At 41.2% G+C, this 123,646-nt stretch overlaps 3 protein-coding genes and 1 non-coding gene across 13 annotated transcripts; 2 read left to right on the forward strand and 2 right to left on the reverse strand.

Moving 5' to 3' along the window:
• Window positions 1–7,292: 7,292 nt before the first annotated feature.
• Window positions 7,293–66,551, reverse strand: SNX10 (sorting nexin 10). Of its 4 annotated transcripts, none has more exons than XM_054564507.1 (7): window positions 66,418–66,551; window positions 35,736–35,782; window positions 21,106–21,192; window positions 17,302–17,402; window positions 16,781–16,879; window positions 9,514–9,726; window positions 7,293–9,058 (listed from the first exon to the last, which is right to left on the reverse strand). In XM_054564507.1, exons 2-7 carry the CDS (start codon window positions 35,757–35,759, stop codon window positions 8,977–8,979), a joined length of 606 nt encoding a protein of 201 aa, XP_054420482.1. In that variant the 5' UTR covers window positions 35,760–35,782; window positions 66,418–66,551; the 3' UTR covers window positions 7,293–8,976. The 4 variants fall into 4 exon arrangements, with proteins under 4 accessions (XP_054420482.1, XP_054420485.1, XP_054420483.1 ...); XM_054564510.1 differs by having other exon boundaries at window positions 21,106–21,239; window positions 66,418–66,550; XM_054564508.1 differs by lacking the exon at window positions 66,418–66,551 and adding an exon at window positions 66,307–66,409.
• Window positions 66,552–78,681: 12,130 nt separating this feature from the next.
• LOC129063592 (U1 spliceosomal RNA) lies at window positions 78,682–78,845 on the forward strand. Its single transcript, XR_008528377.1, has one exon. It is a non-coding gene; the product is annotated as a U1 spliceosomal RNA (small nuclear RNA).
• A 19,397-nt stretch (window positions 78,846–98,242) lies between these two features.
• Window positions 98,243–109,485, reverse strand: CBX3 (chromobox 3). Of its 2 annotated transcripts, none has more exons than XM_054563873.1 (6): window positions 109,324–109,485; window positions 107,839–107,890; window positions 105,011–105,153; window positions 102,822–102,984; window positions 99,857–99,951; window positions 98,243–99,518 (listed from the first exon to the last, which is right to left on the reverse strand). In XM_054563873.1, the coding sequence occupies exons 2-6, from the start codon at window positions 107,860–107,862 to the stop codon at window positions 99,392–99,394; spliced, it is 552 nt and encodes a 183-aa protein (XP_054419848.1). In that variant the 5' UTR covers window positions 107,863–107,890; window positions 109,324–109,485; the 3' UTR covers window positions 98,243–99,391. The 2 variants fall into 2 exon arrangements, with proteins under 2 accessions (XP_054419848.1, XP_054419847.1); XM_054563872.1 differs by lacking the exon at window positions 109,324–109,485 and adding an exon at window positions 109,046–109,209.
• Window positions 109,486–110,092: 607 nt separating this feature from the next.
• Window positions 110,093–120,863, forward strand: HNRNPA2B1 (heterogeneous nuclear ribonucleoprotein A2/B1). Of its 6 annotated transcripts, XR_008528339.1 has the most exons (13): window positions 110,093–110,303; window positions 113,206–113,241; window positions 113,339–113,449; window positions 113,632–113,778; window positions 114,070–114,280; window positions 114,421–114,522; window positions 114,598–114,678; window positions 115,506–115,568; window positions 116,775–116,894; window positions 117,147–117,269; window positions 118,308–118,390; window positions 119,751–119,883; window positions 120,426–120,863. XR_008528339.1 is itself a non-coding variant. In XM_054564327.1 (12 exons), the coding sequence occupies exons 1-11, from the start codon at window positions 110,298–110,300 to the stop codon at window positions 118,367–118,369; spliced, it is 1,062 nt and encodes a 353-aa protein (XP_054420302.1). In that variant the 5' UTR covers window positions 110,093–110,297; the 3' UTR covers window positions 118,370–118,390; window positions 120,426–120,858. The 6 variants fall into 6 exon arrangements, 5 of the variants coding, with proteins under 5 accessions (XP_054420302.1, XP_054420301.1, XP_054420300.1 ...); XM_054564327.1 differs by lacking the exon at window positions 119,751–119,883 and having other exon boundaries at window positions 120,426–120,858; XM_054564326.1 differs by lacking the exon at window positions 120,426–120,863 and having other exon boundaries at window positions 119,751–119,932.
• The last annotated feature ends 2,783 nt before the right edge of the window (window positions 120,864–123,646 follow it).

The following is a 123,646-nucleotide window of genomic DNA, read 5'->3' on the forward strand; positions in this document are numbered from 1 at the left end:
AGACAAATGTCTCTGAATTACCTACCACCATTCTCTAAGCTCTTCTGCTACTTTTGCTGGTTGCGCCATGGGGCAGAGGCTTTAAGAAGGGTCTTCAGGCCTATGGTCTCAGTGATTCATCGCAGACTCTACAATGTGCTCTGCTTTAAACTGTGGGCTGGAGCTGGGGGGTGCGGGGCAGAGGTGAGATGCAGTCCTCACCCTCCAGGGTCCACTGCCCGAGGAGAGGGACAGACCGCTGACCAACCATGCAGGGGAATGAGTGTGCCAGAAGGCATGTGGGGACATAGGTGGGTCCTGCTACAGAAACACTGTGCAAGGGCACCTGACTTCTGGCACATGTGGTCAGAGTGGCATCAGCTCAGAGGAGACACTTTGTCAGTCCTGAATAACTAATAGGAACCAGTCGAGCACGAAGGCCTTGGGATGAGGAAGGAAAAGACCCAGCCCAGCGTCAGGAACTTGCAGTGATTTCATTACCACCTCACACCCGCAAGGTGTCAATGAACATCCAAACTCCGAAAGGTGGAGTGGCACACTCCAGGGCCACGCAGCCTGTAAGCAGTGAAGTAGGCTTAACCTTAGTACCCAACTCCCTGCCTCTTTACAGAACCTGGTCCCTGAAGGGCAATCCTTCTCTCAGAGTGATATCCACACTTTGCTTGAACCCTGGCCTCCAGAACAACTAAAGTGAAAGCAACCGTCCCTTAATCATTCTGGGAAGGGATACAAAGTACCATAGATTCAAAAGGTCATAGTATTTTAGATTCTCTTCTTCAAAGCAGTTTAAGAAAACTGCATACAGTACCCCCCCACGCTCACACACACACACTCACTTAAGGACTCAGTCTATGTTAGCATATGAAAGGCACTGAGTCCTACAGAAAATTAATGTTAAACTTCCTTTAACCCCACGTGTCTTAAGTGTTATTGACCATGGAAGCCCCTGCCCTGTCTCGCCTCCCACTTTTTTTTAGTAACACTTATTAATACCTTTAAAGACATTCTGTATTCAAGCTTCTTACTACGCTGATGAGGAAACTGTAGTCCAGAGAGGGCGGGCGCCCCCTCGGGTTTGCATTTGCCACGGAGCCAGAACCAATGCGCCCAGGCTTCCTTCCAGCCAACACTGTCTCCAGCAAATCACGCTTCAATATGTCCATCCCATACCTCCGATACATAAACAGAACACACAGCACGTGACTTGATAACCTTGTAATTGCCAAGTTAGAAATTACCCTTTTAAAAAATACAAAGGAATCCCTAGGTGAGAGCTGAGATCGTGTATACAAATTTGAAGTGTGTTTATACACACTATTAATCACCCTTGTCATGGTTTACACTAGTTATCCATGTCTTGTTAATATCAATTGTTTATCTTCACAGCCTTCCCGCTAAAATAATAATACCAATAACAACTACTGGCCCTCTTTTTGCTCTCGATGTGAAGGATAACGTTAATATATCGATGCAATTTCTAGTGTTTATCTTCATGCATTCATTTACATGGAACCAAGCCTGAAGAAATCACTTGTTAACAAGATAATCACAAAACAAATCTTTGCACCAAGCCCTTCATTGCTAGATCAAATCCCATTATTACTAACTAAAAAAAAAAAAAATTAAAATTAAAATTCTTCACTTTGGAAGTTGGTTGGAATTAAGCCAACAAAAATGGGGGGAGGGGAGATGGAAATTTCCAATCCTTCCCCACCCTAGAAGAGTTGGAAATCTTTTTTGTTTGCGCAAAGATTTATATTGTAACAATATTTGTTATATTAAAAATTTAAGTTATGCTTGATTGGAAAATTTTTAAAGGTATTATACAAAGTAAAAACATATTTCAAAAGCAGTCAGTCCCCAACTTTGAAGAGTACTTATGAGAAATAACATATCAGGAAAGGTCAGTTAGGCTTTCTGTCTGAAAAGTTAAATGTGCAGCGCCTGGATTCTGCATTTGATACCAAAGCCTTCTTTATCAGCAGGAGGAGGCAAATGATACCCTGAAAGTGTTTTAAACATGCAACTTTGCTTATCTGCCTGTATTAATGATCCTTATGGCAGTTGTTATATTAACCTTATCACATGGCTCGGCAATAGGGAGAACCTATTGTGAAAGAAAGGAAAAAAAAGCATTTAGTTTCATCTTGGGACCTTTTTTCAACCTAGCAATTTTCTGATTGTCAAGTGGCAGTGGAGAGGGGAGAGAGTGAAAGTAAGATTTTGGCTGGGTTTTCTTAAAATCTCAAAGAAGAAACCAGACGTTTCCCAGTGGGTGATTCATTAAACATCAAATACTGCTTAGAGGACACAGATTAAATTATTGATGAAATGCTCATTATGTGAGTTCTAGAATTCCTGGGGTCCACAGAGGAGCGCAGATAGGGGACAGCAAGTGGCTCCTGAGGAAGCCAGTCCCTCTTTCAAGGCCCTGAATTGCTCATTTGTGGCTATGACATTACAATAAATGCCATTTGCCCCTCATAAGACTTCTATTTCCTTCTTCACCCAATCTCTGTTGTTCACACAGAAGAAATTCAAAGGCTCTGTCTCTTAATCCCTTTTAACTCTGACAACAATACCAAACCTGACCCTGAGACCCTTACCTTCTCACTCTCTCAAGGCATTTGAGAAACCACCTAACTTTATGACTGAAATTAATGTTTTCATTTAACTGCAAACGCTTGAGCTCAATACACATACCAGCAGAGTGAGCACAAGCCCCTTTCCGCTCCTTCAGCCAGGTAATATGCTTTTTCCTCTTTTCTTTTTTTTTTTTCCTTTTTTTCATCAGGCCTTTAATGCAGAGCAGGGCTACTGATTACAAAGAGGCAGTTTGACTCCAGCAATAGGTCTTCTTCACTAATCCTCACTGTCATGGAAATTCCAGCTGCTACAAGAATAAGAGGCTCAATCCATATTTGCCAGCTCTAATATGAAATCTGTCAGAGCCCAAATTAATGAGTTCCAAATTCCTTACATCACGATAACAGGTTAAGACTGGTCAATTAATTACATAAATCCTTCCCGATTCATTGTGCGTTTGCAGCCCAGATTGTGTCTTACATTACTCCATGACACAAGGCCTTTTGGCTCCTGTTGTTCCACAGAAAGGCCCCATTTAAGTGGAGGCTGCCTGCCACGGCAAAATGTTAAATGTCACACGTTAAATTTGCACTTTTCTGTAATTGCTTTTGTTAAAAAAAAAAAAATTTAAATTAAAGCACAGGGCTCCCAGTACACCACTATGCAAAGGGCTGAAATTGTACTGAATGGAACTCAGCACAGGCAAGTCCCTTCCCTCTAACAGTTTGCACCGACCGCTCTGTACGTGGTGCCCATTAAGAGGCGGACCCCAGAATGAGCATGTTTGTGAAAATAAACCAGTTTCCCTTTAGCAGCCAAAATATTCAAAGGATTCTTTCCTTTTCGGAAAGAATAAAATGCGTTTCATTACATAGCCAGCTTCCCTTTTGTTTACCAGGAAAAGTATTAGATATTTAAGACACTGCTGCTCTAATCACATTTTCAGTAACATATATTGTTCAAATGTGTGTGTGTGCGTGTGTGTGTGTGTGTGTGTGTTACACTTGTGCAGGTCTTTGCCTTCCAAAAGGATGTTGCTAATGGTTTTGCTTTTTGAATGTGTAACTGGTACCCACCTACAGAGGAAGTCTTCAGGATTAAGAGCTCAAAGGACTTCAATAATCACCCAGGCCAAAGCTCTTCCCTTTTGAAACATCACAATGCGCCTGGAATCACAGCTAGTGGCAATTATTGTGACCTAGAACTACAAACTCCCAGACTCCTAGAGCAATCTCACGTCACCCCAATACATTTCCTTGTAGAACGGCCTTTCTACGTGCTTGGGCGCTCTGCATGGGATGGAACCAGTTCCACTGTGCTTCCTTCATCATCTCATTGCAGGCTGGGGCTTCTGCGAATACACGAGCCAGTAGATGATGCTCCGAAGCACAGACTGAAATCTCGGTAGGGAGTAGGTCCTTTCCTCTTGGAAGCCTACCCCACTGCACCACGCAGACGCTAGCCAGACCCTGGGCGGCTTGTTCTCCGCCGCGCTGGCCCGGCAGCGCCCTCCTCTGTCCTCCTGTCGCCTTGCACCCTCTGCCTCCGACCGCACGCCTGTTTCCCAGGGCAAAGAAAGCTCGTCTCCGGGCCCCCAGCTTAATGCGGTGGGGGACTGGTCTCTCCCTGCACGCCCCCGCAACACACACACACACACACACACACACACACACACACACACACACACAGTGGGGGACTGGTCTCTCCCTGCAAGCCCCCACCAAACACACACACACACACACACACCCACCCACCCACCCCCGACCCAGGGCTGTTTCTAGGCCGAGAGGCACGAGCAACGCTGTCCCGCCACCGGGCGCGACTGTGCCCTCCGTCTCCAGAAGGGAGTGGGTGGGTTAAAGCAACGGCAAGTCCGCCCTCCAGGTTTTAGGATCCTGGGAAGGCTATGAGGGAAAAGGGTTAACTAATGTGCACAGAGCGTATGCACATAAAACACTTGGGACCGGTGGGTTTCGCCCAGCCCGGCCGCCACTCCGGGGCACGCGCGAGGACCCGCCAAGGCCTCAGCCACACCCAGGCCCAGGCTGCGGGGCCGGGGTCGAAGCGCCGAGCCGGCGTCTGCAGAACAAAGACTTGGGTCCAGCCCTGTATGGGAGAGGCCGCCGCTGCCGCCTCCCCGCGGCTCCCGCCGGGCCGACCCTGACCGCGCCGTCCTGGAAACCCACCCGGGCGGCGGGGTCCGGCTCCACGCTCGCTCACAAACCCAGCCAGGGCCCTGGAAATGATGCACTGGCAGCCCCGAGGGTCATCGGTATTCCAAGCTCCCTCCCACACCAAACCCGCCACCCCAGGCCCCTCTGTATTATCTTTTATGATTTTCAAGCAGCCAGAGTTGTCATCCTAACGCTGGGAAGGGGACCTCGCGGGCCCCCGTTTTGAAGCAGGTGGGGCAGGGGAGAGGGCGCTGCAGGCTGAGCTGTAAATCGCTGCCTTTTTGCGGTTGTTTTTTCCACTCACCGCCCGCCGCCCCCCTCCACCCCGGTTTTTTTCTTTCCTTTCTTTCTTTCCGCAGCGCAGTTGCTATGGGTTACCAGGGCGGTTGCCATGGGTTACCGGACCGAGGCCGACTGGCTCGCTACCTGCCACCCAGTCGCCTCCGCTGCGGTCGGCAGAGCGGCCGGGGTGGGAGGAGGCGGGAGCGCGCGTGTGCGGGACGCGGCGCGGGGAGTGCGCGCGAGCGGCGGAGGCGCCGCAGCCAACAGGCGGCCGAGGGGGCAGCCGCGGGAGCTGCCACCGTCAGTGGGGTGGGGGGCAAAGCTATAAAGAAGGCCCAGAGGTAAGAAACTAGCAAACACACAACCTCAAGTTATACCCGTGCTGTGCCTCTAGCAGCAAAGACAAGCGGTGTGGGGTTTTGGATGAATCTACACTTCTCGTCGGGGGAGAAAGGGTATTTTCCTCTTTAGCATAAGTCATTTGCATAGTGTCTTTAGACCAGAGTTTAAATTCAGCAGAAAATTGTAGCTTATTTATTTCTCTTTTCCTCTCTATCTTTTGAAAAGAAGTCTTTGGAATTTTGGAGAAAAAGAAAAGGGTCATTAACTACGAGAGTTTTTGCAGCTAAAATAAATTAGTGCCCAATGCTCTGTTCCTAACAATGATCTAGAAAACTTTCCAGCAAGAGTGAAGAGCAATTGTGTCTGACTTAAACGGACAATGGTGACTGGTTTTGTGACATGCATATGGCAAAGAATAGAGCCAAAATCCTTTGTAAATATTTCAATTTTTAAAGAAGTTGCTGCTTATTTACATCCTTCTAAAATTTTTGGACTCCACTCTATTAAAATGTATTAATTTCTTATTACCTTTATTTGCAAAGAAAATTGTATCTTATGCTTTGAATGTCAAATTGCAATAACTAATTTCATACAGCATTTTGTCTTTGAAAATGTGTTTTTATATATTATAATAAAGTAGCAAATGATCTGTATCCCAAACAAAAGCAGAAAATTGTATTGAAATGGTTTCCTCCATTGAAAAGATGCTGCATTGTATTCATAGGATACCACCTAAGTAATTGAAATATTGAGAGGAATATTATTTAGAAACAGAATAAGCTTTTGTTCTGTTATTTTTTGTCTTAAAATTTTAGAGGCCTTTTGTGCAATGGGATGTTCCTTTACAGCTGAAATACAGAAAACCTTACTTGTACCACAGTAGCTCAATAATGATGAATCCTTAAAACAGCAAAAAAGTATATATATATATATATATATATATATATATATATACATACACACACACACACACACATATAAATATAAATTGAGTTCAAAACAACAGTCAATTTACTGTTGGATACAATTGTCACTGTGGCAAGGCTAAATGAACTTATTTAAATTCTTAATGGCCATAAGAGAGATTTTAAGGTTATTGCATATCACTTGTTTGTATTTAATTATTCAATAAAATGTGAACTGGGCTTGAAAAGCTCCTGCATGATGTTTAATATCTTAATAGACATAACTACTTAAAGGTAAACATTTCTGTTTTTCTTAGTAATTTTTAAAACTTGAAATTTCAACTGGAATTTAAATCCCTTTCTCCCAAGTGAGACTTTAAAAGAAGTCCTAAGTAACAGGTTGTTGACGTTCATTGTTGACACCTTTGGGTTCTATATAAAACCCGCTCCCAAACAAAACACATACACCTCCTTTATAGGTGAATAGTTTACCCCTTCAGAATTTTTAGCCAGGGAAATTACTGCTTTATGTACATAAATGATAAAACACCCTGGATTAGAATTCTTTACATTTAATTTACATACAAAATAGCTTTAAATAAATATCCATTCTATTTAGTTTAACTAATTAAGTAATTAGTTAAACTAAAGAAAGCTTTATAAAACTATGCCAAAGAAAAATAAGAGACTTGAACAAAGCCAGAGAGCTACTGGGGGCTGAAGTTCATCTAAGTATCTCAGCTGCTGGATATCAGCTTTAACAGTGCTTCGATATCAAAACGACCAAACGAAGGCTAAAAGCCTCAAATGTCTGCAACCAGAGTGAATATGAAATCAAGTTTTATCCAACTTCTTCATTAAAAATTACTGATCATTCAAAAACACACTGAATTTAGGTCTAAGTCAGAAGAAGGACATTCTCACATGAAATAAGTGATCCAACAAACTAAAGTTGATTTTTTTTTTCATGTTTAATGTGAAAATGGTGAACTTATGAGGTTTACAACACCACAGTATTAGGCATTACTTTATATCCATTTTGATGACTGTTACAGCATCTAAAAGTAATATGACAATTGGTGGCATATATTACATGCTTTTCAAAACTGCTAAAAAACAGAAATAACATGAATTCAAATACATATCTCCAAAGAGCTGGGAATCGTTCCTAAATGACAGGACAGTAAACTTTACATTTTGGCAAAATAAAAAGAATTTGCTAACCTTTTTTTCTGTATTAAAATAATGAGTGATAGATGACAAAGTAACAACATTCAATACATTAAATCAGAATATTTACAACAGTTCAGTAATGTTTTAGACCAAAATAAGAACCAAAAGTGACAAATTACAGAAATCATTCTTATTCTAATTTAATTTTTTTCTATTTCTTCTTAGTTACAGACATCTCAAAGACTTTTTAATGATACCATAACTTTTAAACTCCTAAATAAAATGAGGTGGAGTAACATTTCATTATAGCAACAAGTTACCCCAGTTACGTAAAATTATACTCCTGTGAGTTTCGGAGACATTTGGCACCATTCAACGGGGAAGAAACTTGGATAATTATCTCAAGAAAAAGTTGCTTCATCCGAAATTTGAAATTCAATATCACTTAAGACATTTTCACTTTGGTCCATGGAAAAAAATTTTTTACTAAATTATACCAATTCTCTGGCAGATACCTAAAAAGAAAAGGCTTTTAAAAAATGAATAATTATTTCTGAAATTGAGAAGTTGATATCCTTTTCTAAATTATGGTAATACTTATTGGTAAAATTAAATATATTAATTTGTATAAGATACTACTTCTAATTTAAAGATAAGTAACAAGTAACCACCACTGACAAAGTTATCTAGTGATAAGAAATTGCACATTTCATCAGAAATCAAATCTTTAACCTGTAATTCTAATTACACAATGATAATGAAAACAAATTATTTGTTTCCAGGAACTGTATGTTAAAGCTGACTTTGGACAATGAAACTGTATTTCTGAATCTACATATTGCAAAGATAAGCAAAATTACTAGCGCTATTTCTGTTTTGTCTAAAATGTAAACATTATTTTAACATGTTTTTATTCCTAAAACTCCTTTCCCATCTAAGTGTGAAATAGAATACTGGAAAGGTTAAATGCTCTTAAAGTATTTCGACCAAACACCCAAAAGCAAAGTGTCTTCCCAGTGCGGGGGAGGTGTCCCCCAAATATTAGCCACATGTCTGAATGAGGCGGTCTGATCCGGGCTGTCCGTCTTCATAGTGGCTAAGCTGTGTTTACGGTAACACTGCCCCATTGATACAAGAAGGAATCCTCTGTCTGGGTTTTAAATGCTATCTAGTTACCTATCTTTTCAAAGTCAATAAAACCAACTAGGTTTTGTGTTGTTGTTTTTTTTTTTTAATGTATAACTCATTTCATTTGAGGGCAGGATCTCGTTTTACCGATAATGTTTGCCTCTAAAAGAGAGTGTTGCGATCGCAGGCTTTTAGCTTTTTACGGAAGCTTAGCCAAAATAAGACAACATAAAAACAGCACTAATAAACAACCCAACGTCTTGAAGAATTTAAATACCTTATATCATGACAGTGAGCTTTAGGTAAGAATATATCATCAGCGAGCTTTCTTCTCTATGACTGGACATAATTTGCTATTCCTAAGATGGTCACATTAGAATTCTTTTTCAGGATTCCTGCGGAGCTGCGCTCATTTTACACCCACGTGAACTCCTGTCATCGCTACTGTGTCCAAACCCGGAGGATGAACTAGAAAAGGAGAGAGGGGGAAAATAATAAAAAGAGGAAATTGGTTTTCACAACACACTCAAAGCCTGAGTAACAGAGGAGAACTTTAATTATCTCCAGTCACAAAGAGAGACAGGAAATTTGGACTTTTAATTAGCCATTTGGAGTGCAGTTGGATATTTTTTTAGCTAGATAATTTAAACGCGAATAATTCAAGTCTGACTAAATGAAAGTCACATAATCAGAATGCAGATAATTGAATTTCTACTGCATTCATTAATTCAGTGTGGAGGTGTGTGTGAAGACTACTATGATGAGCTGTCACAACTCAATAAAATCTCAGTCAATTAATTTTTTCATTATCTTAGTATAACATCAACAAAAAAGTGAAGTGTGCGGAGCTATCCATACACAGGCATATGTGTACTATGTGTTATATAAATACATATACATTACATCGAAATGCAAGGAAATACCTTTCTGAATCATAATCTATATCGTGTTCTTTTTTTCCTTCTTCATCTTCGGCAGGGAAACGTCTGTTCATCAAGGCAAACTTGTGAATCGCTTCCTCTACAGAGTATTTAGTCTGCCCAGAAACGCACGCCTCGATGTCTTCTGAATTCAGATGGCTTTGCAAGAAGAGGTGAAGTCTGCTGTCTGAAAGCAGAAGTGCATTGTGTAGGACCCTAGATAAGGGGGAAAAATGAGAAATATCAGTGAACAGGGATGGACAACTATAGGGCAAGAGAGGGAGAAACATTAGAAATGTGCCACCGAAGCCATTTCTCAACTCCAGCAAACTCTGCGTCCATTATGGAATCTGCCTATTAAAGGGATGAAAGCATATGTTAACTTTTATTCAATTATTTGGAAATTTAGGTGAGTAAAAACATGAAGCTAATAGTTAAGAACATCTGTTAAAAGAATAACTTCAAGGACATTTCTTCAATTTAACCATCTGTTATGGCCATGTGGATTAATTATGGAAATATTTTGCTTATGTAGTCATAGAAATTTATTCTACTTAAAAAAAATTTACTGCCAACCAGCATGTCAATTCTGTGATCTTTATGGGCTAGGCTGTCAGGAAACATCAAAACTTTCAACTACTATTAAAAGTTCTATTAAAAAGTCATCTCTTTATGGGGAAAAAAAGACTTTACAACTCTGCTTGTACAAGTTTACAAGGGCTTGGTGGAGAGGTGGCTTTTTTTTTTTTTTTTTTTTTTGAACACCTAGGTTTGACTGGAAATTTCTCCAAAAGCTTCAGGGGTACAAAGAGAGTACAGATTTCAACTAGTGCCTCAGAGCTACAGGGAGGAATAAAAACTAACCTGTAGCAAAATCTACACATGCTCAAGTTCATATTATCAGTGTGTTTTTTCTGACAAAGCATTCCCTTATATTGAAATAAAAACTTTTTATCTTTTTAGCAAAAGACTTTTAGGTATGATCATTTTGTCTCCCTCAATAATGATATAGTGACAAGATACTAAAGCCAGTTGTAGGATACAAAACTAAAATACTAAAACCCAAGTATAATTTTGCCCAACATGGGATTTTTCATATAGAGATCTATGAAAAATAGGTTATATATTTAAGACTACATGGGCCTTACTTGATACTCCACATTTTTAAACAAGTAACCAGGGCAGTACATATCTTTTGATCATTTGTATTTAATTTATCTAAAATCCAAGGTCATTAGAATATTTCCTTCCCATCAAAATGAAACATTTATTTTTTCAAGAAGGCAAACATCTAAAACAGCACAGTATTCACACCAAAATCTAGCTGTCCTGTTGGCTGCAATAGGCTTACAAATGTAGTTTAAGAAAATATTCTCTCCTGGCCTACAAAAAGAAAAAGTAGTACTTTGTGCTTTTTAAAAGGCAGTTTCAAGCAAAGCAGCTAAATACTTCCTCTCCATCCATGTCGTCGGCCCTGAAGTTGGATTCTCCCAGAAGATGACCATAATCACATGATTAAGAGTAGTTTCCCAAATACAAGTAGTAAAGCAGCAAATTCCTCTTCCTACTCTTTGAGATTTATTTTATACATTTACAAATGTTTACCACTCTTGTTTTAAATACTCCAAATCAAGAGGAGATTTATAAGGCAATGACCCATTAATATTAACTTGCATTCCCTGTGAAGTCTGAACAGAGTGTTTCCTGCCAGCTATGCTACAAGTAACTGTTCATAGGATTATACTTACTGCTTTGTTTCTGGTGGAAATGTGTTTTATTTTCTTTATAAAATAATGGGTAATCTTTAAAATTGATTTTAGATGGTTCAAGGCATTACACCACAAAAGTAATGAGCACTAATGCCAATGATATTGGACACAAATTCATTTTAGCTTTATTTCATGTCTAAAGCAATTCTACTGAGCCTTGAACTGCTCACGCACTGTTATTAACTTGCTAGTAACCTAACACATGGGTACAGCAAACAAAAGTGATCAGAGCCCAGGTTGATCGGGACCTCAAGGCTACTGTCTTTTTTCTTGAGCTATAATTCAATTTCCAATTTTACTGTACATTGGACTCATTTCCCAGTGTTTTCTTTTCTGCGTAATACTGCCACCTGGAGGACACACGGGTGAAAAGCAAGAGGGAGCTGGGCGCACCCAGCCCTCAGTTCTGAAGTGGGAGAAAGATGTTGCGGGGGAGGGCACCTCTGACCACCCACGCAGGCCACAAGTTCAAAAACAGTACATCTGCTATGCACACTTCTGGGTTTTTCGATTCTTCCAGTCTGGCTGGCTACATTTATGCCACTGTGCTCCACGGGTATGAGTTTTAAATAAACAAAAATAATTTTTAATATATTTAAGGTTTTTATTTTCACGCAGATATTTCTTTCCGAAATTAAGAATATAAAATTTTGAGAGTGATTTCCCTCCTGCTTCGGTGAGCATAACTAGTTCATTTAAAGTTCTATCTGCCTGAATACATATCAGAGAGTTGTTGTGTCTGCATCGCCACAATATTAAATCTTTTTACCCTAGTCGTATTTGTGCCACAGTTTCCACAAACAAATCGAATAGCAGTAAATCAACTTCAAACTTAATATAAAGAGTACTTTGTAAAACAGTCAATAAAATGTCATCATTATAAACCTCCATAAAAATAAAGGTATACTATTCTCAAGCCTTTATAAAAGGAACAAAAAAATAGCCTCTAGAATTTTCAAGGAATTTGTGAAAAGCTATTTAAAACATGAGTCAAAAGTTATTCCTTTTCCCATAACAACTTTCAACTAAACAAAGCAAAACCTGTTTTCCCTTGAATTGGATGCAGTTGAAAATCTGGTTCCCCTCAACATGATTTTATTAGGTGTATTATATATGGGTTCAGTTGAGAACAATATATAGCTATGCAAAAACATTTAATCCTAACTAAGGACGCCCTGGGTCTGCTGAACCCAACAGAATAACATATATACCCATTTGTAGCGCATATGGAAGGTTAGCAGTTTGATGTGGGGAAAACAAATTTAATTCAGCCTGTTTACCTCTTAACCATGAGAAAAAATACAGCCTACAAATCTTCACTGAAGACATTCATGAACTGTGCTGTGGTGCCCTCTATTGAACACAAAGACATAAAAACTGTGTGTGTGTAAAACTGTAGTGTTTCTATGGCACCCTTTTGTAAAAAACTATAGTATTCCTTAGTTTCAAAGAAATACAAAACTGTAATACAAAAGCCTACATTGTAGGGTGCACAAAGTTATATTAATGGGATGAACTCAGTAAAGGAGAGCTGGGTCCCATTCATGATTATCAATCAAATGTAAAAATTTAGTAGGAAAGCCATTTTCACGGTAGAGTCTATCAGCAGAGTTTATCACTTTAGTCTGTAACTTTCTTTTTCCATAGCTACGAGAAGTGGCATACAATTTATAGTTATACAAAGGAGAAAAATTCAAAAGGGAGATTATAGCCAAGATTGAGGGAAAAATGAATATATCTGGAAAAAAATCTCACAATCATACTGATCAAATTTAACTTGCATTTAAGAGTTCTGCTAAACTGTAAACTTGCCATTTCCTGGGATTAATACAGTGCCTCTACCTTTCCTATAATTTCCTTGTCTATAAAATTGAAATCATACCCAACTCCTAATATTATTGTAGATACGGAGATAAAAATGTGTAAAAAAACTGTACATATAGCAGGTGTTCAATAAATGGTATAAATTCTTCTTTTGGCACCTAGTGAAAGAAACAACTTTCTATTCCTCTATGAAAATTGGCCCAGATATGTACTTTGCTATTAAATATATGTTATTTCACAAATGACTAAAATGAAAAGAAAAAAAAAAAACCCCGTTATGTTATATACACACATATGTCCAGAATCAGTCAACTTCAAAACTTACACAAAAACCAGATTTTTTAAACACATGCTAAAAATCTATCATACAAGTATATTTCGTATTTAATGATGTGGAGTCTTCCCTTTCAAGTGCCTAAAGTGCTCTTCGGACAAAGAAGGTATAGGCTATTGATGGGCCTCACTTAAAAGGGAACCAATGGGACCTCGGAGGATGTCAAGCTGGGGACGGGATGCAATGCCAAGATGGCCAAGCTGTATGCCGCATCCAGTTTCCCAAAGTGCGCTTGGGCTGCGAGACACCAGGGGCGCCAAAGGCATGGAAGGCTGTCACTGCTACACACACGGGACAAACAACAGGAGAGCTATGCCTTAGAATCTGAGGACCACAGGAGGGTGGGGAGGGTCAGGAGAGGCCACAGTATCCCAGTCACTTAAGTCAGGCCTGAACCCAACCGCATGGTATTGGACCCCTTGCTTCCTTCAGATTCAAAACACACGGAAGCGCCATCAGCCTGGAGACTGTTATCCACACAGCACAGCTGAACGAACATCACAAGAGAACTCAGTGTCTGTTCTACAATTTTACTTCCGGTTGGTAATCCAGATCCAATGTTAATGAATCTGGCCATCCCCAATACACATTCAGTGCGTCCCCATTCGACCAGAAGCCTCAAAAGGATAAGGATTTGTGTGCCCATTTTGTGCAGTCCTGTATCCTCAGTACCCAACCCAGCCCAATGCAGTCACCTAACAAACAGTTTTTCTTCCGATGCATCACTTGAACGACACAACCCCCGACTGAGGTCGGCACTGTATGCGTAACAGCATCACACTCTTCATAGCAAACCAAGGCTCAGAGGAGTTCAGTGGCTTGTCCATGGTCCTACAGCCACAAAACAATCAGGAGCCAAGGCTCATGAGAGACCTGGAGCCCAGCTCCTCAAGCTCCTGACCCAAGACACTTTTCACTATGACGTCTGCATCCAAGTCAGCAGGCAACCGCACGGCACAGCTCGCAAAAATAACCGAGTGCGAGCATAGCTGCACCACGGCAAATGACGCCCACTCCAGTCATTAATTTGGTAGGATCAACTGTGAAGGGAAAGGTCATGTTCAAAACAGTGAAGTGATTCCTGGTTTAAAACAAAACAAAACCCACATGTCCTGCGATTAACTAGCAGCACAGAGACACATGCTGTCCTTTGACCTCATATAAGGAGGCCTCTCTGCAGAAGACAAGCAGCTCCCCAGGCTGATGGGGACTGTGGGATTTGGCTGTCCCTGCGCAGGCCCCACTGGCAATGCCCCGAGAAGCATCTGGAGCGACAAGCCACTCTGCAAACGTGGACTGCAGGGACCACATCTTAAGGGGGAGGCCATCAGCCACCTGGGTCTCATACAAACAACAATTAAAATCGGAGCTGTCCCTAAACGGAAAGGGCAGAAATAACTTGATCAGATCTTTGTTCTGTCAAGCATGTGAGACTCAAAAGAACCCCGCTGTAATGTGTTCCCAGGACTCGGCCCAGTCACTTGGTCTTCTAGTCTCATGTCATTTTTACTTCTCTGGCTTCTTATTCTTTTCCAGGCCTCCCTCAATTTATTACCTTGGGTGTTCCTGTATGTCTCCATGACCTCTTCAAAGGAAAAGCAGTCTATCAATCTAATACTACTAAATCGATGTGCATACTTAATAACTGAACTCTTTATGAATGAGCCACATGGAGAGAAAGCAGTACAAGAGAGGGGACCCAAAAAAAAACCAGGAATTACCTTCTGGAGGGTGGTCCCTTTGTAGTACAGGCTTCTCCCGCTAGGTGAGTGTTCTAGGAACCCATTTGTATCAGTGTACCAGCAGGCGTTGGTGTGAGAGGCTCCGTTTGTCTTTAGTGACATTTTTTTTTCTGAAGACTTTTTCAGTGCCTTTGCCCATTTCATGATGGGTGATTTATGAGCATACCTGCCTGCACCCTGCTAAGTGTTCAGTTTTTGACCAAAAATGACATGACCCCCTAAGCTCCATCCTCCCTACTCACCCAGTCTTGCCCTGAGTGACTTTTTGTTTCCCCGGATGAAAAAAAACCCTGAAAGGGAAACATTTTGCTGATGTAGAAGAGGTGAAACAAAAAATGGCATAAGCACTAAAAAGTATCAAAATCGATGAGCAATGAAAAAACATCATCTCAATAGGTGTATTACATCACAGGGAGAGGACTTTGAAGGTGACTGAAGTTTGAGCATGTAAGAATAAATACACAACTTTTTATAAATAAATTCTGAGGTTTTTTGGGTCCCCCTTGTATTATAACAGGCTAGCTCTAAGGTACCATGGAGTGAACTCAAAAGGAGGTTATTTCAAATCCTGAATCTGATACAAGAAGAGAGAGCAGGAGGCTGGGTTCTGCCACTTAAGCGGCAGTCATATGACTCAGACTTTTTTTTTTATTGACAACGTAGGAAGTTAGAAAAATTAATATCATAGCTATTTCTTTTCTAAATACATCAAACAAATAATGACCAATATTTCAATACTACATATTATATGCCAAACTGTTGTGAGTGCTTTACATCCATTAATTCATTTAAGCCTCTCAACAACCTTATACAGTAGGTACTAATATCGAGTCCATTTTAGAGATGGAAAAACACAAGCAAAGAGGAGGTAAAAGACTTGCCCAAGCTCCCAACTTATAAGTAGCAGAGCCAGGATTTGAACCCAGGCAGCAGACTCAAGAGTCTGTGCGCAAACCAACATGCTGTCCCATGGGATGGGTATTCCAGTATTCCAGAGTGGGAAAAAAAGAGAAATTATAGTAGTGTGAATTTAAGTCGCCTTAACTACAGCACCTCCGATCACCAAGTAATCCAGGGTTAATAACCCACTGAGACTATCAAGCACCAATAAATTCTCCCTTATAAATATTACCTCCAAAGAATAGAGTTAAACTATTCATTTAGAGGCGCCCAGAAGGGTCTTAGCAGCCCACTGCAGAGCTGACTTTCATCTGTCAATCCTAACTGCTGTAAATAACGACGGTTTTTAAGAAGTGCCTTTTTAATAAGGTACATCTGTCTCCTGGCAAATTTTAGTTTTGTCAGCTAAACTTCCAAGTAATTTGGCTCTGTTTTACAGCTTAAGGGACCATGTATTTATTACCTGATTCAATTAGTTCATTGTTTTCTTTCTGGAAGATTTGGTCCCGGATATGCACCATCAAATGTGAGCCACAAGATGGAGCTCTAATACAGGAAATGAACGACTGAGATTGGCTCTGGAGTAGATCATGACCATCTCAGACAGGGCACGGTTCTTGCCACCTGATCACTGGACACTCGACTCTTGCAAAGCACTTTTCTCGCGTCCTATGTGACCACACGAGTTTCTGCACACTTACTTTCGGAGGAAATCTTCCAAACCCTGACGACGTTGATCCACGTGCTGGCGATTGTTCATGTTGAAAAACAGGTTTTTAGATGGAAGTTCTGGCAGTTGCCTTATGAGAAAGAAAAAAAAAAATTATGATCATCAAATGAAGGTGGTTCAGTTACAGAAATCAAAAGTAAAAGCAAAGTATGCATGATAATTATCATACAGTGATTATATATTACATTTTTAGCTATATAATAAGGATAAGAGCATATGAACTTAAAGATAACCCCATTTTTAAACATTTTTGAGGACTTTCATGGTCAATGCCCATAAAAGTTGGTGGAATTCAAGTGATAAATTTTCAATTCAGATGCTGTAGACACAAAACTAAAGCTATAATTACAATCAAGAAGAATGCCTATCAAATCCTTCATAATTCATATTTATGTCTATAAATTTATATGTCTATAAATCCTATGCACATCAAATTCTTGAATATTGAATATAATAATAAAATCTCTTCAATATACCCTTTAAGTCACTTACACCAACAGTGCATTACTTTGGAGTCGCTGCCTCAGCCACACAAATTCTCTGTATCTTCTTCGTACGCAAGACGTTTTCATTGTAAAACACATGCTATTGGTCTGTTGAGAAAAAAAAATGTAAGCCTCACATCAGGAAAAAAGTACTCTTTTCTTACTTCTATAGCTCACTATATGCCCCTCCCCAATTTGTTCAAATAGGATTTTTAAAACTAAAAGCACATTTGCATTTAAACCACAGATGAGCAGTGTTGACCTGCGGCGAGCCAGCCATTCCCTGAGTCCCGAAGTAGCCTCCAGATCGCCTACCAGTGCTGCTTTTTAAAGAATTGCAAAAATTAAATCCTGAAGCATAAACGGCCCACCAGAACTCAGGGTCATCCGCTGCATTTTAACACTTTCCATCTGTCTATGTAGCTGGAGAAGCCTTTAAGGACTAGAGACACCTTCTCCTGGCCCTTGATGTGACATCACAGAAGCCATCATGTCCTTGATACGGCCATCACTACAGATGACACAAATCACCGGGAATCACTCTGAAACCAGAGAACAGCATTTCCCTCCTCTCCTCCTTGTGCGAGGGAGCGTGCTCTGAGGTAGAAAGTGCATGCAACGCACAGGGACAAACATCCTGATGGGTGACCCAAGTTCCAGCCCTGGCTCTGCTATGGGGCAAATCACTTGGACGCCAACTTCCTGAAGGATAAAGCGGGAAGAAATAGTGCATACCTATTTCACAGGGTGGCTGCGAGGATTGATAGCAAGCAGCTGGCAAATGTTTACTATTCACATTATTATTAGTTACTAGATGTTGGTTTCCTTCCAGCTACCCTAAGGCACATGTGGGAAAAGCCCCCTACAGAGTTCCCATCCTCAGCAAAATGACAATGCTTCTCCTTTGGGCAAACACTAGACTGGCAAATATGCGTGTTTCTCTGGGTAACACAAGGGATAGTCAAATATTTGTCTATTGATTTTGTAAGATCTCTATTCTCTATATTTATTTCACATTTCTATTTCATACCTTTTAATTACCAGATGAGAAATCTTTTGCCATATTCTACCATTTAATAAGCACCAGCAGTTGCTTTCTTTGAGAAATGTGATTAGTTCTTAAACTGTCCCCAGGAAATGTATGACAGAGTTCCTGGTTACTTCTCAGAGAACTGTGGGTGCAGAGAGGTTAAATGAAGAGGCCTGTCCCCAAAGAAGCCATTGGTCTAAATCCCAACCATCCTGCTGCATGGTGTTTGTGGCCCAATAACACTCTTTCTGTGCGTTTCAAGGCACAGCAGCGCCTCACTCTAACATGACCCCTGGGGACTAGGAGAGCAGGCCATTTAGACCTGGATCAGCGCCGTACGGAGGCCTGGGCAGGCAGGCGTCTTCTCAGAGCTCCCCCTGCAGGGAGCATCAGGCCATTGCGGGTACCGTCGCCTCCGGCACACGCAGGGTGGATTTCAATGCTCTTCCATTTCCCTGCGATTCTCTATTCAGGATCATCATGGACGCCACTAACAGCAGACCCCCAGTCACCAATGCCAGACAAAGCGCTATCTACCTGTAAGTCCTTCATTTGCAAAACAAGTCCAGGAGAGTATATATGATAGACTACCCACCTCTGCAGTCCCCTAGTTTAATATTCCAAGTAAATGATAGGATTTCAGAGTCATCTGATATCATTTCCCTTGAGGTTAATTTAAATGGGTTAAACACCGGCTTCTCTACTTGCAAAGGTCTAAAGGTACAGCATCTAAGTGGGGGCTGACTGTGATCCTCCAATCCTCCACCAATTCTTTATTGTTCAACAGATAGAAGCCGCTTCAGGATCAGGCCACAGAGATCACTAATTTATTAAGTTCCTCTAAATCTATTTGCTTGTTTCTGCTATCAAGCCAAGATTTATTCATTGTCAATTTATTAGCATGTCCAAGAAAAGCCAGACCACCGCCAAATATTGGCGGAACCCATCATTTCTGGTCTGAGCTGGACATTTCTGAATTCATATCAAGCTACTTATGTAGCAGAGAAAAATCTATACTTTCATTAACTCCTGGAGGATAATTAAATTTCCTGCCTACCATAAAGCATGTGATAAGGACCTGCATATTTTTTAGAGGAAGTTAAAAGGCAACTAAAGAATTTCAATTTGTTTCCAAAGGCATAGTCATATATATTTGTTATAATTTTCCACAAAGAATTTATATCTGGTGTGACTTTATGAGTAAAACCAAAACAAAATCAAAGTACAAAGTATATCCTGACACTGGCCTTCAACATAATCATCAATAAAGCAGTTCTGAGTTTTCACTTTGTTTATTTTCTAAGTTGGAGAAACTTGGGGGAATAAAAAGAGGTTTGCTGGCTAGTGATGGCATGTCCAGTCTGCCAACTTAGCTACTTACCCGGGAAGACTCAAGATGGCTACACTATACCCCGCTCGTGCGGTGTAGTCACAGAGAAAACCTGGGCCTGCTGCTATGCTCCCAAGAAAAGTCTAGACTAAATCCGATGGGAAAAGTGACTCCATTCATGATCGGGGCCAGAAAGCTTTAACATGTGAGCCAAATCTGGCCTCCCACTTGTCTTCACAAGTAAAGTTTTATTGGAACACAACTACACTCTTTCATTTATGCCTCGCTTATGGCTGCTTTCACTCTACAAGAGCAGAATTAAGTAGTGCGGAGAAAGACCACGTAGCCCACAGAGCGGAAGACATTTACTATCTGGTCCTATTAAGATTTTATTTATTTATTTTTAGAGAGAGGGGAAGGGAGGGAAAAAGAGAGGGAGAGAAACACCGATCAGTTGCCTCTCCCATGTACCGCAACTGGGGGCCTGGCCTGCAACCCAGGCATGTGCCCTGACCGGGAGTCCAAAAAGTTACCCTTTCCTTTGCGGGATGATGCCAGTCAGGGCTACTACCTGGCCCTTTACAGAAAATGTTTGCTGAGGCTATTCAAGATGATCACAAAAGGCCATACACCAGATGACATTGTTCAAGAGATTATGACAAAGCATTGTTTCCAATTAAAGAACATTATTTCAGCCCTGGCTGGTGTGACTCAGTGGACTGAGCAGCAGCCTACGAACCAAATGGTTGCTGGTTCCATTCCCAGTCAGGGCACAAGCCTGGGTTGCGGGCTGGGTCCCCAGTGGAGGGGCGCGTGAGAGGCAACAACACGTTGATGTTTCTCGCCCTCTTTCTCCCTTCCTCCACTCTAAAAATAAATAAATAAAAGTCTTTAAAACAAAAAAGAACATTAGTCCTAGTTATTTACTTGTGTTAATTACTCAGAATCTAGATTAAAGCAAAATATTTACACATATTCAGGTCCTACTTTCTTTTCTTTTTTAAAAATTTTTTACTGTTATTCAACAGTTCCTGCTTTCTTATTCTACATATAAATCACTACACCTCTTTTCCAGAGAACTCTACATCCTCTCAAAACAGAAGACATCAAGCAATATATTTATCTCCCGGAAATACGCTGTAACAGATCATAAATACCATGAGGTATATTCTTTAACCATGAATTTTATATGCATTCGCATCTTCATGAAGGCAATAAACATTAAAATATTAACACTAAAAGATACAATAAGGAATTCGAATTAGAAATTTTCAACTTTAGGGACCATCTTACTATTTCAAGATATGAGCATTAGCTGTAATCATTAAAATTCAGTTCTTTGAATTAGGATAACTTCACAAATTTCAATTGTAAGTGTATCATACTATCCCATCAAGCATATGCTACTAAAAATTACTATGATTTCTATGGACTATTGACTGCACACTTACATGAATACATATCTCATAGTCGATATAAGAGTGCCAGAAGTCCTCCTTCTGAATCCTAGGGTCTCGAACCCAGACACTTACGAATTCCTGTAAGGGCATCATAAACAGAGCTGTATTTCAGGATGGCAGTAGGGCTGGCAAGAGATGAGAGAAACGACTGTACTAGAACAAAACGGAAATGAACTTTAACCAAGGCAGTTATGGTTCTTTAAAAAACAAGAAGTTAATGAATTGAGCTCCATAGGAAGTACCCCCACCCCCGGGGAAGAAAAAAAAAAAAACATTTGTCACAAAATGGAATTTTTAAAATGAGGCAAAACCAAGCTTGTTGCACTGCTGGAGAGTTTTACATGTTATATGAGGATAATAAGAAAGTAATCATGAAAAATAGGATCACGTTTTTCTCAAGTTGTATTAAGTGGCCATTTCTTACTTTCTTCATCTCTCTAAATGAAACCTACAGGCCCCACCTGATACATCACCCTCTAGAACTCAAATGAGAAAGAGTAGCAAAGGTCATGTGAAAAGCCAGCAATGAGAGTTTACAATGGCTTTGTGCATGCCCCCAGCCTCATGAGGAAAAACTTAGTTTAAAAATATGATAACATGGCCCTGCCAGTGGGGCTCAGTGGACTGAGCACCAGCCTGTGAACCAGAAAGTCACCAGGGCCCAATCCCAGGTCAGGGTGCGTGCCTGGGTTGTGGGTCAGGTCCCCAGTTAGGGGTTTGCAAGAGGCAACCCATCGATGTTTCTCTCCCTCTCTCCCTCCCTCCCTTCCCCGCTCTCTAAAAGTAAATAAATAAAATCTTTAAAATAAATATGACAATATGTATAACAAAAAAATGTATTGTTTGGATAGATAAATTTTAAAGTATAATTTATTCACTTGGTGATTATAAATTTGTTAACTGAATTTAATTTTCAATATTTTAGCTTTTGGGTTTAAAAAAGAGGGGCTTCAAGGCTGAATCTCTCTTTAGCCATTTCTTACAGCTTTGCTTTGGCACATGTGAGAGACGGGCTATAAACACCCTAGAGCAGAAGCAAAAGAAAGATTGTGGGGGGTTTCTGGACAGAGCACCTCCATTCTATTATGCAGATAATAAAATAATAATGTTCAGTACAATTTTATTTTTTTAATTTTAATTCTTTTTATTGACTTGAGAGAGAAAGAGAGAAACATTGGTTTGTTGTTCCACTTATTTATGCATTCCTTGGTTGCCTCTTGTATGCGCCCTGACCAGGGATTGAACCCACAACCTTGGCATATTGGGACAATGCTCCAACCAACTGAGCCACCTGGCCAGGGGAGTACAAAGGATTTTTAAAAGGAGAGAAATAGTCCAAACTCCCTGAAAATAACTTTTGCCATCTATCAAGTTCCACCTTCTAAGACAACGTGAGCTTTGTTCTTGCCATTGAGACCTCTGCACCACTGCTTGTCCTTAGTAGATAAGGATTGTGAGTTAATGTTCCAAAGAATCTTATTTTAAAATCTTTTACTTATGTACTTTTTAATTTTTTTATTGATTTTATAAAGAGAGTAAGGGAGGGACGGAGCGGAGGAGGGAAGGGGAAAGAGATTTGTTGTTCCACTTATTTATGCATTCATTGGTTGATTCTTGTAGGTGCCCTGACTGGGGATCAAACCCACAACTTTGGCATGTCAGGATGACGCTCTAACCAACTGAGCTACGCAGCCAGGGCTCATTATGTATTTTTAATGCCATTTTGAAGACCGAGAGGCAATAAAAATAAGGTAACAATATAGTGATACTCACTGTTTTGGCTATTATTAGAAAAGCACATTCTAAATTATAAGAGGCACTATAAAAACAATTGTTAAAGCAAAGTAATTGTAATAGCCCCACATTCTCTATAGTGTGTGTAGGTCAGGGAGAAAGTGCATCCTGCCCAGAGATGGAAACTGACACGAAACCCAGGCAGCCTGCCCTTGGTCTGTCCACATTTCCCCTCATCTCCTGTCAGCGTGTGTGCAACTCATTTTCCTGGGGTGCTCTTTGCACATCCGCAGTTCTTAGAAGGAATGAATCAGTCATCAATGAATCCGCAAACAGAAGGGCAAACGGATCAGGGCTAGGAGTGAAGACCCGAGCCAGAGTGGGCCGCCCTGCCCGCCCACACACTCCCCCCGCGCTCCGGGCCGCACTCCGGGCCGCCCCGCCTGCTATTGCCCCCGTGTGCCTTCCTCCAAAACACAACACTCAAAAATCATCCTTTATGACTTTATTGGCACAAAGACGAATATATTGCTATTATATATTAAAACCTTTTCCTGGCCCTGAAAGATCATTTTACTTTTCTGATTAAAGTGAAAACATTTTCATGGTTCTGGGCACTGTGCCTAAAGACGAGGTCAGCGGAGCCTACGCTCTGGGCAAGGCAGAAAGTTGCCGGCAGCTGACAAGGTTATCCAGCCGCACTTGGAGCCAGAGGCTCCTAGTCATCAAGTCACATGAAAGCCACACTCCCTCACAGGGTACTGGCAGCTCTGATTTTCCGCTGGAGAAGCAGAAGTCCTTAAATATACCAAAAGAGAAATTAAGTATTTCCAACAGCTCAATGTTCCATATTAACAGAAGATATGCACCTGTTACTGAAATAAGATGGCCTTCACACAGATTAAACAAAAACAAAAGACAGAAAAACACATTGTCAATTCGCTACAAAGTTGTGATTTTTAAAAAAAATGTTTCTGAACTTAAGCTATAAAATCCAAAGTACCACATAACCCCGAAACACTCAACATATTATTAATCGATGATGAACAATGACAAACCATTCTGGAAAAAATCAGGGCTTTTGTCCCCCTATTTGTTTGCTATTGTTCAATTGTTAACATATAAGCTTTGAGGAACATGTCCCTTTTCATGGAAAGAACACTGAAATTATGGTCACAAGACTAGGGGAAAATTCTGTCACCCGCTTCCTAAATTACGGATTTACTCACGGAGCCTCTGCTTCCACGTCTGGGAACAATGCCTGTCCAACCTACCTCGGCTGTTTATTAGGAGAATCAAACTATAAAAGATGGTGAAAACGCTAGGAAACTTCTCATTAGATGCTACACGAATATGAAGTATTATTACACTTTTCTATGTAAAGTATTATCACATGCAAAGCAAAATGCTCATGAACCCAAAGCACAGAGGTCTTCATACAAAACATTGGCAATCCAGCAATTAAGAAAAGCTTAGCCAACTGTATATGTTTTTTCTTAAAGATTTTATTTATTTATTTATTTATTTATTTATTTATTTATTTATGTAGATGGGAAGGCAGGGAGGGAGAGAAACATGGATGTGAGAAACATCAATTGGCTGCCTCTCATTCATGCCCCAACCAGTGACGGAACCTGCAACCCAGGCAAGTGTCCTGACTGGGAATCAAACTCGCAACCTTTCGCTTTGCGGGACACGACACTCAGCCAACTGAGCCATGTTGGTCAGGGCTATACGTTTTGTTTTTGGCTTTTTAAGGTAAAAATTATTAAGGACCCAGTAGCAAACACTCTTAAGACTGATTTTTCAGCAAAAGGCTGAGTGACTTAAAGATTTCACAGTGCTGACTCAGAGCAAGCCCTTCAGAATATTTGTAAAAGGAATGATCAGCATAGTGACAAATTTGTCAAGTTCTTTTCTCCATCTCAATGGGTTGGAATTCTCAGACTCTACCATTATTACTACTTAGTAAGTGTAATCTTTAATCTTTTTGGAGGAGAGTATGTTGAATACATATTCTAAAACCATGCTGGTGAAAAAAATGACTTCTAAGAATACAGCAATGCACTTTTAATGCATGCTCAAAGGTAACTGTGGTGCTAAGACTCCGAATATTTTTTCAGTCCTGAAAATCTTCCACTTGGTTAGAGCGCTGAGTATCACTCTTCTTTTGTGGAGGGCGAACTACCTTCCTCCTTGTTCTCTTAAATGTTGCTGTGGTCCTGAGAGCCATCCCAGGATGCTGTGCTTCACCCCCTGTTGTCATCCCAGGGTGACCTTATCCAAACATGGGTTCCAGCACCCAGCATGAGCTGATGATTCCACCTCCAGCCCAGGCCAGGCCTCTCGCCACATATCCAGCCTCTTGCCTGGATGGCCTGGCTTGGGGGTCTCCCCCTTCCCACATCACCCTGTCCCCCATCTCACCCCCAGAAACCCCAGCTAGAAACCCAGTTACCCCAGACTTCTCGCTTTAAATCACCTCCCCAAGTCTTCCAGGTCCACCCTCCTTTGAACCCACACCCTATTCCCTGTGCTGCTACTTTGGTTCAAGGACCGCTTGCCTAACATTACTGCAAGGGCTGCTAAATGATGCCCGGGCCTGTACCCAGCTCATCCCAACACTAAGACAAGATTGGCTCCAAGGCTCACGTCTGATGATGACATTTACCTGCTAAAAGTCCTTCAAAACCTGCCCCATAACCTTCCAGGTCAAGTTCAAACTCCTAAGCCAGCACAATAGAGCCTTTCATGGTTTCACTCCGCTTATCTCCAAAGACTAAGCTTCCGTCCACATACCCAACAGGCAACTTCCCATCGGCAGGCCTTCGGACAAGCTGTTCTCTCTGCCTGGACAGCTGTCCCCACCCTACTTTCTGCGTTTTTTCTTCTTCGTTGTCTTTTCTTTTCTGCTAACTCTAATTCTTTTTTCAAAATGCAACTCAGTTTCAGAAAATCTTCAGCTTCATCCAGTGTATTTACAGATTTGACCCTCCTTGGAACCCTCTCTGGGCAGACTTTGGGCACCCACCCTGCTCGCCACACCTTACTGTACAGTAATTGCCCATAGGTCTCCTCTATCAGATGCTACACTGCTGCAGGGTAGCTTGTTTCTCTTGCATGTCTTGAACGCCTGGCACATCCAATGTATTCTTTTAATCGCACTTAATGAATAAATAAATGCCTGCAGGAATGAATGAATGAATGAACTGCCTGCGGGGGGGGGGGGGAAAGCCCAAGATCAAACTTCAATTGAAATAAAAACCTCATCCACATGGGCTCTTGGACTCCATGAATTAGTGATAGCTGTTCTAAAGTTCTACAGGAATTAGTAGCTGGTCTAAAGTTTATCTTAATTTAACAAACCCCTTCCTCAAAGGATGTGCCAATTAACTACAAGACCCGCGACTACAGGTGCAATGTTTAAGATCTATGAGAACTAACTGTTTTCAAGCACCCTAAAGAACTCCAGAAGCACCTATTTACATAGAAATAATTGAAAATCATTCTGATAGCTTCAATAACTTGGGCCCCCGAAGACCTGTGCGAGACAACAATTTGTTTGCTTCTTTGGAGTTAAAATATGTACTTGAAAGTAATAAAAGTACACTTATTTTAAAATATTCTATGATTCAGACGGGCCACCCCTCCCCTATCCTGCAATTAGTAGAAATTAGTGAAGTTCCACCACGCTTCCAGCTACGAACAGTACACCCAGGAAGCCGAGGTTCACCTCTAATCTCTTAATTAGACACATCCCTCGCCATGCGGCCCCCCATCCTTCAAAGGCGCGCTGACAGCCTGTCAGCCACAGAGGACAGCTCTGAGTTCCATACCTAGAATCGTATGGATTTCCTATGAAAATTGCTTCAGCAGCAGCAGTTACTCAATTTAATAACCTTATTAAACACTTTAATGACTTCTTGGGCCTAATGACAATATCTAGCATGAAGGAAGAAGCCAAGCAGAGCAAAATTAAAAATTTAAACCAACTGATCCCTACTGTTCTCCACGGGAAAACGGGCTCCCGAAGACAGACCAGTAGACTCTAGGAAAATCTAACCCCTGCGTTCTTTTATAATAATCATTCTTTGATTTTAATATACTACCTCTCCCCACCCCCACCCTAAGGTCACCCTTTACCCACTTATCCACCTACCTTGTCTTTTTTTTCCTTAGCCCTGATAGGATATGAAATTAACAATAAAAATAACTGTATTGTACTGGGCATTGACACATGCCAGGCATTGTGACAAGTGGTTTACACATTTTTCCCTTCTTTACAATGATCCTAAGAGGTCAGTAATATTATCACCCCTTTTTACAGATAAGAAAAATGAGGCTTCTAAGGCAAGTCAAATGGCCAATAGGCTGAGCTAGGTTCCAACCTCAGGTTCTCCTTACTCCAAAGCCTGGGCCCTCAAACATGTTCTGTCTAGTGGCTCTTTCAACAATAATAAATCTCAGTCATTTCAAATTTCACTTAACTGCGTTATTTTGGAGGGGAAAACATCTTCTTTGCGATTAGCTAAAATATCAAGTAAAATAACATGCTCGCCTGAAACTCTGTGCCATAAGGCTTTGCATTTCATTCTTATATTTCTAGCACCAAGCACAGTATTAGCACATAGTCAGCGCTCATGAGATGTTTGAGAATTAATTTGATTACAAAGAAGATTCAAAAACAAAGGATGTACAGGTTCTGTGGGCTGAAAGTTATAAGAGACTGTTGAAAGACATCAAAAAAGCATATACTTCTTTGTATACACCTATATAAGTATCATATCTATACTGTGTTCACATGTCAAAAGACTCAATAGTCCCGACAGGTGTGATTCAGTGGGTTGGGCATCATCACACAAAGCAAAAGGTTGCCATTTTGATTCCTAGTCAGGGCACATGCCTGGGTTGCAGGCCAGGTCTGGGTGCGCATGAGAGGCAACTGGTCGATGTTACTCACATCAATATTTCTCTCCTTCTTTCTCCCTTCCTTCCCCTCTCTCTAGATATAATTAAATAAAATCGTTTTTTAAAAAACAGACTCAACCTAATAAAGAGAAGAATCCCACCCAAATTGATCTATAGGTTTAATGAAAGTTCTGTAAAAATCTTAGTAACATTGTTTGGTTTGCAGGCCGGCACTCAATCCACTGAGCCACACCAGCCAGTCAGTAATATTTTTGAAGACATAGATAAGCATATTGTAAAATTTACATGGGAAAGGAAAGACCCTGGAATAGCCAGAACAATTTTGAAAAAGAATAAAGTAAGAAGAATCCCTGTTGCTGAAACCTATACAAATACGCCCAGCTGATTTTTGACCATGGTATGAAACTAATTCAGGGGAGGAGGGACAGTCCTTCCAACAAGTAGTTGTGGAACTAGACATCCACAGGCTAAAAGAGGAACCTCAACCTACGCCTTAAGCTTTACTCAAAAATTAATACAAAATGGATCATAGAGTTAAATGTAAACATAAAGTCATAAAACTTTTAAAAAAATATATACAAGGAAGCCTTCGGGACCCAAAGAGGTCTTAGCCTTGATACCACAAGGACAATCAATATAAGAAAAAAGTGATAAATTGGACCTCACCAAAATGAAAAACCTTTGCTCTGCAAAAGACCCCCGTGAAGAAGTGGAAAAGACAAATTACCGACTGGAGAAAAATATTTGCAAATTGCACATCCCTCAAAGGGACTTGTATTTACAATATATAAAAAAATGCACAAAGCTCAACATTAAAAATAAAGCAAAGGATTCAATCAGAAAATTGGCAAAACACATGAAGAGACATTTCACCAAGGAAGACAGACAGATGGCAAACAAGCACATGAACAGATGCTCAACATCACTGGCTTCTGGCTAGTGTGGCTCAGTGAATTGAGTGCTGGCCTGTGAACCAAAGGGTTGTAGATTTGATTCCCAGTCTAGGGCACTTGCCTGGGTTGCGGGCCAGGTCCCCAGTATGGGGCGTGCAAGAAGCAACCACACATTGATGTTTCTCTCCCTCTCTCCCTCCCTTCCCCTCTCTAAAAATGAATAAATAAAATCTTTAAAAAAAAAAATAAGATGTTCAACATCACAGGCTATTAGGGAAATGCAAATTAACACCACAATGCTCTATCACTACACACCTATCCCAATTTCTAGTGGTATTATTACTACTTTTTATTTTAGCCATTTTGATGGTTGTATCATTTAAAATTTCCACTGTAGTCTGGTTTTAATCTTTGTGGTATGAGCAAACATAGCTGTACTAATTATAAAAATACTTAGATTAGAAAAAAGAATAGAGACAAAAGCTCATGAAGTAGAATTTCTAGATGTTAGTGAGGATTAATTTTTCATAGCCTCAATGAGAATTCTCATTGAGAATTTTATCACAAAAATGAAAATTTGTTTCATTTTGTGCTTACTCTCTCAGGATTTTTTTTCCCCTATTCCAAAGTAGTGTTTTACATGTTTATATATGCACTGGAGATTCGTGCACTCATTCACTCATTCATTTATTCATTTATTCATACAATTAAAATGCATGGAATACCAACTCTGTGCTACACAGCTAATGCTTGCAGAGTGTAATCAATGTCTTACTCACCAGAATTCTATTCAAAACTTCCACACAACAATCTCAGAACTAAAATTTAGCCATTTTACATACTACATTCCTTACAAATAGCAAGCTTGAAAGGCAGAAGGGGTGTATCAAATAACCTTCCTTTATTTCCTAATAATACTTATGGCAACATAAAAGACATACCACAAGGGATGCACTTGCCACTTTATAGCTTGGAGTGTGTTTAACATCACAGTGCTGCGGTTTTGAATGATGATTTTTCAGAAAGCTTCTATTACTTCAGGTTAAACAACTGTGGGCGAGGTTCAGGTAGACCTGACTTTTACAGGACTTAAAACAGTTAATGATGTTGCAAGTTTCTTTATGCTAGTCACGTCCAAAATTAAGGAGTTATCTTTTTTATCATATAATACATATAATGTATTTCTACATTAGGAAAAGGGCAATGGAAAAAATTCATCTTGTGCAACAAGAAGTAACTGCTATCATGTATTAAACTGCACCACAAGGACCCAATCAGTAAAATCCTGAATGTGAAAACCTCTACAGGACAAAAGATGTGGTTTATTCAACACATAAATTGCACAGGGAAAAAAGGCAGAATAAGTGACTTTAAGCAGTGTCATTAACCAGATGCAATGTGGTCCTTATTTGGATCATGATGAGAACAAGCAAATACATAATTTTTTTTTTCTTCACCATAATCAGGGAAACTTGAACACTGAATATTTGATGGTATAAAGGAACTAATGTTAATTATTTAAAGTATAATAACGTGGTTTATTTCTAAGTAGGGTCCATTGTTAGACATCCATATTGAAATGCTTACAGATGAAATTCCAGAATGTCTACAGTTTGTTTCAAAATAATTCACTGTGTAGTGGCAGGAGGAAATAGGTGGGGTGGGCTGATAGCTTGGTTGTGAATTATTAATGTGTTAGTCATTGCAACTGTGGGTACCTAAGGGTTCATTACATTAGTCTCTCTACTTTGTGTATGTTCTAAATTTCATAATGAAAAGTTAAAACCAGAAAAAGTGAAATAAAAGAGAGGAAGAGAGGAAGGGAGGGACGACAGACTGCTTTAGAAAAAGGAACCAAAGTGGCATTTGAAAGTAAAAGTAAGTCAGAAATATGGATCTGAAAATGTTAACCATTTGTTTAACATGTATTGACACCATTCACATGATATTCTAATACTTGCCTACGTTTTAAAATAAGATTTTTTTCATTGTTATAAAAATAAAAACATGTATGTGGTTAAAGATATATTTATACATAAAATTTCACCTATTTGGAACTTCAATGTATATTTTACATTTTATGTATATATAACTGGCATATATATATAATTTTGACACAAATCAGAGTTATGCTATAAATACTGTTTTTTACCTTCCTTTATTCACTGCACAATCTTTTAGAAATATTTACATTTATATGTAAATTCAATGTGATTTGATTTAAAACAAAGTTTATTTTAGAACTGTTTCAGATACACAGAAAAAATTGTGAAGACAGCTCTGGCTGGTCTGGCTCAGTGGATTGAGTGCCAGCCTGCAAACCAAAGGGTTGCCAGACAATCCCCAGTCAGGGCACACGCCTGGATCACGGGCCAGGGCCCCAGTAGGGGGTGTGTGAGAGGCAACCACACACTGATGTTTCCCTCCCTTCCGCTCTCTAAAAATAAATAAAATCTTTTTTTAAAAAATCTATAAGTCTATAACCTTAAAAAAAAAAATTGTGAAGATGATAGAGAATTCCCATATATCTCATACCCAGTTCACCTGTTATTATATCACATCTGATAGGCAGGGAGAGAAGAAGTAAGAAAGAACAACAAATATAGCTTCAGGGAGTGGGAGAGCGTTTTGTCTTGTCTTGTCACTTCCCTTCAAAGTCCCCGGCATCCCAAGACACCAGGTAGAAGCCCTGCTTATGGGCTATTCTTTCATGATATTCACTGGTTCCAGCCAAGTGAATGTCCAATCAGTTTCCCAATATCAAAACCATGCTTTCCCACAGCAAGCCTCAAATGTTAGCATCAGTCAGCACATCGCACCTCGAAGATGTATATGCTAAGCTTAGATCCAACACATCCAAAAGAGGAGCACATGCCTCCCACCTGTGCTTGCAGGGCCCTGTCTCCTCCCGGGTGACAGAGGCCTCCGGGAGCCTGGAACTCTCCCGGCCCACATAGGTCTGCTCCACTCAGGATATCCTCTACACAGAGCTGATGAATTTATTGTAACTAAGTTATCAGTAACTGGTAGTTGCCATTGCATTCAGTATGAAATATGTACCCATTAAAGGAGAAAAAAACAAACCCTTATCCTAAAGGTATAAATCTCTAAAGGGAGAGAGTTCAGCTATTATGATCCAAGAGAGCAGAGGAAATACACACACACACACACACACACACACACACACACGAGATACGCACGCCATTCCCATCCCATCACATAGGTAGAAGTGCCCCGTTTACACCAAGGGAGCCCTGGACAGGGGAGCAAGCCCGTGCCTTGGACGGGCCAGAACATCAGACTCCACGAAACACTGTCCAGCAGGAGGAAACTGCTTATTCACGCCGCACAGGGGATGAGCTCAACGTGGCTGGAAGCAAGGGGCTTCCGTAATGCAGAGAAATCAAACTGCTCATTCTGGACATGAGAATATACAAAGAACAAAAATGCCTGACTCCACAAAAGACACCGTCTGGGACGTGTTTCTTGTCACAGCCACCTGCTTTTTCATTAGGATTCTGGGTTCTGTCTCATTAAACAGAAGGGTTGATTCAGTTGGGTCCATCTAATTATTCTTATTAAAATATGTAACCATAATATTTTAATTGTAAATTAAAGTTGCATGCATGAATGAATCTGAATTCATTTTAATTTTACAATGGCCCAATGCCAAGGCCATTTTTATGGGGAAGATCCATCAGCTCGGATACTGCTCTCCTGGGAATTCAAACCCATGTGCAAATGGAACATGTTTAACTAACAAGAGAGACTCGCACTCCCTGTTCTCCTCTCTCTAGATTTATTACAGTAATAAAGCTATTTTAACAAGAGAGACTGCATTTGGTTCCACACCCCTCAAATCTTAAAAAAAAAAAATTACCAAACTTCTGGGTTGGCACTACCAGTTAGAACAGAGATGTCACTCTTGGGCTATTTGAATCTTGAACCAGGATGGTAACTAGCTCTCAATTCATGTGCCAGCCTCATGATTAATTAGTACTGTCTGCCATGGGCGCATAAGCTTACACACACCGCCCCCTTGGTCTAGATTCTAGAACAGCCAGTGCTATTGCATTCAGCCCTTCCATATGCAGTTAGGTGGGACCCCAATTACTGTCCACTAAACAATTATTTAAAGCCTCAGCCACAAGCGCCTCCACTTCTACCTGGAAACTCGGACAGGGAGCTGCTGGGGTAGGCACTGAGACAAAAATACCTTTCACAATGGAGGCTTTAGAAAAGCCTCCTCTGGGCTTCTAAGCTGAGGCCTGAGGGTAAGGAGTTAGTCAGACAACTGCGGTGCGAAGGCTGGGGGTAGAAAGATGGATCCAGGCAGTGGGGAAAGCATTTGTGAGGCCCTGGGGTGCAGACGGCAGAGCAGTCAAGACTCAGAAGTCAGTTCCAAAGTGAAGAGTGAGAAGGGTGTGGGGGTTGAGGGCGGGACAGAAGGGGGACCTGGAGAGGGACCCAGGGCCGGAGCTTAAAGGGCTTCAAGGAGCTTCACTGAGGAGTCCGACTTTGTTCCAGGAACAATGCATTAGAAGCCAGATCACTCTGGCCACAGGTAGAAAATGGACTGATATGTGGTGAACAGCATATTACAGTATATCCAGAATCTGGCCTTGCGGGGCTACTTCTTGCGGAGAGGCTAAAGTAGATTTCTGAATATTAGACCCCTTTCTCCCTATAGTATTTTTTCCTTTTCGGCCGAAGCACTCTCCAGTTTACAATTTCTTCATGTTACAATATTATTACATAGTTATTGATAATAAAGGTGAATAAAATGTTTTCTTTATGCCATTGGTTAAAAGTCGTGTCTAGTTTTTATAATTAAAATGAGTTTATAATAAAAATCAAGTGATTAAACCAACCCAGAAGAAAAGAATTCTTCTAATTGGAAAAAAAGCCTTCGTGGCTTTCGCTGGTAGCTTTCTCGCAAGAGAGCAGCTTTTAAAACGCGCCCCTGGAGTAGCGCTGGGGGCCGGCAGGAGCCCGCCCCTCGGCACAGCCCACCTGGCCGTCAGGCACATGCAGGCGTGCAGTGCAGACTCCACCTCACCCAAAGGGAGGCCTGGCCTGCGCCCTCGGCTCCTAGGACGTGCCCTCTAGGCCTCTGCAATGTCCTGCCTGAAAGGAGCATCTTTGTTCGCCTGGGCTCTGGCCCCTGGACAGTCTAACAGCATGAACATGGTGGGGGCTCAGGGCCACACTGTACCAGCTGTGTCCTCTAAAGGAACTGGAAACTGAAGGTGTTAACTTGACCCCAGAAGGAGTGGAGGCTAAAGGTCAGCCACGCTGTAAGCACTGAGCCCCAGTAAAAACTCTGGACACCAGGGCTTGGTGACCGATCCTGGGAAGGCGACTCCCTAAGGGGAGGATGACCAGAGCTCCACATTTGGACCCCTCCCTAACTTTGCCTCATGTGTCTCTTTCTTCGACTGTTCTAACTGGTATCTTTTTCCCTATAAAAAATAAACGTAACTGTGAGTATAATAGCTCTCGGTGAATTCCGTAAGGTTTTCTCATGAATTATCAAACTGAGCATGTTTGGTATCATGCAATGGTATCAGCAATGAGGGCAGTCAAGGACAGACTTGCAGTTTGGCCAGCCTCACAGAGAAGGCGCTTCCGGGAGCCAGCAGCTCGGTCCCGGCATTGTTTAACAGAGGGACAGGGGAAAAATATTGGGTCTTGGTACTGTGTGGGGTTACCCCTGGAGTGGGGGCGGGGGAGATGGGGGCTGACAGGAAGCGGCACAAGGTACCTTCTGGGGTGGTAAAGCCATCTATACCTTGATCGAAGTGGTGGTTACACAGGTAATAAACATAAGAAAAATCCACTGAGTCGTACACAGGGCATTTTATGCATTTTACTGTACACGTGTTATACCCAAGTTCAAAAAGTTAAAAAAATAGACAGAAACACTGCCTTTGAAAAAGGGGGGAGGTCAGCCTGAAATTAAAGGGTGAAGCGGGCTGGACTGCTGAGGAGAACCTGAACCCACAGGCAGGGCTGATGTGAGATCTAGCAAAGAAGTTTGTGGAAGGATTCTCTGAAATGGATAGGTTCTGTTATTGTTGTTGTTGTTATAGTATTGATTTGAGAGAGAGAGAGGAACTTTGATTTGTTGTTCCACCTATCGATGCATTCATTGTTTGATTCTCGTACGTGCCCTGACCGAGGACCAAACCTGCAACCTTGGCATATTGAGACAGCACTCTAACCAAATAAGCTGCCCGGCCAGAGCTGAAATGGATTGTTGAGTGCTTTAAATTTGGACAAGGTGAACCAAGGACCATGTGGTCATGTGACTCTGTGTGTGTGTGTGTGTGTGTGTGTGTGTGTGTGTGTGTGTGTGAGTGAGTCCACATGCTCCCTAAAAAGCCTGGGTACGACCATTCCATTTCATTACGGTCACCTAGTGACGATGCGCATGGTACAACAGTAGGCCGGCAGGACAAACAGGTACTTCTGGGTGGCGGCCACTCAGCGAAGGATTGATATGGTGGTGGTCTACCCTCCTCCCAGTCAGACAGAAGCTCATCAGGCTGGGATTGGAGGCCTGAGAGGTCAGGCTGGGTTTGGGAAGGGACAGCTTCCCTGTTTATGGGACACCAAGCCAAGAGATCCAAGAGACGACAAGCAGGGCAAAACTGAAAGTAATGGCAGATGGTTGCCCTGGGCTGTTACTAGAGATGTAGGAAGTTGGTAATGAGGCAACTCTGTAGAAAACCAAGAAAGCAGGCCAGAGGGAAACTGTTTTAAGCAAAGGGCAGGAGACAGAGTCTGGGAGAATTCTGAGTCATGGAAAAAGATACTTTTATAAGCAGTGCGGGGGAGAGAGCTGAGAAACAGCTCAGTCATTGGAACCAACAATGAGGGGCCCGGGATGCACCAACGCTAGGGAACAGGGCAGTGGGTGTTCTGTTCAGTCATCAGTCCCCCTCGAGGGAGCCCTTCAGTATCTTGTCTCTCTACCACCAATCTATGGTCAGTGAATGAACAACTAACCTGCAGTGGCTCAAAATGCACTGATTATTTACTTTTGGATTTGGGATGGCATACCTCTTTCTGCTGTTCTGGAAACATCTTCAGCACAGGACAAGATCAATCTGAAAAAAAAAGATACCAGAACTCAGTGACATGGATCCTGAAGCACATAAGCCTCTCATGACTTCCCACCCCAATCTCCCCAGAGAGCCTGGCCACCCACCACCCCGGCAGGTAAACCTCTGCTGCTCCCTCCCTCCTGCCCGCTGCCGACTGGACCGAAGTGAGCATGGACCGGTCCACACTGGGCGTGGGGAGTTTGGGACACGGCAAGTCCAAGGCAGTTGGATGATGACAGGCTCTCAAACTGGAAGGCCATTCAGAGCCAGGCTGGAGACATGGCCTTGGTGACTCAGGAGGCTAGAGATGCGCAGGGGCAGAGGGGCCCTGAGGGGCGGCGGGGATGCCGGTTGGCAGTGAGTTGGAGAGAATGGAAAAGATGGCCGGCGAGAGCCACCACTGAGAGCAGCCTGGCAGTTTCACTGCAACCGGGGCTTTCAAGGGACAGGTCATTCCCATGGCATTTAAACTACTCCAGTGTTCAGATGACAGATGGTGCGGCCCCGAGGGGGACAAAGGTCTTACAAACCCACAGCAAAGGCATATCCTTATAGACAAAATGAGCAAAGCTTATCAATAAGCAAAGATTACCAATTCGCAAAACAAAAACCAAAAAAGGTCACACTCAACAACCAAAAAACAGAAACAACCTGATTTAAAAATGGGCAAAGAACTTGAACAAACATTTCTCCAAAGATAATATATAAATGGCCAAAAAGTGTATGAAAAGATACTCAATATCACTAATCATTAGGGAAATGCAAATCAAATCCACAATGAGTTATCACTTCACATTCATTAGGATGGTATCTATTTTAAAAAAAAAAGCAGGATATGGAGAAATTGGAACATTTGCACCTTTGCACTGGTGGGAATGTACAATGGTACAGCGGCTGTGGAAAAGTGTGTAGGTTCCTCAAAAACTTAAAAATAGTATTACCATATAATCTAGTAATCCCACTTCTGGATATATATCCAAAAATATTAAAAGCAGGATCTCAAAGAGATATTAGCACCCCCATATTCACGCAGCATTATTCATGACAGCCAAGAGGTGGAAGCAACCCAAGTGTCCAGAGACAAATGAAGGGATAAGCAAAATGTGGTGTGTATGTAAAGTGGGATATTATTCAGCCTTTAAAAGGAAGGAAATTTCAATATATTCTACAACATGGATGAACCTTGAAGATGTTACACTAAGTGAAATAAGCCAGACAACAGACAAATACTTTGTGATTCTACTTACTTAGATGAGGTTTCTAGTCAAATTCATAGGAACAGAAAGTAGAATGGTGGTTGCCAGGTGGTGTGGGAGGGGGAAGTGCAGAATTCTTATTTAGTGGGTACAGAGTCTCAGTTTTGCCAAATGAAAACGATCTGGAAATCTGTTAATACTTAATACTATTAAACTGTACACTTAAAATGAGCAAGGAGGTAAATTTTATGTTTCTTACCACAATTAAAAATAAAGTTTTTGAAAAAAGGTCAATAGTGTATTTTAAATGTTTGATCTTCCTATAAACAAAAGTGCAAATAAAAACAAGATGCTGTGCAAGGGATCACAAGAAATGGGACTGAATGCTGCTGGGAGGGATGTGAGCTCTTTCCCTATTTCTGAAAGACAATTTGGCCATATGTTTTAAAAAGCATTGAAAAAATTTGACTTTGATGCAATTATTCCACACTGGGAACTCAACCTAAAAAAATCAGTCAGACATATGCAAAAGTTGTTTGCTTTTTTTTAATCAAATAAAATGGAAACCTAAATGTCTATAAGTAGTAGATTAGAAAAAATAAATTATGGTAGAACTGCGTAATGGAACACCTTGTAGCAAATTATGTTATAGAAGAATATTAAATAATAGGGACCATTCAAGAAGTATTGTGATTTTTTAAAGTATGTTTTCATTCTTACTTATTTAAGAACTGGAGCCCACCCACGACAAGTTAACAGCAATTATTTCTGAATGGAGGGAGGTTGACTGGTGCTTACTTCCTTCTTTTCTAATTTTTCCAAAAGTTTACAATGCATTTGTTATTTTTAAAGTTACAAAACCATATACTTTGTATAAGAAGGCAAAACTTGAAGTACTCCATTACTTTTATTATTCTTTCCTCCAAAAAACAAATAGCTAAGTTAATTTCACTTTCCATTTTTGGTTCATTTCCTCCCACAATGTTGAACAATTTTTCTATTTACATAAAAAAAAAATCACTGACTCCTTACTTTCATCTCATAAGGATATGCCATCGGCAGTTATTTTAAATTCAAAACTGAGTTTAGTGCCCGTTTTTCCTGGTCCAGCTCTCAGTATCACCTGGGTCTTTGGCACCGCAGTGGGTGGGTCTGGGGCGGTCTGCGGGAGGAGACATGGCCCTCCCAAATCTCCTCTAAGGGGGAGGTTCTGCTGGAGGGGCAGCTCAGCAGTTAGTCCGCCTTTGTAACACCGTCCCCGGGCACAGGTAACAGCATCGGTGATGGGCATCGGACTCCAGGAAAGCCAATCCACCAGTCAGTAAGGTGCCTAAGGCGTGGCCTGGCACAGAGAGAAGAAAGGGATGGCCACCCGCTGCCTCCCGGTGTTTGGGCTGGGAAACACCGTGACCCTCAGCAGTGTCGGGAGCCTGAGCTTAGGAAGTGATGTACAAGAAACTGGACAGATAAAGATGTCACATCTGGCATTCTGGAGGAACCAGAGCTTATACTTAAACAGAAGCCACGACGTAGATAAAAGTTCTCACAAGATAGTAAAGACGCTCAGCACCAGAAAAGCTGTATTGGGAGCCAGCTTCAGGGCTGGTGTCCGCAGGGTGGCCTAGGGCCCCCGCCAGGGTCCCGAGTTCTTCGTTCCCCAGCGGCTTAAGGGCCCACTGTCTCCTGGGTTCCCCTGCACAGTGTCTTTGCAATGAGCACCGCTTTACTCAAGGAAGCTTGAGGGAGACCCCAATGTGTACAATCAAAAGAATTCAACCCAAAAGAAAAAAGAGCCGCAGCGAAACATGGAAACTGAACTGCAGTGGGCAGCCATGCCTCCCGGGGGCCAGCAGAAAGTGCGGAACCATCTGCGATCCAGGCCCACGTGGCTCTCCCTCAGTCTGGTCTCCAGACCTTAAAAAAGCAGACCAAAATGGGAAAACAAGCAGAGGGCTGAAATTCAGTTAAATTTGGAAAAACAGTAAAATTACCATTTAAGATTTTCCAGCATTTATCAAAAAAATATATATGTATAAAGAGGTTCAGCAGTCTAAGAAAATACTGGTTCATAGCGCCCGAAACAATGAAGCGTGCTAATCTCTGCAACATAATCTCTGCAATAAGTTCCATTTATGGCCATGAATATAATTGTTAGGCTAAATTTAAGGTTTAAAATACAGGAAGAAGGAAAAAATATGCTACAGAATTCTGACCTCACAACAATTTTGGTGGCATTTAGGAAAAGTGCTCCCTTAGACTTATAGATGTTCTAGACATATTGGCATGTGTGTGCTGACCCTGAATTCCACCTCCCTTCGTACACACACTAAGGAGAGCCACAGGCAGGGGGCGAAACATGACGGAATAAACAGAAATTGAGGAAATGAGCTATAGAAAGCAGGCGTATGTGAGGGAAGTAACCACTAGGCCAGCCAGGCAGATAATACTGAACTTGCTAACTGTGACATCCTCTCTCAAAACGACCCTAACCTCCCAAATCAAACCTAAAAATATGTTCCACTCTTCCCAAATGGTCTCCTTCCTTTTTGATGCTACTAAAGTTCTCCAGATTAGTGATTCATCTGGGCTACTCATTTTCCTCTTTTAGAAAAGCAGATAAATCTCAGACGTTAGGGGAGGGTTATTACTAATTTAAACATTAATGTGAATTAATCCAATCAAATTGTGTTCGCTATCTACCTTCAGCTGCTCACTCCCCTCCCCAAACCCACCATCACCACCACGTGGAGTTTTGATTAGAATGAGAGAAAGAGGAAACCACTGATACTTGGATGCATGGATTTCTTGGCAGCCCTATGTGTCCCTCAGTGCCTTGTCACAGGATCATGAAAGACCTGAGAACACAGCCTGCTGGAGAACAGCCGAAGACTCCCTGCTCTTCTCTCCTGCCAACAATTGTAGATAGTTTTTCAACTCTCTGTTCACTCTACCTATTTACATAAGAGAACTTCGCAGAAGTACTGACATGACTTCCCATCAAAATACTACCTGAAGAATGGCATGAAAAGAATACCTAGAATTAAATTTCACAAAAGAAGTGCGAAACATATACTCTGATAACTACACAACATTGTGGAAAGAAATTAAAGCTCTAAATAAATGGAACAACATCCTATGTTCATGGATCACAAGACTTATTTGTTGGGATGGCAACTCTCCCCAAACTGATCTACAGACTCAACACAATCTCTACCAGAATCCCAGCTGACCTCTTTGTACAGGTTGACAAGCTGACTCTAAAATTTGTATCTTCCTGCAAGTAACCCAAAATAGCCAAAACAATCCTGAAAAAGAAGAACACAGTATGACTCCCACTTCTTGATTTTAAAACTTACCATAAAGCAACAATACTCAAGACAGTGTGCAACTGTCACAGAGAAACAAATAGATCAATAGAATAGAATGAGAGTCCAGAAATAAACTAATACCTCTATGGTCAACTGATCTTCAACGAGGGTGCCAAAACCATTCAATGGGAAAAGGATGGTCTTTTCAATAAATGGTGCTGGGACAAGTGAATAGCTACATGCAAAAGAATGAAGTTGGACACCTACCTTTTACCATAATATAAAAATTAACTCAAAATGGATCAAATACCTAAACATAAGAACAGAAACAGTGAAACTCTTAGAAGAAAACAGAGGTAAATCTTCATGACCTTGTATTTAGCAAACAATTCTTAGGCATGAATACTAAAAGCATAAGCAACTAAAGAAAAATAGATAAATTAGACTTCATGAAAATTAAAAGCTTTTCTGTTTCAAAGAACACCATCAAGAGTGTAAAAAAGTAATGCACAGAAGGGAGAATAAACTGCAAATCATGTATCTGATAAGGAACTTGTACCTAGAATATATAAAAAACTCTTAAAACTCAATAATAAAAATATTTAAGGATCTAATGTATACCATGGTAACTATAGTTAATAACACTGTATTGTAAAATTGAAATTTTCTAAGCGAGTAGAGCTTAAATGTTCTCACCAAAAACAAACAAAACGGCAAATAAGTGAGGTAATGGATGTGGTAATTCAATGGGGAAATCCTTTCACAATGTATACATACATCAAAGCATCACACTGTACCTCAATCAAGCTAGAAAGATAATAATAATAGTAACAACAATTCAAAAATGGGTAAAAGATCCTGAATAGCTATGTCTCCAAGGAAGATTAACAAATGACCCATGAAAAAATGTTCAACATCATTAGTCATCAGAGGAAAGCAAATCAAAACGACAGTGAGATACCGTTTCACACCTACTTGGCTGGCTAGAATCAAAAGTCAGATAACAACCAATGTTGACAAGGATACAGAGAAATTGGAACCTGCCTACACTGCACGTGGAAATATAAAATGGTGCAGCCACTTTAGAAAACAGTCTGGCAGTTTCTCAAACATAGACTTATCATCTGACCTAGCAATTCCACTCCCAGGGATACACCCAAGAGAAATAAAAACATATGTCCACTGAGAAACTAGTATATAAATAGCAGCATTATTCATCACAGCCAAAAGGTGGAAATCACCTAAATGCCCCTCAGTGAATGAATGGAGAAACAAAATGTGAGCTATCCATACAGTAGAATATTATTCGACAATAAAAAGAAAGGAAGTACTGATACACGCTACACCTTAGTCCATACGTTATAAAACTCCATTCACGGGAAAGTCCAGAAGGAACTCCATGAAGGCAGAAAACAGATTGCTTGCGGCTGGGATCGGGTGGGTGGAGAGGGAGAGGTTAGGGGTAGAGCAGAGTGCCAGCTAAAGGGCAATGAAATGAGGTAACGAAAACACCCTAAAACTGACTGTGGCGATGGCTGCCCATGTCTGCGAATATACTAAACACTTTAATTGGGTAAATGTATAGTGTGTGGGCATCTCAGTAAAAGTATTAAAAAATAAAGAAACACTACCTGAGGCCCTGAAGCTGACCTGTTCCATCCATGGCCCCAGCGTCCCTCATCCTGCCAACCACAGTGTGTGCCAAGCTGAAGGCCCCCCACGCACCACCCACCCATTCCCTGGGCGGGGTTCTCCCACCCCGCCTGGCTCCGACGCAGCCTTCTTCTGACATCTCCTTTTCTAATGCTTCCTTCCACCACGCGTCGGGGATGCTCAGCCTAGAGCCAGCAAATGCCCCGCATCTGAACCCATCTCCACAGCATGATTTTAACGGGGCCCTGGCTTCTCCACCCTGCCCTTCCCTGTAACCTTCCCAGGTCAAAGCTGCTCATTTCATCAGCACTCCCATTTCTCAGGACCAGAAGAAAACCCTATTTTCCTGGCCACTATTCTCTCTGGACAATAACCTACCAATTAGTACCTAGAACCTGAGAACATGACCAACTCCCTCCTCCTCACTTTCTGGCACAAGCTCCTTGTCTCCAGGTTCCTGCTCCTCATTCCTACATTTTTAGGGACCTCAGACAGACAGACAGAGAGAGACAGAGAGAGAGACAGAGACAGAGACAGAGACAGAGATAGAGAGAGATAGCTAGAAATACAGAGATAGCGTTCTTTCCCTGATCCCTCCAATGAAGACATACCCTAACATTCCTGGTCTTGCCCTAGCCTATCCCCTTCATTCCTGTGACCTAACCCTTTATTTATCAGCACTATATTTACCACAATCCCAACCAAGAATTGTTTTTGAAATATAAGCTCAAAGTTCCCCCTAAAAGCCCACCCTTCCTTATTTTACTTCCTCATCACCACCCAATCTCTTCTTCCACTTGAGTGAGAGCCACCAGCACTTTGATCCTACACTCTCTATTCTCCCTCTGGACTTCCCATCCTCACAGCGTTCAAATACTTATCATCCAAATATTTGCCCTCCAACACCCTGAGTTTCTGCTTCCATTGAGACACCAGCTGCTTCTATCTGTCAATGCACAAACAGGGCTCAATACAATGTCTGTATCTTCCATTTCCTCTCCTGTCGTATCCATGAGTAAAGAAAAATCTATCATTTCTACAACAGGCTCCATCACCAGGCTATTGTGAGTTCTAGCTTCAGGGGGTCGCTCCAGGGTTCAGGAGTATCTGCACCCATGCAAGGGCTTGAGACCTTTACCTGCAGCCTCCCACCTCCTCCCAGATCTGCTCTCCCTCTTCAATCTGTTAACTGTATCATCCACTTCTTCAAGATGAGGCAGGAGACAGTCAGGAAGGGGGAAGCTCCAGAGGTGCCCCAGGGCGAAGATAAAGAACATCAATTAAGGGCAGAGACCCTGTTCTAAGACTGGTAGTTCCTGCTTTCTGGAAAAGCACTGAATCCTAGTGAATCAGGAACACACCTCCATAGATGCTACCTGATCCCTGCTTTATTATAACAGCATTATAATAAATTAGCATTGCGGGACTTCCCTGTAGCCAATCAAGGAACTCATGGGAGACCACATGTGCAGTAACTTTAAAACAATATAACTACTTGTACATGCACAATAAAAGCCCGCCAAAACTAGCCAGGAGAGACCCGCCGTATAAGAATAAAAGCCTGCTAGCCCCTGAGGTCAGGGCTGCTAGGCTCTGCTCTGCTGCACTCTGCTCAGCTCTGCTCTGCTCTGCTCTGCTCGGAGTTGGCCTGCTCCCGTGCTCCCATGTTCTGTGTGGCTTAATAAATCTGCTTTCTCTCGCTTTCTGCTATAAACTCTGTGTGTTAGGTTCAATTTTTTGTCCGCAATTACCAAGAACCTGGTTACCTGTGCCCACCTGTGACACAGATAGTAAGACCGGGTGTACATTCTTCATCTTGGTTCTCTTCCTCCTTGAAATCTACCCATAGATTCACCCACTTCCCTCAGTCTCAAAGGAAAGTATCAAACTCTCCCCTGCCTGCATGATCTCCCTTACCTCCACGACACTGGTCCATCCCCACCCCATTAATAACTCCAACTTCTTCCTTGTCACAGGCCCTCCCTCCTTCCTGAACAAGCAAATTCTCATCCCATTGTAGACAGGCAACCCTGGCTAATCCACTCAACCTGTTAAAGACCAGCCAGTGCTGCAGGCGTCAGAAATGGGGGGAGACAATGAGCAAGACAGCGGGACCCTGCTCTCACAGCACAGTGGGAGGAGAATGAAAGTAAACAATGTAAGTAAATAAATGGATAAGATAACAAGCTTAATGAAGAAAATAAAACAATGATGTGATCAAGAGTGACTATGGGGACTGCTTCACATTCAGGTCTTTAGAGAAGGCTTCTCTGAGGAGGTGAAATTTGAGCAGAAACCTAAAAGGCAGGAGGGAGCCAATGACAAGAGAGCCTTGGGAAAGAACACTCCAGGAAGAGTCAGTGGCCAGTGCCAAAGCCCCAGCGTGGAGCGCGGGCACATCCGGAAGCGAGAGAAGCCCCTGTGGGTGGAGTATGGCTGATGAAGGAGACAAGTATGGCTCCCTCCTGCCTTTTAGGTTTCTGCTCAAATTTCACCTCCTCAGAGAAGGAGTCAAGGAGAATATGGAAGCCACTGGACTATTTCAGCAAGTGAGTGGCATAATTTGACATGTTTTAATAGGGTCCCTCTGACACCTGGCTGGCCTCACTCCCTCCTGACCCATGATTCATTTCCTGCTTGGAAGATTCAAAAAACTGTATTACTCCAGTAAAAAGTTGGATTGGAGGGACTTCCAGTCAAGATGGCGGCATAGGCAGATATGGCTCACCTCTTCACACAACCACATCAAAATTACAACTAAACTATAGAGCAACCATCACTCAGAACCTTCAGAAATCAAGTCAAATGGAAGTCTGACAACCACGGAATTAAAGAAACCACGTCCATCCAGACTGAGCCAGACTGAGCCGTTTCTGACACTCCATCAACCAGGCTAACACTGTTTGACCCCCCTTGGAGATCCCCAGAGTCTCTGCCACACCCAATTCACGGGCCCACCCAAGGTGCTTTTCCATATGAATGGTCTTGGCTAAATGCTTCCTAAATCCTATCAAACTTCCTGAATCCAGTCAAACAAGCAACAGCTGGCCTCAGAGAGCCCCAGGCCTGGCACTAGCACTAGCCAGCCTAGATTCACAGCTTGGCTTCACCTGGGAATCTCCAAGCCCAAACACAGGGAACAGCCATCTCAGATTGCTCATAGCTCAGGCAGGGTGGCCCTGGGCAAAACACACGTGGGGACTGACCATGGCTTGCACTACCCAGGAAACCTCAGGGCCTATTCAAGAGCTCTATTCAATTGCTTCCAAGCCAGTCCCATTCTGAATGTGACTTCAAACCAATGACTCTGTAAGAACCTTGCCCACATCTTAGATGCTCAGGACACAGGGCCTGGTTGAAATCTCCCATGAAATCTCCCTTTAGGCTTTCATTTTCCAAGTTAACTATTCTCGAGTATTTAGTGGCTCTTGCTAGCCAGAATAAGAAAAGATTTAAACAAGTGTCTTTTCAAAGTTTCCAGTAAAATGAAAATACTGAACATAATAAAAAAAACAGCTACCATTTATGAGTATAACTATGGGCGGGCACTGTGCTGAGTACATCATGCGCATTTCCTCATTTAATCTTCGCAACCACCCATTTCACAGATGAAGACACTAAGGCTTACAGAGGTGAAGTAGCTTCACCACCACAAGGCCACCAAGTTATCGGAGGTCAGCTAGTGAACCAGGACTCACTATTCAGATCTCAGTTCCAATCTCACTAACCCAGGGGCACTTGCCCCATAGCCTCTAGCAAAGTCAAGTCCCCGCCCCCCGCCCCCCGCCCCCCGCCCCCACCCCACACTTCCGTTGCACCGTGGTCTTCCTCTGTTGTTCTCTGCTCACAATGATACTTTTACCCTTACCCGTGTAAATATGGAATTAACCCGTCTCCCCACCAAACTGTGAGCTCAGGGACGACACAGCTCCTCACTCTTCTTGTTTATTTAGGATCTCTGGCCTCAGTTACTGCACCAGGCACATCACGGGTTCTCCATACACATTTACACTGATTGAATGAATAAATGAGGGAAATAGTCCTCAGGAATCACCCAGTTGCTTGGCTGCTGCACTAATGAAGCACAGGCAGCCCAGTGCCGATCCACATGTGGGCACCACAATGCCACCTTCCCAGTCTGAGGGGCAAGGATATGCTGAGATGAAGGTCTTCTTCAGACCTGGAAGAGGCTCTCAGGTACAAAACCTCATAGAGGGGAGACTCAGCAGCATCTTCACATTCGAAGGAATGCAGTGCGAGGTACAGACACTTCATCAACTCAATTAATACATAATTAATTATAAATCACTTTCCTGTTCATTTTGGTTGACTCTTTCCACTATATATGGCTTATTTATGTTTTGATCATTTTTTCTGCTATTTTAATATGCTTTCTAGTCCCTTCCTCAGGTATCTTTTTTTTTCTTAAAATACTTTAAGCAGAATCACATGCCATTCACAGGCTATTTTCTTAACACTCAACTACGAAACTAAGTGCAACTGGAAATGAAGAATATTATATGCACAACAAAAATAGTTATTAAATCTCAGACAGGTCACGGTCACAAGGAAAAGCCCAGGGGCTTGAGAGAAATCTATTTTAAGCTAGTCCTCTAGCATTCACCCCATATTATACATATATAAAAATATTAATCTGGTAGAAGTATTAAATCCTTCACAAGAGTGGACTATACTTTGAGGACACACCCATAGAAAACTATTCTAGTCTAACAAGAATCTAAAAGAAAGAGTAACTTTTTAAAAAGAAAATTACACTTGCTACCTGTCCAAAAAAATTCAGGCTCTCAGGGGCTCAGGAGTTGATTATCAGTCTGACGGCAGGTTCGATTTCACAATACTTTTTACTTTTGTACCACAAGTGAGTAGTGAGCTTGAAGAGGACAGAGAAGGTGTAGAAGAGCAAAAGTGGTTTTGTTACACAAATACTCAGGAGAAAAACAAACAGGCACATTGGATTGGCTGAGCCCCAGATTCTGCAACTATTTAACTTTTTGAACACGCAGCCTCTACAGGTATCTACTTCCTCTGACTCTTCTTTGCAGAGAGAACAAGCATAGCAGGTCCTCCCATGCTGGCAAAACAATCATGAAAAGCCCAGCAAAGCAAGCCCTTCACCACGAGATGTGCACTGGGTGAAACAACAGCCTTGGGAAGCCAAGAATTCACTTTACAGGTTCCACCAAGATCAAGTGTCTACCTGATGAATAAATTCTAGAGGCCTGCTGTACAACACTGGACCTGTAGTTAACACTGTACTGTACACTTACAAAGTTGTTCTGGGGGTAGATCTCATGTTAAGTGTTCTTACTGCAATAAAATACTTGCTTTAAATGATCAGGTAGCCGTTAAGTGGTTTTCAAGTTAGCTCTACAGAAGGGACTGGGAGAGAGAAACTCTAGGATCCCTAAAATGCTGCAAACAGAGAAAGCCCTGCAGCCTCTTCTACAGACACACCCACACGCCCAGTCCCTTCCTCCTTTTGCCACTTCACTTCTACATTTTAGTTCCTATGTGTGCTTCCTGTATCTTTTTTTAATTAAATTGATTGGGGTGACATTGGTTAATAAGATCATCTACGTTCCCAGTGCACAATTCTGTTTAATACATCATCTGTACACTGCATTGTGTGCCCATCCCCCAAAGCCTAATCTCCTTCTATCTCCATATATTTGCCCTCCTTTATCCTCTTCCTCCTCCCCCCACAGGTATCTTTTTAATGCACATACTTGGTCCTTTCCTGAGAAAGGCGGCCAGGTGTATAAAAGAAGGAAACAAAGCCCTGTTCCGGCACACCTGCCACCTGAGGGTAGGGCATCGCCGGTGTCTGTCTCCTCAGCTATAAAAGGGCAAAGGGCGAGGAAGGGACACTAAGCTGCTGTCCAGATCTCAGGGCCCCTGCACAAGTCTAGCGTGAAAATTTTAATAATTATGTGTGGCCAACTTTGAGTGAAGTAAATCCATAGCCAGATCTCTGTGCGATGGCTGGCATTTTGAATTTCCTCAGGTGTCATATTAAGCAACTCAAACTGCTTCATCACCACGGTCCTGGCTCTCTAGTTACCCCTCCTGGCAATGACGGTAAAGTCGACAGAGGCCAAAGCTTCTGTCATTTGCTGAGGAAGCCGAGCTCCTCTCCCAGGCCCTGAGCACAGGCCTGGGAAGCAGCAGCCCCACACCCAGGGAGCACACCTGGGCACCCCACACTCACTTGTCCCAACGGTGACTCCCCCTGGTTTCATTCCAAGGAGGCCACTGACGGGAAAGACCAGGCACACACGGAAGCGCCACCCAGATGCCCCCCATGAGCCCTGGAAGAGAAAAGGGGGCCTCCCCGATGAGAGGAAGGGAAAGAAGGGAAAACAAAGCGATCTGAGATGTCTCCCCACCCACCACCCCAGAACCAAAGGGACTCAGAGCCCAGGCCACTGGTCACGGGGTGGCCTCTGTCCTGGTAAACCAAAGGCCACCACTGAAAATCGCAGCTTGGCCCTATCACAGCCATACACTGTCATCACATAGGTTTTTGCTTCTTGTTTGTGATCTGTCCCCACAAGAGCAGGGCAGGCACAGTGTGTTTTATCACTGATTTTGACGGGTTGCTTGATACAGTACCTGCCTCTGTGTAGGTACTCAATGAATTACAATGGACAGATGGGCGAATGAATGAATGACATCCTATTCACAGCACTGTCGGAGGTGGGCAAAGGATCGTGGTCTCTGCTTCCCAGAGAAGAAGAGACTTGCCCAAACGCAAACAGGCCAGGACATTTCCTCACAGGACCAAATAAATCCACTCGTTATCATGTACCTGTCCCTTTGTGCCACCTCACTTATTACATAAGGCGGCATTAAAGAGGCCCTGACAGACTGACACTCTGTCATCTAAGTTTTTAGGGGGTAAACAAAGAGGTAAGAGGAGGGGCAGAAGGGTGTAAAGAGCCAGAAGCACAAAGCTATTAAATGGGGAAGAAGTCCTGGCTGAGGGTCCCCAATCTCAGGGACAGGTCCCTGAGAGGTCCTGGGCATCCCAGAGACAGCAAGAAGAATCTGAGCAGCTGCAAGGGGAGAGGGATTTCCAAAACGCAAAGGAAAACACACAGGGAAGAGGCCAGGGGTTGGGAAAACCGGATTCCCATTTTTGCTTCAAGTGCCCTTATCTCAGGACCATTCTCTGTAAGAACCCGGAAGATCCTGGAGGCCTCTTAACTGAAGAACCACCTCTACAGGCTGAGAGGCTCCAGGCCACAAATGGCTGGGGCCAGGGGGAGCCGGCTTCTGAAAGACAACGGGGGTAAGTCCAGGCTCAGCCCCGGGCCTGGCCATCCGCCTGTGGGGACCAGCCAGGCCACACAGTTGAGGTTTCTGCTCCTCATTCTGCAGGGAGACAGAAGAGGCAGAAAAATGGCTTTGAAGAAGCAGGTAACCATGAGTGTCCACACACAAGAGCCCAGTGTAGACACCAGAATTCTCTCTCCAGGACACTGAGCCCTGGTGACCTGGTGCTGATAAGGTTCGAGGAGATGGCCCCTGAATGCAGCTGCAGGGCGGCGTGGGGCACACAGAGTGGGGTGGGGAGTGATCACCTGGGTGAGAGGGGAGCTGTTCAGGGTGAGGAGACAGAGAAGACAAGGCGAGTGGGAAGAAGATTGCGGAGGTAGGCTCAGACACTAAACCTGCCTCCCCACGTAACGAAACCTGATCAGTGCTCTTACTGCCCTCGCTGCCATCCCACCTGTCGAATCGGCAAGGGCACTAAGGGGACAGGCTTCAGGCCAGCTTCCAAGGCCACCTCATCTGTCTCCAGGCTCCTAAACAGCATTACTTTCTGTTCCAGTGTTCCCTCCCCTCAAGTGACAGCCCTCCCCGTCCTGTCCCTAGCAGTGGCCCTGCCGTGCCGGGTGCTCCACCTCTCTCTGCCGGCCTCTGCCTTCCCCATCTGGCAGGGCAAAAATATCAACAGCAAACACTTCCACAGCCCTTAGTGCGGCCACAAACTACTCCCAGTACCTCACACCGTAACTCCTTTACGCTGCACGAGAGCCTCTAGGAGGCGTTCTTAGTATCTCCACGTTACAGAGCAGAGAGCCCAGACGCACAGAGTAAGCGACTTTCTCAACGCCCCACAGGCAGTAAAAGGCAGAGCCAAGATTCAAGCCCACAGTCAGCGCCAGAGTCCTTCTCGCAGCACAGCCCGGACCACCGCCTCCTCCCCAAGCCTGCCCTGGCCCCCTCGTGGACAGCTCCTTGCAAATCTCCATGCCGCTCCCCACATCCACGCGGCATGAGAACTGGCTAGGTTCTTGTTGTCTCCCCCTTCCTAGACTAGAAAGCCCCTGAAAACAAGGCTTCCACGGTATTTCTACATGATCTTTGTATTCGTTTCCTATGGCTGCTGTAACAAATTGCCATCAACTTAAGGGTTTAAAACAACTAAATGTACTATCTTACAGTTAAACATAGGTCAGCAATCCAACACAGGTCCCTCCAGGCTACGACCAAGACACCTACGGGGCTGAGTTCCTTCTGCAGGCTCTAGGGGAGAAATGCTTCCTTGCCTTTCCCAGCTCCCAGAGGCTGCCTGCATTCCTTGGCTCGTGGAATGCGCCAATGTCTTTCTCTATCTGCAAAACCAGCAGCCTATCATCTCTCTGGCCCATCTTCTGGGGTCCCATCTGCCTCTGACCACAGCCAGGAAAGGTTCTCCGCTTTTAACGAACCATGTGATTCAATTCGGGTTAGGGTCAGGATAATCTCTCTATCTCAGGGCCCTTAATTTAACCACATCTGCAGAGTCCCTTTTGCCACATGAGAAAACACATCCACAGGTTCAGGGATCAGGACATGGACACCTTTGGAGGCCATTATTCTACCTACCACAATCTGTACATAAACTGAACACAACGGCCCCCTGACAAGTATGGAACGGAATCCCCATCATAGTTCAGCTGCACCAGCCCCTGAATACGTGATTATATGGTCCCTCCACCAGCCTCCGATCATCAATGTACATTAGTCTTGTGTCCCCACACTGACCAAGAGCTCTCTGAAGGAGACTGTCCCCCTTTTACAAGTCCCAAATTGTGACAGTGATAGCGCATGGTGGACACATAAAGATGTCTGGCTGGTGTGGCTCAGTGGGTTGAGTGCTGGCCTGTGAACGGAAAGGTTGCCGGTTTTATCCCCGGTCAGGCACACGCCCGGGTTGCGGGCCAGCTCCCTGGCCGGGGGTGAGCTAGAGGCAACCAATGGATGCTTCTCTCGCACAGCGAGGTTTCTCTCCCTCTCCTTCTCCCTCTCTTCCCCCTCTCGAAAAAAATTTTTAAAAAATTTCAAAAAAATGATGTCCAATACTCTGGGGATCAAACAAAATTCATTTTGTGTTTTATTTGTATTAATTTTTAAAATGTAACACCTATTTCAAAATAAAATAATACAAAGGGGTATAAAAGCTTCCTCTTTCCGTACCTCCTAGCCATTTTTTTATCCTTCCAGAGATAGTCTTTGCATATGCAAGTGTAAGACATGTTTGTCACTTGCCCCCTCCTTTTCTATAAACAGTAGCATCACACACAGCCCTGTCTCTGCCACACTCTTACCAGCAGACTGGTCCCCAGCTACCTGCAGTGACCTCCTTCTCTTTTTGTGGGTACGTACTACTCCACTGTGCAGATGGCAGAATTCACTCCCCCGGCCCACTGAGAGACACTCTTTTACTATCATAAACAGTGTTCAGTGGGTACCTGTGAATTTATCTGTAGGATAAACTTCTCAAAGTGGTATTTCTGAGTCAAGCAAGACCATGTGAATCACTAACTGATACTGGCAAGGCATCCTCCGGGGAACCAAAACACATTCACCAAGCACATGTGTGTGAGTTCTGTTTGCCCACTTCCTTCCTAACATGGATGGTGTACAAAATTTTTTATGTTTGCCAATCCCAGATAGGTGATATGTGGAATATTGCAGTGTAATTTAATTGATATTTCAAAAATGCCTGAGGCCAAGCATTTTTCATGTGTTTCATGAATTTATTTTATACAGGTTGTTTGTTTCTATCTTTTGGCTATTTCCCTATAGAGTTATATTCTTTTCCTTATTGATTTGTAGTTCTTTGTGTATTAGGGAAATTAATCCTTAATACATAACGTGAAATGCAAATATATTTTTTCCAGTTTGTAATCTGTCTTTTGTTTTGCTTTTGGGGCCTTTGCTATGAAGACTGTTTTTAGGTAATGAATTTTATTAATCTTTTCCATATGGGTTCTAGATTTTGCACTATACTTAGAGCATTCTTTCCTACTGAAAAGTTACAAAAATATTCTCCTTTGGATTATTCTAGAAGCCAGTCATCTATGAGTAGTGACAAGTTCTCTTCTGTGGTCATGAATTACATCTTGGCCATAATGTACACAAACAAAATTTAATTCTTTAAGTAACTTTTCTCTTCTGATCCCCGGCAGTTTATAAAGCACGGTCTCATGACAGTCCATGAGGCAGGCAGTGCAGGACTTAGTGGCCTTATTTTACAGAACAGGACGCCAGTACCCAGAGAGGGTAAATGACCACCGAAAGCCACACCGTGAGGTCCAGACTCACACTGCGGACTCCCAAATGCCAGTTTTTCTCTCCTCTCCCCATACTGCCTCTCTTAACAAAAGAATGCTATCCGCACGCAATGTTCAAGAACATTTCCAAAGTCATTTCTAAATAACTTCAAAAGAATGTGAATAATAACTTTTCTATTCAAGGAAAACAATATTAAGTGGATCACACAGTGGTCCAATTAAGCAATGACTCATCCTCAATGCCATGCCAATGTTCTCACCACTTGACAGAATTCCATGTTCCTCCATTTGCTTATATCACCCGGCAAATGTAATTGAAAAGAGATGTATAAAGTACAGCATAGGGAATACAGTCAACAATATTATAATAACTACATACAGTGCCAGGCGGGCACTTGGCATATTAGGGGGAACACTTTGTAAAGTAGATGGTTGTTTAACCACTATGCTGTATACCTGAAACTAAATACAAATAATATTGAATGTCAACTGTAATTGAAGAATAAAATAAGAGAAGAAAAGGGATGTAACATCCCCAGATCTCAAAGCTTCTGAGCAGGTGGATTCTGACAAGCGGCGCTTCTCACTGTGGGGAGGGGAGAAGGCGAGGTATAGCCACATCAGGAGGGTCTTTTCAAATTATCACACGTAGCCCAGCCTTCGCCATGACCGCCCCCCCACCAACAGTCCCACTTTAGGAATGTATCACATGTCCCCTCATGTGCTGGTGATAGACAATTTGTTGAAAACCATTGTTCCAGGGCCTGTATTTGCATAATCCCTATGAACCACATTCCTCTGTTCTCCAGCCAAGCCTTTGTCCCAACTCCTCTGCACACTCAGTGTCCAGCCTGCCTAACCAGGTTAGGGCTGAAACTCCGCCTCAGGCCTCTCAGGCCTCCTGTTCCCTCTGGGCTTCCTCCCACCTTCGCGACCCAACCCACCAAGGTGGCTCCTTCCCATCCTGCAGGTCTTGGCTTATACTTTTTGTTTTTAATCCTCACCCGAGGATGTGTTTATATGTTTATTGATTTGAGAGACAGAGAGGAACATTGATGAGAGAGAGAAATATCGATCAGTTGCCTTCAGTACACACCCCAACCAGAGATCAAGCCGGCAACCTAGGTGTCTGCCCTGATCAAGAATCGAACTCATGACCCTCGGTGTACAGATCAATGCTCCAAACAACTGAGCCACCCAGCCAGGTCCAGGTCTTGGTCTAAATGCCACCTCCTTAAAGGCGCCTTCCCTGACCACCCACTAAAGCAAACTCTCCCATTAAGGCTCTATCTACCCTCTTATTTTTCTCCTTAGAATTGATCACAGTTTGTATTATTTTATTTGTTAATCTATTTTCTTGTTTATTGTCTGTCCTCTCAAAAGTCCCATGGGGGCAGGGATCCTGTCCAAATCATTCATACTTTATAACCCTAGCACTTAGCAGAGTGCCTGGCATATAGTAGGTGCTCAATAAATACTGGGTCAATTAAATGATTGGATTAGTCCGGGGTAATTTTCTCCATTTCTGCATCACTGTCAAGTACCTAAGCAGCCCAACCACGTGCGCTGGGAGGTTGGGCACAAGACCAACCCTACCTCCCCTGCCAGCCCACTTCCTCCCACTCATGGTTAACCACTTGCCTGTGAAAGAAGAAAGCTTGTAGCCAGTAAGAACCCAGAATGCAGTGTCCCGAAGGCTACATGTCTTTCTCTGTTGTTTTCTATCTTTCCTCCTGACCTAACTCCACTGCATCATGGAGGATGAGATTGGGGGATAGTGTTAAAGTTATGTCTTTAATAACTGAAAATGGCAATCAAACCAAAAATAACTGACGGTTAACTACCTGCCAGACACTGTGAGAAAGCTGTCCTATAAGCCATCTCATCTAATCCTCGGGAGAACCCCGCAAGCCAAGTGTTATTCCCCCACGTTTACAAATATGGAAGCAGTGCCCAGGGTCATGCAGCTGGTATGCGAGCCGTAATCTGAACCCAGGCAGCTGAACTTGGGAAAGCCCTCACCCTTCACCACCACACATCCAACACGGCATCCAAGCTACCTCCTTGGAAATATGTGCTTAAGAGACAGCAACTAGAGAATGCCAACCAATAAATGTCTGGAATGCCTTAGGGATGTGAGGTAGGGGCAGAGTTCGGCCTGTATGTGACCCTGGGAACCAAGGGCCGAAGATCTGGAAATGACTTTCTCATGCTCGGAAAGGAGGTAATACTGGGAGAGGTATAGTGCATGCACTCACGTGATAGACCTCTTTATGGTCTTTGGCTATAAAGGGTAACTAATGAATAAGTAGACAAGGACAAGTCAGTTCAATAAGTAATCACCGAGAGCCTACTGTATGATTGATCATTCTAGGTTTGCAGAGCGGTGCTTGTTTTTTTTCTTTTTTAATGTAACACTCTCTGAGTTCTCAGACCTAAAGATGCCCAGATGAAGATATGAAACGTTTGCTTGCGCTACAAAGCTCACTGTATGTGTCGAAGGAAACAACACTAACAACAGGGCTACAGGAAGAAGGAGAATGGCGAGGGAAGGGTTCCATGGAGGGGTAGGGTCTGATGAGGCCTCGATGCTCCTGTTAGGACAAGCAAAGAAAACAGGACCAGCCTGGGGTTACTATGGGGCAATACCACTTTTAGGAGATTGAGGGGTCCAGGCCCCCAGGAGTAGAGGGCCCGTGTTGGCAGAGTAGTACAAGGAGGTAAGTCTGGAAGGGCTCTGATGGGCACTGTAGGTTGGGGAAGTCCCTGAACAGTGAGAGGAGGAACACGAACTTCTGTCCTGTTGGAAGGCGGGACTACAGCAGGGAGCCTGACGTGACGGCAATGACTCCTCCGGTACACAGTGGAGGATGAATTGGCAGAAATTACAGGCCACGGGCCCCATCAGGGGGCGGCTGGAATGCACCAGCCATCAGAAGAGGTCACGGACTCAAGGAGGGAGGGGGGATGGGAAAGCCCACTGGAAAATAACAAGAAACAGAGCACAGAGGATTTGAGGGATAGGGAAATTACTTTGAATGATACTGTAAGGGTGGACACTTGTCAAAATAGAGAGGGTACAACACAACGAGTGAACACAATGTAAAGGCTTTGGGCAATAATGCTGTGTCAATGCAAGTTCACCGACTAATAAGAGATGCAGCACTCTGACGCTGAGGATGGGGGAGGGGAGGTAGGCTGCACATCAGATCTCCCTTCTGGGGTGGGGAAGGTAGAAGAGAGCAGAAGGGGAAGAAATGGTGATGGAAGGAGACTTCACTCGTGGTGGTGAACACACAATATAATGTACAGATGATGTATTATAGAGTTATACACCTGAAACCTGTAAAATTTTATTACCCACTGTCACCCCATTAAATGTATCCAGGGAGTTTTCTATATATAAAAACATTTTTTTAAAAAAAGATCTCCCCTCGCTGTACTTTCCCTCATTTTGCTGTGAACCCAAAACTGTTCTGAAAAAACAAATATAGGCCTGGCTTGTGCGGCTCGGTGGACTGAGTGCCAGCCTGCAAACCGAAAAGTTGCCTGTTCAATTGCCTGTCAGGGCACGTGCCTGGGTTGCCAGCCTGGTCCCCAGTTGGGGGCGTGCAAGGGGCAACCGACTGATGTTTCTCCCGCACCTCAACGTTTCTCTCCCTCTCCTTCTCTCTCTCTTCCCCTCTCTCTGCAGGTAGGTAAATGAACTCTTTCTTACAAATCAAATATATATATAAACGTGAACACAGAGCACATGGGTGAAAAGGGAGTCAAGGATGACTCACTGGCGGGTGGCTGGCAGAAGCCTGGAGTCACTGCAGAAGGAGGAAGCTGGAAAGGACCTGTTTTTAGAGGTAAGAGGGAAAGAAGGTGAGTTCAGTTGGGAACAAGCCGGGACGGTGTAGGACATCCACAGGGACCGGACCTGGTCTTCAGGCATTTGGAGAACAGTTTGAGGCGGAGATAAGAAAAGGGTACAGGTATGCAAATTAGAGGCCAGAGTCAGCATTAACTGTTCCTCTTTGAAACTGAGTGATAAATACTCTTTCAAAAAGGAAGGGCATTGCGACACATTGGAAGTAACAACCTCCCATAAAGCTCGTAACCTCTGTCGCACAAGAGCCACTTTTGGGGATGTAATTTCAGTTACTTGTAAGAATAGCCAACACCCAGGAATTGTGACCCACTGGTCAAGTCAAATCTGCCCAAAGTGACATCAGTCCGGATACGGAGAACTGGCAAGTAATCTGAGGGGCTAGTATGAAGGGAGATTTCAGTTTTGAGTAAGATTTTCAGTTTTTAGAACAAGCAGGAGGAACAGAGTGAATGGGAAAGGCAGTATAGTTTTTCCATGCCAAACACAGCCTAAATGTGAATTCTTATTCTGCCCTTCACCAAGGGAAATTACTTAACTGCTCCATGCCTCAGTTTCTCCATTGCTGAAAAGGGGATAACCATCTACTCCACAGATATGCTGCGAAGATCCAATGAGCAAATACAGAGGCATGTGCCTGGAACCCGCTCTCAGCTATTGTCACCCTCGGTTATCCATTCTAGACTTTTCCAAGAGCCTTGAGGAGAAAACTGCTGAGGTCTCTTCCTTAGCCTCACAGAGCACTTATTCCTTTTCTTAAAAAAAAAAAAAAATTCTCTTCAAACAGCTGTTTTGTCAGATAGGACTGTAATATTTGCAGGTGCAGAATATTCTAACTCTTGATGTTCTGAAACTCAGCCCACACATGGGAAACATGCACCTTGGCCTTTCCCCTGCAGCAAATCATTTACCCAAGGACGTCCAAAGCCTGTCCCTGACCCAAGAAAGCAAAGGTAAGCCATTAAGAAAGGCCTTTTAAAAGTACAAAATGCCACATTATTGTTCCTTAAACTATTTGCCTGCAGTACTGACTATAATCCAAGGGCATCTGACATATATTATTTACAGACTCGCTTTGGCAAAGTTCACCAAACAGAGGTCACAGTTTTTCAATGTTTCCCAGCCATCAGGAAAATGAGCTGATAGAAAAAACCAGCATCCGGTCTGCACTTCTTTGTAAATGATTAAATTGATTTCCGGAATTTCCACGTGCACTTGAGCAGAAGCAGCCCAGATCTCAGGGCCTGGGCACCCGAAGGCAGCTGATGCAAAGGCTCCAGTCTTCTGCTCTGAGACACCAGAACCCAGAGCTATGGTGACACCGCCCCTAACCCAGGCAGGAACCTGGGGAGCTGCAGGAACATCTGTCTTCTCCAAGTCCTTCCAAATGCCACTCTACAATGAGAAGAGCTGCTACATCAGTAAGAGAGGGGAAGGTAATCATCATATAAGAGCAAGCTTTTGTGCGTGCTTGTATTTATAATAATTTCTAAGGAGTATAAGTTCCCTACATACAGAGCCCCTTGTTCTCCTCTGCACTTTGAACCCTTTTGGGTTTGTAAGTTTGAGAGAGGAACTGGAAATATCCATGGCCCTGGAGGGAAAAGACTCTGGAGCTCATGGGAAGGCAGGGGCAGGAGGCAGGCTGAGAGGCAGAGAGAGGGACCCATGAGGCAGTAGAAGGTCAAGAGCCCCACAAGATAACATCTCCACTCACCTAGGGAAGTCTGCTGAACCAGCATAGCATGTGGTGGGGTAGATTTCTCTATCAGTATGTTAGGGCTGACACCAAGATGAAACAGAAACAGATAGAGAACTTTAAAAGATCGCTCTGGCTGCCTTCCGGTAATTGGATTGGAGGGGAGGCAGCAAGACGGAATGAAGGAGACTGGATCAGACGCTAAAGTGAGAGTACGTGACAGCAACTTGAGCTAAGGCGGGGAGGGGTGGAGAGACAGAATGAGACAATCAACAAAGCCCTTGAGATGGCTCAGGTGTGGGCTGAAGAAGAGAAATAGTGCCTACGTTTCTGGTCTGGACAAATGAGTGGATGACAGTAAGAATTTATTCCGATGGGGAAGGTTGAAGGAGAATATGTCAAGAGTGGGGAGCAGAGGAGGAATCACCAAGAAGCTTCAGAAGTTCAAGTTTCTGAGCCTGCGTCTGCACAGCCCACCTCAGTGGTCCTGTAGCTCAGTTTTGCATTCACAATGCTCTGTTCTTCTTCTCCAAGGGGACCTCACACTGTCTCAGTGTTACCACACAAAACCAGATAGGAGGTGATCAACAGTGTTGGGCCCATAAGTGTAAGATGTCGGTGACACATTCAGGGGCCACGGTCAAATTCAATGTTAAATGTATAAGCCTGGGGCTTATGAGAGAGCTGGACATCTGCATCAAGAAACTAGTGTCTAAAGTCAGAGAAATGAATAAAACCAGCAAGCCCAGTATTGGTCACTTCATTTGGACCACCTGGGAATTAAGATACAGGTTCCCAGGTCTCGTCCTAGACCTGATGAATTAGAGTATCTAGCAAGTGAGTTCCAGGAATCTGCTTGAACAAGGTGGCCAGATAATTCTCACGCACACGAGTGTTTGAAAACCCCAGATCTAGTTAGTGCAGAGAAATGGAAGAGGACCCAGGACCGGCCCTGAGGTGCTGCCAACTGGAGGGGCTGGAGGAGAGGGAGGCAGAGGCTAGGGAAGGGGCAGAGAAGCAGAGGACAGCTGAGGGGTTCAGTGTTAGAGAGGAGGGGAGTCCTGGGAGACAATCAGAGCACTTGGATGAGCACTGGAATGGAGTCAGGGCCAGGCCGGACGTTTTGAGCCAAATGCGGTCCAAGATGTCAGCAGAGGAAGACCCTGAACTCACTCCCTCCCCTGAACACACCAACCACACGCCTACATATTGAGCAATTCCTCCTGAAGGAAAAAAAAACAAAAAACAAAAACAAACGCTGAGAAATCCCAGCAAGAGGCACAGAGAAGGGGATTCGAGGCCTTGCTGCCCCTGGGAGATGAGGGAAACAGCAACTTCTGGCTCTGCAATCCAAGCCGTCGTGTCTGAGGGGGCTGTGGTGCCCCTACAAGAGGCCCCCTTGCCGATGCTAACTTCAGAGGGGTCTCTCTTCCTCATAACCAGCAATAGCCAAGCCCAAAAGGATGCATCAGCAAGAACATTGTAAATCTTGAGGGGGGAAAAAAGTGATGAGCCCTGGCTGGTGTGGCTCAGTGGATAAAGTGCTGGCCTGCAAACCAAGGGGTTGCCAGTTCGATTCCCAGTCAGGGCACACGCCTGGGTTGTGGGCCAGGTCCCCAGTAGGAGGCCAGCAAGAGGCAACCACAGTGGTGTTCCTCTCCCTCTCTTTCTCCCTCCCTTCTCCTCTCTAAAAATAAATAAATAAAATCTTTTTTAAAAAAAGCACTGAAGCCTTTCAAAGTCCTTAGGAATCTGCCACGAGCAATGCATTTGAACTCCCAGTAACTGATTTTAGCCGAGGAGAATGCAAATCAAAATGTTACTTCCAATGCCCCTTCCTTTAGGGTTCTATCTGTCGCTCCCGCTCTCTCACTTCTGAGACTATCAGAAACAGACTCCGCCCGGAGATGGCAGCACTGGGCTCCATGGCGTCAGGGCTCCACGCCCTGCCCTGTGGGCGTGCAGCCAAAGGGGTCATGGGAACCAGGGAGCAGGACGTCCCGGAAATCCAGGTGTCCTCTGGACGTGCTGGTGAAAACAAGGGTACGAACATGCAAGATGGCAAGATGAGTAAGTGATCCCTCGAGGGTCCTGCTGTACTTGAGTGGACAGACGAACTGGAGTTGGGCTGTGCTTAAGAGAGAAGCCGTGCAAGGCTGTGCCACGGAGGCTGGCTGCAGGCCGAGGGAGGCCGCCTGAATGGAGAGGGTGGTGCTACCGGGGGGTTCGCCTTGGGGGCTGCTGAGGAAGCAGCTCACTGTCACCGCAGGGGACGGCATGGGCAGGCTCTGTCTCCTGCATGCCAAGGCCACGTCACACTGATGACAGTCGTCAAAGGCTCTAGGCCCACAAGGCTTGAGTTGTGACTTTCCACGTTTTCTCTGATGCCCAGGGAACTTTGGCCAAACGCTGCGGGGGACCTGGTGGGACCCGGGAAGCATGAAGAGACGCAAAGAAGGAAAGGCACACCTGCGATGGGAAATGGGAAAGGAGGCTGGAAAAGAGAACGTGAACGTTACTTTGTGCCCCTGAGCTCAGAGCTAAAATGCTCTGAAGTTTTCCATCGACCTCAGGGTTTTTGTAAATAACCAGGGAAAAAGCCCTTGTTGCCCATGATGTAAGTGAACAAATTTATGATAACCCAACCCCAAATTTACAGCCACTTATAACCTACATGGTATATGTTTGAGGCTCAGAAGTGAGAACCTCAGAATCCTACAGTTAATAAGGTACCTAATATGGCTTAAAAAATTTCCCCTTAATCATTTCATCAGACAGAACACCATCCTCGCCCTAAAAGCTAAGACAATGGTGAGAATCTTAAAACAGCACAGTGGGGGAAAAATGGGCAGCTGTGGGTTTAAGTCACGAAATATGTCTCAGTCGCAGAAAATGGCTGTACCAATTCCTATTTCACAGGATTCAATGACACGATGTCAATCTAAGTGTCCAGGGCTGGGTGCGGTGCATGGTGAGTACCGCAGGTCCCCATCTCTTCCCTTAAACGCGTCATTGTGCCAAACATACAAAACGTTCCTGGAAACGAGTCAGGAGGCTTTACCACACACGTGGACACAGGGCTGGTCCTAGGTGACGTCGGTCTTGTCCTTTGGTGCCCCCTTACATCCCCCTCAGCCCTTTTCTGTTCTTCCATCTCCAGGAATCCAGGGCTCCCTGATAGAGGGGCCTATTCTATATCAGAAAGGGGTTCTAGACTTCTTTTCTTATCTTCCTAAAAGTATCCAGGCTGTCTGGTGGGGGAAAAAAATCAAGGACACCTCCTAATGTAGTTCATTGTAAGTTCTGTTATTAATGAGACATATTTCTTTTCTTTTTTTTTTCCAAGTTATAAGAGAAAGTTTATTTAGAAAGTCACAGAGGTAGTAGAAGCAAGTCAGCTGAGCTGCGCAGGCTCAGAAAGCAAGTTACAGGGGCAGAAGAAGGGTTCTTGGAGCCAAGGAGAGAGAAAGGCAAAGGGACTGTCCTGGCAGAAGGAAAAGGGAAAAGGGAAAGCGCATTGAACCATATTTTTTTGAGTGCAAAAGAATGTATGTTTTTTTAACTTGTTTTTCTTTTATTGACTCCAGAGAAAGGGGAAGAGAGGGGGAAAAAGAGGGCAAGAAACATCAATGTGAGACAGAAACATCAATCGGTTGCCTCCTGCACCATGTCAAGGGACCAAATCTGTAACCCCAGCATGTGCCCGGACCAGGAGTACAAACCGGCAACCTTCGGTTTATAGGATAATGCCCAACAAACTGAGCCACACTGGCCAGGGCTATAGTATACGTTTTTAACTACACAGGTGGATTATATAAGATCTTGACTGTCAAAGTCAGAAAGCCCAGGTTAGACACCTACTGGAGGAAGGGAAATGCCAAGAAAATCCCAGTGAAAGGGTAGCAGAACTAGTTTTGCACTGCACCCACAAAACAAAACTAAATTGAGAGAGATGAAGCTAAATTTTTAAAACCCTTAACAACCACATAATCTAGGGTAAATGGACCTCTGGATTGAGCAATTTTCTTGCTATATAACATTCCTGCCTTCAGGAGTGGAGGCTGGGGCAAATCTTTGGGAAAAGTAGCAAGAAAGGCAGCTGGGAATACTTGCCTGGAAATCCAGAGGACTGGGTCCTCCACACAGCAAAGACCATCCCCTACCCAGGCATTTATGTCATTTTAAGTCATTTATGTCATTTTTTTATCACAGGCATTCTTCAGTATTGCAATTTCTTTTTAGTACTACATACCCATTATTCTTTAAAATAAGAGACTTATTATTTGGGTACTATTTTTATAAGTTTAAATTTATTTCAAAACTTACAAGTTTGAAAAAATAGGTATCTATCACCCTGGCTGGTGTGGCTTAGTGGATTGAGGGGAAGTCTGAAAACCAAAAGGTTGCTGTTTTGATTCCTGGTCAGGGCACAAACTTGGGTTGTGGGTCAGGTCCCCAGTTGGGGGCATGTGAGAGGCAATGAAATGATGTTTCTCTCCTTCTCTTTCTCCCTTCCTTCCCCTCTCTCTAACAGTAATTAAATTTTAAAAATTTTTTTTAAAAAAATAGGCATCTATTTTTTTTTTAATTAGATCATACTATACTTACTGTTCTGCATGTTGCTTTTGTTGGTTAAATATATAATGGGCCTTCTCTGCATCAGCTTGTTTATCACAACTTCCTCCTTTATTCAAGTAGACAAGTATTTCTGAGGAATAAAGTCCTAGATATGGAAATGATGCATCAGAAAGAATGCAAAATGTTTAATGTTCTAAACACTGCCAAACTGCCTTTCCAAAAGGTTGTATGAACGTACACTCCCCACAAAATATATGGTGGCAATCTATTTTCCCATACCCTCACCAACAGTGGATGTTATCAACCTAAGCAAAAACAGTTTCTTTGTTGTTTTTAATGGATTCTCTCCCCCAGAATAATGCCCCCTTTACACATGGGTATGAAATCATACATTTTCAGAGGGTTCACAGGATCCCTAAAGCCTATCTCTGTGTTTCCAGAGTCAAGATCACTGAGACCTACCACAAGGTTTTAAAAATACCAGAGAATACAGCAGAAATGTATACAGAATCACAAAACCTTAGGCACAGTTGAATCATTTACAGAACTAAAAGCATCTGTTCTGCAGAGATTGGGAGGAGGGACTGGTTACTAGGGAAAAATAAAAATGCCATTTAAGAGTTGCCTTTGACTGAGACCTGGCTAAGCCCTTTGCCTGTATTCATAGGGCAATTGCTGAGAGTACCTACTCCAGGACCAGACTGCCCGTTTAAATCTTGGCTCCATCATTTACTACTTGTCTGACTTAGGCTCTGTGCCTCAGTTTCTTCATCTGTAATATAAAGGCAAGAAGGCTAAAAACAGTACTTATCTCAAGTATTGTTAATATAGGGTAGCTGAAGCAGGGCCTAGCACACACTCAGCCTTAAATGATTATTAGCTATTACAGAAATCTGGGACACATTTGCTGGGTGGTTAAAACCGTGAGCTGAAGAATTCTGGGTAGTTATAAATATCATGACGCCTTAGTTTCCCCAGTTTAAACTGAAGCTGCTTCATAAGTTCATTGTGAGGATTAATGAGAATGCCACATAGAAACTCTTCACATTGCCTGGCATACCACAAGTGTTCAATAAATTTCAGCTCTTGTTATTAACAATTCCGGGGGACAAGGATTATCATTCATTTATTTCTGGATAAAGGATAAAACAGGCTTAGGTTAAGTACATTGTCGATAACACCTCAACTAGCAAATGACTGTGCCAATATTTCAACTCTGATGAATCTGAAACCAGAAGTTGTAACGACTACCAAGTACATCCTATCTGAACAGGGTTTAGAGAACAAAAAGAGGTGATTATTACCTACTGGATTACTAAGAGAAAGAAAGAGGTCGCAGATAACAGTCCAAACTTCAGGGTATTCTCCACGGAGGTCAGCCATGACTTTGGCCCAAAGCCCTTCTTTGCCACGCTTAGAAATGAAAGACTGCAAAGGCTGGACCTTGCCCTTTACAAGTGGTTGTTAAACCACAGCCTAAATGAGAAAAAGAAGCCATTTCCCAAAACAGCTTACCTAACCAAGTGAACCCTTCAAAACGAAAGTGGAATAAGTCTTAAGGCTGAGGAAGGACATCAAGAGTGCTCCAGAATCACATCCAACTGCTGCTACAGACCACAGACATTAGTCTTTAATTCATACACTTTTATTTGGAAAAGAATGGTGTTTATTTCTAACTCTATTTTTGGATATCAAGCTCCAGGAGGTCTTCCCATAAGTAAAACAAGAGGAGTTCACACCACGGTCCAGCGTGGTGTGAAGAGAAGCAGACGGTCCCAGTCAAGAAAACTCTGGTTGTCACCCCAATAAATTCAATAAAAAGAAAAAAAGAAAGAGCCCTCGTGAGGAGCACTGTCACCTGAATGGGTCCCCACTCTTCCAACACCAATTTCCTCACCTTGGGGAAATAGTAACCTCAAAAATGAGAATGAAATAGAAGGGCAGAAGAAACAACATGATCCTGTTAAACACAAGTCGGTGCTAACCATACTACTTCACATCATCATATATTATTTACTTCTAGATATATTTATTTTTGTACCTTTATTCAAAGCAGCCCCATGCCTTAAAAAAAAAGAAAAATACCCTCAGGAGTAGGCCTCATTGGATACAATGGCAGAAGCAGCAGGGACATCTCATCTCACCTCTATTCTCGGACTGAGGGGCCCCAGCTAAGCATGGTCAATGGATGGAGAAGTCAGTCCTCACTAGTGGCTTCCACATCACCCCCTCTGGCCCCGGAGAATAAAGGGAGTTTGTACATCCCAAGCCTACACCCACCTCACACCCTCAAAGGGTGGAGAGGACGCTGCAGTAGGAGTCAGCAGCCAACAGGGATCCAGGCCTGTTTCTACTCCCGTCCGGCTGCATGGCTCCCCTCCCCGGGCCTTAATTACCCTGTTCCTAAAATGAAAGGTTTGAATGAGATCGCATGAAAGCCTCCTACCTGCTCTAAATTTCTAATTCCAATATTCTTACATGGAATCGTTCCTTGCCGAAATGCAAGCCCTTCGTTTTGTTAAAAAAGGAGACAACAGGCCCAGAAAGCAGTCACTCTTGCTGACCCCCACATCACCAAACCAAGACAGTACCTAATTTACTTACTTTTTAAAAACTCACCCAAGGATATGTTTTTACTGATTTTACAGAGAGAGGTGTGGGGGGTGTGGGAATTGATGTAATAAGAAACATCGACATATTGCCTCCCATAAGCACCCCAACCAGATATCAAGGCCCGCAACCCAGATATGTGCCCTGACCAGGGATCAAACCCAAAACCTTTTGGTGTTCCAGTCAGTTCTCCAACCAGCTGAGCCACTGGCCAGGGTGCCAATACCTAATTTAATTACAGTTTCAGCCCCTACGAGGAGTAGAATCTTAAATCAGTCAATCTGGAATTACAAGTGAGGTAATCTGCTTGATAGACCCTGCCTTCCCCTAAGGAAGGTGACCTTCCCACATCCAATCCGATTTTTGCTACTGTAAGTTCCACGTCCGCTCCCTTCGGCCTACAAAAGTCTTCCATTTTGTACAGCTCCTGGGAGCTCCTTTCTCTCTGCTATATGGATGCTGCCTAATTCATGAATCATCGAATACAGTCAATAAGATCTTTAAAATGTACTCAGTTGAATTTTTTTAACACTTGCAATCAAGACATGTTGCTCTAAGTCCCATGTCCATTCCCCTCAATTACCCGTGTATAATCTTAACATAAGTAGGATGCATCAGAACTGAAAAACAGGCTGTTGCTCTCCGGTGGCACCAAACCTGGTTTTCAGTCAACGTGGATTTTCTCTCAATCCCACAATTCCACGAAAAAACAAACAAACAAACAAACCCTGCTACCCCTCCCAGTGCCTAAATGCAAAGCTACCCTTTCATGAATTTGTGGGGGGGGGGGGACCCAAACCCGGCCTGGAGTGAGGTGCCACAGCACTTTTTCTGGCATCCAGGATTCACCTCTGTGCCACCCTCTCCTCTTTTCAGCCGCGAATCCCTGGGTCAATGCGTTCCGAGCCCTCCCCTGCCAAAAGACCACGTCTTACGCCCCTGCACATCTCCGATGGAGAGGAGGCACTTCCCCAGCTCCTAACCCAGGCGACCCAGACCGCGGCGAGCGGCACCTGGGCTCACCGGGAAGAGCCCCACGCCTCCGGAAAGGCAAGGGCAGAAGACTCGCCCCCTGGCTGTGGTCCCCACCCGGCAGCGCGTGGAGGCCTGCCCGGCAGCTCTCCTGTCACTTACGCGCAGCAGCTCCAGGCAGTCAAGCAGGGGAGGGCCCGCGGGCAGCGGAGTTTGCTGACTCAAAGGCGCAGCAGCGGCGGTGGCGAGCGCCCAGGAGCGCACCCGAGAGCAGCCCCGCGCTCCCCGCGCACGTAGCGGTCCCGCGCCCGCGCTCAGTGCCCTCCGCCTGGCCACTGGCTTCCGCTGTCCGGGCCCGGCCACCGCACCGCCCAGCCCAGGTGTGGCTCCCTGTCGCCGGTTGCGCCCCGCCCTCCTGCCTGCCCGCGGGAGATGAGGCGGACCCTGGGCCCTCTGCAGCGAGCGGTGCAGCCGCAGGAGGGCGCCGGCTCCTCGAAGCCCGGATTCCGCCTCCCGGGTCCCTGAAATCAGGCAAGGGGGAAAATAACCTAGCTAGCCCGGAATGCTGCGGTTAAGATGTGTGCAAGTGGCATCCTTTGGAATCACCGCTGGAAGCCCCTTTGAGCTTGCTAAACACCTGCCCCCCTTAATTATGGAGAGGATTGATGGCGGGGAAGAGGGATGGATAGACTATGTGATAAACAAGAATGATAGAATGTTAGCGGTGGAATCTAGGTGGAGGGCATATGGGTGTGTACTATAATAGTCTTTCAACTTTTCTGTTTAAAATCTTTCATAATAAAACTTAGGAGAAAATAAAGGAGCTCTGTCAAGTAACCTTAATTAATAAATCATTTCCAAAATGGCACCTTTGGCGGCATCTGACCCATCTGTTTGCATGGAAAATAAATTACTGTGTTACTGGTTTATGTATTTACTATATATACTCTTTATCATTATTTTAGAATGTACTCTTTCTACTTATTAAAAAAAAGTTTGCTGTAAAATAGTATGTGGCAGCCTCATACATCGACATTCTCTTGTGCTTGATTTAATCTCGTATTGTTTTGCACAGTAACATGCAATACAGGCTTGTAGCCTTGGAACAATAGTATATATCATACAGCATACGTGCGTAGCAGGTTATACCATCTAGGTTTGTCTAAATACACTAGGACATTTACACAGCTATGAAATCGTCGAATGACACGTTTATCAATGCGCTCCCGTCATTTAGCGACTTATGACTATAGCCACTGAAATTGCTAGTTGGTAGCTACATGGCAGGATAAACGTAACCCAATATTTCACTTTTCAAGCACGAATTTTCTCTTTAAATATAACTGGCTGTCGATTATCACTAAGGGCCATCCCAGGCCCACCTGAAAAACTGGGATGTTAGTAAGAACGCCAGCCTCAGAGGGTTGTTGTGCGGGTTAAGTGAAATAACTCAGGTAAAGCTCTTGGAACTAGGCTGGATGCATAGTAAGTGCTCGATAAACTTTGTTATACTTTTATTATCACAACTTGATATCCTCTTCATTCTGCTTTATTAAAATAGCTTCATTCCCTTAAAAATTTGTAAACCCCATAAAAGCTTCAAATTATCATATGCTGCAGGATTTTAAAAGCATTGATTTCAATGGCAAATTTAATTTTATTACTACAAAATAAAAATAATAAACTGGTTGCTTAAAACTGACCAAAAACAAAGTTTAACATTACTGAACGTATCTTGAACATAAGTCTAGTCTTAAGTCATCTGATTTCTAGGTCTTTGATATAAATTATAGTATGGTTTAGTTAGCACCCATAGTCAACCAAAGAACAAGGCTGATGGAGAGGTTATCCTCTTACACGGAACACAGGCGTGGGGGCAGGGGGTTCCTGTTCTGCTTTTATTGTAGCCTCTATTTTATACACATGGTGCTGGTTCTGGAGCAGGGGCACATTACAGTCAATAGCGATGGGGCAGTGGTAGAAAGCAGTTGTTCAGGCTTCAGAGCCAAAAGCTCCATCCTAATCCCAAAGCTTCTGCTTGACTTCATCTCTCCAAGCCTCAGTTTTCCTATATGAGAAATTGTACCTACCCAACAGGTCTGGAGTTGGGAGATAAAGTATGTAAATATCTTATCCCAGTACCGCAGCAGAGTAAGAAAGAGCTTCATAAATATTACTTCAATGTTGTCTCTAATGGATATCTCATCTTTCCTGAACAAATGCTTGCCTAATATCCAAGTTTCATTATGACAACTCTTGCAGAAGAGAATATGCTTACACTCCATTATAAAATTTTTCTATGAGTGGACATGCACAAGCCTAATTTTTTAAAAAAATCAGTCTCCATATATGTAAAAAGTATCTCTGAAAGGATACACTTTGGTGAGGGTACTCTATATCCTCCCAAGCCTTTCAAATATTAAAAGAGCATCTTCAAAAATACATAAATAAAGTGAGAGACAAACACTAAAGATATGAACAGACAATTCACAAAAGAGGAACAAGAAAGAGCTAATAAATCCTAAAAGGAGAATCCATGTTTCAATGGTGAGCGTAGTAAAAAATTTTTCACTAACAGTCTTTCATGCTGACAATAAGTATTTTCATGCTGTGTTCATGAGAATATAAATGGGAAAGCAGTTTTGGAGAACAATGTGGTAGTGTCTTATCAAAACTAAAATTGTGTGTACCCTATAAGTCAGCAATACCATTTCTCAGCATGTCCCCTACGGAAACCCGTACATATGTGAGTATGGGAATATGTACAAGGATAAGAATTGCAGCCTTGTTTGTCATAGCGTCCACCAATATGTTTAAATAGTCTATAATACATGGATAGCATGGAATGCTGTGCATCAAATCAAACAATGGAGGAAGTCTGTGTGTATTCACAGCGAAAGATCTTTAAGACATATTCCATGAAAAAAAGCAAAATTGAGAATAACACAGTGGGCCCTGTCCAGGTAGCTCACTTGGTTAGAGCATCGTCACGATACACCACGTTTTCAGGTTCCATGTCTGGTCAGGGCACATACAAGAAGCAACCAATGAATGCATAGATAAGTGGAACAATAAATCAATGTTTCTCTCTCTCTTCCTTCATCTTTCTCTCTAAAATCAATAACTATTAAAAAAAATTTAAAGAACATAATACAGTGGGCTAGTGTTTATATAAAAAATTTTAAACATAAAATATGTTGTTTTTATATATACATATATTTATCTATGTAAACACATGGTCTAGAAGGACAACCTCAAATTTTTAACAGATGTTTCCTCTGGGAGAAGAATAACCCAACACTGTTGCTAGCCCATATAACACCTCTGTGGGAATTTTTTTAAGGCTTTCTTCTGGACAACTTACTGCCATCTGCTGGAAAACTATCATTAAAAAGTGTATAGCCCTGACAGGTGTGGCTCACTAGGCTGAGCATCAGCCTGTGAACTGGAAGGTCTCTGGTTCCACACCCCCGTCAGGGCACATGACTGGGTTGTGGGCCAGGTCCCCAGCTGGGGGCACACGAGAGGCAACCAGTCGGTGTTTCTCTCACACATCAATGTTTCTCTCCCTCTCTTTCTCCCTCCCCTCTCTCTAAAATAAATAATTAAAATCTTTAAAAAATAAAAATAAAAAATGTACAAACTTACTACCGTATGAATAGTGCCCCGTAGGGTTGTTCAGGGCACAACTCACACAGCCCTTGAAGACGTGCCCTTTATGTGTAACAATTGGGCTTTTTACAGTAAGACCGAGGTCAAGGTTTATTCTGAGGTCTGTACAAAGTAAATTAACTTGGCCACATGGATAAACATCAGTTAATTTTCAGTGTACAAGGGCTACTGCAGTGAGGTTTGGGGGGTTCTGTTAGTCCCAACATCTGAGACTTAATGCTTCAAAGTGCAAGGAGGATGTGAGTAGCAGTAACACTTGGGTACCAGACAGGACAAATTTATTACCTCTGGAACCCTTCCTTTCAGATGGCAGAAATGTAACAAATTCTTATGTAACAAAACATCATTTTTCAGCAGCACCAAGCATCTATTCTCTGCTTCTCTTTATGTTTCAAATCCTGTTTTGGAGGCACCGGCTGTTGGTAAGGTATTTACAGCAATTGCTCAAAACAGCTTGGAATATTTTTGCAATATTAATTCAAATTCCTGTTGAATTTCTATCTCTGTGGGTTAGACATAACATGGGTGAAATGTGGTACTGATTCTTTATACTGGCAAATAATTGACATTGAAAGTTACAATTGTAAAAATTTTTGTATGGAAATATTAAATATTTCATTGATTTTTTCAAGAAAATCAAATTTCAAGTGACCAATTTGTTTAAATAATTTAATTAACAAATTTTATGTTTATTAAATATACTTTTTTTAAATTTTCAATAGGTGATACTGGACACTTTAGAAGAATGATTTTTAGAAAACACCTGAAAGTTTTGATAAAAATATATTCATATTTTGTTCATTTTCACTATAGTTACATTTTATTTTTAATTCTTGAGATCATTACTGTCAGAAGACAAATTATGTAAAAATCTTGATTATAAGATAAAATTGATGATTTAGCTAAAATAAAGTTAAAAATTAACTTTATGGAATAAATATATAATAGTTTATGAATTCTGAATCTATTTTTTTCTTCATACAAATATGTCCATCAACAGAACACCCAGATATGCCCAATAATAATTAAATTTAGTCATCTTTGATATTTACCAAACATCAATCACATAAAAACGTGACTCTGAATATATTTTTCAATTTTGACATTATAAAGGAAGCCTTTCAAGGTAGAAGAATAGATTATATTTTATTTAGCAGTTTGTCAGTTTGATTTATAACTTGTAAATATTTAGACATATGTATGCATGTCTCCATTTTACTCTTGCCCAAGACCTATAAATGTTTGGGGCACATTTATGGATATATATATATATATGCATATCCATAAATATATGGAAAATAAAATTAAAATAATATCATAAAGTACAGCATGGGGTATATAATCAATAATATTGCAATACCTATGTATGGTGCCAGATGGATACTAGACTTATAGGGGTGATCAGTTTGTAAGTTATATAAATGTCTAACTATTATGCTGTACACCTGAAACTAATACAATTTTGAATATCAACTGTAATTGAAAAATTTAAATATACATTAAAAAAAATCACAATACAAAGTAATACAAAAAAATTTTTTAAAAGGAACAAAAATAAAAAGGATGACATCCACAGAAATATCATCTCAAGATGCAACAGAGGCCTAAATGTGAAAGGAATTGTTCATTACCTTCCCAGAAAGGAATTGTAGCTTCCCAATGAATATTTAGGGAGGTTATTTGCTAAACTTTGAGGTAGACAAAGATTTTTTTAAAAAAACGGAGCATAAAACATTAGTCATTAAGTAAATTTTGATAAACTGGATTACATTAAAATTAGGAAATTCTGTTCATGAAAAGATGCCATTAAGAGAGTAAAAAAATTAACCAGAATGAGAGAAAGTATTTGTAATATATAAATCTGACAAAGGACTTGTATCCAGACGATAAACAACTCCTTGGAATCAAGTTTTTAAGAAATCAGACAGCCTGCCCTGGCTGGTGTGGCTCACTGGTTTGAGTGCCGTCCTGCAAACCAAAGGGCTTCAGTTCTCAGTCAGGGCACGTGCCTGGGTTGCAGGCCAGGTCCTGAGTTGGGGGCACATGAGAGGCAACCACACATTGATGTTTCTCTCCCTCTCTTTCTCCTTCCCTTCACCTCTCTCTGGAAATAAATAAATAAAAACTTTTTTAAAAAAATCAGACAACCCCATAGAAAAATGAGCACATGCTTAAACTCCTAGAAGATAATATTCAAATCAACAATAAACATATAACAAGATGATCAGCCTTATTGTTTACCAAGGAAATAGCCATTAAAACTGCTGGCCATAATAAGACTTATAATAATACTAAATTTTGCTCCTCAGAAAAATTTAGCAGCTGGAACTCTCACAATCCACTTTGGAAACTACCTTCATTACTGTCTACTAAAATTGAACATACACATACCCTATGATCTAGTAAATGCACTCCTGAACATGTGCCCAACATAAATGCACATGTGTGTTCAGTATAAGACTGTATAGATAGGAATGTTTGTAGCAACACTGTCCACAATGTTCCCAGACTGTCAACAACACAAATGACCATCGACATTGAGAGAGAAATACCTTGTGTGTATGCATACATTACTGAGAGTGAATGCACCCACTGTTACGCACAGCAACATGGATAATTTTTATGCCATAATATTGAGTGGAAGAAGCCAAACATTGAAGAGCGCATAAAAGACACAACAGGCACAAGTCATCTGTAGCATTAGTAGTCATGGCAGTGGGAGGCTGTGACTGGATGAGGCATGAAATAATATTCTATTTCTTGACCTGGCTGGTTTCACACAATTGCATAGGACAATGGACGCACAGAGTCAGATACGGGTGTATCTTCCTCACACTTGGTGCAGCTCAGCCCCTGCCCAGCCAAGAAAGTAATATATATAATCTCCCTCCTGTAAACGTTGTTAAGGTTCTTCCCAGATTGCCCTCTTGAGAATGGGAAACTGTTGGCTCTTAGCAGAAGCACTTGGCTCATTTCCAGGAGTAGGTCCCCAGGGAGGGTCACGTGCCAAATAGTGTTTCCCTGTGTGCAGTGTCTTCTCCTTATACCCTACTGCACCCGGGAATTACCACTGAAGTCTGTGGTTTTGCTGGACTTGACGGTGGTCCCATATGCCCCTTCTTGACAGGGTGTTTTCATTGCTTCAGTGTTTCACAATTTTCTTTTCACAGCCTCCTCAGTGTCTTGATAAGCATCATTGGAAAATACAGATTGGAAGCTTCAAGAACTTCCTCCCTCCATCCCTGGCTGCATGGCTCAGTTGGTTGGAGTGTCGCATACACCGAGAAGGTTGCAGATTTGACTTCCAGTCAGGGCACAAAAGTAGGTTGCAGGTTTGATCACTGGTTCCCGTGTATATGGCAGGCAACCAATGGAAGTCTCTCTCTCTCTCTCTCTCTCTCTCTCTCTCTCCCCCCCCTCCCCACCCTTCCTCTCTCTCTAAAATCAATGAAAACATGGGTGAGGAATGAATGAATGAATGAATGAATGAATAAAATGCACATATCCTTTGATAGAATAAGTTCACTACTAGGAATATAGTATGGCTCTCACTTATGTAAAGGACTTATGTCCAGAGATACTGGTTGTAGCATTGTTTACAAACAATCTAAATGCCCCTTACCAGGGAATTGATTAAATAAGGAAATGAATGAGTTGGTTCAAAACTAAAAAAGAATGACTTTCACTCCATATACCAAGGTCGTACATTCAATCCCAGGTGAGGGCACACACAGGAATCAACCAATATATGCATAAATAAGTGGAACAACAAATTGATGTTATTCTCTCTCTCTCAAATCAATAAATAAAAATTAAAGAAATAAATGTAGAACATTGTCATCTGCCTCCTGTGTCCTTTTAAGAAAATAAATAAATAAATAGGTAGATAAATAAGAATGACTTCCAAGGTAACATTTTAACCACTTGGTTAAAAGTTACATGGAGAAAATACCCCTATATTTATATATCCCCATAAGGACATATAAGAAATAATAACAGTGTACAACCAAGAGCAAACCACACGGCCCAACCCTACCACTCAGGGCGCCACACCAGCTTAGAGATCAGTAGATGAAATCTGTGATAGGGAATAGTGCAAAGCCCTTTAATTGGCCTTTGTCTCCAGAAATTTCCACCCCACTGCCACGAAAAGAATTTAGGGCAGTGTAATTAGATTAAGCAAACTGGTTGGGAAGCCAGACCACCTGGGTTTGAAATCCAGCCCCACTGCTCATGAATTGTGCAAACTTGGGCAAGTTATTAAACTTCTCTATGATACAGTGTTTGTGTCTAAAAAATGAGGATCATAAACATAACATTCAAAGATTGTGGAGGGTGTGAGTTAATCTAGGTAGGAAATTTTGTTTCTGGGACACAGCAACAACTAAAAAAAATGTGAGCTATTATTAGTGTTATTAGACCCAGAGAGAGGAGAAAAACTGGTAATCTTAAGACAAGAACCCCCGTTTTTCACTGTATAAACACGAGTGATCTTCACTCCTCCTCCTCCTCCTCCTCTTCCCCCTCTCCCTCCTTCCCATGAGCATGGTTTTCTTCAGGGGAAAAAAATTATTCTGCTGAATTTTTTTAAAAACCCAGGTCACGGTATATTCAAATGAACTATCCAGCCCCACGCCAAGGTACACTGGCGCAGATCATTCATTCACTCATGAGCATGAAACCCAGGTTTCCCGCCACAGAACTGGTTAAATGCACGCAAATTTATATATCCCAGGATATATAAATGTATATAGCATCCCCTTTTTGTTAATTCTTCCTTAGGGCACAACATAAATGATTAAGTTGGGCCTTTTTAGTTCCAATGACAACAGACCACACTGCCCTGAATTGTCATCAAGATGACCTTCATTGACCTTGGACTCCCCTGATGCCACAGTCCCACCTGCGCAGCCTGCACCAGACCTCAGCACTTCTCACCTGGGCTCCCTGTCTCCAGGTCCCTCCCTCGACACCAGCCCACACATGGATGGGTGAAGTCCTTTCCTGCTTGAAAGTTTCATTGCTCAACTGCATATATAATTAAGTACTAATTAAAACCAAAATAAAATAACAAGTTGAGGGGTTTCTTTTTTTCATTTCTTTGTTTGACTTCCTGAATGGCACAAATGAAAAAGACAAAGAGAAACAAGAATTCTCATACCCTATTGGTAAGGTAACCATTTTTCTGGAGATAAACCTGGGAATACGTATTAACATTTTAATGGGATAATAATTGTCCCTTGGACTTCATGGCTGGGGGAAGTGAAAAGTACCATAATGAGCCCTTGTCCTGGTGCCTGCTCATGGGAAGCACTTCACAAACACTTGTTGCTTTTTTTCCTGTGGTGGATAGTGTTCTAGGGGCGGAAGTCCTCAATTTTGATCTCTGTTGTCCCACAACCCAGCTGAGAGATCTTGTCAACTTTAATGTCACTTCTTTAATTTAATCATCTGTAAATTAGAAACCTTATTGTTTTCAGGATATGTAACGCTCTGAGAAGGATGTAAGAACTTGAACGCAGAAAGATTTTGAAGGCTGTTAAATAGCATTACCTGGATCTAGGGCACTATTCTGAACAATGAGAGATCTTACCAGGTCATCGGTTTAAACCCTTTTTGAAATGGGCTCAGAAGATCTCAGCGAATTAGTGACAGAACTAAGATGAGAATTTAGGCTAGGGCTTTGGGTCACCTCCAGGTTTGACCTTCACACCACCAGGTATCTCCTCTCATAACCATGTAATTTAAAACACTCTGTGGAAATCATTGTCAAATTTTCTTTCACTGACTTAATTTTTCTTGAAAAAACCTACTTTGTCACAGAGACAACATAATTATATTTTGTCATCACACACTTTTAAGCCAACTTTGTGTCATCTATCTATATCCATGACAACAAGGTTCCTGTGCCTACTTCTGCCTCTCTATGGGAACATGGAAAAACACAAGCATAATTAAGAGAAAATTCTCCAGAAAACTGGATTTAATACAAAGTCAAAAAGATAAGATTGGCAAAGTCTATAGCTATTAGTATAAACACCTTCCCAGTGAGAACAAAGTGGGGATTTAGCATTTACAGTGTATTATTAAAAGCAAAGCAGGAAAAGTGCTGGGAAGCATTCCTGACGGAATTATTTCTTTCAGTTCCAAAAGTGAGATTCTTATTCATTCTAAAAAGTAAAAGAAATGCAAACAATTTTTTAAAGTCACTATATGAATATTTTGATATATTTTTTAATGTTTTTCATGCATGTTTTAAAGTCTTAGAATCAATCGCATTAGACACAAAATCAGGTGTGCAATAATTATAACTTTTAAAATTCTTTTATAGAATTGAAGTTAATATCTTTTCAAGCCCCCTTCCATCTAAGAACAGGAATTAATCTCGGTCAATTAAATGTTACTATCTTTTCTTTGCCCAGGGTTGCGGTGGGGGGCGGGGGGAAGGCAGGGAAGAGAAAACTAGTGTCTGGTCATTTTCATCTGTTCACACTACCTTCTTCATCTGTGCATCTTAAAAATATTATGCTCTTCCCCTGAGATAATTATTACCACATACTGAACAGGAGAGAACAAATGGCTCTAGGAAAAGTGAGAGATACTTTCTTAATACTCAAAAATATAATTACATTTTTTCTGGCTGCATATTATTCCATCATATGGATATTACAATTTTTTAACTACCTTCTATTATTAGGCATTTCAATGGGAATTGTTTGCTTTTTTTTATATAAATTTCTTCAAGTGAGATCGCTGCATCATGTGGTATGCACATTTTTAAGAATTGTGAAAACTAATGTCAAACCTTGTAAAGATGTGAAGAATTTACACTTCTATCACCCATAGGATTTTCTATTTATTTATAAATTCCATACAAGATGATTGTGTGTTTTCAAAATTGAAATGAATCATATTATTGATATATATTAATTTTTAACAAATTAGGCTTTATCAAAGTCCAATTAGTAGAAAGTTAAAAACCTACTTTTTCCAACTCTACTCTCCATTGTCTTGTCAATATTTTTCCAAGATATTTTTAGACAGTGAGGTGGAGATAGATGATGGATCGACAGAGAAAAGAGGCAGGAAGAGATACACATATATTAACATAATATTTGTATAATGTTAATTAACTTGCCAAAAATTATACAATTTTTAAGTACATGGCCAGGATTTTTAACTCCAAAACCTACTTATTATGCTATCCTGTGAGGAAATACCTACTACTGTACCTGCCACACCAGAAGACTTGCCTATAATCTCACCTCCTGCCAGTGACAATCATAACTAAGGTTTTTTTCATGCTCTTTTTCTCCTTTAATGCATATTACTTGATATTACATTATACATTTTATCTACAAACAGTGCAATATTCTACAAGTTTAGTTCTATATTAGCAATATTTCCATAATATTTCCCAGTTTAAATGTTCCTCCTCAAAATTCTTCTCAAATGGTTTCGAGACCATAATATATCTGTGCCATAATCTGCCATTCCTCTGATGTTTGACATTCTGCTAGGCACGTGCCATTTGAACTCCACTTTTATACACCATTTAAAAGTTTTATAAAGAACTAGGAGCTCAATAAAGAATGAATGAGTGAGTCACCATCTCCTTGAAAACAGATGAGGAGAAGTATGTGTTTTCTCTCTCCTCTTTCTCAGCAGACATCCTCAACCAGCATCGTTTCATGGATAAAAAGAAAATCTTTTGAAGATGATATAAATGGTACTACTTCACTTGCTTGATTTTCTCTTCTGGGTTTATTTTTTTTTCCTATGCCAGTAGTCTTATCAGATTAACAAAACTAGTTTCATCCAGTTTTCTGAGTGTTCTCTGTGAAAGACAAGAAAGACATCTGTATTCCTTATCTATTGTTGCGTAACAAATTGAAACTAGCAGCTTCAAACGAAAAGCTCTTATTATCTGACACAGTTTCTGGGAATCTAGGGTCCAGGAACGGCTGACGAGCAGTTCTGGGAGTCTTTCACCGCGTGGCGGTAAAGCTGTTGGTGGGAGCTGCCCTGATCTCCAGACCCGGCTGCGGGCTCCACCTCCAAGCTCACTCACGAGGCTGTCGGCAGCCCTGGGTTCATCAGTGGCTGCTGCCTGGAAGCTCCAGTTTCTCACCAGGCTGGTCTCTGCTCTCCACGGAGCAGCTTGCTGACCCTAGAACCAGCCATCTGAGGTTGAAGTTGGGGGTCGAGAGCACCCAGACAGACAGCAGTCTTCTAGAGCATGTCTTGGAGGTGACATGCCATCATTTCTGTGATATGCTTTTGGACACACAGACCAAGGCTGCTGCAATGTGGGGGAGAACGACCTAAGGGCACAAAGGCCAGGAGGCGGTCCTTGGGGGTCCTCATGGAAGCTGACTAACGCAGTATCTAAGGGAGCGAGCTTCCTGCCTCTACAACCAGCTTGCCTCCTGGAGATCACTAGAAAAAGAAACTCAGTTTCATTTTTAAACAGTGAGTGTCTACTCACGTCTGGGAATTGTAAACTTACCCATGGTTTGCCAAGCCCTAAGTGGTTTGTAGAGGCATATGTGGCTGGGAGTGTAAATTTCCTTGCTCTCTTGGTATTTACTTTTGCCACATTTTCTCTCCCGCTTATCCCACATCTAGGCATTGTATACAAGGCACTGTTTGTATTAGTCACTTCATTATAGGTCTCTATTTCCCTGTTGAAGTAACTAACCTTACATAGAATTCTATTACATAAAAAAGTTCTTATAAGATTGCCAGCAGGTGATACTTACCTGGAAGGGCAGATACCGTGATCAAGAAGGTGGTTTTCCCAGGGTGAGGCTCACTCATCACACTCCAGGTGTGCCGACCTCCGTGGTTTCCCCAAATGTGGGAAACTCAGCTGCATAATTTGTGGTACTGGGGGACTGCGTTTGCCCTCTCCCCAGGGGAAAAAAATTACTGGTGTGTGGTTTTTTACATTAAGTGTTTTTCTTCCCCTGAAAGTTTCCAACTTTATTTTAATAATCATGGCATCCTTTTTGAGTCTTTGTTTCACTTTGGGTACAAATTTATATACTCCAGTGTGTATTAGAGAAGAAACACAGGTACAATTGGGGCACTTGCATGTATATAAGAATGTAACTATAAAATTCACTCTTAAATTTGCCTATGTCTAAATAAAAAGCTTCTATTTCTTAACCCACATTTTTAAAATATTGTGACTTCAGGCAATTTGTTCTTCCTCCTAGTCTGTTTTGAAGAGTGGATTTCTTTACCTTTTTGGGCATCCATCCCAGCTTTATAGAAGATGAGTCTTCCAGAACAATGGAATACTACATGTAGGAACAATGGGCTTTGAATTATTGATATGGGGTCAATAAATAGTCAGACTAGTGTTTTCTTTGTTGCTATGATATGATAACACTGTGATATAGATGTACTGTGATTTTAGAGAGATTATTTGAAATAATATACATACATATATAAACTGCATCCATCTAGGGCTGGAAGTTTCTGGTTTGTGTGAAGTGAGTTGAATTTTTGGCCAATTGCAGAGGATGATGCGGAAATGGTCTTTAGGTTCTGGGAGCACATGGATGTGCGTGGTGCTTGAACAGGCACCTGGTTGAGATTTTATTCATATCTTTGTGCACAAAGGCTCAAATAGTGAACAAGAAACAATTCTCGTCCTCTGGGAGCTTGTCAAAGGAAGACAGGCAAGTGAAGTAGCAATTACAATACCATGAGGAGAAGTATGATGGGGTAGATCCAGGAAACGAATTCATGGCTAGAAGTGTAATTCATAAAATTATTTTTAGGGAGAAATGTAAATTAGTAGGTAGAGAGTAAGTGAAGGCAGAAAGAAGTAGGTAATGTGAGTGAGAAAAGGGTTTCTGTGGAAAGTAATCTCACAGGGTGACCGGATCCAGAATTCCTAACTGGGCGGGTCATGCCCCAGGCATATAAACTTTTCGTTTATCTTTGCCTGAAGCAAGCACTGTCCATTGTTTCTGTGCATCTAGGTGAACCCACCTATCAATTAAGTCGCAACCACCCTCAAGTAAACACACAATCTTGTTAGTCATCTTTTTTAATTTTTAATTTTTAAATCATGTTTATTCTATTACAGTTGTCTCAACTCCCCCCCGCCCTTTGCCCTCCTCTGTCCCTCCGACCCCACCCACTTCTCCCACAGTCAATTCCCACTCTGTTGTCCATGTCCATGGGTCATTCATACATGTTCTTTGTTTAGTCCCTTCTTCTTCTTTCCACCATTGTCCTCCTTCCCCATCCCCTCTGGTCACTTTCAGCCTGCTCCATGTTTCCATACCTGTGGTTTATTTTGTTCATTAATTCATTTCGTTGAATAGATTCCACTTATAGGTGAGATCATATGGTATTTGTCTTTCACCAGCTGGCTTATTTCACTTAGCATAATATTCTCGAGTTCCATCCATGTTGTCACAAAAGGTAGGAGTTTCTTCTTTCTTTCTTTTTTTTAAATGTAGATTGATTTTTATTTATTTTTTTAAATGTTAAAATCCATTATAAAATATTTAAAAATTTAAATCCATTATAAAGTCTCAGCAATTAAAACAGCAGAACATCAGCACAGAAATAATCAAGTAGATCAATGAAATAAAATGAGCATTCTAGAAACAAAAGTATATATCTGTCTAACATGTAATATATGATTAAATTGATACTTCAAATCAATGGGAGAAAATAAGGCTTATTCAACAAATAAGGTTCATGAACCACTATTACGTGAAATAAAACTAATATAGAGCCCTATTTCATACATTATACAAAAAATATTCAGGTGAGTTAAAAATCAATATGTAAAATCTAAGGAGTTTTAGGAGAAAATATAAAATAATATTTTTCTTACCCTGAAGTAAAATATTCAACCCCATAAGCTATAAAATATTGACAATATGACTATATGAAACATTTAAGACTATATAGTAATATACACATAAAAGAGTTAAAGGACAAGTAATAAAATAGGAAAGTATTTGCAACAGATCTAAAAAAGGGTTAATAGGTTTTTTTAGGGAAAAAATTCTACAAACATTTAGTCAAAAAATGGATAAAGAATACCAAAAAGTCACTTAAAGCTTATTAAAAATAATAGAAATAGGCAAGAAATATACAAAAACAGGTTTAGTTTCAACAAATAATAAAGTGTCAATTAAAACAGCACATCACTGTCACAATCAGGTTAATAAGTATTAAAAATATTGGTAATATCAAGTATTGGTGGCTGTGAAAGGAACTGGATATCCATAGACTCTTTTTTTCCATCTTCTTAAAGCAGTCGCTTTAGCATATTTTGCAATGCTGGTTTGGTGGAGGTGTATATTTTCAGCCTTCTTTTATCTAGGAAACTCCTTATTTTGCCTTCCATTTTAATTGACAGCTTTGACCTTTTTCTCCCTTGCTGCCTTTAGGATTCTCTGTTTGTCTTTGATATTTGCCATTTTAATTATGATGTGTCTTGGAGTGGGCCTCATTGGGTTCCTCTTGAAAGGGACCCTCTGTGCTTCCTGGACTTGTGTGACTTTTTCTCTCCTCCAATTAGGGAAGTTTTCCATCATTACTTCTTTAAACATGTTCTCTATCCCTTCCTCCTCTTCTTCTCTTTCTGGTATCCCTGTTATATAGATATTATTACTTTTCAGGTTGTCCTGCATTTCCCTAAATGCTTCTTCATTCTTTTTGAGTCTTTTTTCATTTTCTTGCTCTTTCTGAGAGTTTTTTTCTACCTTATCCTCCAGCTCGCTGATTTGTTCCTCTGCTTCATCTAGCCTGTTTTTGATTCCTTCTACTGTGTTCTTCAATTCAGAAATTGTATTCTTCATTTCCTCTTGTCTTTTGTTGATAGCTTCTATATCCTTTTTTATGCTGATATAGTTTGCAGTAAGTTCCTCATAGTTTCCCTGTAGTTTTTGGTAATTCTCTCTGAGCTCACTGAGCTCATTGAGCTTCCTTAGAACCATTGTTTTGAACTCAGTATCTGATAGTTTACTTGCTTCTATTTCATTTAGTTCTCTTTCTAGGCATTCCTCCTTTTCCTTTGACTGGGGTTGTTTCTTTGTCTTCCCATTCTTTGTGAGACTCTCCTTTTTTGCTTCTGGTTTTTAAATTGATCTGTCTTGATTTCCTGACTTTGTGGTGTGAACTTCTATGGTAAGAGACTGCTGATTTTTTTTTTCTGGATCTGCCTCTGTTGATGTCAGATGTTGACCCTGTCTGATCTTAGGCAGTCTGTTTGAGACTTCCAGGAATCTACTGTCTGTGGCTCTCTCCTTCAGTTGTTAATCTAGTCACTCTGCACTCAGAAGGCTAGGCTTAGACACCACAGGGCGGGTCAGAGTCCCTCCTGGAGGTGGGGTTATTGGGTCCTCTCATGCTGCTGCCACTCAGGGGAGTGGTCTCCCTGAGCAAGATGGCTTCTGCCAAATGGAGGATGAGTCAGCACCAGGATTCTGCCAGCTACTCTCTCCATACTCTCCCCAAAGCCTCTGTCTCCAGTCTCTCCTCAAGTGTCTCTAGATCACTCTGCGCCCCATTAGCCAGGGATCTACTATCTGTGGCTGCCACCCTGTACTCAGCAGTCAGGCTTTAGTACTACTGGGCCAGGACTGAGTACCTCCTGGGGGCAGGGCTATTGTTTACTCTGTCACTGTTGCTGCTCAGGGGAGTGGTCTGCCTGAGCAAGATGGCCACTGCCATATGGGGGATGAGTCAGCACCACGATCCCACTGACTACTCTCTCGGTTCTCTACCCAAAACCTCCTTCTCCAGTTTCTCCTCAGGCATCTTTAACCCACTCTGCCCCTGCCTGTGCTGGAGACCAGGGTAAGTGGCAGTTAGGTTGTGCTAAAGCTGATTCTTCTGTCTGTCTGAGGTTATAAGGCTCCTCTCTCACTATTGTTCAGTTGTTTGTTCCAGGTGATTTCTCCACAATTTAGTTGTTAATTCCATATTGGTTCTGGGAGGAGGACAATGTGACTTCCACTCACTCCTCCACCATCTTGATTCTGTTAACTATCTTGTAATCCAATCCCTGCCTTGCTTTCTCCCACCTCCACTGTAATCTTCCTTACTTTTCCTCCTTAATTTCAAATGCATAAAGAAGCTAGAAAACTGTTAGTCTTGGAAGCATCTGAGATCTTGCTTCCTTCCATAGGTCATCAGTTTGGTTCAAATAGATTCTTATAAAAAGTCTGTACAACTTTGGATGTTAGGTTGACAGTATGAAATGGAGCAGGTAAGTAAAAGGAGAGATCACAGGATGGCAGGGCATGTCTAAGACCGTACAATGAAACTTTGTGTTTGAGTATCTGCAGGGCCCAGCACAACCTCCCATTTTTATTACATAAAAATCTTTTATTACAAAATAATAAGCATGTAATTCTCTAACATAACTCAAGCACACCATATGACAATTTAGGTGAAATGTTCAAATTGTCCATCTCGTGCGAGACATTCACGAATCCTACCAACCACACTCAGTGATGTTACTTCTGCCGGACCCTGTATTTTAGGACCCTGATAAAGTGCGCCCGTATTAAAAAGATGGGAATGGAGGGCAAAATATTTCTCAGTTTACCCAATTTACCTTGGAAAAATAGTATTTTGGGGGGAGTGGGCTGAGAAATTTATTTTATTTTTAACATAGTAAATGTCAACCTAAGAAATGTCCAAACCTGTAAAAATTTTTATAAGTTTATTTGAGCCTAATTGGCACTGATTGCTGGGAAGCAAAGCTTCAATGGACTGAGAACATGCTCAGGAAAAATGGCAGTTTTACACCTTATTTTATACATCAGAATCAAAAGAGGATGTATAAGAGTGTTACATGAAATCCATTGGTGATAAACTTGGAGGCAGGAGAAAGCAAAGCAGGGAAACCTGTGAGATTGGATAAAAAGTAAAATGATAGACACATACTTCTTTTACATAGGTGGGTAAGGGATCGTTAACAGTTGACAATTAACATGATAACAATAACAATGAGGGGATTTGTGGTCTCAGCTCTGGTATGGTGGTTGTGCCTAAGGGGCTCAGAAAAAGGGAAGTGACCTTCACATTCCAAAGGTATGCTATCATTGATGCAAAATGACAACAGACAGGCTCAGTTAAGGTAAAGACTAACTTTTGCCAGGGGAGATTCTAGCCTAAGGACAAAAAACAGAACTACGTGCCTTGAACTGCTTTTAAAAAGTTTTAGTTTCAGACCATTCTCTGTGGTTACTTAGGTCTCTGAGTGTGTAAAGCCACCATACAGGCCTCCCCTGAGAGTGTCAGGTTTAGTATGTGGCTCCTTATGGTCCACAGTAATTAAATTCCTCCACAGAATAAGAACATGGGATTCTGTCCTCTTCTTCTATTTCATAAATACAAATAAATAATTTTTTTTTTTCTGCAAGGAGTGTGCCTTTCTTCTTTCTACAATTGCACAGAAGCCCTTTGTGGTCATTTGGTGATGTAGCTACAACGCCTGAGAGGACACAGCCAGCATCATTTGCAACCATGGCGCCATTTGCAATCATGGCGCCATTTGCCGAGCAAGCCTATGACCTTGTTAAACATGACTGCCATTTTACTCTTCTAAGCTTGTCCCCAGGACTGAATATTACTGGAAAGCAAAAAACAAAACATGGCTAACTGCTCCCTGCATCCATAGGCAGAAGATAACATTGTAACAAACTGTAGCCTCCTGTTAAAACAGCCCCAGCAGCCCAGGGGCCTCACAACAGCACCCCCTACCTTTTTATAATCCAATTATAACTCAATAAAACCCCAATGCTGTTCTATCTCTCCATACCAGGCCCCTCTCCTTTCTTGGAGAGTGAGTAAAAACTTTACTTTCTACACTTTCTTCTCTTTGTGAATTCTTTCACAGCCCACGTCACTGACCGCTCCAACAATGCCCACACTCCAGCCATGTGCTCATCTATCCACACAACGTCTTTTTTCCCACTCAGTGGAGAGGGCTACATCTTCAATATGCCTGTCATCGCTGAGATGTGGCTCTGAAATGTATGAAACATGACATATGGGTTTGAAGAATGCTACATAAAAGAAATAAAACAGTAGTTTTAAACCAACTTTTGGTCATGGAATTATTTGAGAACAGGTTGCAATTATGGACCATTTCCTTAGAAACACACAAACACACACTCACCCCCCTACCATGAAGTTTTGCATTAAATTCATGGGGCTTCTGGCATCAAGTTAAGGACCCTTGGTTTAAAGCATGGCCGTGGTAGTCCCCAGTGCTGTGCCACGGGGCGAGGCCCTGGGCAACAAAGGGGAAAGGAAATCTCCGGAAGTGAGGAGGAGGTGCTGAAATAGAGATCTCCAGATCTTCCCAACATTGTGCTTGGAAGGCAGTGGTGTACTGTCATGAAAAGGTGCCCTGCCACTGATAACGTGAGGTAAAGATTCCTAACCATTCTTTCAGAGCATGTGAATCCAGACCACTCAATCCCATAGACCACAGATTGGCAAACTACAGCTTTTCAGGCCAAATCTGCCTGTTTTTCTGTGACCCAAAAGCAAAGAATGGTTTTTACTTTTTTTTTAAATGGTTGAAAATTATCAACAAAAGAGTATTTCATGATTTGTGAAAAGTATATGAGATGCAGAATCCAATGTCAATGGTTTTATTGGGATATAGCTACACTCATTCATCTCTGGCTGTTTTCCTGCTACAGGGTCAGAGTTGTAAATTACAGCAGATATCCTATGACCTACAAAAGCCTGAAATATGTACTAAGTGGTCCTTCATAGGAAATTTGCTGACCTCTGCTTTAAAATAAAGCTAGTAGCCCTGGCTGGTATGGCTCAGTGGATTAAGTACCAGCCTGCAAACCAAAGGGTCACTGATTTGATTCCTAGTCAGGGCACATGCCTGGGTTGCGGGCCAGGTCCCCAGCAGGAGGCATGCAGAAGGCAACCACACATTGATGTTTCTCTCCTTTTCTTTCTCCCTCTCTTCCCCTCTCTCTAAAAATAAATTTAAAAAAAATCTTTTTAAAAAACAATAAAAGCTAGTAGACATCAAAAGACCTAAGTGGTAATGGGAGTTACAGTATTTGGGGCCCATATCACTAAAATAATTATTCAGATAAAAACAGATCATACAATTTCTTTTTTTATTGTTAATCTATTATAGTTGTCCCAATTTTCCCCCTCTTTGTCTCCCCTGCCCGGCCCACTCCTGCTCCCATAGTCAATCCCCACACCATGTCCACGTTCATGGATCATTCGTACATGTCTTTAACTAGTCCCGTCCCCTTCCTCCCACCATTACCCCCTCCTCCCTGCTGTCTGGCTGCTGTCAGTCTCTCCATGTCTCCATGTCTCTTTCACTCCCTCATTTATTTTGTTCATTAGATTCCTTTTATAAGTGAGATCATATCGTATTTGTCTTTCACCACCTGGCTTATTTCACTTAGCATAATCTCCAGTTCCATCCATGCTGTTGTGAAGGCTAGGAGTTCCTTCTTTCTTTCTGCTGTGTAGCATTCTATTGTGTAAAATGTACCACAGGTTTTCAATCCACACATCTAGTGATGGGCACATCGGCTGTTTCCAGCACTTGGCTATTGTAAATAGTGCTGCTATGAACATAGGGGTGCATAAGTTCTTTTAAATTGGTGTTTCAGATTCTTAGGGTATATTCCTAGCAATGGAATTGCTGGGTTAAAAGGCAGTTTCAATTTTAATTTTTAGAGGAAATTCCATACTGTTTTCCACAGTGGCTGCACCAGTCTGCATTCCCACCAACAGTGCACTAGGGGTCCCTTTTCTCTACATCCTCACCTGCACTTGTTGTTTGTTGATTTTTTAATGATAGCCATTCTGACAGGTGTGAGGTGATATCTCATTGTGGTTTTAATTGGCATCTCTCTGATGGCTAGTGATGTTGAGCATCTTTTCCTATGTCTATGGACCCTCTGTGTGTCCTCCCTGGAGAAGTGTCTACTCAGGTCTTTTGCCCATCTTTTAATTGGATGGTTTGTCTTGCTGGTGTTGAGCCATAGATCATACAATTTCTTATACACCAGTTGGACTATAGATTTTTTAAAAGATCTCATGTACTCACATTTATATTAATTCTTAAGGAACATAATCATTATTGGTAAGAAAATTTAAAATGTGCAATAAATCTACATACAAACTATTAATCTGAGAGAATTCCTTATTCAAGGTGGAAAAACAAGTCATACTAAAATTGAAATATAATTTTATAGTTAACCCACTCCATCTTCTACCTTCTTACTGGAATTGTCTAATCATTGGTTGGTATGTACAGCCATTCTGCTTAACTTCTGTATGGTTGTATTTATTTTATTTTTTTAGTTATATTTTATTGATTATGCTATTACAGTTGTCCTGATTTCCCCCCCTTCGCCTCCCCCCACCCAGCACCCTCATTCCCACAGGCAATCTTACCACCATTGTTCATGTCCATGGGTCATGCCTACATGTTCTTTGGCTACTCCATTCCCTATACTGTACTTTACATCCCATGGCTGTTTTGTGACTACCTATTTGTACTTTTAATCCCCGCACCTCTTCACCCGTTCCCCCACACCCCACTCCCATCTGGCAATCATCAAAATACTCTCCATGTCCATGATCCTGACTCTGTTCTGCTTGTCTGTTTAGTTCGTTTTTAAGAATCAATTGTTGATAGATACGTATTTTGACATTTTATTGTTCATAGTTTTGATCTTCTTTTTCTTAAATAAGTCCCTTTAACATTTGGTTAATAATGGTTTGGTGATAATGAACTCCTTTAGTTTTTCCTTGTCTAGGAAGTTCTTTATCTGCCCTTCAATTCTAAAAGATAGTTTTGCTGGGTAGGGCAATCTTGCCTATAGGTCCCTGCTTTCCATGACTTTGAATATTTCTTGTCAGTCCCCTTCTAGTCTGCAAGGTTTCTTTTGGGAAATCAGCTGATATTCTTCAGGGAACTCCCCTGTAGGTAACTAACTGTTTTCTTCTTGCTGCTTTTAATATTCTCTATTTATCTTTAATCTTTGGCATTTTAATTATGATTTGTCTTGGAGTGGGCCTCTTTGCATTCATCTTTTTGGGACTCTCTGTGCTTCCTGGACTGACATGTCTATTTCCTTCACCAAAGTAGGGAAGTTTTCTTTCATTATTTTTCCAAATATATTTCCAATTTCTTGCTCCTTCTCTTTTCCTTCTGGCATACCTATGAAGCAAATGTTGGACTGCTTAAAGTTGTCTCACAGGCTGCTTACATTATCCTTTTTTTTTAAATTCTTTTTTCTTCTTCTTGTTCTGATTGGTTGTTTTTTGCCTCCTTATGTTCCAGATCATTGATTTGATTCTGGGCTTCATCCACCCTGTTGTTTTCCTATAAATTTTTCTTTATTTCAATTATCCTATTCTTCATTTCTGACTGGATCTTTTTTATGCTGTTGAGGTCTTACTAAGTTCCTTGAGCATCCTTATAACCAGTGTTTTGAGCTCTGCATCTGATAGATTGCTTATATCCATTTTGTTTATCTCTTTTTCTGGAGTTTTGATCTGTTCTTTCATTTGGGCAATGTTTCTGTGTCTCCTCGTTTTGGCAGCCTCCTCATGTTTGTTTCTATATATTAGGTAGAACTGCTTTGACTCCATGTCTTGGTAGTGTGGTCTAATGTAGTAGGTGTCCTGTAGAGTCCAGTGGGACAATCTCCCTTACCACCCAAGGTGGGCACTGAGGTGCACCTTTGTGTGGGCTGAGCACACCCTCCTCTTGTAGTTGAGTCTTGGTTGCTGTTGGCAGATAAATGGGAGGGATTTACCCATGCCAGTCAGCTGCAAGGATTGGCTGTGACCACTTACCATTAATCACTACCCTCTGTGGCGGATCAGCTGTTCATGGGCAGGGTAGTGGTGCTCCTATGTGGTCTGTATGTAGCTGTCCACTGGGTATGTTATCCTTGGGGTTTCCCAGGGGTGCAAGCCAACATCAGCCCCCACCTGTGTTTTGTTTGGGCCACCCTGAATGAACTATTGAGCAATCTGAGATTGCTGCTCCTTGTGCTGGCCTTGGAGATTCCCAGTGGTAGCCAAGCTGTGAATCTAGGCAGGATGCTGGTTGTTAGTGCTGGGCCTGGGCTCACTGAGGCCAGCTTTTGCTTGTTTGAGAGGATTTAGGAAGTTGTGCAGTCTGAGCCAAGACTAGCTATTCATATGGAAAAGCAGCTTACATGAGATCAAGTCTCTGGGTATCTCCAAGGTGGGTCAAACAGTGTTAACCAGGTTGATGGAGTCTCAGATATGGTAGCAGCTTGCCAGCTCTGTGGTTCTGTGGGGGGAGGGTTTAGAAAAGAGACAATGACCTCAGCTTTCCTTGATGCCAGACACTTCATTCTCTCTCAGTATGTCATTCGTGCCTTTCAAGCTGCTACCCCCATGCTGGAGCTCAGAAGGAGTGAGTCTGAGTAGGTGAATCCATGTGTGGGTTCTTTAAGAGGAAATGCCTGTGGCTCCAGAAATGTCTTCCACCAACTCAATCTCCACTGGTTTTTGTAGCTCGAAGTTATGGGGGCTTATCTTCCTGGAACTGGAACGCTTGTTTGGGGGGCCTGGTGTGGGGCTGGGACTCCTCACTCCTGAGATATCCCTTTTGATTTTTTATCCACCACATGTGGGTCTGGGACCAGCCCATTCCTCATCTGTGCCCCTCCTACCAGTCTAGATGGATTGGTTTCTTTAATTCCATAGTTATCAGACTTCCGTTCTACTCAATTTCTGATGGCTCTGAGTGATGGTTGTTCTGTATTTCAGTTGTAATTTTGATGTGGTTGTATGAAGATGCGAGCCATGTATGCCTACACTGCCATCTTGACCAAAAGAGTGGTTGTATTTATTTTAGCATCTTCTATGCCACAAATAAGAGCACTGCTGAAAACAGAAAAGTCAATGTTCATGCTGTCACCACCACAATCAATAAGCAGAGACATGATTGAATCTTTATGGGCACTTTATTCAGATGTCCAGCAACTTGAGAAGACTGTAGGTTATGTACCCTAAAAGACCATCTTACATTTCATTTTAAATTGACCCTTTTTATAAGGAGAAGAAAAGTGTGGGTAAGGGGATTGGTTAATCAGGTTAAAAAAAGGTTAATCAGATAAAAAGCTATAGCATCATTTCATCTGTTGACCAGTGATTCTTTATCTGTGTACTGGGTGGTGGATGTTTCTCCCTGGAGCACAATGGCTCAGATACCATCTTGACTACTTGCAGTCTACTGGGGTGCATAGGTGGAATTACTTGTGCTTTCCTAGTCAGAGCAGGACATACCTTCAATTCCTGAAACAATGTCTTAAAAAAATTAATCTATTTATTTATTTATTTATTTATTTATTTATTTAATTTATTTATTTTTAGAGAGAGAGGAAGGGAGAGAAAACCAATGTGTGGTTGTCTCTCACATGCCCCCAGCTGGGGGCCTGGCCCACAATCCAGACATGTGCCCTGACTGGGAATCAAACCAGCAACCCTTTGGTTCATAGGCTGGCACTCAATCCACTGAGCCACACCACCCAGGGATGAAATGATAACTTTTTACGTGCATTAATTACTTGGCTTAACTATTACTTAAAACTAAAATTTTCCAACTCTTGAGTTCTCCCATCACCGTGACAATTTTTTTTAAATTCTTAAATTTAGTTGACTACTTTAGTACATAAGTCCTTTCAATAAGCATGAACTGTAAGGCCTCTTGAGAAAAATTCCGATCAGCCCTGGCTGGTGTGGTTCAGTGGATTAAGTGCTGGTCTGCAAACCAAGGGGTCGCTAGTTCGATTCCCAGGCAGAGTGAGCTTGGATTGAGGGCCAGGTCCCCAGTAAGGGGCATGCAAGAGGCAACCACACATTCATGTTTCTCTCTCTTTCTCCCTTCCTTCTCTAAAAATAAATAAATAAAATCTTTAAAAAAAGATAATTCCCATCCAAGTCTAAGGACTCTTAAAATGTATAATCTTCTAGAGTCTTTATCCTAAAGGTATTTGTTCCTTGTGTTTGAGAATTAAACCACTGGTTTGTTGCAACATAGACACAAGTCGGTAGTAATAGTTAGCTTGACATATTAGGAAAAATTATTCTCAAAATCCACCAACTTGTCTTAGTAGTTTATTTTAGGAGTTTTCTTTGCACTTTGATTATGAATTTTTAAAAATTTATTTTAGAGAGGAAGAGATAGAGAGTAAAACACTGATTTCTTGTGCCACTTAATTATGCATTCACTGGTTGATTCTTGTTTGTGCTGTGAAGGGGTTCAAACCCACAATCTTGGCATATCAGGACAATGCTGTACCCCATTAGCTACGTGGCCAGGGCCTGCACTTTGATTTTGGAATTTGTTTTCTGGAGGCAAGGAGAAAAAAGGAAGAATCAGTCAGTAAACAATTAGTAAAAACTGGTTTTTGTTGTTTTTACTTTCTGTTAAAAATCAGGAAAATCTACCAAAGTTCAGGAATTGTTTGAAAAATACATTTCATCCTCATTTATTTCTGTTGACTGGTATTTCGATTTCTAGTCTTTAGGAAATCACTACAACCCCAGGAAGTTCAGAGCAATCTAAAGGGGGCTCCTACAGACTTAACCTGGTAGTCATGGCAATGAATCCCAGTCAACAGTTAAGACTGTAACTGAGTCTGTGAAACAGAATTGAGTCCTCTTGCCAGCACTCATACATAGACTTACAGGGTCCTCTGTGGTCTAAGTCCTCCGACAGCACAAAGTACACTTCCTCAATAGCTGACTGGAAAGTCTGCCCGTCAGACTGTCTGTCATTCCCAGCTCAGCTCTGTGCAGTACGTCAGATGTTTACCCAGTTCAGGTCATTGTGTGCCAAATACTTTGGTAATCATCCTGTTAATTCTGTGTAGGGGATAATGTCATGACTTTTATAGATGTGACACCATACAAGTGTGAGGAAGGGAGACATGGAGGCAAGAATAGCAGAGAAAATTTTGCCCTGGTTGATGTGGCTCAGTGGATTGAGCACGGGCTTGTGAGCCAAAGGGTTGCCGGTTATATTCCCAGCCAGGGCACCCGCCTGGTTTGTGGGCCAGGTCCCCAGTAGGGGGCGCAGAGAGGCAGCCACACATTGATGTTCCCTTTCTCCCTCCCTTCCTCTGTCTAAAAATAAATAAATAAAATCTTTAAAAAAAAAAAGTTTCAAGGAGGTGACAGAAAAAGATAGCTTGATCAAAGTTTGAGGGAAAAGAAAACAAGGACTTTTTAAAGTATTTTCTTCAGCTAAGAGCCTTTTCATCTCCCAGCTTTTCTCTTCCTCTTCTTTCCTCTTCTATTTTCTTCCTTCCTCCTTTCCTTCTTTTTACAATTTTTTATTTTTAAATTTTTGAGAGCACATTCATTAAAGGTGGGGACAGTGAAGCAAGGAAGGGCTTAGGGTAGACACAGCAGCAGGAGAGAGCCCAGGCAAGGCTGCTGTGGCTCTCCAGAAATGTTACAGGAAAGAAATGAGAGGCCATGGCCAGGCAGTTTGGTCGGTTAGAGTGTCATCCAGATATGCCCAAGTTTCCAGGGCAAATAAAAGAATCAACCAATGAATTCATAAATAGGTGGGAAAACAAATCTGTGTCTCTTTAAAATCCTAAAAAAATTAAAAATAAATGAATGAGCCAAGACAGGAGTGTCAGAGAAAAGGGGGCCTTGGAGACAGGTTCAGGGGATCAGTCCAGGCTGAGCTGCCACCGCCCCTTGTCCCCCCCCCCCCCCCCCGCCCCCGCATGGGGCCCTTAGCGTTTAGGAGATGTACGCTTGAGAGGGTAGAAGAGGGGGAAGGAAAAGGCACAGGCATGCTCCAGGGAGGGTAGGCTCGCTCTTTATTTTTTTAAACAGCCTTATTGAGATGTAGTTTACATATCATACAATTCACCCATTTAAAGTGTACAATTCAATGGCTTTAGATATATTTACAGGTTTGTACAACCAGAGGCATGGCTCTTCAATGTGGCATATTCTTCCTTTTGGCTGGCCACTTACTTCATAATACTTGTACCATTTTTAATTTAAGCCTGTTTGTTGGGACGATAGTAATTCCATCATGGATTTAATTCATCCCTGAAAATGAACATGTATGCATAGTGTCATAATTCTTCTCCCTTCTTTTCTTTCCTCCAACTTTTTGGGTTAAAATAGCAAAAAAATACCAACCCAGTCCACTTTTCTTGGGATATATATGATAAAGGGGAATGCATATTTGCTACTGAAGACAAATCCATGTTTTTAGACATATAAGAATAGGAGAAATTACTGTTTACAAAACAGTAAGTGCAAGGGAGGCCACTGCAAATTGCGTGGGGCAAATTTGAAGTAGGCTTCAGGATTTGGGGGGGAAAAAGTGTAAATTCCCAAGCCTATTTTATTAGTTCAGCCATTATTTGCTCACCCATTATTTGGGTGAGGCACTTGACTCACCCAAATAACACTTAAATTTTAATTTTTTAAAGACTTTATTTACTTTTAGAGGGGGAGGAAGGGAGAGAGAGGGAGAGAAACATTAGTATGTGGTTGCATCTCATGCACCCCTCATCGGGTACCTGGCCTGCAACCCAGGCATGTGCCCTCCACTGGGAATTGAACCAGGGACCTTCGGTTCGCAGGCCAGAGCTCAATTCACTGAGTCACATCATCCATGACTAAAATTTAAATATATATTTTCCCCTTTCCATCCTTTATATGAACTGTATACTGAGCTTGCTTTTTTTTAGGGGTTTACTCTTCTTTTGGCAGATCCTTTTTGAATGTTTTTTAAGATTTTATTTATTTATTTTTAGAAAGAGGGGAAGGGAGGGAGAATGAAGAAACATCCATCAATTTCACAAAGCCCCCAACTGAGGACCTGGTCTGCAGCCCAGGCATGTACCCTGACTTGGAATTGAACGGAGACCTCTTGGTTTGCAGGAGAATGTCCAACACACTGAACCACACCAGTCAGGGCCTTTCTGAGTTTTTGAATGGTAGAAATGCTATGCTTGAAGCCCAGACTTAAATCTAGAGCCCTCCTTTCCCTCCTCAAACTGATACCAGGTCCTCTTCGCCGTGGTAAGATCCAGCAGTGAAAAAGTGAAACACTGGTCCCATACTTGCATTCTAGAAACGGGAAAGAGCAAAGGCTGCAGTCCTCTTCTGCTCCAGCAGGACCGCCACCTGTAGAGAGGTCAGTATCCAAATAGGACATACAATTTATGACATACAAGTGAGAAGTGGGATTTAAGAATCCTCTCCTATTGTATGTAATGCTCCGGTGCTGAGAGTGTGCTGAGCACAGCTTTCTGTGAGCTGTTTAACAAACTGCAATAAAAACGACAGCATTCCCTCTGCAAAATATTCAAACTTTTATCTTTTTCAGTACATCGGAGATAAGTTTCCATTACTCAGAAAGTTTTCCTGGTGCAGAGGAATCAAATACCCATGAAAGCTAAACAAAGAGACTGGAGGAGTGAGAAGGTATAACAGGAACCTCATTGTGACACTATTTGCTAGAAAGATGAATTCACTTTAGTGAGTCCATCTTGGGATCTACCCAAAGGTGTCCAGTTACTGAAATACCAAAAAGGCCTTGTGAAGGGGTGGCTTGGATTCCGAATGTTAAGATCTTCTCGGATTTCCCAGTGCCCGTTCTCACCTAGGCTTTCCCCTGGACACTGCCCCTTGTTTCTCTTCCCACTTGACTCTCCTCCTGCTCATCGGAGTGGCTTGGAGCTTTGAGAAACTTAGTCGCTTTTAGAGGTCTAAAAATCTTAGCTTAATAGTTAACAGTACTGTGAACTTAAAATTTTATTAAGAATGACATTTTGTTACGTCCTTTTTGCCACAATAAAAAACAATAATTTACTTAAAAATAAATAGCCCTGGCAGAGTAGCTCAGTTGGTTGGAACGTTATCTTCATACACCACGGTTGCAGGTTCAATACCCTGGCACATGCAGGGGTCAACCTATGAATGCATTAATGGGTAGATCAACAAATCAATCTCTCTCTCTCTCAAATCAATTGTTTTAAAAAAGTAAGTAAAAAGCTCTGGCTGGTGTGGTGCAGTGGATTGAGTGCCGGCCTGTGAACCAAAGGGTCATCTGTTTGAGTCCCAGTCAGGGCACATGCCTGGTTCGCAGGCCAGGTTCTCAGCAGGGGGCATGCAAAAGGCAACCACACATTGATGTTCCTCTCCCTTTCCCTCTCTAAAAACAAAATCTTAAAAAAAAAGTAAAAGGAAAATTCTCCCCCCACCAAATTAATTTAAAAAATAAAAATACTAGCTTCATGTAGTAGAATGAACAATTTGGAATATTAAATTAGGGTATTATCAAATATCCAATAAATGCACCAGGGAACATGTAAAAATTGATGGATACCACCAAACTTGATCTTACAGTAGACATTGAAATACAATTTTTTAAAAAAAGTTGCTATGAAAGATCCCTTAATGTTAGTTTCTCATTATTTTTTAAGAAGCTAAAATGCAGAACTTCTGAATAAGGATGAAAAGTTGAGTTTCCTTTTTTAAAAGTGAAAATTATGCCAGGCAGTGGGGCCAGGATTTGGTAGCTGGTGGTGAAAAAAAACCCTCGACTGCATCCTTATGCTGGGACTGTGCCAGTGGTAGCTGTCACTCAATGGCACAGAGAGGAAAAAAAGAAAATGATGCATTCATGGAACTAGAGTAACTTTACATATCAATGTTCTTGTCATGCTCTCCCAAGTCAATTCTTCCCCCTAACACTTAAAGAAAAAGGGCAGACTTGAATCTTCACTGGAAAATAAGAGTTGATAGGAAGTTCTAGGATGTACCAACATTGAAAATATTTACATCAGTTTTCTATAAAGCAAGGACAAAGGTTATGAAGGCATTTTCAAACTGGCTGCAATTCTTTGCACTAGTTCTACATTTCATTAAAAACACCCACCTTTTTCTGGAAAGTACTCTTCCTGTGATTGATCCAATCATATTTTTTCACACATCTTTTTACAGTTTAAAGTTCGAGGAAAGACATCTGACCCAAGCCAGGATAACCAGAGATCTCTTAAAGGATCTGTGAATTGGACAGCTAACAGAGGTCTCTTTAGAGGCAGACTTGGGATTTGGATGCTGCCAGATTTCATTATAATTTAGAGGGAGGAAAAGGGGAGAGAGCGAGCAGAGAGAGAAACATCGAATTGTTGTTTATTTATGCATTCATTGGTTGCTTCTCGTATGTGCCCTGACTAGAGATGGAATCTGCATCCTTGGCATACGGGGACAACGCTCTATAAACAACTGAGCTACCCCGCCAGGGCTCACCAGCACTTTATTTGTGATCAGTTCCAGAGGAGAGCCAACGCTCAGAGGTGGCAGTCTTAGGGTTGTGCCGGTCCAGAGTTCCTGTTATCCTGAGGTTTACAGTGAGACTGGTTATAACATTTATCTGGTCCTTATTAAGTACTAGCTCTTCACCTCTAGTTTTTCATGTTTCTCATTTAACTCGGAAAATCCCATGAGATAAATACCATCATTATCATCCTCCCAGGTTTATAGGTAAGAACACTGAGGCATAGGGAGGTTAAGGAACTACAATAAATAGCTGAGCTGGGACTCAATTCCATGGAGCCAAACTCCAGAGCCAATGTCCTGCACCATTATTTTGTCTCTTGGCCACTAATTCCCTTAGCAAAGCAAGTTTGAGTTGGTTATCTCCTACATTCAGCCAAATTACATTAACATGTCTCTTAGGAATACTAAGTACAGTTGACCTTTGGACAGAGGGGTTGGGACACTGACACTCCCCTAACCTGTACAGTCAAAAATCCATATATCACTTTTCACTCCCCCAAAACTTGTTTCTTGGTATTCATGGGGGATTGATTCAAGGACCGACCTCCTCCCCACTGCAAGGATACCAGAAGTTATCCTATGTAAGTCCCTTCAAACTAGTGACCTTTTGGTCCATGGGACAACACTCAACCCACTGAGCCACACCAGCCAGGGCCGTATTTCTTTATACAAACCCAGAACTTATCCATTTTACTGTTTTGAAGATGGAAAGGGTCAGAAACCAAGACATGAAGACGGCCTCTAGAAAACAAAAACAAGAGGAAACAGACTTTGCCATTGGAGCCTCCTTGAAAGGAACCAGCCCCATTACCTTGACTTTATTCCGGTGAGACCGACTTCAGACTTCAGACCTCCAGAACTGTTAATAAATTTATGTTGTTTTAAGCAATTAAGTTTGTGGCTTTTTTTACAGCACCAATAAGAGCTTAATACAACATAGTTTTCATGAAGATGGCGCCCAAAGAAGGAAGCCCCTGCCCCTCCCAAAGCCAAAGCCAAGGGAGAGAGCAGTGCTAAAAGGAGTCCACAGCCACATTTAAAAATAAAAAAAGGCACATCACCCACCTTCCAGAGGCCTAAGACACTGTGGCTCCGAGGCCACCTAATTAAACTTGGAAGAGCACCCCCCAGGAGAAACAAGCTTGACCACTATGCCATCAAGTTCCCCAACTACTGAGCCAGCCATGAAGATAGGAGACGATACACTTGTGTTCATCATGGATGTCAAGGCCAGCAAACACCAGGTCAACAGGCTGTGAAGCAGCTCTGTGACATTGACATGGCCAAGGTCAACACCCTGATCGGGTCCTGATGGGGAGAAGGCTGCGTATGTTTCACTGGCTCCAGACTATAATGCTTTGGAGGCTGCCAACAAAATAGGGATCATCTAAACAGGGTCTACCTGGCTAATTCAAAATATAAATTTTATACTATAAAAAAACTAATAGAACATAGAAAGGGATAATAAAGTTGTTTCCAGAAATGCCCTTACTAAAGTTGATGTGAGGGCATTAGAAGATTTCTGATATGAACAGAAGCTCTGTATCATCTAAGAACCCATTATTGAGAGTAGTGCTAGGTCTATAATGAGAAAAGTTACATTACCATTGGTGTTACTTTTCTTAAAATTGAGGTATAATTGACATAAGCATTGTTTCAGGTATACAACATAGTAACTCAGTGTTTGTATGTTATTGTGAAATGACTGTCTTTTCTCTGTGTGGATTTTGGAAATTAGTCGAAATAGATTTAGCACAACAGGATCAGTCCTATCAGACGACCTATTTTTCAGATGGCAGTTTTAACAAACTACAATGAATCTAAGTATCAAAATTTGACATTAAACTATCTCCCTACAAGAAAACACTTCTGTGGAAACACATTGTAGATGTTTCCACTCCCACTATAAACGTAATCAGATAAAGAAAAAAGAGACTAATGACATAAAGCAATATAAAACTATTTATTGACCACTGTTTACCAGTATTTACAATAAAGTAAACAATATACAGTTGGATAACATTCTGTTTACTACAAAGTTATTGTTTTTCCTGGCTTCTACTGAACCAGTAACCCAAATACTGAGGCTGAGCCTACATGTAAGGAATGAGTTGGAGTAAAACATGCAGGTCAAGACTTTAGATTACAAAAGTTTGTTCACCCATTTATTCCAGCAGGTCTAAATCGCCAAGGTCTGTAACAATCTGATTAGGCTTCCATGACTAAAGTCCTACACATTCCATGATCCTAACCTTTTAGTCAATATAACATAAGGATTTTAACTTTTTGTAAAAGAATGGCTTACTAAGCGAAACCTTTAAGTCAGTCCTGCTTGCCTAATTAAAACATACAAGGTTTTGCCTAGTTTTCTCATTTGCAAGGGGAAGCTGTTGGTAGTGATGAAATTTTCCTTTCAGGGGTTCTGCAAATAAACTTACATTTTTAATTGTAGATATGGACATGGGTTCTGATATGGCTGCTTTCAAATTTTCCAATTTTAATTGCTTACATTATATTTAAATTGCCCAATTAATGACAAATTATCTACTTAATTTCAAAGGTTAAATCTTCAGGAAAAATTTCAATTTAACTTGAAGATTCAATTTATTTCTTAGGTTGCTGAAAATGGCAGCCCAGAAACATGCACTTATCTATGGTTGTGAAATGCTGTTTTTGTTTTGGTTAAAAAAAACCCATTTACATTTACTTATGTATACATACCAACCATTCCCCACCAAATAAACAAAAAACCCCACAATGATCCTTAGGCATATATGACTTAAACAAAAATTCTGACTGAGTAACAACAATGGAGGTTGACCCCCACATTTAGGAAAGCTGTTCTCTAACGCAGAGGAAAGAATATATCATGTTATCAAATGTCCTCTTCTGATAAAGGAAGCAACTACAGAAAGCTTCTGTTCCAAAGTAACCAGTACTATAGATGCAACCCCCCACAACAACTCCCCCAGTACTACTTCAAAACAAACATATCAAACTTGATTTTTATTAGAATGTAGTTATTTCTTCACACTAATAAATCAAAAAAACCGAGACTCAGATTTTTATATATATAAATATATATAAAAAGCAACACAAACAATTATTGAGCTTCATCTTCCGGACAAGAATGCCAAGTTAGTCTCTCTTCATAAAAAGCAATTACAATTTGAGGACACTTCATATTTGCCTCTTTTGCAAGCACCAAATCTGCCTCATCGGAATCTTTCCTGTTGTGAGGGGGGGAAAATTCAGTTAAAAGTCTTAAACCCTTTTTGTCAAATGAGAATTGTTCATTTAAGAAATATCATAATTTAATCAAAGCTATTTAATGCTTCAAGAGGGTTTTGCGGTACTAATAAAATTGCATTTTACAAAACAGGCCACAGTTTGCTTTGCTTTGAAATATCATTACCAAAAGTAACTGGAATCATCCCTTTGGCAGATAATTATTCTCTATATAATGATGGAAACTATAAAACCTTCTCTAGATAAAGCCTCACAAAATTTAAAACATGCCCATCCATTTGTACTTTATAAATATAACAGCAGCCACCCACATGCTTACCACTTCATGAGAAACATTAATTCCCCACTGCTGTCTGTGGCACCAATTATTCGTTCAGGATCAAGACCTCTCGCAAAGCCTCTTGGTTTATCAGCCTGTTTGAGAGGTTAAACGATTACTTTCATAAATCTTTCCATGCGGCAAACTATGTTAACTTCTAATTTGCCTTCATAATACATACCTTTTAAATGAAAATCTTCCAACAGTGAAACAGAAATGACTAAAACACAGCCCATATTCAGTACTAAAACACATCATAATTTTCATTAACCTTACAAGCAAAAACAAATCTGGATATCGAAAAGTATTCTCAATCATAAGTTAAGAGACAAATTAATTAATCCCTTTATTTCTGATAAAGCCAATCTATTAATTATTATAAAAACTGTAAAACCCAGGACCAATTGTAAACAATTATAGGAAACCTTATAAAATACCTATTATATATACAACAGTGATCCTCAAAGTGTGGTCTGAGGATTACTGGGAATCCGAGACCTTTTGGGGGTGTCTGTTTATCTGTAAGGTCCTCTCTTTTCATGTACCTCTGACTTTAGACTGTCTTTACCATATGTCCACCAAACATAGCACAGAAAATCAAATACAGAACTGCTATTAAACCAGACACTGAGATTTGCAAAAATATAAAATGCTACTTGCTCAGTTATTTTTCACAATTATGAATAACATGCAATAGGTTTTGTCATTCTTAAATACAAATATTTTAATCTCTGCTAGTTATTTATAGCTATAACCCATATAAAAAATTCCTTGGGATCCTCAGTAATTTTCTGGAGACCAAAAAAAGTAGAAGAGGTGCTTCCACTCCCCCCTTCCCTCTCCAAACATCTGCATCAACACCCCAGGTGTTCAGATGCCTAGGCTGGTTAATGGTTCTAACTTCTACCAGCTGTGTGGCTCTGGGCACGCTCACCTCTTTGTGATTTAGATTATCTATAAAATAGAATAATTATTTTGGGTTGGCCAAAAAGTTCATTTGTTTTTTCCATAGGATGGCTCTAGTGGAGCTTAGCTGTCTTTAACTTCATTCACAGTTTTGTTATAGGTTGTATTGTGACAGCTGTCATAACAGCGTGCATTTAAAAGAAAATTAACAAAATCGGTGAATTATTGTGTAGACATTTTAAAATTGAAGAAGGAAGAAAATATGCAACATTTTCAGCATATTATGCTTATTTCATAAAGGTAAAAATGCAACTGAAATGCAAAAAAAGATTTGTGCAGTCTATAGAGAAGGTGCTTGTGACCGACTGAACATGTAAAAAGTGGTTTGCAAAGTTTCATGCTAGAAATTTCTTGCTGGACGATGCTCCATGGTTGGGTAGACGAGCTGAAGTTGATAGCAATCAAACCAAGACATTGATTGAGAACAAGCAACATTATATCACGCGGAGAAATAGCTGACATACTCAAAATATCCAAATCAATAAAGTTATTGGTGAAAATGAAAATTTTTTTTATTTTGTGGAAAAAACTAAATAGACTTCTTGAGCAGTGCATCTGTTGAGCATGTGGTTGACTTAAATTATAGTCAATAGTCAGTCCCCCTTTGTCTGCTCAAGAAAGTTATGTTCACGACCCAATGGATGCTTCAAATGACGTATAGTACTAAATCCTACACACTATGCTTTCCCCTATATGTACATACCTATAATAAAGTTTAGTCTATAAATTAGGCATAGTTAAGAGATTAACAAAAAAAAAATTATAACAATATAATAAAAGTTAATGAATGTGGTCTGAATGAGTTATTGTACAGTTATCTTACTGTACAATACTCACACTGTTCTTGTGACGATGTGAGGTGGTAAAATGCCTATGTGATGAGATGAATGATATAGGTGCTGTGATGTAGCATTAAGCTACTAATGACCTGATGATACATCAGGAGGAGGATCATCTGTTCCAGGTGATCCCGGACCACTGAACCATGATGATTAAATGTGAGGAGCAGAGAATGTTGGGGAAATTTATTATTTTTAGAATCCAGTTGACCAGGGGTAACTGAAAAGGTGAAGACTAGTGTATACTCATTAACAGTGTTACTTTTTAGCTTTGACTGCTAAAGTATCTAGAATCAAATCTATACCCAACCTGCTTTTCATCTGTAAAATGGGGACAATACCTATAATTGTATTAGGAATGTCATGAAGATTTAATGCATTATCTGTAAAGTACATGGTACCTAGTTCAAATGATCTCTCATTTTAAACCTAAAGATGTCATCAAGAAATGTGTATTGTATGCGTAGTCTCCAAGTCTAAATACTAATTCAGAACCAAGTCCCTTTCCCAAATTGCCATGCCCAGTATCAAGGTATGCATAATTTGTTTTGAAGCTGAGGGCAGAAGCAAAGAGTTACAAGATTTGCCCTAAGCCACAGAGAAAGCAATGAAGCAAAAACTGGATCAAAACACCCATATAGTGAATAAGTCAACTGTCTCAATTTATGCCAATAAAACAAAAAAATTTTATTATCAAATTCCATATACTTCAAGATCAGTATTATTGGGCAAAACTTTGATAAGGCAAAGATCACAAGCCAAAGTATGAATACCTTCTTGTGGTCAATGTCACTAATGATCAATAATCAGAATGTGCTATGTGGACTGTTTTCACTGTACTGTAAGAAATTTCAATGATCTAATGTTAACGTTCTTCGTACTTCGGACAGCTAGTCTTGGATGATAGGAAATTGTGTGATCAGGTACCATATCCACAAATCTACCCAAAATAACACTAGCACAACAATTATGGTGGTATAAACACAGTACTTACACAATGTAGGCTAAACCATGCCTACCCCTTTTGTCCTAAATATTAAGTCCCTTTGATGTTATTTTAAATAGTATTAAAATTTTAAAAATACTCTAAAAGTATTTTAAAAACCAAGCTATCAACCTTTTACAAAAAGCCGGTTTGGTGGGCAATACTTTATACTTACAGCATCTCTTTTCTTCTTTGATTTGCTATCATCGGATTCACTGTCAGACAAAGACTTTCTTTTTGTACCATCTTTTTCTTTACCAGCTTTTTGAGAATTAAGAAATGCTTCAATTAACTCTGGACAATCTAAGTTTTCTTCAGGTTCCCAAGTATTGTCAGCACTGCATTCAGTTAAAAAAAAAAAAGAGTGAATTCAATTAAACATAGCTTATCACCATCATCCAGATCTATTTAACACATAGCTGAACAGTCCTCTGTGCTAACCATTTTCCCCTATCCCTCACATTCTTTTGACACAGTCTGATCATACTTCCCCGCTGAGTCTTCTTTCACAGTCCCTACCCAAGGGGCCAATCTGCTGCGTTATCCCCAGGTTAAGTGAACCTGATTTCTAGCAGGAACAACCCACTTCAGAATTTCTCTGGAAAGGCAAAAAAAAAAAAAAAAAAAAGGTGGATTCCTAATCCCCCCCATAAATTACTTTATCAGATTAATCAGAATATATATAGGGTTAGAACCTCCAATAATGTGCTTTAAAATAATTCTGAAGCATTTTCAAATGTGGGACAGCACCTTCAATTTCTGTTGAGTGCTCAAACTGGGAAATGCTATCAGGAAAGGGCCCAAAAGTCAAATCCAGCCTTTTATATGTCTGGCTAACTAAGAACGTTTTATATGTTTTTTTATTCATTAAAAAATTCAAAATAAAAATTATAAAATTTGAATTTCAGGGCCCATAAACAAAGGCTGGAAAGAAAATATCCATTACCAAGTGTGAAAGTAAGATCATCCTTCACTAGTGCTAGGCTTGCAAACTTTGTGTGCTCTGATCCCAAAAGCCTTTACACAACAAGGTCGAATGAAATTAATCATTTTACAGATGCTGAGAAAGGTGCTGTTAACCTCTGGTCATAGCTTGGTCTGCTGATACTCTTTGAGATCCCAAAATTGGCAAAGGTAAATTAGAAGGTGAAGGAGGACAAAACAGTTGAAGTGGATCCTCCATTCTGTAGTGTTCTTTTCAATATAGCTTTCTTTATTACCTAATACACTGTACCACACATAGCAGGTTCTCAACCATTTTACGGGCCTTAAGTTTGGGGAGAAAGGGAGGAGTTAGTTTCCTAACATTTAATGGGTAGGACATACAGGCAATCAGCTTTTATTGTCCCATTAGTCTACAGACAGGCAGGGAAAAAAAAAAAAAACAATTCATCAATAAAACCAACTGTCCACCACATCAAAGTTATCAGTTCTTTGGTAAACTGGTTAAATCTAATTTAAAAATAGTTCAGACTTACTTCCTTGGTTCAGCTATCTAGGGGAAAATTATGATCTTATTATATACATTTAAGCTCAATTAAAGGTATTGGAAAGGTAAAAGTAGGAAAACCTAAACCTTCCATTCAACTCATACTTCTCAAATTGCCATGGAGGTTGCTTTAAAATGTAAATGGTGGAGGCAGTAAATTACAGATCACGGAAGCCTAATAATTTGACTATTGTACTCCTCATCTCCATCACACTCAGAAATTTTTGTGTCTCTCTACCTATCCATTATCAATGGTCACTGCCCATGGAGCCTCACCGTTTTTGTGGTGTAAAACAGAAGAATCCAAGCAGATTAGCACATGATAAACATTAAGAGCATAATTTCTGCATATAAGTTATTCACAAGACAGCTCAATGTTAAGAGCAATTATAAGAGCAATTAGTAACGAGGAACATGAGTAACCCAGACTCTACTTCTTAGAGAATAGGCTATTTTAAACCCAGTGTAAGAACTGGATCATAATAAGCACTTAAACCTGTTTAAGACCCACTGGTCTACATTATATAGCTTCCATGTTTTTTAGTGCCCTCTTCATGCTGAGAAGTGATACAGTTAGGTATTCTAATTAGTACAGTATCTACCTACATTAAAATGCATTACCTACTAAACTATACAATGGTTTTATAAATTTGACTCTCTAAGGTTATCAACTAGTCTTAAATTTGCTTGGCTAAATAAACTGTAGGCTAAAAATCTGGTTCCTTTTAAACAGATCTCAAACAAGCTACCCTGGATTAAAGGTGTCTCTAAATTTAAAGAAACCTATGGAAAAACTGATAAAATATCTCGTTAAAAAACAATTTTTAAATACCACTTATGTGCATTTAAACAGGTAATAAAAGGCATTTACTCACTCTGTGAATCCCTTCCACTTCAGGAAATACTCCACCTTCCCGTTCACTACTCGTCGGTCCAATACTTTTTCCACTACAAATTCTTCAGGCTCTGCCTCTTCAACTTTTTTACTCTTTCCATTCTGTTTCTTCCCCATTTTTTGCTAAAACAAAACAAAATAAAACAAAGGATTAAGAAATGTCTTTTTATTTTTGGGTACACTTTAAAGGCTAACTTGCTTATGTTATTGCTGCATTTGACATCTAAATTTTTACTTCTATAGCCCAGAGTAGACACCTTCTGAAAAAATGTAAATCAACAGATAACCAATAAAAGAACACTTAATTCTGCTGGTTTAGCTTAAACCTATCACCTAAGACCTTTCAATGAAAAAAAACCCACTAAAAAAAAACGTGTAAAATACTGTTAGCTTTTCCTAGTCTTATGTGTAGTCCACAAGACCGTGTTCACTAGTTTTCACGCATTTTAATTACAATACAGCTGCAAACAACTAGGCGGTATTAGAAGATCAGATAGAGGAGAGAGTAAGAAGTGACAGGTCTTACTAAGTGAACCACAGACTGGTTCAAATCATATCTCCCAAACTCTGAGACTGCCTTTGCCAATTCAAACACCCATGTTAAAAGCCTCAGCAATATAAAAAAAAGGTTAACTGCAAGAATGAAAACATGGTTCAGTATATTGGTGTTAACTGTAGGGTCAACCAAGGAGACAATGAATAATTTAAAAAGAACAAGATTGTCTTTCCATTATCTCTGCTGACATATGTTTAACTGACCACTTGGAACAAAGCTATAAAGCTGTCATTTCAAGAGGCAGAAATGCTGGATCACTTTAATTTTGTGTGTGTGTGGGGGGAATCCTTCTTTCTTGGTTTCTCAAGAGTCTAGACTGGTAGCCAACAAAACTCACTTTAAACAAGTATTAGCCTAGTGGGTTTTTTGTTTAGTTTTTAAAAGTATAACACTGTTTGCAAGGAGACCAAGCTCAATCCGCTATTTTCTAATAACTCCGATTTCTTACGAGGACTGAAAATGAGTAAATTAAAACCTCCCACAAAACTAAATGGTTAGAAGAGTCTAAGGGGAGAAAAATCCCAAATGTTATACTCATTTTATAATCATTTCACCTTAGAACAGATGCTATTAAAAAAATAATCTTTTATCACCTAGTCACCAAAATCATCTCTCAATATAGCATGCCAGCAGAAAAGTCATTAACAAAAGAACATTAAAATTACGTAGTCGTTTAGAAGAACACAGATACATGACTCAGGCACTGCACCCAGTCAGGTAATTTTCTGCTTCTGTACAGTATAATGAAGGTAACTATGGTAGTGGGAAGAATAAAGAAAAACTGTGGTATGGACAAAAGCTTTTGAGATACCAATCCTAAATGACAAACAAGATAGCTAGGTCTGTGAAGGTAACAGATTAACAGTATAAAGAAAATGACAAAAATAAACACAGAAAGTGAAAAGGACAAACCCTAAGTTTAAGAAAAATTGGCATAAAAAATGATGTATTACACTAGCACTCATAAGCTAAAGTGCTTAACATTGTTTAAAGAAAATCCACCCACTTTTCTCTCACAACACACATGAAATAATTTTAAAAAATTGTATGCAAAAGCAATTTAATTTTAATGGAAGTATCTATTTGCTTTCTCTTTCTATATTCATCCTCATCCTCAAAGCACCAGGCACAGCTGGCTCCTTTTTCACTTAGTACGTGGACACAAGTGACTGTAAAACCAATTCAGTTATATACACTTACAGATTACAGATTAGGGAATTTGAAGAATAGTTTAACTCTGACAGGGCACAGAAAATGCTTTGTGCTTTTTTCCACTAATGGCTTTGAGGAGAATTATTTGTGCCACAGAGACTCATCAGACAGGCTTTTTCTATTTCCTATTTCCCAGGATATTTCATTTAAATGTGCAATCTAATGACAAAAATTATAAATTACAAACTTGCTCTTTTTAGTGTGAAGTTCAAGGGGGAGAACATACAGACCAAAATCAAATGCTTTATTTAGATGTTAACACTCACCTTTACATGCCTGCAATTATTAATGCAATGTGTTAGAAATACTGTGGGAACCACAGTTTTGAATTTCGATTCTCGTGTGAATATTCCAGTGTTTATTGAAACCTAAGAATGCACACTTCGGGTTTAAGAAACTGCTGGAAAGAAAAAAACTTAAATGCTCAGAAGTTCCATAAGGTCTACTCTTCTCTCCTTCCTGGACATATGTGCAATTTGGTACATTTTGTACACTAAGAAAAAAATTGCAATGATTTAAATTTAAGGCCCTTCTGTGTTTTCGAATAAGTCTGAAATATGACAAAGTGCCCAAAGTATTTGAAAGATTCCATGAATTTTGTCTCAGTCTAAGTGTGCTTGCTGTACAATGTACTTCTTTAAACTGCACAATACTGCAAATACTTGATTTCTCTAGAATTCAGCAGTTAGGTGATAGTATGCCAATCGACAAGGGCCTTACTGCTTTGTCCACACTCGATATTCTTTCATGTTACATATATTTATGCTCTTTTATTTCAAGATAAATATACTTAACACTCATTCTGTGCTATTCTCTCGATTAGATTCCTTTAATTTAATTAAGATACTATTAAACCAAGTCAATTATCTCAGTGTAATGACTTCCTTTTTGCCCCCAATTCTCCCCATAACATTGGGGGAAGAGGGCACTGGGGAATAGAAGTGAATGTAAATTTCTCAACTACCGAGATGCAAAGTTATAATTTTGGGGTGAAAACATTTGAGTTAGATCCTTACATATTTAGGTTTTTATTAACTTACCAATGTAGTTTTATTGGAGGCCATTTTTTATTGCAGACTTGAAGAGCTATTACTAGAAAAACGCATGACAGTTAAAAGGAAGTTTGCATGACACAAAAAGGTAGCTAAACACAAGTTTTGTTTGGATTCCAATCCCCACCTATGTAGCACATATTATAAAACATGGATATCAATTCACAGAGAAGCAAATTAGAACTCCTGTGTAAATTATTAGTGATATATGCCTGAAAGTATAACAGTATTCTAACCAAGTGGGTCTAGAAGCCTTACGGGTACCTTCAACAACTTTCCAAGGCAAAATAAGTAAAATTAAAAAGTAGACAATTTTTTCCCAATCCAAATCCCATATTCAGCACTTACTTTAAAATGGCCAAATATTTTGGTTCAAAATCAGACACAGTTATCCCATCAAAATGGTAAACTACAGTGAATTTTTCCTCTAGGCCTTTAATGGTTGTTAAGAGTCACCTAGGTAATTCCAACTTGTTTTTTTCTTGGAAACCCTCCCTCTTTAATCACTCGTTAAAGAACTAAAGGAAAAACACACCGAGATGCTTCAGTCCCATTTCGTGCCACTTAAAAATAAATCACCTCCTTGGCACGGCTATCCGCTCCCCCTGAGACTTGGGTCCCAACCCGCTTAACGAAGCTTAAGCACCCGGCCCCGCCCCCCCAACCCGCAGCTCAGGCCTCGTGGTCAGCGCATCCGCGGGGAGAAACAAAGGCCGCGGCGCGGGGGTTCAAGGGCACTGCGCCACGGGGCCCCGCGCCTCCCCCCGCCCGGCGGCGGCCACGTAACGGGGCGCCCGCCACAGCCTCCGGACAGCGGGCGGCGCAGATGCAGGAAAAAATACACCGCCCGCCCAGAAGAGGCCCCCGTCGCCGACTAAGCCCGGGAGGGGGAGACGGGCCTCTCATTTTGATCGGGAATGGGGGAGGGGAGAAGTAAATGCGCTTTGTCTAAAAATAAGGCGGCTGTCGCCACAGCTCTATACCCTCTCAAGGGCAGTCGCATCCTAACAAACTACAAGCGCCAGCCCCGTGCCCCGCGGTGGGATCTCCGCTCGCCTCGCCACTCTTCTCTCCCTCCCCCCCACCTCGGCGGACGGGTGGGGGTGGTGGGAGCCAGGAACTGGGTAGGGAGTACATGGGGCGCATCTTAAGCACCACCTCGGAGAAACAGCTAGAGAGAAAGAAAAACACCGACTTCACCGCCTCCGTGCTGCTCCGGATTCCGAGTCCACGGCGTCTCCGGCCCTGCACGCCTTCGGCTTCAGCCACATCCAAGGGGGAGGGGGCCGGGGACTCGCGCGCGGGGCCGCTGCCGCGAGAAGGGGGTTGGCACCGCCCACGCTGGGAGACCGTGAGGGGCGGAGCGGGCCCGCGCGCGCGCCCGGCGGCGGGGGAGGGGCCGCAGGCCGCGCTTTGCCCGCCGGGAACCCGAGCCAGACCCAGGGGAAGGGCGGTGGCAACAGCGGCACTTACAGTTTGCGGGGTGGCGCCCAGTGGTCCCCGGAGGGCAGGGAGAGAGAAGGAGGAGCGAAGACAGCGACCAGGATCTTCGCGGACGCGTTCCTGCTTCGCTGCAGCAGCGCTGGCGCCAAAACCGGACTCCGCCCACTTCCTCGCTCCGGGGGTGGGTGTCTCCTAATGCCAGGAAGGGGGGGTGAAAAACTTAGTTGGGGGAGAATCGGGACTAAGAATGCTCCTTTCGGGCCCCCGAGGGCCGGATCCCAAAGGTATTGTCCAGGGTTAGGCTGGTGGAGCGTGAAGTGTAATTTGTCGACTATAAGTCGCTTCGGGTATTCCCTGAAGGGACCCAGTCAGTCCTCTGCTAGGAAAAGGGGTGGGGGGAAAAAACGCAGTGGGAAGGAAGGCTACAAAAATTTTAACGGCGGGAGAACGCGCGGTGTGAGCATTATCACTTGCATTGCTGAGGGGGTTGGACCCCTGGACTGTGCATTAAGGTCCACCCAACAGCTTTAATTTCAAATTGCGCGACCGTTTCTCACCTGCCCTGCGTTAAAGCGGGGACTGTACTCAAATCCCGAAGAGGGAAATACGCTGACTCGAGCCTTCCGCAATTCACTGATTCTACTTACGCAAGTGATGTCAGGTCCTCCGCTGACTGCAAGGGAGGGAATAGTACGTACTTGGCGTAAGGTGGGGCGTAGAGCGATCCCGCCATTGGTGGCAGTTAGGACGTTTACGCAACGGCCTGACGTAAAGACGCTTTGGCGGGGGGTGGGGGGAAGGTTCTAGAAAAGCGGCGGCAGCGGCTCTAGCGGCAGTAGCAGCAGCGCCGGCTTGCCGTGTAGAGGTATCTCTAGCGTTGTTGTTTCTCCAGCGGCGGCAGTTCTCACTACAGCGCCAGGACGAGTCCGGCTCGCGTTCGACCGCGGAGAGCTGTCTCATCTCGCTCGGCTGCGGGAAATCGGGCTGAAGCGACTGAGTCCGCGATGGAGGTAACGGGTTTGAAATCAATGAGTTATTGGAAAGGGCATGGCGAGGCCGTTGGCGCCTCTATGGAAGTCGGCCACCCGTCTCGTGGGAGAGCGGCAATGAAATTGGGCCGCTTTAGAAGCGGTTGGTCTCGGGGTATTTTTAAGAGGGGTCGGTTGGTTTTAGGGCATTTCTGAAGAAGGGTCGTATGCGGATGCCTGTTTGTTCAGCACTTTCCCCACCCTCAGCCTCCCGGCGCCATTTCCCTTTGCTGGGGGTGGGGGATGGGAATCTTCCACATGGCGGACGCAGCCCCGCTTTAGTGAAGTGTGGTGCGGAGGGGGGAATTCTTATTACCCTTTTTTAAAGTAGGCGGGTTTAGGGGCCCTGGCGTCCCTGCGTGTGAGCGCTTCGGTTGCGCCTCAGGTCTTCGGGAGCGAGGCTGCAGAGCTTCCCCTCCCCCCTCCCCGGATTTGGCGGCCGCCATTTTCATTTTTCTCCTCCATCGCCGCGTTTTTCTTTTTAACTGTCTGAAATCTAGTAGTTTGACTCCCATATCAAAGAATAGAATTGGATAACTATTTTTCTTTCTTCTTGGGCCGGTTTCACGCCGTTTTGAGGTGGATAGTGAGTGTTTTGTGAGCTTTGATCTTTAAAGTCCTGCGCACCTCATTAGAGGCGCTCTCCCTTCCTCTCGATGAAATGGCGCCATTGCGTTAGGAAGCCACCGCGAAGAGCAGGCGGGGGGGGGGGCGGGGGAGCGGGCTACAGGGCTGGTTCGCGTAGCTGACGAGCCCCTAGGTAGAGCGACCTAGGGTGTTGGGCCCAGTTCTAAGGCGACCCAAAGTACAAAGGGAACATTTTGTGTTCCAGCCCTTACTTGAGTAACGGTTTTCTTTGCGTCTGCAATTTCGCAGAACGGAAATCTCGCAATCAATTTTAGAAGTAAAATCAAAATTAGGAGCCATCAGTTTAGTACAGATTATGAGTGGCAGAGGGGAAAGGTTATGGGGGGGTATCCGTTTCAGACGGATTCCTTTTCAATTGTAGAATATTTTCGTATCCTAAAATATACAGACACAGTTATTTACTGGTTAAGACTGGGAATTCTTATATGTGATTAGCTAAAAATTGTGAGGAATTGAAGTAAAAAATGACTATCCTCACTGAAAACACGGCTCAGTCCTCAGTGCATGTATTGCTGTACACAACAGTATTAGGCTGTGCCGCTATGTGTTTGAACTTTGTTACTTGCTTTTCTCATTTATATTTGCAATCGTGGTTGATGATTACATTGGTAAGCATGAGGTCTCAAGCGAGGGGGGTGCGCTCCACCGGGGTATTTTCTTTGACCTTAAGCACGCTTATAAAATAAACTTGTAATCGATAGTGGACATCGGGTAAGTTTGGAGAAAACCGAGGTAAGTAATGAGCTTTTGCTTTTGTTAGTGATTTGTAAAAAAATGTTGTAGATGTATTTTCTTTAATTTCAGTAATTTACTTGGGCTTTAAAGACTTGTTTTTCTCCCAATTGAGTATTTAGGAAAAAATTGCCTAAGAATCCAAATATCAATGTAGCAAAAAACAAGTAGATTTTAATAGATTGATATTTAAGTGCATAAGGAGTTAGTATGATAATTTGTTAATCTTTAAATTTTTTTGCAGATTCCTGAAAGCAGTTAACTGCAGGAAAAAAAACTGAATTGCTTATAGTATTTTTTGAACTGATGGGAGAATATGCATGGGGAGGGAGAGACCTCTATAGAACTGGGTTGAGAGCTGTCATGCTACTTGCTGGGAATAAAATTTTTCTTGTATAGAAAATTACATTTGATGTTTTAGTTGTATTACACTCTCACAGCTGTTGGTCCTGGACAAGAGACCTCTTTTGGTTTCTGAATATTTTTTAAAAATTTATTAATCTAGTCACCTCAAAATCAGATGACCGCTAATGGTTCCTTAACTGGCAGTCAAAAATTCAGGACTGTTAGTGCAGCATATTTGCTTGCTGGTTTATGGGGATTGAAAGAATTCAGATCAGGCTTTTTTTTTGTTTTGCTTGTAAAATTAGACACGTGTACTGTATAGTTTACCAGATGGCTAATAAGTTTAACATACTTGAGCTTTCTGATTTTTTTTTCTTTTTTAATTTAAAAGGAATCAGTTTAGGATAAGTGGTGGTACTCAGCAGTGGTCATTTAAACATTTTTATGGATTTTGAAAAAGTGAAATCATTATAGTGAATGTATTTGTTCATGTCATGGTGGTTCACCCCGTAGTAATTCAGAGTTTTTCTGAGTTGTCAGCAAAAGTACCAAAAACCTGAGTACCCACAAAATCATTGTTAATATTTTTTAAATCATTGTTAATATTTTCTAAGGTTTAGTTAAGCTTTAGTTGGTCACAAAAGTCAGCATTGGTCAGAGGTGAATTGAATTCTAAGGATATTTTGCTACATGTATTATTGAACTTTTAAATCTTTACTCCCAATAGTTGGTAAAATGGGGAAAGAATGACTTATTGTGGTACATTAGAATCTCCACCAGAGGGAGCAAGGAAGTATCAGACAATTTAAATCCTGAATAGTAAACTGGATTGTAATTAAGGAACCAACTATTTTTATAATAAAAATATTTAAACTGAGTAAAGTGAACTTACCTTTTCTAGGATACAGAGTTGAATGCAAATTCTGGGTTCTTTAACCCTTCAATGACCAAGGAATAGATTTGCTCCTTTCTCTTCAGAAAGTTTTTTTTTTTTAAACTAAGTGATAATTAAATTTATTTGAAATGTCAAGTAAATTTAGATCAAGCATTATGACTGAAACGTGTGTAGTTCAGCTGACGCAATTTTTGGTGTAACACAACTAATATACAGTTTAACATATGGTTTAAATTTGATGTAAGTTTTTTTTTTCCCCTCCAGAAAACTTTAGAAACTGTTCCTTTGGAGAGGAAAAAGGTACTCTGCCAGCAGGTCACCTTATATTTAAGAATTTAATTTCCTGCATACAAAGAGAAAATGTAAATAAAAATTGAAATGGTGTTTTCCTTTGCAGAGAGAAAAGGAACAGTTCCGTAAACTCTTTATTGGTGGCTTGAGCTTTGAAACCACAGAAGAAAGTTTGAGGAATTACTACGAGCAATGGGGGAAACTTACAGACTGTGTGGTATGTTAAATATATAAAAGTGCCTTCACATACTAGTTCTTCCACCATTAGGCTTCTGTTTTTAAAATGCTAAGTGAATCCTGGAGAAATTTACTTTCAGATCTATGGGCTTCATTTAAAAATGCTTTTAATTCAACAAGTACGTAGATGAAAAGCTAAAGTTTTCCCCTTTGGTTTTGAAGGTAATGAGAGATCCTGCAAGCAAAAGATCAAGAGGATTTGGTTTTGTAACTTTTTCATCCATGGCTGAGGTCGATGCTGCCATGGCTGCAAGACCTCATTCAATTGATGGGAGAGTGGTTGAGCCAAAACGGGCTGTTGCAAGAGAGGTGAGCATAGTATATAACTTTGTGAAGACATTGTAATTTTTGAAATAATTTTGCTGTATATGGCTCAATGGTTTTTTGTTCTCTTAAAGCTATGGTGGTTGTCCTAGAGTCATTATTTTTCAATAGACTGTTTTACAAGCGTTTGCTTTACCACAGGAACGCATTTACCAATGCGTTTTTTACCAAACACATTTACCAATGATAAGAAGATAAAAGTCATTTGTGGTACTCAGATGTTTTTAATCATGTTTGGTTTCTTCTGTCATGACAACTTCTCTCTCATTACTACAGGAATCTGGAAAGCCAGGGGCTCATGTAACTGTGAAGAAGCTGTTTGTTGGTGGTATTAAAGAAGATACTGAGGAGCATCATCTTAGAGATTACTTTGAGGAGTATGGAAAAATTGATACCATTGAAATAATTACTGATAGGCAGTCTGGAAAGAAAAGAGGCTTTGGATTTGTTACTTTTGATGACCATGATCCTGTGGATAAGATTGTGTGTAAGTCTGTAAGCACAAGATGTATTTCCATAGATAACATTTTGGATATGTTAATGTCTACACTTTTATTTAGAAGTAAATGATACAACTTATAAGTTACAGTGTGGCTGATTTAATGGAGTCTGAACTTTCCCTTCCAGTGCAGAAATACCATACTATCAATGGTCATAATGCAGAAGTAAGAAAGGCTTTGTCTAGACAAGAAATGCAGGAAGTTCAAAGTTCTAGAAGTGGAAGAGGAGGTAATTTTAATTTTATTTTTTCTTTAAAAATGTATTTGTATAAATGTTTGTTACTAACTAAACCATTTATCACAGGCAACTTTGGTTTTGGAGACTCGCGTGGTGGTGGTGGAAATTTTGGACCAGGACCAGGAAGTAACTTTAGAGGAGGATCTGGTAAGTTGTAAATTCTAAATGTTAGAAGTGGTGAATGTGCTTGATTAACTGACTCATATTTGATTAGAATCAGGAAATAAATCTGACCTAATTTTAAGATTTCTTAAGTAGGTGGGGTGTTCTGATTTGACCAGGCAAAGAGGTGATAGGTGATAGTTCAGGATAAACTCGCCCTGGCTAGTGAGGTTCAGTGGGTTGAGTGCCAGCATGTGAACCAAAGGGTTACCGGTTCAATTCCCAATCAGGGCACATGCCTGGATTGCTGGCCAGTTCTCCAGTAGGGGGCGTGTGAGAGGCAACCATGCCCTCTTTCTCTAAAAAATAAATGAAATCTTAAAAAAAATAAGATACTCTTGCAGCTGTTAAAGGAAAGTCAAATCCAGTATGATCTTTAATTTAAAAAGTCAAAATGACTTTGCAACCACCTCAAAAACTTCAAATACACTTTGTGAAAATACTATAGAAGCTTTGCCTGTGGGCCTTAAAAAGTGTATTAAACATTTTTGGTTTAGGCTTTAAATAATATCTGAACTAAAATAGGGTATAACCCCCAAAAACTTCTGTGTGTCCCATTTAATATTGTTCTTACAGGTAAATAGACGGAATTTCTTAAATTTAGGCTTGCCAAGTCCCCAAATTAGGCTGTTACCCTGATCTAATTGCTTACACTTCTGTGTTTATTTTTAAGAATATAGTAATAGCATTCTGGTGTTGGGCTCAAGGGGCAGTGATGATTCCTAGTAATCATCAATAGTACTTGATGGGAAATGAGGAACGGTGGAAAAGAAACTAGGCTATATTAATCAATCTTTTTTCTTCGCTAACAGATGGCTATGGAAGTGGTCGTGGATTTGGGGATGGCTATAATGGGTATGGAGGAGGACCTGGAGGTCAGTGTCTTACATATTTTTGACTTACAGGACTTAACAGATGTAATCACATTTTTTCTTTTTTGTCTAGTTTAACGTATACATGAGGTTTTTCTTAATGCTTTACATTTTTACCTTTTTTAAAGAGATGTATAACTAAGGGAAAGTATAGTTTTGTATGTTGTTGTAAGTTGCAAAATTATGTGAGTGGATTTTAAATGAGAATTTAAAGATGCCATCATGCTAACCTGTTCCTTAAGCAAAAGAATTGGACACAGATATGATACTTCTGTACTATTTCCTGGAAAAAGTAGAGAATATTGTATATGACTCATGTAAGGGAATCTATGTAATAACAGTGGTGATGTCTTAGCCCTTAACAAGATTAGTGATTTTGGGGAAACTAAAGGAACATATCCAAAATACACAAGGGTACTCCTTGGGTCCAGCTAAGGTTGAGCGCCATTGTTACATACCTAGTGATATATTGGATGTTTTAGTTGGAATTCAGTGAAGGGTGATACTTGCTGGCAAATGTTCTACTAAGAAAGATATTTAAAATTGAGCCAGTAAAAGAAAGACCTTAATTTTATCACCCATTACACATAATCAAGTTTCACATATATCTCACTATTTCCAGGTATGCTTTGAAATCCAAACTTTTTTGAGAAAGAGTTCATATATTAGATAATGTGAGGTTACCAATTTAAGTTTTTGAGTTGCCTGTAAGTTCGCTAATTTCTTGTCCTCCACCTCACTTCTACTCAGGTGAAGGGTAGTATGCATATTTTTTTCCCAAACAGTAATTCATAGGAAAATCAGTCAGGAACTTAAATCTTTTGGAGCAGTTGGGGGATGCGGTAGCTCTTGTTCTGTTTGCCTATACCTGCAGCCCTCACAACCCTTAACACAAAATACAAATAGTATTTCAAGGTTTTTTTTAAAGAGGAACTTTTAATATCTTTAGTATTAAGGAAGAGCAACAACATTAATTGGTATTTGTTTCCATAAAGGTTTTATCTACTTGGTTATGGTACGTACTCCCCATCCCCAAATGTTTACAGGGATATTCTATTCTGACCTAGAGGCTATTCTGGAAGAGATTTCATAAGACAAATACTTTACTGGTAAAAATGTGTTTTTAGAAAGCTGGAAATGGGTGTGATAAGACAGTTCAAATGGCATTGAAAATATTAAGTAATTACTTAAAGGCTTATTTTATAATAGGTGGCAATTTTGGAGGTAGCCCTGGTTATGGAGGAGGAAGAGGAGGATATGGTGGTGGAGGACCTGGATATGGCAACCAGGGTGGGGGCTACGGAGGTGGTTATGACAACTATGGAGGAGGTAATAAATTCACCTGCATCCTTTATGTGGGAATTTGGAGTGGAATTAATGACTTATTAATGAGATTTTTTTTTTCATTTCATTGTTGTCAACAGCTGCCTTAAAAAACTAGAATTGCAGATAGGTGTTGTGCATTTAATTCTGATTTGCTCTTTTGGGGAGATTTGTGTTAAATACTTAGCATGTATAACCGGTTTAATGTTTGTATTCTGAGGCTCATTATGCAAAACTTGTATTTCACCTTTTTTACAGGAAATTACGGAAGTGGAAATTACAATGATTTTGGAAATTATAACCAGCAACCATCTAACTATGGTCCAATGAAGAGTGGAAATTTTGGTGGTAGCAGGAACATGGGGGGACCATATGGTGGAGGTAATTTGTTATATTCCTAAAATTATTTTGTGTGATTAAAGAAAAGATTAGCCTTAGTCTTCTGACATAATCTGAAATGGGGAAGATAATGAGACTTATAGGATTACTGAAAATTGCAGGAAATACTTAAATTGTACCATAAACTTGGGTTTGGTGTGATGGATGAGATGTTAAGTGGTTTTAGAAGTTGGGAAAGGAGTTGAGATGTTTTATGTGGGGTGTTTATTTTCTTTAGCTGGTTATTTAAGAGAGCCAAGTAAAATTGCAGTGCAAAGTGGTATAAGTTTGCAAGAGTTATCTCTCTAAAAATTAACTTAATTTTTTTATTTTCATTGGTTTGGTTTTTTTTTTTTTTTTTTTTTTTTAAGAGGGAGGAAAGGAGAGAAACATTGATCTGTTATCTCACATATTTATATAGTCATTGGTTGGTCCTTGTATGTACCCTGATCAGGGATTGAACTTGTAACCTTGGCCTCTTGGGATGAAGCTCTGACAAGCTGAGCTATCCTGCCAGGGCACATACAAGTTATTCTTGAGAAAGTTTTTACTAGGACCAAATAGATTTACCATATTTTGCTGCATATAGTGCATGCCCACGTTTTTGGCCCAAATTATCAGGGGGGTAAAATCTTTCATTTTTTTTTTTAATTTCACTTATTTATGTTTAGAAATGATTTATTATATTCCAGGGTAGTATTTTGCATATGGGTATTGTGATTGCTTTATAGAGTCAGCACTTTTAATACATAAGCATATATGAATTTAAAACGATTATATAGATAAAGAATTAGTACTACCCATGTAAAATGCGTGTCATTTTTCCTCAAAAATTTGGGCAAAAGTGCACATATACACAGCAAAATATGGTATCTGAAACTGAATAGTAATTACATCTCCCAAGTAATTAAGATAATTAGAAACAATGGGTTATGATGTGTTCTAAAGCATGTTTTGGTGTTAGGTAGGATTAATAACCATTACTGTGCTAATCATGGGACACTGAAGTAAACTTGCTTTGTCCTGGTCCATTAATTTTAGGAAACTATGGTCCTGGAGGAAGTGGAGGAAGTGGGGGTTATGGAGGGAGAAGCCGATATTGAGCTTCTTCCTATTTGCCATGGGTAAGTAGCTTTTAAGTTTTTATACTATTATTGTCTGGGGAGACCTAGCTGTCAGGAGTAAAAGCTTTATAGGATCATGTTATCTTTCCTTAAAGTCTGGTTAGATGGATAATTTCATAACCTATTTTTTTTTTACTCTTTACTTCTGTTGAAACAGGCTTCACTGTATAAATAGGAGAGGATGAGAGCCCAGAGGTAACAGAACAGCTTCAGGTTATCGAAATAACAATGTTAAGGAAACTCTTATCTCAGTCATGCATAAGTATGCAGTGATATGGCAGAAGACACCAGAGCAGATGCAGAGAGCCATTTTGTGAATGGATTTGGATTATTTAATAACATTACCTTACTGTGGAGGAAGGATTGTAAAAAAAAAAAATGCCTTTGAGACAGTTTCTTAGCTTTTTAATTGTTGTTTATTTCTAGTGGTCTTTGTAAGAGTGTAGAAGCATTCCTTCTTTGATAATGTTAAATTTGTAAGTTTCAGGTGACATGTGAAACCTTTTTTAAGATTTTTCTCAAAGTTTTGAAAAGCTATTAGCCAGGATCATGGTGTAATAAGACATAACGTTTTTCCTTTAAAAAAATTTAAGTGCGTGTGTAGAGTTAAGAAGCTGTTGTACATTTATGATTTAATAAAATAATTCTAAAGGAAATTGTGTAATTATAGACTTTTTATTTTAAATAAGTTAAGGAGTGGGTAGTATAATTAAGGTCCATTGCAAAGCTGTTGTTGTATTTGTGTAAGATAAATGCTGGTCAGATGTAAGTGTGTTGTCTGCAATTCATCAGGATTAAATTACCTAGATAACTTAAGGGATATCTCTGCAAGGAGAAACACCTTTTTAGATCTTTTAGATGCTGCTTCTTCAATGCAAGGAAAGGAAATAACCCCAGCGAGGTACTCTTCAGGGATACAGGTCTAGTACAAGAAAACTCTTGACGGCTACTAAGTTCAGCCAGTCTTAAAAAACTGTGCTGTCTCTACAAAACTTTAACTACAGTAGTTTATAAGGATGCCAACGAAAGCTGAGGGTGTAGAGCAAATAGTTCTAAGCTTCAGTTAAACTTCTTTAGGTAAGATCTTATTTACTTTTCCTTTTTTAATTTTCCTCCCCAAAAGATAAACTAATACTCTTCAATGGTCTTTCAGTATAGTGGTTCTTATGTAGTTTAACATAGCTATAAATTGAGTTTAACAATGTATAAACTCAAGAGAATAATTTATAAACCCTGTTTTCCAATCTGTCATTTACTTAAATTATTTTGATTGTTCCCCCCCCTTTCTTTCCTATCCCCCTCCCCCTCTATGAAGATTCGGGTGCTTAACATATCATTTTTTTCCCTGCTGGAATTTTAGCATTGATATGAACCATGGACAAGTATATTCTGCTGCCACAAAGACTGTAAAGTGCTTCATTTCAACAGCTGAGGCAAGCCAAGTGGTTAATAAAGCTTTTCTTGGTTCCTTCAGTGGTGTTGGTAGTAAAATGGTAGGTAAAAGTTAGGCTGCAAGTTCAATAAATCATTCCCATTGTTACAGCCTTGTGTATTCACATTTCTTGGATCAAGCATTTGAGTGAACTGGGATTTTTTTTTTTATTAAAAATAAAGACAATTTTGTTTTATTTGATACGGTTTGTTCTAGCATTACATGCCTATCAGGATCAGACTAAGGAGAGGTAGGGCCGAATGGTTGAATGTTTCCAGATAATAGTTTATACTTCCACTGTCTGTCTACATTATAAATCTGTATGCATCCAGTACTAAATACTGGGGTATGAATGTGATGATTCTTTCCCAATTCCCTATCTTATAGGAGAGATTTAGGTTGGCTGCTGAAATTCATTTCTTAAGTGTCATCAGAGTTTGATTACCTGGCTTTAATTGCCTTTTCAGGAATGTGATAATCAGGGCATATTCTACTGTATGCACCAGTGAGTCTTCTTTGATCCTAAGACCACCACTGAAGTTATTTAGGTTCTTTGGACAAACATGATAAACTTCTTCAGATACTTTCTTTTTCCTTTGGCAGGAAGGTGTCTTGCTGCAGGTAACTAATGAAGAAGTGGTCAACCACAGAATCTTCAAGAAATAAGAAATTCTGTATCATCTGAAAGTAGTTCTTGTTGGTGCCTTCATTTTAAAAAGCACTCTTTAAGATTAAAGGGAAATGTTTTCTGATAAAATACAAACCTCATTTAGTATAGGTTCTTAATATAAAAGAATTATAAGTTGAGTATTGTTTGTAGAAGTAACATCAAATTAACAAGAGAGAGAAATGTACCATGTCTTAAGTTAGGTTTTGTGAGTAGACAGATTAAAGTTCTATTTTTAAATATAAAGTTTATAAAATAAATACTTTTGTACCCAACTACTTGGTGTAATGTTTACACATAAAATGTGTGAATCTTGTTCTATAAACATTCACTTGTCTCAGTTGCCATCCCCTAGATTTTTAAAGCAGTTTGACAAAGGTGTGCATATTACCATTTTCTCTTGCAATATTAATAGACATGAGAAGACAAATGTGGACATTATTGGCTGTCCCTAATAAAAATGCCATTCTTTATACACTGTATATTCAGCGTTTGAATGCTGCTAGTTTTCTGGCTTTACCTTGTGTGTTAAACATCACTGGTGCCATTTAAAGTACTACAGATTTTAAGCAGCTAGAGTGGTCCAAATTTAAGTGGTTATGTGACGCACTGAGGGGAAAAAAAGTTCCAGTTTCCCAAAGTGATACTGCAGTTTATACTGAGTATTGGTAGCTGCCTTTGAAGGGTTAAGTACAATGGGTGGAATTAAGTAGCAATAATTTTCGTCTTGGACATTACCTAACATTTTTAAGAAACTAACATGAAGGAAACAGCAAGGTTGACCTTTTCTTTGGGTTTTGATAATGAGGTATCAGGTAAGTCAAACCAGCAATGGCTAGCAAAGCTGTTTTAACTACTCAAGGAAACTCAGAAGGCTTGTCCTCATATTAAGTTGGCACAATGACGGTACCCAACCTTTAACCAACACAAATTGAGTGTTTAGGTAGAGTTTATATGACAAGATTTCTAAAATGGGTAACTATTTAGAGCGGCTGTTTAACATTTTTCATTTCATGGCACACAAAATTCTGCAACACCAAAAAGTAGTTTTGTTTGGATTTACAAAATAGTAAATACCCTTTTGGTTTCAAAGTGTTTTTAAAAACCAGGTTTCCTGCACATGTAAGGATTTATGCTACCAAGAATTAACCATAGAAAACTTGTGATATGATAAACAAGGTACAACTCTGTTAATGACATTTGGTTCAAGATGGCATTTGCACAAATGGATACTGTGTTGGCTGTTCTGATTTATTCATTTGACAATGAAGGGGGGAAAGTCCAGTGCCCCGATTAAAAAGGCGTTGCATGCATGTTAAGAATTGTGGTACACGGGTTAAATGTTACTGGTACAGGTTGATAATTTTTATCTCAGGCTTAACATTTCGGTACCTAGATGAATAAACTTACCTCATAAAGTACTTGCAGGACAGTTTGGATTTGGAAGTTTACCTTTGTGATTCTGGCCAAAGCTCAAGATTGCAGTTAGGTGACTGGACTAGGACTGGTAAATTTACTCCTCAAATGGTGTGACAGGGCTGGCAGAGTTGGTTTTGGCTATTTTCTCCCCTATTGAACAAGAAGCTTCAATGTTAGGAAGTCACTATTCTGGTGGTTGCAAGAGGGTTGTATTCTATTACTGAGAGGCAATCCTGATTGAAGGTTGGCTCCCACACAGGACTGGAAAAAAAGTGTAGAACTGGATGTTAACAGGCTTTGCAGTAATAGTTTGGTGTAGGAATGCAAATCAGGTCCTGTAAAAGTGATTCTTAACAAGTTGGTACTAGCACTAAATGTTTAAATACTGAGCTAAGTAATTTAGGGAGGCTTTAAAAGAATGACTTGCCCCTCCTCATGAATAGTTTGAAGTGTGGGGATGTACCTTTCCAGGAAGAACACTAAGTGGAATGCCCAAAATACATGCACGTTCTCAGGCTGATTGTATTTAAATCTGTCTTTATGGAACTGATGGTACCCAGATGGCTGGCATACCCATAAAATTTTAATGCTAGGCCACTAGTACTGCAAATGACTTTGCTAGAGGTAGGTAGGTGAACCAGTGGATTGCCAAAAGAGCAGGGGGAGCTGATCTGGATGTGTAGGAAATTTATGCTCAAGAAATCCATATACATGGGTCATACTGGTATCTTAAGGATTGGTTTTGGAAATTGGTCAGTATTGAACTGAGCATGGCCTTGACAGGGAACAAATCAAATATTCAGAGACTTGCTGAGAGCACATTTGTTTATGCACGCTTGAAGTTTCTGTAGGGCCTTAAATTGACAGCTACAGGAGGCGCCCCACCCACCAACAAAAAGTAGCTTTATGATGGATGCCAGAAATGTTAAGACTAGTTTTGTGTTTGAACCAATTTAAAATGGAATTCCGGTTTGGGTTAGTAAATTCAGAAGTGGGGAAAAGATGCTCACCAGAGAATTATTTCAAGGAAGTTAAGGACTAATTCTACAAACTTCAATTTAAGGGTCTAGATCTCATGCCCCTTGGTTGGTTTTAACCTCACAGCAAGTAATTGGGAACAGATTTTGCCCCATTTAATGGAACTGTTAATTGCTTATTTATGTTAAGATTGGTTTGGCCATTAAATTACTAAATAAGGAATGGGTAGCTAAGTAAAGAGCTTGGTTTAGTAGTTAAATTCAATAAAATTTCAATTGGGTTTTTGGCCTTTTGAAACTGACTAGTTCGTGGAGTCTGAAGCTGAATAAACTTGGTTCTTTTTGTCATAACCCTACCTTTAATTTCAGGATAACCTGCATGTTAAAACCGAACTGGTAAAAGCCGTCAACTCCTATCAATTTCTTAAATACGGAGTTCAAACAAAAATCTTAATGAGATGTCTCTGCTAAAACTGGATTATCAAGGATATTTTGAGTAAACAGCTTCAATTTATTCTCAATCAGTGTGACGTGTGGTATCTAGAAATTAGATTTCATTTATTGACCTTTGGTTACAATGCACGGAAACAACTTGCAGGCTTAGTTTAGTTTTGTTACAAAATGGTGAGTCTAGGACTATTATATGCGTTTTTTTCAATTGCCAAATTGGTGTTCGCCAACATTTCATTGTGGTCTTGGTACTTCCAGGGATTTGGGGAGTCTTACAATTAGGCAATTAAGGCCAATAGTTTTTTAAACCA

This window comes from Pteronotus mesoamericanus, unplaced genomic scaffold (assembly GCF_021234165.1).
Source record: "Pteronotus mesoamericanus isolate MK-2021 breed Mesoamerican mustached bat unplaced genomic scaffold, CSHL_Meso_final scaffold_85, whole genome shotgun sequence".
NCBI lineage: Eukaryota > Metazoa > Chordata > Mammalia > Chiroptera > Mormoopidae > Pteronotus > Pteronotus mesoamericanus.

Coding starts and splice junctions, on each gene's coding strand:
- SNX10 (XM_054564507.1), bottom strand. CDS start 35,759: ATGTTTCCAGAACAGCAGAAAGAG. Junction 21,193..35,735: donor TTCCAGAACAGCAGAAAGAG/GTATGCCATCCC, acceptor ATGCCCTTACAG/GAATTCGTAAGTGTCTGGGT. Junction 9,727..16,780: donor TTGGAAGATTTCCTCCGAAA/GTAAGTGTGCAG, acceptor CCCCTTATCTAG/GGTCCTACACAATGCACTTC.
- CBX3 (XM_054563873.1), bottom strand. CDS start 107,862: ATGGCCTCCAATAAAACTACATTG. Junction 99,952..102,821: donor CAAAGAAGAAAAGAGATGCT/GTAAGTATAAAG, acceptor CCTCTCAAACAG/GCTGATAAACCAAGAGGCTT. Junction 99,519..99,856: donor TTAATGTTTCTCATGAAGTG/GTAAGCATGTGG, acceptor CCCTCACAACAG/GAAAGATTCCGATGAGGCAG.
- HNRNPA2B1 (XM_054564327.1), top strand. Junction 113,242..113,338: donor TTCCTTTGGAGAGGAAAAAG/GTACTCTGCCAG, acceptor TTTCCTTTGCAG/AGAGAAAAGGAACAGTTCCG. Junction 114,679..115,505: donor TAACTTTAGAGGAGGATCTG/GTAAGTTGTAAA, acceptor CTTCGCTAACAG/ATGGCTATGGAAGTGGTCGT.